The 135,363-nt window shown below is 32.4% G+C and overlaps 11 protein-coding genes and 5 non-coding genes across 22 annotated transcripts; 8 read left to right on the forward strand and 8 right to left on the reverse strand.

Annotated features, from left to right (window-relative positions):
• Positions 1-15,819: 15,819 nt before the first annotated feature.
• On the forward strand, positions 15,820-32,360 carry LOC144835885 (polyamine-transporting ATPase 13A3-like). Its single transcript, XM_078691003.1, has 28 exons — positions 15,820-15,957; positions 16,524-16,607; positions 17,111-17,278; positions 17,819-17,901; positions 18,199-18,349; positions 19,537-19,697; positions 20,535-20,604; positions 20,829-20,963; positions 21,242-21,305; positions 22,221-22,352; positions 22,836-23,000; positions 23,197-23,354; positions 23,878-24,066; positions 24,591-24,797; positions 25,178-25,285; positions 25,583-25,736; positions 25,873-25,993; positions 26,106-26,230; positions 26,835-27,016; positions 27,228-27,338; positions 27,734-27,813; positions 27,915-28,067; positions 28,350-28,446; positions 28,674-28,746; positions 29,729-29,879; positions 30,217-30,368; positions 31,087-31,271; positions 31,686-32,360. Exons 2-28 carry the CDS (start codon positions 16,557-16,559, stop codon positions 31,839-31,841), a joined length of 3,582 nt encoding a protein of 1,193 aa, XP_078547129.1. The 5' UTR covers positions 15,820-15,957; positions 16,524-16,556; the 3' UTR covers positions 31,842-32,360.
• Positions 32,361-32,760: 400 nt separating this feature from the next.
• Positions 32,761-37,152, reverse strand: LOC144835917 (protein LZIC-like). Of its 2 annotated transcripts, none has more exons than XM_078691042.1 (7): positions 37,072-37,152; positions 36,316-36,490; positions 35,658-35,793; positions 35,182-35,280; positions 34,804-34,899; positions 34,438-34,519; positions 32,761-33,746 (listed from the first exon to the last, which is right to left on the reverse strand). In XM_078691042.1, the coding sequence occupies exons 2-7, from the start codon at positions 36,414-36,416 to the stop codon at positions 33,724-33,726; spliced, it is 537 nt and encodes a 178-aa protein (XP_078547168.1). In that variant the 5' UTR covers positions 36,417-36,490; positions 37,072-37,152; the 3' UTR covers positions 32,761-33,723. The 2 variants fall into 2 exon arrangements, with proteins under 2 accessions (XP_078547168.1, XP_078547169.1); XM_078691043.1 differs by having other exon boundaries at positions 37,068-37,123.
• A 1,431-nt stretch (positions 37,153-38,583) lies between these two features.
• On the reverse strand, positions 38,584-38,656 carry Trnaf-gaa (transfer RNA phenylalanine (anticodon GAA)). Its single transcript has one exon. It is a non-coding gene; the product is annotated as a tRNA-Phe (tRNA).
• A 99-nt stretch (positions 38,657-38,755) lies between these two features.
• Positions 38,756-38,828, reverse strand: Trnaf-gaa (transfer RNA phenylalanine (anticodon GAA)). The gene has a single exon. It is a non-coding gene; the product is annotated as a tRNA-Phe (tRNA).
• A 97-nt stretch (positions 38,829-38,925) lies between these two features.
• Positions 38,926-38,997, reverse strand: Trnaf-gaa (transfer RNA phenylalanine (anticodon GAA)). Its single transcript has one exon. It is a non-coding gene; the product is annotated as a tRNA-Phe (tRNA).
• Positions 38,998-39,091: 94 nt separating this feature from the next.
• Positions 39,092-39,164, reverse strand: Trnaf-gaa (transfer RNA phenylalanine (anticodon GAA)). Its single transcript has one exon. It is a non-coding gene; the product is annotated as a tRNA-Phe (tRNA).
• Positions 39,165-39,402: 238 nt separating this feature from the next.
• On the reverse strand, positions 39,403-39,475 carry Trnaf-gaa (transfer RNA phenylalanine (anticodon GAA)). The gene has a single exon. It is a non-coding gene; the product is annotated as a tRNA-Phe (tRNA).
• Positions 39,476-40,622: 1,147 nt separating this feature from the next.
• On the forward strand, positions 40,623-96,547 carry LOC144835890 (calsyntenin-1-like). Of its 2 annotated transcripts, XM_078691009.1 has the most exons (17): positions 40,623-40,840; positions 52,612-52,939; positions 53,455-53,663; positions 67,622-67,768; positions 68,597-68,791; positions 70,143-70,394; positions 73,344-73,397; positions 79,598-79,770; positions 80,157-80,268; positions 81,476-81,666; positions 82,405-82,517; positions 83,230-83,426; positions 84,012-84,179; positions 84,592-84,731; positions 85,910-86,111; positions 92,898-93,061; positions 94,397-96,547. In XM_078691009.1, exons 1-17 carry the CDS (start codon positions 40,756-40,758, stop codon positions 94,553-94,555), a joined length of 2,889 nt encoding a protein of 962 aa, XP_078547135.1. In that variant the 5' UTR covers positions 40,623-40,755; the 3' UTR covers positions 94,556-96,547. The 2 variants fall into 2 exon arrangements, with proteins under 2 accessions (XP_078547135.1, XP_078547136.1); XM_078691010.1 differs by lacking the exon at positions 73,344-73,397.
• A 1,647-nt stretch (positions 96,548-98,194) lies between these two features.
• On the forward strand, positions 98,195-115,545 carry LOC144835891 (glutamate receptor ionotropic, kainate 1-like). 2 transcript variants are annotated; one of them, XM_078691012.1, is made up of 15 exons: positions 98,195-98,288; positions 107,486-107,650; positions 108,724-108,993; positions 109,076-109,341; positions 109,542-109,706; positions 110,019-110,189; positions 110,366-110,470; positions 110,631-110,756; positions 111,061-111,125; positions 111,512-111,626; positions 112,049-112,402; positions 112,647-112,779; positions 112,887-113,309; positions 113,746-113,900; positions 114,304-115,545. In XM_078691012.1, the coding sequence occupies exons 2-15, from the start codon at positions 107,539-107,541 to the stop codon at positions 114,412-114,414; spliced, it is 2,571 nt and encodes an 856-aa protein (XP_078547138.1). In that variant the 5' UTR covers positions 98,195-98,288; positions 107,486-107,538; the 3' UTR covers positions 114,415-115,545. The 2 variants fall into 2 exon arrangements, with proteins under 2 accessions (XP_078547138.1, XP_078547137.1); XM_078691011.1 differs by lacking the exon at positions 98,195-98,288 and adding an exon at positions 105,562-105,658.
• On the reverse strand, positions 98,608-105,064 carry LOC144834798 (2-phosphoxylose phosphatase 1-like). Of its 3 annotated transcripts, XM_078689747.1 has the most exons (6): positions 104,962-105,064; positions 104,466-104,583; positions 102,809-102,939; positions 102,085-102,255; positions 101,462-101,590; positions 98,608-100,913 (listed from the first exon to the last, which is right to left on the reverse strand). In XM_078689747.1, exons 3-6 carry the CDS (start codon positions 102,882-102,884, stop codon positions 99,640-99,642), a joined length of 1,650 nt encoding a protein of 549 aa, XP_078545873.1. In that variant the 5' UTR covers positions 102,885-102,939; positions 104,466-104,583; positions 104,962-105,064; the 3' UTR covers positions 98,608-99,639. The 3 variants fall into 3 exon arrangements, with proteins under 3 accessions (XP_078545873.1, XP_078545872.1, XP_078545871.1); XM_078689746.1 differs by lacking the exon at positions 104,466-104,583 and having other exon boundaries at positions 101,462-101,591; positions 102,083-102,255; positions 104,962-105,035; XM_078689745.1 differs by lacking the exons at positions 104,466-104,583; positions 104,962-105,064 and adding an exon at positions 103,155-103,727 and having other exon boundaries at positions 101,462-101,591; positions 102,083-102,255.
• LOC144835922 (uncharacterized) lies at positions 115,492-116,117 on the forward strand. The gene is made up of 2 exons (XM_078691050.1): positions 115,492-115,610; positions 115,741-116,117. The coding sequence occupies exon 2, from the start codon at positions 115,748-115,750 to the stop codon at positions 116,054-116,056; it is 309 nt and encodes a 102-aa protein (XP_078547176.1). The 5' UTR covers positions 115,492-115,610; positions 115,741-115,747; the 3' UTR covers positions 116,057-116,117.
• Positions 116,118-119,870: 3,753 nt separating this feature from the next.
• Positions 119,871-121,440, forward strand: LOC144835918 (uncharacterized). Its single transcript, XM_078691044.1, has 2 exons — positions 119,871-120,478; positions 120,932-121,440. Exons 1-2 carry the CDS (start codon positions 120,335-120,337, stop codon positions 121,256-121,258), a joined length of 471 nt encoding a protein of 156 aa, XP_078547170.1. The 5' UTR covers positions 119,871-120,334; the 3' UTR covers positions 121,259-121,440.
• Positions 121,441-122,374: 934 nt separating this feature from the next.
• On the forward strand, positions 122,375-123,848 carry LOC144835921 (uncharacterized). 2 transcript variants are annotated; one of them, XM_078691048.1, is made up of 2 exons: positions 122,375-122,516; positions 123,095-123,848. In XM_078691048.1, the coding sequence occupies exon 2, from the start codon at positions 123,111-123,113 to the stop codon at positions 123,420-123,422; it is 312 nt and encodes a 103-aa protein (XP_078547174.1). In that variant the 5' UTR covers positions 122,375-122,516; positions 123,095-123,110; the 3' UTR covers positions 123,423-123,848. The 2 variants fall into 2 exon arrangements, with proteins under 2 accessions (XP_078547174.1, XP_078547175.1); XM_078691049.1 differs by having other exon boundaries at positions 122,431-122,516; positions 123,098-123,848.
• A 2,531-nt stretch (positions 123,849-126,379) lies between these two features.
• Positions 126,380-128,062, forward strand: LOC144835221 (uncharacterized). Its single transcript, XM_078690272.1, has 3 exons — positions 126,380-126,473; positions 126,599-126,858; positions 127,039-128,062. The coding sequence occupies exons 2-3, from the start codon at positions 126,600-126,602 to the stop codon at positions 127,359-127,361; spliced, it is 582 nt and encodes a 193-aa protein (XP_078546398.1). The 5' UTR covers positions 126,380-126,473; position 126,599; the 3' UTR covers positions 127,362-128,062.
• A 334-nt stretch (positions 128,063-128,396) lies between these two features.
• Positions 128,397-129,975, forward strand: LOC144835774 (uncharacterized). Its single transcript, XM_078690861.1, has 2 exons — positions 128,397-128,482; positions 128,956-129,975. Exon 2 carries the CDS (start codon positions 128,967-128,969, stop codon positions 129,273-129,275), a length of 309 nt encoding a protein of 102 aa, XP_078546987.1. The 5' UTR covers positions 128,397-128,482; positions 128,956-128,966; the 3' UTR covers positions 129,276-129,975.
• A 1,279-nt stretch (positions 129,976-131,254) lies between these two features.
• Positions 131,255-134,909, reverse strand: LOC144836008 (putative defense protein 2). Its single transcript, XM_078691176.1, has 6 exons — positions 134,692-134,909; positions 133,932-134,116; positions 133,566-133,720; positions 132,999-133,096; positions 131,956-132,056; positions 131,255-131,685 (listed from the first exon to the last, which is right to left on the reverse strand). The coding sequence occupies exons 2-6, from the start codon at positions 134,110-134,112 to the stop codon at positions 131,621-131,623; spliced, it is 600 nt and encodes a 199-aa protein (XP_078547302.1). The 5' UTR covers positions 134,113-134,116; positions 134,692-134,909; the 3' UTR covers positions 131,255-131,620.
• Positions 134,910-135,363: the final 454 nt, after the last annotated feature.

Here is a 135,363-nt window from a genome sequence, read left to right on the forward strand (position 1 = left end):
CAGGGGTGGGACATGGACAACACTACCCCCACACCCTCCATTCACCCTCCTCTTTTTTAAGGTGCTCTTTTGATTTTGATTTGCGACATTTGCACCGTGTAGTCTGGGCAATGCAGGGGTGGGACATGGACAACACCACCCCCACACCCTCCCCTCCTTTCATCCTCCTCTTTTTTAAGGTGCTCTTAATTAAATATGAAGAAAAAAAAACAAATAGAATAAATAGTACAGTAGTATTAATATTTATATATAACTAAATTATAACAGATTTAGTGTGTAAACATGAGTTTATACGTACCTGTGTAGTTTGATGTACTATTACTGGTCCATGTCCATTTTGATGATGTTTTCACATTATACCCAATCCATATTATTGGTTTTGAGATGGTAAATAGATTACATACAAATTCGTTATCGCTTTCGGAAGATATTGTTGGCAAAGTTGCTCCCAATGATTCACATGACGTTAACACGTTGTCCCAACTATCTATAGAATGAAATGACTGGTAGCAATGTCCGTCATGGTAGACCCCAGAGTTATCCGGACATGCATCTAAAGACAAAATAATATAGTGAATGCTTGATTTCCATGACAGCAGTGGGGTAACGGCTATGAGCGCTCACTGGCTAAACCCAGGGGGCCCCGGAGCTTATGGGGGCTCCTGAACAGTGTCCAAAGGAAAATACAGGAATTAAAATATGTCAGAAAGGGCTAAAAACGCCCGAGGCCGCCGACGCCACTTGAGGTTCCTAAACCAGGGGCCTCGGCCTCTGCGTTACGCCACTGTTTGATTTCACGCAGGCGGGGTCAAACACAACTATTGGAAGAGCATTTCCTTACGTTGCGTAGGTTGCATTACGTTGCGTCACTAGTGGGAATCAAGCTTTACACAGTACCGTAAACCTCGAAAAGAAGCAAAATAAAATCTCAAAACTAGAGGCTTCGTTTTCAGGATTTACCAGCCTATAACGAATATATGAATGTCAAAAGAACACAGACATAATCAAATTGGGTGATTTAATACTTGTATCGGGAGAACAACGAATCTTTAGCTATACTTTATTATAAATATTAAACTTCCAAGTGAAGAACTAACCGAAGAATGTTTCGTCAAAGGAATTTTTAGGCCTATACGTAAGCGTGGTTCCCACTAGAGACGCCACCACGCTAGACGAAACGCAAGCGAGCTGAGGTACCGATGAAAAGCGACATGACAATCAATCCATCGCCTGTGATTGGTCAAATCATTTAAGTTTTGTTCCTAGGACGCAACGTACGGACGTAACGCAACGCAAAGTGATTTGACCAATCACAAGCGATATATTATTCGAACAGTCACCGCTGATTGGTCAACTTGCTTACTTCTTTGCGTTGTGTCTCTCTGTGGGAACCAAGCATTATGCTACTTTATAATTGCTATTTTAATTATTCATAATGGATGTTTTCGTTATGCCAAATAAAATAATTATACAATTTATCAATTTGCATATACTTACAGGCATAATTGAGGTCAATAGTCGTGCAAACTGTCAAACTAAAAACTGATACATGTAATAACGAATAATAAATTGATGATAATTGAATAATTGCCGCGTTACTTACCTGACGACCAGAACATGTAAAGTATCAGTAAACATATCAAATGTTGTCGTAGTTTTACAACTGATGAGATCGGAACCAATGTGGACAACATTATCTGTAAATAGTTGTACAATGTAAATAATCCATTGTTAACATTATGAATGTTGTTAATACAGGCCTCATTACGTATTTATTCAACTTTACTTAAAACATGTAATAAACAGCTATCGTATGTGTTCATTCAATCTTTAGCATGATTTTAGAAAATGGTATCCTTCCTCAGGTATGGAAAACATCGGTAATCCACCACCTGCCTAAAGCTCTGTCTACATTATCAAACAAACTTTATGTGACAAAAAAATGTGATGTGCCCATATATGGACATGATGATGTCATATCACTACCATATTTGGGCATATCACGCCGTATTTACGCACATCACACTTTTTTTGTCAAACAGGTTGATAGTGTAAGACAGAGCTTAAGACAAATAAGCCATGTGAACCTTTCGTCCAATTGCTTTGCTATATGACAAATATAATAAATGTCTGGAAAAAATTGGAAAAAATGGTATATAAATATAGGTCTGTCTGATATTAGACTTTGTCCACCACGTAATGTGCGATGTCGTTTTAGAAATTCATTTGTGTCAAACTCTATTCATATTTTTAACACCGGTGTCTCTAGAATGTAATTTGTAACAATACGATTTTAACTTTTTAAAGATTTAATTTAATGTTACTGTTTATTACACTTTTTGTCATATGTCAGTCCGTTTCTGTATGTGTATCTTTTAATCGGATTTCCTGACAACCGACATTTCTTTGTTTTTGACGAAGACAATCACATTTTTTTGTATCTTGTATCTTTATTGAAGAGAAGAGAGCTGACATTACAGAAGCTGAACTTCAAGTCGTCTTGTTTCAATCACAGTGCTTGTTTTCAAATATGTTTATTAATATTTTTTTTTCTGTCTTTGTTAATTTGTTGATGATTTTTTTAAATTAAAGTGGTAAATGTGATTTTTGTATATTTTTTTCATATTGTTGATTCGTTTGTACCTGTTCTGAGTGTGTAAATTAAAAAATGTTTACTTTGTTGCATTTAAGGAATTTGATTTGAAGAGATCTTTTACAGAATAAAATTTAAAAATATATATTAGGCCTAACCATCGATTTTATAAAAGTTAAAAATGCGTGGCTATTACATCTTTGAAGAGTATTTGTGGTAGAAACATCCTTAACTGTAGTACAACGAATTCCGTAAAACAGCGCCATTTTAGTGTCTCAAAAGCGTCACACGTGTGACATTATTCCATGCGTATGTGGTAGGCCTACACAATTTGACGCTGTTGCACGGTATTTGTCTATGGTACTGAACAAAATAATTGTATGTACGGTGAGAATTGGTGGGTAAATCAAATAATTAATATGAGAATAGAAAATTTGGGAGAGTAAAAGTAGACCTACTAACTAATTAAGTTTGTAAAATTCCGTTTACTTTTCAGAAATAAAATCCCCCCCCCCCCCCCCCACCCACCCACCACGCCAAAAAAAAAAGAACAAAAGGGATTGACAACACATTCAAAAATTTTCCCGTGTCTTATAATGATTGTATAATTATTGAGCAGGCCTACTATTTCTTTCGATTTTTATTAAAAGATTATCACACCCTGAGAGGGGAGGCCCTCCCCTCTCAATTTATCCAACCCACAACCTAGTAAAAAATAAGAGCGTTAGAATAATTACTCACAGTTGGTAGATACAAGTTTTTCCAGGCAAATCTATCTGTATTATATCACTCCCTATGTGTCTAGTATCGTCTTAACGGCTCGCTGTCAACGATACTGTACGCGCATAACCTTTTTAGTCGCGCATCATAGACTTAATACATGACAGGGCAGAGATATTATACCTCCATCCATCATAAACTATAGAGGGCACTACAACAATTTGAAAATTACATCAAACCATAGAGGGCTCTATTAAAAATAAAAATATATTGGCATCTATATAGTAAATATGGGTCATGGCGTGCCAATATATTATGTGGTACCAACTAGTTAATATTTCACATATCAATACATAAATTTATTATGAACATTTATGACTTTCATTCATTTCAGATATACACAACATTACATACTACTCATTGTTAAACAAAAATAATTTATAATATAAAATCTTTATTTTTTATATTAAATAGAATATCAATAAAATGAAAAATGTAATGAAGAAAGAACAATAATTAAAAACTGTTAAATTAAATTTTGTTTGTAAGAAATATTTCTTTTTCTCTCGAATTTTACATCGATGGATGGTCTTACGTTGTTCTAAAATTTTAGGTACCCCCCATAACAGAGTGCACCCCCTATTGAATTACAAATGACGTCACAGTCTAATTTGCATTTGCGAACCGCCCATATTTTTTAGCATCCCCTCTGATGATATGGATCGCGTGTGTTAAAAAAGAAGAAGTGTGTACTGTACGTCGTGTGTCGTACGGGATACTAGGCCTAGGTAGTAGGCCTAGGTCTAGGGCCTAGGCCTAGTTATTTATTAATTATTCTTTTTTAATTAGCCTAGAGGAAGGATATATTTCCCACTCCGTAATAAAGTATACTACTATTATTAAAGACATACACTAGGCCTAGCATAGGCCTAGGTCTACAAGTCATAGCCTAGGCCTATACTAGGCCTGACTGAGACTGTGAAAAGGTAAAAATAAATGGGGTCGGATGGTGGTGGTGAGTAGGGGCCGTATCCCGTAGGGCCAGGCCTACTACCCAAGTAGTAAGGGATTCCCGTGTAGTAAGCATTCTACTAGAATATAAAAGAAAGTTTATTAATTATTGTCTACTCTACTAGCCTTATTAGGTAAAGTAATACTACTACTATAGGCCTAGGCTTATTCCTAGTAGATGGTGGTAGAGATAGTACTTATAGTAGTTACTAGCCTACTCAGTAGAGACCTAACTAGGCCTAGGCGTTTATTTTTTAGGTGTAATGTGGTAACAGGAAATACAGTATAAATCAAAGAAATATCCCCTACTACTAGTACTAGCTATGAAAAAATTTGGCACCTCTATTTAAACGTCAAACTTTTGTGTTGTGTGATCTGTTCTTTGTAGGGCGTCATTTAAAAACTTATTTTAAATATTTTATATATATAAAGTATAAGTGAATACAGTGAAAATTGTATTATCAAAATACTTGGTAAATTGTAGATCATGTCATTCTACTACAGATTGAAATGTGATACACAATTGTGTATAATGGATTTGGCGGAGCCTTTATTAAAAATCATGTTCTATTGGGAGAGTGGTGCGTTTATTTTAAAAAATTCCACTATTGGTAGGCTTCTTAGACCTAAAATACTTCAAATTTGGTTAGAAATCATAAAACTTGGTATGGCAAATTGTATCGAAAATTTGCAACTTTTAACAATTTCAAATTTGAGACCATTTCAATTTTGACATTTGACCTCGTAAAAACACGAAAATAATGACAAATGATGCAGAAGTATTGCCTGGTAAGGTTTTATGGTATAAAATTGAAACCTTATTTAAAATTGAGGGCACTTTCAACACTCCAAAAGCACTTGAACAAAACGACACAATTGTGAAAAATGTTAAAATTAAATTGATGTAGAAAGGCGTACTGTACTTTGGACAAATTAACAACACTGGGGTTATTCATTCATTCATTCATTCTTTTATTTCGGAATCTCTGGTCCATAGAAAGTGAAAATTACATATAAATGAAATAAAATAAACAAGACTAATTACTACTACTACTGTAATCCACCTAGAGGGCATCTTCGACTTAACTAAGACGTTGCTTATAATTGTTGAGACTAAAATATTTTCGCTTGCATTTAGTCTACCCATCAGGCCATATATTGATTTCTTGACAATTCATAAAAAGAAGGAATTCTACATTCCGTAAACATAAGGCTGACACTGCAATGTCGAGGCCTTTGTAGCAACATTCTTAAACCATTATTGTAGCATACCTGGAGAGATCGCAAGGTACCTTGATTATAGTTGCACCATAATGTAGCGCAATACATATTTACACAATATGTTCTAAATAAAACACATTTTACATTGATAGAACACATACTAAATTTTCTGACCAAGGAGTTGGCTCGGATACACAAAGATCTGTATTGCCGCTTTATATCGATAACATGACCAAGATATATGGTTGAGTCAACATATTCTAAGCTTTTGTCATTAATGGTAATAATAGGTTTCAATTGAATCCTCTGTGATTTAGGACAGATTATCATACAAGATGATTTCTTAGCATTGTAAGCAATATCATTTTTGGCCGCATTCAGACATATTATACAATTAAAAGAAAGATTACAACAACAATATGAACGGTGGAGAAAGTGCACACATTTTTTCCATGGAAAGTCAGAAAGGAAACTGATCATGAATTAAAATTGAATATACTACATCAGAAGATTTAAAATAAATACGTTCAGTTCAACATACATTTCCACTTTTGTATTTTAGTTAACATAAACAATATCGACAATTATATTTATAAAATATTACAACTTACCTGGCTCTTGAGGCTCTGTGATGTTATCTAATAAAAAATAAAAAAATAATAGCATAATTCAATAACATAATTAAATCTATGTACTGTAATTAACATGAACAATATCGACAATTATATTTATAAAATATTCCAACTTACCTGGCTCTTGAGGCTCTGTGATGTTATCTAATTTAAAAAAGCAAATATTAGCATAATTCAATAACATAATTAAATCTATGTAATTAACATGAACAATATCGACAATTATATTTATAAAATGTGATGTTATCTAATTTTAAAAAGCAAATATTAGCATAATTTAATAACATAATTAAATCTATGTAATTAACACGAACAACATCGACAATTATATTTATAAAATATTACAAATTACCTGTATCTTGAGACTCTGTGATGTTATCTAATTTTAAAAAAAGCAAATATTATAAGCATAATTCAATAACATAATTAAATCTATATAATTAACATGAACAATATCGACAATTATATTTATAAAATATTGCAACTTACCTGGCTCTTGAGGCTGTGTAATGTTATCTAATAATAAAAAAAAAATTATAAACACAATTTGATAACATAATTAAATCTATATAATTAACATGAACAATATCGACGATTATATTTATAAAATATTACAACTTACCTGGCTCTTGAGGCTCTGTGGTGTTATCTAATAAAAAAAAACCAAATATTACAAACATAATTACATTTATATAATTACCATGAACAATGTTTTGAATTGGTTTTTTTTTCTAAATAACAACTTACCAGGCTTTTGAGACTCTGTGATGTTCCACTTTTTTTAAAGCAAATATTATAAACATAATTTGTCGATAATATAATTCAATCTAGATAATTACATGAAGACTTTTGTATTGTATTTAAAATTTAGCAACTTACCTGGCTCTTGAGATTCTGTGTTACCTAGTTTATAAAAAAAAAAATTTAATTTGAAAAAATAACTAAATTTATATAATATAATAACAACCTTGACAGTTAGTTGTAATTTTAAAATAATCACAACTTACATGGCTCTCTCCAAACTCTGTGATATTTTCCAATAAAAACACAGGGAGATATTATAAAAATAATTTAAATGAATAATTAGGAAAATATCATTAACACTTTGTAATGCGAAATTTCGCTTTAGAAATTATCCAACTACGGTAAGGTAATCGTATCGCTGTGGTGAACTTACTTTCGGTGAAAATGTTGGCATAGTCGACATTTACGACTCTAACCCTCTTTTCATCTGTAACGGTCAAGACTTTGCCATTAACATCTAAAACTTTAAAGGGTCCTGTAAAATTAGGACCAAGTTTTTCGCCCTTTATGTTCCGCTTTCTCTGATTGCGGACGAGCACTTTCATGCCGGCTGTTATCGGCGTACCAACAGTTTTCTTCACACTCTTCCTGACTTGTGCCGATTGTTTTTGTTGAATGTTCCTTAAAACCTGCTCCTTTGTAGTTTTTACCTTCGTTTTTATTGCTGCCTGGTTTTGTTCCGTCGGCATTGACGTTTTTGGTATGTCTGATAGCTATCATAATGGAAAAAGATGACATTCACTAATCAAAAAAATGTGTAAATAGGCCTAATGCAAAAGTTTGGTGTTAAAAGGGAGGTTTCGCAACCTTACGAATACGATAACGAAAACGGATACGTCATACATTTGTGAAACTTTTGAGCTGATCCCCATTTCATATTCGTAAAGCGTATTCGTGTTGACGAATATCACCAGTCATATTCGTAACTACAAAACGAGTATAGTTTTTGATCTATTTTGCACATTTTGCATTTGAATTAGGAATGATTCATGATTATAATATAATTATAGATTTATTGAAAGTAATTTACTAAAGTAATTTACTAAAATGCCAGATCAATTTAGATAAATAGCAGTTTTTAAAGTCCTCACTCGCTCCCCAGTTACGCTAGGCCTAGGCAGCCAAGCACCAAGCAACACGTACCTGCGCTTCGCTCAAATTTACCGCAGTCATATTTTGGACGCGCCTCGATATTTCGTTGCCATGCGAAACAGATTTTTTGATGGCTTACGAAAACGAATACGTGTGCGTGACGTATCTGTTTTCGTTATCGTATTCGTAAGATTGCGAAACCTCTCTATTATCAAAATAGGACCTTCTTACCCAAACCAGGTCCTCATCAGTATATTCCGCAGGTATTTTTGGTTCGCGGTTATACAGTAAAAAAAATGGAGAATACTTTGTAGTTGTTTGGATTTTCGTATTTAACGCAAATACGGCCGCATCTAGATACGACTCCCAATCGTCTTGATTGTCATTAACTAATTTGCTCAAACATCTGAAATAGACAAAATAAAGAAAAAAAAACATTGTGGCTTGGAGTAGAAAACATCTTAATGGTGTCTAGAAAACTAAAATCTATAAAACTAAGACCTAAGATATCTGAGTTTGCTAGAGATATCGTAGGTCTTAGTTTTCTAGATCCGATGATGGGTGTCTAGAAAACTAAGATCAAGAAAACTAAGAATAAAGATATCTTAGTTTTTTAGATCCAGAAAAGAATTGACAAAAAAGATTTTTTTTGTCAAGGGTAATGTATTTTTAGTGACTTTTTAATTGTTTTAATTAGACAACAACAATTTAGATTTTCTGTTTGGATAGACAAATAGTATACATTATAAATTATAACTATTTTATCCAGTGGTTTTACTAATAGTGCTAAAAGTACTACTTAGTAATAAATATTCAGTGATTCATTTAATAATTTGCTTGCTTCTTGTACTTATCTATATTTATACAAACAGGGTGATGAAATATGTGAAAAATTGTTACTTTTTGTTTGAGTTTACTCCTGTCCTGTCTACATTCACAACACACACACTCATATAATTATTATTTGGTACCTGATTTAGTCAGTACAATTTTGCACATGTACTTATCACCGCTATCACAAATAAATTAATATTAAATAATTTGAAATTAATCTGCCCAATTACTAAAACAAAAAGAATAAATAAATAAGAAAGTAATAGTACTGTATTTTAACTTGATTTGTAAGAAAATAAATGGAGGATAGTAATACCCATTTTTTCATAATATTGTATTGTATAAATTCACTAAAAATGGTACAATCGCCCATTAAAAAATCGTAGTTTTCTAGATCTAGAAAACTAAGATATCTTGGTTCTTAGTTTTCTAGATACCCATCATTGGATCTAGAAAACTAACACCTAACATATCTTAGTTTTCTAGAAAACGATATGTTAGGTGTTAGTTTTAAGTTATGCATTACAATTCTTTGGTTTAAAGTGTGTTTTTTTTGTTACTTACTGTTTTATTTTTTTGTTTGTGCTCTCGTCCAGTCCGTTTGTCTGCGGGTGATAGGCTGTTGTCTTCCTGTGTTCGATACCCAGGATACCATACAACCGTTTGTTTACCTTACACAACAAAATTAATATTTGAAAATTATATATTTTAAATAAAACTTAATGAAATACCCACAATTGTTTTTAATGTATCGAATTAAAAGAAATCAATTTACTTTAACGAAAAAAATTGGAAATACTGTTTATATCTTATCACGACGTATCTTATTTCTTAATACAAAACGTTATGGATATAAATCGGTGTTAATTAATAAACTGATAAAAGCATTACCTCGTTAACAAATTCTCTACCGTTGTCACTAATAACAGTCTGAACAGCACCATGCCTGTAATACACCTTTACAAGACATCTGGCAACGTGCTCGCTTGTTTTGTTCGGGATGATCATGGCTTCACACCATTTTGTGAAATAATCAGTGGCAGTAAAGATGTATTTTTTTCCACCACCTGCTACTTTGTATGGGCCCATCAAGTCGATACCCATCATTTCAAAAGGACCCGTAACCTTAAAGAAAATTAATATATTACAAAAGTTTCAAAACAACCTATAATATTAAAAATGTCATGTAATCATAAGTTCAACTTTAGTAGGCTTACAAAATGCAAATGTAGGTCTGTTTCTAAAAAAAATCATACTTTAGATTTATACGTACCTCAATAGGTTGAACTTGTTTTGCCACAGATTTAATTTTTTCACTTTTCTGGCATTTCTCACATTTCTTTATCTGATTTATAAAAAGTTGTGGACAGTGGCAATACATAAAAAAAGAAAAACATCTTTAGATAGAGCTATAGTAATAATTTTATAATATTATATATTTCCTTACTTTAAAATACCTACCCAATTTTTTATGTCAATGGTTTGCCCTGGCCAATAAAATCGTTTACAAACAAATGCAACTGTTTTGTTTTGGCCCTGATGGCCACCAGACGGCAGATCATGAGCTTCCCTTAAGATTTCTTTGATTTCTGAACGATCTTTAATGCAGCGTGATGTTCCACCATCTTTGGTTTTGTGATAGAGGTAGTCACCTGCCAACAAACAAAACAAAACATTTATAGATCCATGCTATTATAACAGCCTGGAATACAATTCCCGACAGAGAGAGGGGGTGGGGTGGGGGTGATATAAATTCAAATTGTTATTTTGGCTATTAATTAAAGTTTTATAACGTCTATTGTCAATTTGGTTCGCCTTGCTAATTACAGCGTAAGAAAAAAAAAGTTACCTTTTATTTCAAAAAGCTTGGCCTTTCTCCTCAAGAGGTTTTTTGCCGTTTTTGTGTATTCTGGTGGATACTCACCACTAAAGATATACTTGAAAATAGGTTCGTAGTCTTCCATCTCGAATTGTCGGAAAATGTGACGATCGTCTGACTTTTAATCCGTTATATACCAGTTATCTAAATGATTCATCGACCATCAAGGGATTTGGCGGTTAAACTTGATAAACGTAATTTCTTGTCTGTATGATAAATTACCTGAGTAACATTGTTGGACAGGAGGGACCACAGTGAATTTGGTTTACAGTTACATTTTTTTTAGAGCTGCTGCCTTTCAAAATAAAATAGAAAGTGGTAATGTTTTAGGGTGGTCACTAGCTTCCTCATATTCAAGACACACCATCAAATATGAGTTTTTAGTCGCGTGGACGACTCTATAGTTCACTATGTCGGTCGGTCGGTCGGTCGGTCGGTCGGTCTGGTATCACTATGCGTTTTAGCACGCGACTTATGGCAGTTGGCCTTGTTAATGATAAATTATACGGAGTGCAATCTGTCACAGGGGTGCATAACATTCTAGGCAGTCCGTAATATATTGCACCCCTATAATAGATAGTAAATTAACTGTTATTATAGGGGGTGCAATCTGTCACGGGGGTACCTAATATTCTAGACAGTACGTAATATATTGCACCCCCTATAATATAGTTATTATCCTGTTATATTATAGGGGTGCAATCTGTCACGAGGGTACCTAATATTCTAGACAGTCCGTAATATATTGTATCCCCTAAAATAGATAGTAAATTAACTGTTATTATAGGGGTGCAATCTGTCACGGGGGTACCTAATATTCTAGACAGTCCATAATATATTGCACCCCCTATAATATATAGTTATTAACTGTTATATTATAGGGGGTGCAATCTGTCACGGGGGTACCTAATATTCTAGACAGGCCATAATATATTGCACCCCCTATAATATATAGTTATTAACTGTTATATTATAATGGTGCAATCTGTCACGGGGTACCTATTATTCTAGACAGTCCATAATATATTGCACCCCCTATAATATATAGTTATTAACTGTTATATTATAAGGGTGCAATCTGTCACGGGGTACCTATTATTCTAGACAGTCCATAATATATTGCACCCCCTATAATGTATAGTTATTAACTGTTATATTATAAGGGTGCAATCTGTCACGGGGGTACCTAATATTCTAGATAGACAGTTCATAATGTATATTGTATCCCCTAAAATAGATAGTTATTAACTGTTATATTATAGGGGTGCAATCTGTCACGGGGGTACCTAATATTCTAGACAGTCCATGATATATTCTATCCCCTAAAATAAATAGGTATTAACTGTTATATTATAGGGGTTCAAATCTGTCACGGAGGTGCATAATATTCTAGGCAGTCCGTAATATTGCACCCCTATATCATATCAGTTATTTTCTATATTTCAAATTTTTCTTATTCAGATTTTTAGTCTTATATAATTAATTTTACTTTTCTGTTTTTGTTAATAAAATAAATAAATAAAATATAATAGATAGTAAATAAACTGATTTTATAGAGGGTGCAATCTGTCACGGGGGTACCTAATATTTTAGACAGCCCGTAATATATTGCACTCCCTACAATAGATAGTAATTAACTGTTATTATAGGGGGTGCAATCTGTCACGGGGGTACCTAATATTTTAGACAGCCCGTAATATATTGCACTCCCTACAATAGATAGTAATTAACTGTTATTATAGGGGGTGCAATCTGTCACGGGGGTACCTAATATTTTAGACAGCCCGTAATATATTGCACTCCCTACAATAGATAGTAATTAACTGTTATTATAGGGGGTGCAATCTGTTACGGGGGTACCTAATATTTTAGACAGCCCGTAATATATTGCACTCCCTACAATAGATAGTAATTAACTGTTATTATAGGGGGTGCAATCTGTTACGGGGGTACCTAATATTCTAGACAGTCCGTAATATATTTGTAATGTATTGATCTTGATTAATATTACCAATTATTTATACTTCCTTCACCTGTTACCATATATATTATGTTAACCCTTGGCTACTTATGGTCACTAATGGCTAAAGTAGACCCTCTGCTGAGACCACTAAACATTCCACCTTGACAGATTAATTACCCTGTTATTATATAGTAGATGTAGAATAAAGAATAAACATTCAGCTTTCAACTTCTCTTTCTCTCTCTCACTTATTTGTATTAAAAACCGGTACATTACAATATTGCTGCACCTCCTATAATAGATATAACTGTTATTATAGGGGTGCAATCTGTCACGGGGGTACCTATTATTTTAGACAGCCCGTAATATATTGCACCCCCTATAATATATAGTTATTAACTGTCACGGGGTTACCTAATATTTTAGACAGCCCGTAATATATTGCACCCCCTATAATATATAGTTATTAACTGTTATTATAGGGGTGCAATCTGTCACGGGGTACCTAATATTCTAGACAGTCCATAATATATTGCACCCCCTATAATAGTTAGGAAGTAACTGTTATTATAGGGGGTGCAATCTGTTACGGGGGTACCTAATATTCTAGACAGTCCATAATATATTGCACCCCCTATAATATATAGTTATTAACTGTTATATTATAGGGGGTGCAATCTGTTACGGGGGTACCTAATATTCTAGACAGTCCGTAATATATTGCACCCCCTATAATATAGTTATTAACTGTTATATTATAGGAGTGCAATCTGTCACGGGGGTACCTAATATTCTAGACAGTCCATAATATATTGTATCCCATAAGATAGATGGTAATTAACTGTTATTATAGGGGGTGCAATCTGTCACGGGGGTACCTAATATTTTAGACAGCCCGTAATATATTGCACCCTCTATAATACATAGTAAATTAACTGTTATTATAGGGGGTGCAATCTGTTACGGGGGTACCTAATATTTTAGACAGTCCGTAATATATTGCACCCTCTATAATAAATAGTAGGCTAAATTAACTGTTATTATAGAGGGTGCAATCTGTTACGGGGGTACCTAATATTTTAGACAGTCCGTAATATATTGCACCCCCTATAATATAGTTATTATCCTGTTATATTATAGGGGGTGCAATCTGTCACGGGGGTACCTAATATTCTAGACAGTACGTAATATATTGCACCCCCTATAATAGATAGTTATTAACTATTATATTGTAGGGGGTACAATCTGTCACGGGGTACCTCTGACAGTCCGAAATATATTTATTCTTTTATTGTATTATTAACTAGGAGTGAATCAGACGTTCGAAAAAAAAAATAAATATACAATAATAATTCAATTCAACTTTTATTTTAGACAAACTTTCCATAGCAACAAATGAAATGACAGTACATTTGATTCTGTATCCATAACAACTAAATTATAATAAATTATTTATTGAAGTGAAGTGTGAAGTTTTCTGTGGTCCATCAGTTACACCGTCTGTTATCTGACGAATTAGGAATATTATTAATATTATCATTATAATAAACAAGTAAAGATATAGGCCTAACCTTTTAATACAAGAACTACAATATAGTAGGTTTATTATAGTAAATTATTCTGTATAGTAAAATACCAGTTGATTTCATTGGGTACGTAGACTACTTATCTAGCCCGAAAAATTATTATCGTATCCTCCTAAATAGGCCTACTAACAGTTATTCCAAGGTGTATGGGTCACGGGTGGGCCTCCAAATAGCTGTGTATCCCCATATTATTATATTTCTCTAAACGTGTGTGATGCCTTTAATGTTTTGGGCCTGGTTCCTGTTCAATTGGCGTGTGTCCGATTTCCTTCGTAAAATAAAAAAAAACAAAAAAAAACAATAATGTTATATGGGCCTAAAACAACTTCAGATTAAACATATCATCACAAATCATATAATATATTATAGATAAAATTAGGAGAGCGCTAGGGTGCTTAGAACAGTGCTACTAACATTCAAATCAAAGTCATTGATTTATATAAAAAATAAACAGTAGGCATATACTGTATAACCGTAGTATAGGGCATGACTTCATTAATTATTAATAAATAAATAATAGTGAATAATCATTGTATCATAAATGTATAGGCTATATAGTCCAAGGATCGAGTACAATACAAAGACAATTACTGAACTGAATAAGAGATATAAATGTGCATATATAATATATTATTATTATATTTATAACAGAGAACTATAATAAAAGTGGGACGAACCCACACAAGACAAAAAAAAGACAATTACTGAACTGTTGTGGGTTTCAGTGACATGATCTCAATGGATACAAAATAAAATAAAGAAAAAGGTAAATCAAAACGATAAAGTAACAGCCAGAACATTTAGCAGAGCTTTTGGAAAACACTACGCCTTCATCAAGTAGGGGGTGCAATTTGTCACGGGGTACTGAAAATTTTAACTAAGCTAAAATATTCTGTATCCCGGAAAAGAAGCGAGAGTTAGTGATGCATAAAATTCGTTGAATAAACATAAAGTAGGCGGAGCATGCAACCCGTTACTGTTGTAATTCGATAGGGGGTGCACTCTGTTACGGGGGTACCTGAAATTTTAGAACAACTGTTACGTCATTGAATTAATGAAAATTCATCAACCATGGGTCCATGACATAGTGGTCAAATCTGGCATAATTATGCCATCTGGCTGCAATTTTGACCCATCTAGCATTTATGCTAGGCATAATTTTAGAAAATCTGGCATAATCTGGCATAATTTGAAAAACGCAATTCTACAGCATATTCACCACTATTTAGCATATTATCTGGCATAATTTCGAAATAATCTGGCATAATTTGTACACAATCTGGCATAATTTGGCCGAAAACCCGAAGACTTTTTTTTTTTTCGCTTCCCACTTTTGTGGTACATAAAACATACACATACACCGCCCTCTAATAAACTGTTTTGGTGCAATCTGGCCTTTATTGTGTCTGGCATAATTTTGTACTGCATGCCAGCCGGCCACCACCTAGCATAATTTCATTTCGATCGCTGGCCACACTGGTCCATGAAAATGATCGCAGACAAAACAAAAGTGCAACCAAGATTTAAATTTACATTACAATGAAATACATTCTTTTTATAGACGTATGAGAGAATAAAATGAAATTTCAAAAACTGGACTTTTATGACGAACCACCAATTAGGTAGGTAAATAATCATTTAAATCTAAAAACCATAACAAAAGATTTTACACTGTGTCACTGTCAAGGCTTAGCCTAGTCGTCATAGGCCTACCGTAGTTCTACCAGCCAGGGCCAGACAGAGAAGGCTAACCTAGCCAAAACTTTAATTCCATGTGTTAGGCCTACACAGTTGACTATTTGCGGGCATAATAAATCCGGTGAATTTGGTGCCTCCATGCAGGGTTTTTCACATAATTAACAGTTGTAAAATACAATCTAACATTAAGTAATTTAATTGTCATGTTTTTTTTTCTTGTTTATGCAAGTTTTAACTAAAAACTTGGCCCCTATCTATTTAGGCCTTCTAGGCCAGGCCTAGTATCTGAAAATAAAATGTGTGCAAAATGCCTACACCGCCTACCTCGAGCTCCACAGAGTCCACAATGCGCCCAAGCAATTCGCGTCAACTATGAAGTGTCCAAACTATTAAATATGATTATGAGCAGGATTTCTAAACCTGAAGAAATTGCTAACCTCTAATTTTTAAATTTTCAATCATTTTGAAAGTTCCATTATTTATTTTTCAGATAACACTCAAAGGCATAAGAAAATCTAGTATAATGGGTGAACAACATAAGACTGTTCTGAATATAGGATGTGAAGAAGAACTGGTAAGGAATTTCAGATGCTAATAATTCACTCTCTGTCTACACAGATCAAACTAAGTTTGACAAAGAAAAGTGTGATGTGCCCAAATATAGTATAGTAGTGATATGATGTTATCATGTCCATATATGGGCACATTACATTTTTGCAATCATGAACAATAACAAATGCCAAGCATCATGTTGAGGGTCTTCCAATAGTAAACTCTCAGGTGACACCCCCATCTATAAGGGGACACTTTCCCATGAAAAAAACTTGGGTCAACATGTGTTGACTACAGCCAACACCATCCACTATTCAGAGGACTCAGTAGAAACTCTAATTAAGGAGAAACTGTGTTTGTAAGATTCATATTTTATAATCATTACGGCACCCGAACAAAAAAAAATAAACAGAATTAAAATTAGACATCTAATATATGAAGAATAACCCATATCAAAAATTATTCATTTACTGGCATTTTAGAAGTTCTACTGTAATTAATTTAAATATATGATACTCTTTGCAGGAGTGTAGAGGCTACCGCCTGACTCAAGGGAGATGGTTACTCTCTGTGGTGCTAAGTGTTCTGACTCTGGGTGCGCTACAGCTAGTCTTCTACTGGAGAAATGATTGGCGTGTTCTTTTTACGTGTTCGCAGTGCTCACTTAAAGACGCACAAGTAGTGTTACTTCATGTAAGATTGAATATTTAATTTCTATTATTATATTATTATTTATTAATCACAAGCCAAATTATTGAAAAAATCACAATGCTGTGCTTATCAGTGGCTGGATATCAATGGAGATACAAATAAAATAAGGACTGAAAGAATGACAATGCTGTGGGTATCAGTGGCTGGATCTCAATGGAGATTCTGTACAAATAAAATAAGCACTGAAAAAATGACAATGCTGTGCATATCAGTGGCTGGATATCAATGAAGGTACAAAATAAAATAAGGACTGAAAAAATGACAATGCTGTCACGTATCAGTGGTTGTATATCAATGGAGATACAAGTAAAATAAGCACTGACAAAAATGACAATTGTGCAAAGCACTGTCTACACTATCAAACTTTATGTGACAAAAAAAATGTGATGTCACCACCATATTTGGGCACATCACACTTTTTTTGTCAAACTAGTTTAAACGAGCTTAACGCTAGCCCTTCCTCAGTGCAATATAGTTTTTTATATGGATTACATTGAATTATTAAATTGTATACTCTTTTAGAATAAATTTTATCAAGTTTTTCCAGCAGAGGTCAAAACCATTTCACTCAAAGACAGTTTGGAACCTTACATTCACCAGATAAGGTAATGGATATGGTTTGATTGTTCCCCAAAAACATGAAAAATGAAGATTAATTAAATCAGACTTTGAATAGGCCATTTTGCATTTAATAAAGTTATTCTGTTTAAAAAAAATAATTATTTCACATATAAAAAGACAAAAGAAAAATCATAATTTTAACCAAAAACCATTGTCTGACAATTTAAGTACTTGTTTTCAATAAATAAAATCCACAATATACAAAATTAAGACATCGATGGATTTACTATTAACAGCCAATCAAGATAAATGATTACAGTATTATTTTTAATATGTTTCAGGCCTACAAAGCATTTTGACAATCAAGACATTGGGCCTGGTGGAGACCCATATCTTGACTCTACTGAACATAACACAAGCAGCTCATATTCGGATAATGACATTACCTACCAGGAGACTGACTTACTTATTAATGATGTTTCAGAGAAACAGGTAATGTACTGCACATACTGTGAATATCAGATCAAAGAATAGGATCACCCCTTAAATTACAGCTGTGCACATGGAATAAATTCACCAGTGTAGCATAGCAAAAACCTATAAACTACCTTACTGCTACAGTAAGTACTGTACACATTTATAAAATTGTACAGTATATCAAAAAACACAACACAAAACATATTTACACAAAATACAGCTTGATTAGTAATATTGCACACTTAACATTTTTCGCTGGGTATACAGTACTGTATTATCTTCAGTAGCACAGTATACATCGAATGTACTATTGCACGCCATGTGACCCACAATCATCCAATAAAATGACAGAAATTTATTTTGTTGTATACTATACTATTGAAGTGAAATTCAATATACTCTTGCATTTTCAAACCTTACAAATACACACCACATAAAAAATCGAGCTAAATGCAGTCTAGAGCAACAGATGGTATGTTATTTAATATTTTGCATTGTTTGTTCTGTTCATACAGTATCTACTGTATACAGTACAATTCAGCCATTTTTAATTGAACAAACAAAGAAAAACACATACAAAGAAAGGAAGAATATACTGTTAATGTATTGGCATTTTTGCCATGTAAAATAGTTGATTTGCAGCATTCTTCATAAGCACATACAGGAAATATTGTTGTTAGAAAAACAATACAAAACTTGCAATGTCAGCTTATAAGTCTTTTGTTTTACACAATCCAAGGTCATCAAAGCAAAACTGCTCTCAATGTCATAAATAAGGCAAACACATAAAGTGCTACATGTGTACATTACTGCATCTAATCTATACCCATATCTTGGAGTGGAGTTGTGACTTGGTGGTTATGATACTTGGCTACCAATTCCAGAGTCCTGGGTTCAAGTCATGCCAGTTTCAAATTGACAATTATAACTCCACTCCCAAATACTTGTAATAAGGAAATATAAATTGGTATCAGTTTTCACAAACATTTGAACCCAAATGAGACTTTTCCATTGTTACCAACAGACACGCCATCTTGTTTATATAGAGTATCTTACATATGTTTGTCTTGTGGAACAGGATTGCTACCTTCAAGAAGGATAGTAAAATGAATTCGCTTATGGTTATCCTTGGCAATTTGCCTAAATTTAAAAAAACAAAAAAATATATATAAAAGCAATACTGAATTTACTTTTCTTTTTAGTTGACTGATCACATGGTATACTTTGAGCACCAGAAAGTGAAATATATATGGAATAATTTTAAAGAAGATTTTGAACGACTAAGTGCCTTTGACGTGGACACGCCATGTTCTAGTTTCAACACCGACTCTAATGGAATTAACAACAATGAACAGAAAAACAAGTAAAGCTCTGTCTACGCTATCAAACTATTTCATAATATAAAACTTTAAACCTCCTTTACCTAGGAAGAAAGGAAAGCCTTGCTTTAGAGTTCTGTCTACACTATCAAACTTTATGTAACAAAAAAATATGATGTGCCCATATATGTACATGGTGATGTCATATCACTACCACATTTGGGCACACCACTACCATATTTAGGCACATCACATTTTTTTTGTAAAACTATTTTGATAGTGTAGACAGAGCTTAAAGTGTTTGTCACAATCTATGTTGTTTTGAATTTTCACATTTTTCACGCCTGTGTAATAATTAAAACAGATGTGATGCATGTGTCTGTACTATTTTCAGTCATCAATTATCTTAATGCTTCATAAAATTAGCATTTGAATTTGTTTACTTCTCCAGTAGTAAGTTTATAATGGTGAACCTGCACTGAAAAACCCTTAAACCCTAATACTTGTTTGACTTTGTTTATGTAGATAATTTTTATGATAGAATCTGTTGTGTATGTTGTCCTATTATGGATTGTATCAGGAAAAGTAACAAAAAAAGTTGTCTTTTGGAATTATCTTGGCAATTGTGTCTAGTACTGTAACCAGGGATGTCACCATGGTGGTCGACGATGGACGGCGCCCCGTCCATCACTCAGAATTTCCAACCACCATTTTCATGACGCCGACCACCACTCATGACATGCTGGTGACATCCCTGTGTAACATAAATTTGAATGTTCCCCCCCCCCCCCACCCCTCATAATCTGTCAATCCATATACTAGCCCCGCCTCCACCCCTGGTGATGCTAATACTCTTTTTTGCTATACTTTCTTTTTTCTAGGCAAATTGTGTATGGCTATAATGATATTGATGTTGAAGTTAAAAGCTATGGAAAACTACTAATAGAGGAGGTATTCATTATTTAAATTCTTAACTTTTAACACATGTTTTTTAAATTAAATCTTATATGAGGGTCAGGTTGTTTTACTGACAGGCAAAATTTGAGGATGGTTAATTATTAGCCCTGTTCTTTTTCCTATGGTCAAAAGATTTAACCGCATTTTCTGGATCAACCCATATAATTTGTATTCTTGTATCGTTTCGAATTTAGATTCTATTTTTTTTTTTTTTTCAGGTGTTGAATCCGTTTTACATATTTCAAATCTTTAGTGTAATTCTTTGGTTCTTTGAGGCTTACTATTACTATGCAGTCTGTATCATAGTAATATCTGTGATATCTCTAATTATCTCACTCTACGAAACACATAAGGTAAGTACTGAATTATTAATGTTAATTGCTATTATTATGCGGCCTGCTTAAGTGTGATATCTTTCATTAATACAAAACACATAAGGTCATACTGAATATTTTAAATAAATTGATTTTTTTTTCACCCTCATCAAATATTTACAAAAATAACAAAATAAATAAATTAATGAAAATACTGTTGACTCTTTGCTAACTCACAATGTCCAGTTAAAAGAAAGACTAATTTTCAGAAGATAAATAGCCTGAAATTTTCTTATTATTTCATTTATTTTATACAGCAAGCTGTAACATTGCGGGACATGGTGGCCCAGAATAGCATCGTAACAGTTCAAAGGTCAAATGGTAAGTTCCAATATGAAATATAAACCTATTTTTATTACACTTTATGAACGCATACCTTTGTTTGATTCAGTAATTGATACAGTAGGGGGAAAACAGTAGAACCTCTATTAAGGGGACACCTTTGGGAACCCATCATAATTTGTGTAGGCAGTAAACTTAAAGATGTATTGTCCCCAAAGACATGAAAAATGAAGATTAAATTACAGTGGTTTTTTGGGTCCAGTTTTTGGTCAAAGTTATTAAACTATTATGTGACATTAAAATGGCATATTCAACAAAAACATTTTTAAAAAAAAGTTTCACGGAGAAAATACATCTTTAATGCTATCAACCATTACTGAAAGATTATATAATATATAATCTGTTTTGGTTTAGACTTTAAAATGGCATATTTAACAAAAACATTTTCATAAAAAAATGTTTTCAAGGAGAAAATACATTTTAATGCTATCAACCATGACTGAAAGATTATATAATATATAATCTTTTTTGGTTTAGACTTTAAAATGGCATATTTAACAAAAACATTTTCATAAAAAAATGTTTTCAAGGAGAAAATACATCTTTAATGCTATCAACCATGACTGAAAGATTATATAATATATACTCTTTTTTTGGTTTAGACTTTAAAATGGCATATTTAACAAAAACATATTCATAAAAAATGTTTTCAGGAGACAATACATCCTTAAATCAATCAACCATGACTGAAAGATTATATAATATATACTCTTTTTTTGGTTTAGACTTTAAAATGGCATATTTAACAAAAACATTTTCATAAAAAAATGTTTTCAGAGGAAAATACATCTTTAATGCTATCAACCATGACTGAAAGATTATATAATATATAATCTTTTTTTGTTTTTTTTTTATAATTTGTGACTATTTCTATTATTATATTCCATCATGCAGTTGTGTCAGAGATTAATAGTAAAGAGCTTGTTCCCGGTGACCTGTTACTGATCCCTCCAAATGGCTGTATGATGAGCTGTGATGCTGTGCTTGTAGCTGGCAACTGTATAGTCAATGAGAGTATGCTAACAGGTACAGACAAGCTTTGTGATTGGTTGTCTACTAAGTAGAATATGTTTGTATACATTCCACATAGAGTAGCACTGTACTCTGACGTCATGGTACTGTGTCACTGCCTATATTGCTATACATCTCACTGCCTATATTGCTATGCATCTCACTGCATATGTTTCCATGCATCTCACTGCCAGACTTGATATTGATTCACCAATCCACTTAAAAATTTCCCTTAAGTGGTACTCATTTAAATAGGTAAACTTAAGTTGGTTTATCGAAAGTTACATTTTTTATGCAATATTAATAATTATTTTGAAACAAGATGAAATTTTTCAAGAATGTAAGTTGTAAAGTCTTATTCTAAAGCCTGAATGGTTACGATTACAGTCCTTTATCTATAAACCACAAAATTCTAACAAGAATTTCTCGTGTACTATTATTAATTAATGTAGTAGAACCTTATGTATATAACCCATGAGATTTATACTATAATTGTAGGCGAAAGCGTTCCTGTGACCAAGACACCACTACCTAACCCACCGGGTTGTAATATTCCCTACTCACCAGACATACATAAACGTCACACATTATTCTGTGGTACACAGTTGATACAGACCAGGTACTATGGCGGAGAAAAGGTGTGTGCTATTGTTTCTAGAACAGGTAAGAGAAAGAATTGTTATACCATTGGAAAGTCCTTATATTATTAAGTGATCAATCTTTTGTACAGTAGGTACTTTTATAAATAGTGATATTATATAATTTTAAGCTTAGCATGGTTGCACCATGTTTTAGAAAATGATTTTATTGTCAATAACCACCAAACATAAAAGAGTTATAATATAATTTGTCAACATAGGTTTTGAGACTGCTAAGGGGGAGTTAGTTCGTTCAATCCTCTACCCTAAGAACATTGGATTCAAGTTCTACAAAGATGCTATACGCTTTGTCATGGTGCTTGGATGCCTAGCAATTGTTGGTCTCTTGTATTCAATTCCAGTTCTGATGAAAAATAATGTAAATATTTTTTTATTTATTTATACAGTAGGAGTCCAATCCAGGGTAGTCCAATCCAGGATAGTCCAATCCAGGGTAATTCAATCCAGGATAGTTCAATCCAGGGTATTCCAATCCAGGGTATTCCAATCCAGGGTAGTTCAATCTAGGGTAGTTCAATCCAGGATAGTCCAATCCAGGATATTCCAATCCAGGTTAGTTCAATCCAGGGTAGTTCAATCCAGGGTAGTCCCATCTAGGGTAGTCCCATCTAGGCTAGTTCAATCCAGGATGGTCCAATCCAGGGTAGTCCGATCCAGGGTAGTCCGATCCAGGGTAGTCCGATCCAGGGATTTATATATAGGTTTTCACTAGCCATGAAACAAAGATTGTTCTCCACTAGGTGCATTTATTCTTGTGAAATAAATGAGAATGTTACTTTGATTTTCATAAATAGATTTGTCTGGTGGAAAACTTAATTATGAATTGTTACGCAGTATCAAGATTTACAAATTTAGAAAGTGTATTACCATTTTTTTCCTAGGCCCATGTAAAAGACATTATTTACAAGGCACTAGATGTGATCACCATAGCTGTTCCACCAGCACTACCAGCTGCTATGACGGTTGGTACCATCTATGCACAGTCACGCTTGAAGAAGGCTGGTATCTTCTGTATAAGTCCTCAGAGAATTAACATGTGTGGAAAGTTGAAGCTCATATGTTTTGATAAGGTTTGTGAATAACCTGTCTGGCAGCCTAACTGTGCTAAATTGCATTCAATTTCTCCTCTCCAAAAGCTATGTCTACACTATCAAACTAGTTTGACAAAAGAAGTGTGATGTGCCCAAATGTTGGTGGTGTTATGCTTAAATATGGTATGACATCATCATGTCCATATATGGGCACATCAAATTTTGTTGTCACATAATGTTTGATAGTTTAGACAGAGCCTAAGAGTACCTTAATGTTCACTAAACAGCGCTCATTTATCTGTCATTTGTTGAATTAAAGCAATTTTTCTATGCCCCTTTTTGTCATAATTTAACATTTAAAAGTTTGTCATTAATAACTGCAATTAGATATTAGATGTGTGGTAATCGTTTTAGGGTCGTAAGGTCACCAAATAACTTTTTCTGTTGGTGAATTTTGTCCAGCACTGTCGCAGAAAGGATAAAAGCTTCGGATCTGTTCTTTTGCATATTTTTTATTGTTTATTCTGTATTATGATTTAGATATTAATATGTATTTTTTAAAGACTGGAACACTGACAGAAGATGGGCTGGATATGCTCGGTGTAGTGCCACTACAAGATGATCACTTCCTGCCACTTATTCAGCATGCTGATGAACTGCCTCGTGGCCCCTTCCTTGCATGTATGGCAGCCTGTCATTCTTTGACCATCATAGAGGGTAAAATCACTGGAGATCCTTTAGATTTGAAAATGTTTGAAGCAACAAAATGGGTATGTGTCATAGAACAGATTGTAAACTCTCCAGATAATGGCGATAGTCTCCCAATATTTCATGTCATTTCTCACTCTCATGCTAAAATACAATATTCACGACATTTTCTGCCGTTGGTATGCTATGAAATATCCATGTTTACTATTATAGATGCCAACATCCTTCCATTTTTTATATAGCACCCTAATTCATTTGAGGTAATTTTCAAATTATCATAGCGCCCTTCTATGGTTATGACATGCTTTTAAAAATCCTCTCGATATTTCAGTTTGGAGGTCTGAGATTGACACCCATGTTATGACTAAAATGTTTAGGTTCTTTCCTATTTAGGTGTACACTTTGAAAAACAAAAATGCAGTTATTCAATAATTTCTTGCAGATCTTAGAGGAGCAGGGTCAAGACGATACGACCAAATATGGTAACATGATGCCAACCGTTGTCAAGCCAACCACAACTGAAACGTATCTCCCACAGAATACAGAGCAGGTATAGTTTACTTTGTTCATCTCTCAAATCTTCTATGTAGTATTAAGCTCTGTCTACCCTATCAAACTAGTTTGACGAAAAAAGTGTGATGTGCCCAAATATGGTAGTGATATACCCAAATATGGTAGTGATATAACATCATGTCCATGTATGGACACGTCACATTTTTTTGTTACATAAAGTTTGATAGTGTAAACAGAGCTTTAGAATTTAATCTGAAGTTGACAGTGGTTTTTCTGTCAAAATTTTACATTTCAATGAATTGGTATCGTTACACAGTATTTCTCAATTCTACAGTTGCCTTATGAAATCGGAATAGTAAGACAGTTCCCATTTTCATCCAATCTTCAAAGAATGAGTGTTATCACTCGAACACTTGGTGCGAAAAACATGGACGTTTACGTGAAGGGTGCCCCTGAAATGATTGCTTCACTGTGCAATAAACAAACAGGTTTGTTTTACTTTGTTTCCTGTAAATGTTTGTATTTTGTTTTACTCCAACTGGTTTCTGGTAAGATTTGTTGAGAATAACCATTACAAATATTATTTTTTTTAATTGTTAAATCATTTTTAAATGTTATTTTTAGTTCCTATGGACTTCCATTCAACGTTACAAAGTTACACTCAAAAGGGTCTTCGTGTAATTGCTCTTGCATGGCGCCCTCTTAGTCAGAAAGTGTCTTGGCGTCGCATTCAGAAATTACCAAGGTATAGTTACTTTTTATTATTATTATTATTTTACTGTAAACCCAAAAATATTAAATAAGGCCTACAAAAGTTAAACTATTCAAATATGATTATGATGACTAATCTTTAACAGATCAGAGGTAGAAAATGACTTGACATTCCTAGGCCTGTTGATTCTACAAAATATGCTGAAACCGCAATCCACACAGGTCATTCATCAGCTGAGAGAGGCTGACATTAGGACTGTTATGGTGACAGGTAGAGCCTAACTTTCAACATTATTTTTTATTATTTTTATTTAAAAAATTGATTGACTAGTCTAGCGCTGTATTGTGTGAAGAAGATTATTCAATTTTATTTATTTCACTTTCTTATGTTTGTGTTTATTTTACTTGAGGGCCCCTGAATATCAACTCAGCACCAGTATTAATTTGTCCAGCTGGAAGGGTTACCCTCTATAAATAAAGTTGAAATAAAAACTTATGTTTACTCTATCTAATAAGAACAGTTATTTATTATCATGTATTTATTATTGTCTTTTATGTCATTTCTTGTCTAATCTGGGCAAATATATTCGAGCGAATTAAACATTCCTGATCTCTGATTGGCTGTGCATCACAAAATAGATTGAAATATGCATTGATGCTTTTGATTCACATGAATAAATTCGACTAGTGGAAAACAGACTTTAAAAAAGTTCATTATTCATGTCCACACAATATCAGCCACTGTCAAACACAGCCACTGTGCAATTGGGACTGGACTGTGTTTACCACCTGTTGGTCCCCATCCTTCATTAATGTACATACATCTTAGTGAGAAGTTGAATAAATAAATATCATGGTAAACTAATCTGTTTCAGGTGACAATATGTTGACTGCTATAAGTGTTGCCAGAGAATGCGGTATGATTGATCCCAATTCTAGTGTAGTGTTAGTGACTGCTTCTCCACCATCATCTACATCTCCTTCTACCATTGAGTGGTCGTACGATGTCCCGCCACAAAACAAAGGAATGCAAATAGAAAATGGTTTCCCTAAACAAGTAAGTTGTCCACTAGAGAGACGAACTTTGACACAATCAGCTCAAAACCAATCAACCATGAAGAGTGACCATCAAATATGATCATAATACTGCCTTACCATGATAGCAAAAATAAATAAAAGTCATATCTATTGACATATGAGTATACTTTTTTTCAGATTTCTTTTTACATTGGACAATGAATATAATATTTAGTATCTTATTGTTTCAGAATTTGTACCAGTATCAAAAACTTCCCACTCCATCTACCAACTTTCATTTTGCAATAAACGGCAAATCATTTGCTGTCATCAAGAACCATTTTGCGGATGTTATGCCCAAGGTAAGAAAACAAATGTTCTTTTACGATTTTTAGGATAAATAATTTAAATTGTGGGTACAAAACTGCTTTTCATGAACCAACCTCAAATAACAATTTAGAAGAGATAGGGCTATACCAGTTATATACGACTATGCGATGGACATTGTAGGATATAGCATGTATACTTCAGTATTCTTTGAATTTCTATAAAAAAAAAAACTGCAATCAAATCCACATATTTCTTATTTCTACTATTCAGTGATTTTAGCCACAAGAAATAAAGTGGTGTCTGTTCACACCACTTGTTTGTCAAAGGCTTCTGTCAAAAAGTGTGAGGTTGAAAATTTAACAACCGTACTGGCTACGGCCCTGCTATTCATTACTGTATATATGTCTATATATTTTATCTATGATAGATTATACAGAAAGGAACTGTATTTTCAAGAATGTCACCTGACCAAAAACGACAGTTAGTGGAAGCTCTTCAAGAACTAGGGTAAGAACTAGCACACAGTTTTATTTCCATATTTTAAATGTTACAAATTTTATCTGTATGTCATGTTGAAATAGTTATTCAATTAATGTGTATTTTTCTAGGTATGGTGTTGGAATGTGTGGAGATGGTGCAAATGATTGTGGCGCCCTCAAGTCAGCGCATGCTGGAATATCACTGTCGGAAGCAGAGGCTTCGGTGGCCTCGCCATTTACATCAAGCATTCCGAACATATCGTGCGTTCCGATTGTTATCAGGTACATACCAACTTTGTGCGTTCAAATTTATATGCCAAGTTGCACAGTGTTGCCCATGTCAAAAGCTCTGTCTACACTATCAAACAAACATTAATTAAGGCTTGTCAAGATCATGTTCGTGTACTATCGCATTTAAATCTGCCTTGAAAACTCATCTTTTTCTTTCAGATTGAGCTCTCTCATACACCGCGCCTTTGATCACTTACTGCTGGAATTGGCGCGTTACAAAATCGTACTATTATTATTATTATTAAATATTAATGTTTTCATTTTTTTTTTCAGAGAGGGTAGAGCAGCTCTAGTTACATCATTTGGTGTATTCAAGTATATGGCCCTCTACAGTATAATACAGTTCATTTCTGTCATGATTTTATATTGGGTAAAGAATTGTATCTTTGTTTAACTTTATGGGAAACTTAATATAAAAAAATAATAAAATATAATGATGATAATAATAATATAAAGAAGAATAGATGAACATAATTAAATACATACTGTAGTTTTACACATTGTAGAGTTCACCCTTGATTAAATCAAGTGGTTTTTTTTCTTGAGAAAAAAAAGTATTATTATTTTTTTTTTACCTATTAATGTTGTCTTTTATAGATAAATTCTAATCTTGGAGATTTTCAGTTCCTGTATGTAGATCTTGTTATCACTACAACGGTCGCTATTTTAAGTAAGTATTTTTTACTTAAGGAACTTTATGTAAGGATTTTAGAATTTATGGAAATTTCCAAAGATAACCATAAGTGAATTCATTCCCTATCCTCCTTAACAGTGGAAATCTACAAAAAAAACATACAAGATGTTATAGAAACAAAGTCTTGTACTCAACTTTACCAATACCAAACACCTTTGAGCTTGCAATACATCTTGTTTAACGAATAGTCTGGTATTCGAATGGATTTTTTATGGTAACAAAAATTGTAACCTTTCGGGCCTCATGAAAAATCTGGTTTTGAGAAAGTTTCTGGTTTTTATAGAGTTCGCTATTGGGAGAGTTGACTGTAATATGTATTTGGGAGTGGAGTTGTTTATGTTATGTGATATGACTTGAACCCAGGACCTTGGATTGGTAGCCCAAAATGTTAACTACCAAGCTACAACTCCATTCTTGCACCATTGTTAACTATCCACACCAGGCAGGTATTGTGCAGCTTTGCTGTTTATTTTGTGGCTACACACCTAGTCACACCTACACACCTAAGAAAGCCACTCCTAAAGACTTTGTTTATGACTTGTGTGTAGTGAATGGATTGCAACAAAAGATAATGACTGATTCATGTATGGTTATCCTTGCCAATTTGCCTAAATATATTTTTAAAAAAAACAATTATTAGTGTTCTCCTGAAGCAGGTTTTGCCAGCAAGATTTGCCAGTATAAATTTACTCCAACTGGTATTAAAAATAGTGTAAGAAAATATTACATCACATAAACACTTATCTATTAGTGGTAGGTTAGGCCTAAGTCACTAAACATAGACCAAGAGCAATCAAAGGCTATATTTTTTCAATTGGATGGAAAAAGTGCAATAATATTTGACTTCTTTGTATTTAGTAGATAATTCAGTACTCTGCATAATTTTCCGGACTTGATTTCTATATTGGAATAACATTATTTATATTTAATCAATCAATAACATTTATTATATTTTTAGTGGGCTATAACGGTGCTTATACACACCTGGTAAAGAAGCGACCACCTGGAAGTCTGGTGTCACCTGTCATTCTCATTTCCATTATTCTGCAAATTCTCGTTCAGATTATTGGACAAACGTCAGCATATTTTCTGTTGTTCACACAAGATTGGTAGGCATAGATTATACTTATTTTTATTACAGTGTTTCAAGGATAACCCAATAATATCTAGAACATTGTGAATGTAAACAGACTTTTAAAGTACTAATAATATTAAAGAGGATTTCAAAAAACAGAAAAAAAGCTAGAAAATATATAGAAATTATGTAATCATTATTGAAACATTGACTGAAAGGTGGTGGTTAACCACAAAAGAGGAAAAAAAAAAAATCAAAAAAAAATTCAATTTGGTCAGAGGATATATCTTAAATCTATACTATGAGATCAAAATCATAAATATTATTAAATAAATTCTTCGCATAACTTATATGTTTTTAATTTTGATCAGGTTTGAGCCGCTGCATCCAAGTCAAGAAGCTGATGAGAACATTCTTTGTCCTGAGAACACGGTCATATTTATTGTCTCATCATTCCAGTACATAATAGTTGCGGCTGCTTTTTCTCGAGGACCACCCTACAGGACTCCAATATGGCAAAATTGTAAGCGTATTTAACTTGGATAGTGTAAACTGTTTACACTATCAAACTTTATGTGACAAAAAAATTGTGATGTGCCCATATATGAACATGATGATATCATATCACTACCATATTATTTGGGCACATCACACTTTTTTTGTCAATCTAGTTTGATAGTGTAGACAGAGCTTTAGTATATTAATTTAGGTGAAAATACTCAATGCCTGTCTAATGTGATTGAATACTGTATGTAACTCACTTCATAAAAGACGTCTTTAAAACTTACTTTTTACTCATAAATTAACTTTCGACTACATGTCACAATTATAGTATAACCAAAATGAGATTATTTTAAGAATATATGGATGTAGCCAGAGAAGCATAGGAGTGTGTAAAAAATAAAACAGTACTTCTAGGTATCAGAGATGTCTTAAGTGGTGCTATATTTATATTAAGCATGATGGAAGTAATCATATAATATAGGCTTAGTACAGTAGAAGAAATTAATAAAAAGATAAATATTTTGGCACATATGGCGTTCCATACATATAATACTTGAGCTCATTATTTCAAAAAATTGAAACGCTGACGACTGGTGGATTAACATAAGTAATAACTAAGACGATAAAAACTAAAGACTTAAAAGCAAGTCTATAGAAGATATTGAAGTTTGCTCAAATTTCATGAGTTTTAAAATTTGTTAGTAAATTTTGATTTTTTTTTTTTTTTCGTTTTTTAGTGTGGTTCCTGATCTCGCTGATTGTCTTGTCTATGTACACAGCCTTCATGTTATTTTACCCAAATTACCTATCATTCCTAGAAACTTTCTTTCAAGTGTATCAACTTGGTCCAGATCACATGAGTTTTTGCTGGATAATTTTTACTGTTATTATCGTGAATGCAACTCTCACGTTTGCAATTGAAGTAAGTACATCTATGAGACACCTCTTTTAATATATTTTGCTTGCTTGTTCCCCTCACCCCCTATATCAAATAAAATGTGTTGGCCACCATTAGCTTAACCCCAGTCATAGATCAAAGAACCTAATCAACTAATAAAAACCTTTCGAGCTGTATGTAGTATGTTACGACCAACCCACTATCAAACTTTATCTGTTATGTGACAAAAACAAAATGTGATTTGCTCATATATGGACATGTCATATCACTACCATATGTGGGCATATCACTACCATATTTGGGCACATCACATTTTTTGGTCACATGTTTGATAGTGTAGACAGAGCTTTAGATCCCAAAGGTAGGAGTTAGGATTTTTAGACCTTTTTCAGTTTTGGAAGAACTATATAATCATGAGAGTTTATTGTATTTTTTTAGTGGCTGATGGGTAAGCCTTTTATCAAGACGTTTATAAAGCCATGCCGAAAGAAGAACACCTCAAAGAATATCTATAAAAGAATTGAAAAAGAAATTATGAATGATCCTGATTGGCCACCGATTGGTCAGGTGACCACAAGCAACTGTGTCAGTTGACATTATATTTGTCTATTTTTACCAACTTGTAGTGTAGTATTATAATGTAGAAATTTGTACATTTTTTAAACGAAGTATTTAAATGTCCGATTCTCAGTGAAATAAAATAAATTAATTAAGTAACTTTTTGAAGGAGAAAGGAGTATTTTTTTTATATTTATTTAATATTATTGGATACCAGGTTTATTTTCAATTTTATTGAAAAAAAAATGTGAAGTGCCCATATATGGACATGATGATTTCATATAACTACCATATTTGGACACATTAAACTTTTTTTGTCAAACTAGTTTGATAGTGTAGACACAGAAAGAGTGATGTACTGTAGAACATCTATTAAAGGAACACCATACAGGAACAACCAATAAAATGTCCAGTAAATAGTGGCCATGGTGTTAAAACATAGATATAATGTGTATAGTAATTACTTCCATCTAGTATCATTTTTTTTCTTTTCAAATAATGTTTAATAGTGCTAATAATTTCTAAACAATATGTATAAATTAAATATATTCAAAGTGAAAATGTTTCTTCGTTGTTTATTTTCACCCAGGGGTATAAATTGGTACTAGCTGCAATTAACCTAATAGTTAACTTTCAATTTGTGATGACCTACAATGACCTACGCATCGATGTCGTCTGGACCTTGACACCACTAAAAGCGTATAGAATAGTTAGGAAGCACGTCTCAGCATCTCCGCATGCACACAATGAATTAACATGACCGAACTTGTAGGTTGTCACATGTCAAAATCTCCCTAAAGCGTGGTTCCCACTAGAATGAGTTGCATGATGCTGTATTGTGTAATCACAAGTGGGAACTGACGACGTAACACTGCTTCAAACATCGCTACGGGAAATCAAATCAGTTTGATTTCATCTAACAACACAAGGCAAAAGAACACCGGAAAACATAGAATGATAACTTCCATTATTCCAATAATTTAATTCACAATTTCGAAATGCCACCTAGTACATAATAGAAAAATTAAAATGCTATTTCATTCAGTATATAGTACTCCTAAGGGGACACTTTGTTGGGTCCTAAAGTGTCTCCTTAATGGGTTCTACTGTATGTTATAAAATATTAAGCACTTACTGTACAGTATTATATAACAACTATATAAATTCTTGTCATTTGATTGGATGATTGTGGGTCACATGGTGTTCAATAGTACCAACTTTTAGAATACAAAATGTTTATTTCATTGTTGCCAAACTAAACAATTTAAGCGGACTACATTGGCAGATGTTTGAGGATAATATTCAATATTTCAAATTCTTGTGGCCTACATACATTTTTTAAGTCCCTATAAGTGTATATTCATTAATTAAGTTATAAACATAACATAAAAAGCCTATTTCATAATTTATTCCACTAACAACATACATAACACAGTATGCAAAATATATAATATACAATATTATAAAATATTTTGATTGCAAAATATTAATACAGTAATCATGCAAACATAAATTCAAAGATATGTTTTTGTATTGTGATATTGATATAAAAATTGAAAGAAATTGGAAGTCAAAAAGTAACTACTGCATGGCACAAATTTATAAAGGTCTGAGGTGAAATCAAAAATTCTAATTTAGTTTAAATTATGGTTTTCAAAGATTAAGATTTTGGGGAATTGGCAGCTACAATTGTAACTGTTTAAATATTCAGACTTTATCCAGGAGATTTTTAAAGAATTCTCCTTTACTTTTATGAGTACAAATATGCTATAAAAATCAAATCTCATGCTTCAACTTCGGGAGATTTTATAAAACTGGTTATCAAATTTGTGACTCTTCAACACTACTGAACATATACTGACTGGATCTGTTTATAATTCTGTCCATTTTTTGGTAGCAGTAACTATTGCCATGGCCCCTAAAACAGTTTGTCTTCTGAAGCTAAAATAGAAAAATTAAATACAATAAATGCAAGAATAATAAATTATTGGTTTTAAATAAGGAAATGGAATATTGTTATAGTAATAGTATTTCTACAATCACACTTCAGAGACTGAATTAAGCTCCGTCTACACTATCAAACTTTATGTGACAAAAAAATGTGATGTGTCCATATATGGACATGATGATGTCATATCACTACCATATTTGGCCATATCACTACCATATTTGGACACAACACACTAGTTTGATAGTGTAGACAGAGCTTTAAACTGTATACACACAAAGAGTGATGTACAGTAGAACATCTATTAAAGGGACACCATACAGGAACAACCAATAGAATGTCCAGTAAATAGTGGCCATAGTGTTAAAACATACAGATAGAATTTTAGCCAGTTTTTATTGCATATTTTAACTAATTATTGGAACCTGTATAAAGTAATGTTTATAGTATTTTTGATGTTCTTATATGCTGCTTTTAAAATGTTGTATCCCTAATTTTTTATTTTAATATATTGATTGTTTTAAATAATATAAATATTGTGTATAGTAATAATGTTATTAATATACATTTTAAAATTTTGAAAATATATATTATTTCCATTTTAATTGGCAAAATAAAATTGAATCTTGAATCTAGTATTTCTAGAGTATCATTTTTTCTTGGATAATTATTTGTTGTACTAACCTAAATCACTTGTAACTTTTTCAAAATCTGACATTGCTTGGCTGGAATTTACCGATAAGAATCCAATTTCTGCTGGCTGAAGCTAGAATTATGTAAAGACAATATAATAAAACACGCTGTAGTAAATACCACCCGTAAAATAATGGAACATGCCAATATTATCATAAGATGTGCTTAGGCTTTCTACAGCCAGACACCACATTTACTTCTACACTTACTAAGGCTAAGGTTATTGAGGCTATATTTTTATTCAATTTGCTATATGCAAAGTTTTAATTAATTTTGTGGCAAATTACCTGAATTAATTGGTAATTAATTTGGTAATTCATAAAACATCTCTTTGTTAAAACAAAAATGTAATAATACCTTGTCTCCTAGTTTCTTGAGAGCTGTGAGTATTTCTAGTTTTTGTTGCACGTGTACTTCTGAGGATAATTTACCAATTTTCACATCCCGATCAATCTGAAAAGACCAAGCACTGACATCGTAGCCTTTATATCAAAATTGTGATTTGAGATTGTGTCGGGAATAGTTTATAGGTCGTCTGTTTAATTTTTTCCCGACAACTCGTCGTACAACCCTGTCTGAATCGTTGTTTACCCATTTGTTCACATTTCTTTAAGCTAGTGACAAATGTAAGCCAAAACAGGTAACTCTCACCCACCCATCAAACTTTAAATTGACAATACAAAAAGTATTCCACTATTGCCTCAACATGGCTGTTTCTTGGTCTGACATACTGACCTCTGCTAACCTCTGCCTCAATTGACCTGGTTGCTTCTTAGCAAAAAGCTTGATGACTTCAGGTGTTTTGAATGCTTGGCTAATAGCTGCTTGAATTGCCTAAATAAAATTTGGAAAACCACAGAAATAAAATGAATTTTCAAGATACAATACAGATACAATTGCTTTAATATTTCAGCTATATTAGAGGTCTTTCCTAAAGCCCTGTCTACACTATCAAACTAGCCCAAATATGTTAGTGATATGATGTCATCGTATCCATATATGGGCACATCACATTTTGTTTGTCACCTAAAGTTTGATAAAATGATAGTGTAGACAGGGCTTAACTTTGCAAGTGTTTGCAAATGTGATGTGCCCACATATGGATATGATGATGTCATACCACTACCATCTTTAGGCATATCACTACCATATTTGGGCACATCACACTAGTTTGATAGTGTAGACAGAGCCTGAGAATAACTGTCTCTTACCAGTTGAATACCGTTGATGTTGTCAACTAGGGTCATGTTACCCTCAGCCATCTTTGTTAGACTCTCCTTAAACTCTTTCAGTTGCTCGAGTGTCTCCTGTTTGGTCTCTTCGTACTCATCCTCATCCAAATCATCTCTAAAAATATGAATACAACTTATTAGTAGTACTCATTGTAGTGCCAGCCTCATGTTTACAGAATGTAGAATTTCTTCTCCTTATGAATTTTAAGAAAATCGACATATGACCTCCTGATGTGTAGACTTAATTCAAGTAAAAATGTTTTAGTCGATTATAAGTAAAAAATGCTCTTCAGGTGGAATACCATTCTGAGATGAGAGTGCGTCGTCTTGTAGTAATTAGTCAGTACAGTTTTGTTTTTTTGTATTTTTTAATTTATATGTAATTTTACTTTCTATGAATCAGAGATTCCAAATTAAAAGGTTCAACAAATGAATTACATATAATAATACATAATAAATGGTTATTTGAGCTTTTTCCACTTTTAATTTTCTAGTTTCATCAGTTCAAGTCGAACGACTCCTTTAAAAGTAATTCGTTTGTGGTATCCTATAACATATGTAGAAGGTAATTAACATCTACTATACATAAACCAGCATTGTGATAGCTTAAGTAAAGCAAAAGCAAAATTGTACTCACTTGCATTCTTCCAAGTCCTGTAATTGTGCCATCAACCGATCCAGTTGCTCTTCCAGATTTTGCTGGAGACGATCCGTTTCTGACTTCCCTCTTGATGCCATGGCCGAGTACTGTTCTTCTAATAGTTCCTTTATCTACTAAGCGTTTCAAGAAGTCATTGAAATTTCTGTTTGACCTACAAAAAAAACATGGTAGGCATACATATGATCAAAACACATTATCTACTGTGTGTTTGTGTAGTAGTATTACTGTAGTAGTATGCCTACAGTAAGCAAGGTCATACAGTACAACACTGTAATTAAATTGGGAATCCCCTAAATAAAAAGTGTACAGTGTAGGCCTAGGCCTAGTACTAGTAGGCCTAGCCTAATTTAACAAATACAAATCATGCCATACATGAAAAGCATACAAAAATGAGACAAAAAAGAATGTTACAATTTGTTAGAGCATTATACATTTCCTTAGCTTCTTTGTAACTTATAATTAATACACTATTGTAGGCCTAGATTAATAACGGGAACACCCAGGCGGATTCACACCCAGTCTGGGTCAGTTTCCTGCTGAAAGCCGCCTGTCGCGATATGGGGATGGCCTAGCATGTCATTATCGGTCTCGTCCAGGCCTAGCCTTTTATTTTTAATGTACAGTATTGTTACTATCTATGTGGTAAGTAGGCAACATGAGCACACAAATGGCCTAGAAATATAGTAAACTGTTTGAATAAACCCTTTAGCTTAACATTTTGCGCTTACGTACAAATCTGGCACTGATTTTTGACAGCTTTCCAAGAGAGAGAAACTGATTATTTTGGAAACCGATCGATCAGTCTAAAAGAATATCAACAAGTGCGCCCTCTATAACACATTTGATGACTTGGTGAATGGTTGCCACACTTTTAACTTTTACAGTACTGTAGTTTTTGTGGAAATATCTTGTTTTTGGTTGCGTTTTTATAGCTGTTTTTTTTTTATTCAGACTTATTATTTAGTAAAGTATATTTCAAAAAATATTAAACCAAACAAATACGTCAAATACAACACTTGCGTTGTTAGTTTGACATTTGTAGATACCATTTCCATTTTCTCATTAAATATTAAAGTACAGTTTCCAAAACATCAATTAGGCCTATACATTTTATTTGACAAAATATTATACTTACGTCACGTAAAATTTAAAAATTGTCAATACACGACACTACTAGTCACAATTATATTATTACGTCATGTTTTTGTTGCGTTACACCAGGCCTATTATCAATAATTTACCGTTACGTCATCAATACGCAATATCTTCCAATCGATCTGAACGATATTAATAATGAGTTTTTTTACTGATCTGATGTTGCAGAACGACTTATCACCTACGGAACCGATGTGAAACCATGAAATGTCAAGGTTGTATATTAAATATGTATTAATTAAATCTGTTTTATCTCGTCATAAATCGTGTGATGAAGAAAATAATATTTAATATGCAAAGATGGGCGGTTATTCAACATTAAAAATCGTTTATTTTTTTATCAGCATAAAACAAATACAATTATTATTTAAAAACAAAAACAACAAAGATGAAAAATGCTGCGCAAGGGTAGCTTAAGCATAAATACATCGCTGTGACTCAAATGTGTGTGCTGCCCACCCCCCCCCCCTCCCCCCACCTCATAATTTTCATTAAAATTTGTCAATAAATTTGTCTACAAATGTAAAGTAAAATTAAAAAGAAAGAAAAAAAGTTCAGTCAAGCAGGTTAGATCGAACGCAAGAAGGATTTCAAGTTGAAAAACAAACTCATCCTTAAGATCATTTCGTAAAGTAGTAGGAGAAAAATTATGGGGAGAAAAAGATAAAATAAATGTACTTAAGAATGATATTGGTGATAGAGATGCCGAAACACGTATTGAACGGGACGCTCTCCCAATCTGAGTTCAATTTCTTTAGTGGAGGAATTTTTTTTCTGATTTATTTCTTTTTTTACTTTTATTGTCAGAAAAAGTTCAACAAAAAATGTATATAATTTACAAACGGTGATAAGTTGTAGTTAATAAAACTAATCAAAGCTTAACAGCAACCAAAAGTAACCTATTCAAGCTAGTAAAAATTAATGACAAATACAAATAACTACAACAAAAAACACACACAAATAGTATAAATTTTTAAAATATTTATATAAAATTGTTTTAAATATGATAAATGTGAAATGAGTAAAAGTAGAAAAAGAAATGAGTCTACATTGATAGCAATATTGACTGAACCCCAAAAAAACATAATATGCCGAAACCCGGGATTGAACCAGGGACCTTCAGATCTTCAGTCTGACGCTCTCCCAACTGAGCTATTTCGGCAGCTTACATAACTAATGCTGTAGGCCTATACATTGAAAACAATATTATATTATCGTAGAACAAAATGTATGTTTTAAACAAAAAATAAATGTTGTTGGATGCCGAAACCCGGGATTGAACCAGGGACCTTCAGATCTTCAGTCTGACGCTCTCCCAACTGAGCTATTTCGGCAACTGACATAATTAATGCAGTAGGCCTATACATTGAAAACAATATTATATTATCGTAGAACAAAATATGTTTTAAACTAAGAATAATTGTTGTTGGACGCCGAAACCCGGGATTAAACCAGGACTTTCAGATCTTCAGTCAGACGCTCTCCCAACTGAGCTATTTCGGCAACTGATATAACTAATGCTGTAGGCCTATACATTGAAAACAATATTATATTATCGTAGAACAAAATTATGTTTTAAACAATTGTTGTTGGTGGATGCCGAAACCCGGGATTGAACCAGGGACCTTCAGATCTTCAGTCTGACGCTCTCCCAACTGAGCTATTTCGGCAACTGACACAACTAATGCTGTAGGCCTATACATTGAAAACAATATTATATTATCGTAGAACAAAATTATGTTTTAAACAATTGTTGTTGGTGGATGCCGAAAACCGGGATTGAACCAGGGACCTCTCCCAACTGAGCTATTTCGGCAACTGACATAAAATGCAGTAGGCCTATACATTAAAAACAATATTATATTATCGTAGAACAAAATATATTTGAAACTAAAAATAACTGTTGGATGCCGAAACCCGGGATTGAACCAGGGACCTTCAGATCTTCAGTCTGACGCTCTCCCAACTGAGCTATTTCGGCAACTGACAAATACAATGTATGCGATAGGCCTATACATTAAAAAGAATATTATATTATCATAAAACAAAATATGCTTTTAACAAAAAATATTGTTGTTAATAGATGCCGAAACCCGGGATTGACGCAGCTGATAAAACTAATGCAGTAGGCCTATACATTGAATTAAAACAATATTATATTATCGTAGAACAAAAATAGAAATGCTTTAAACATAACAGATTAGGGATAGAACCAGAATATTCAGTCCGAGGCTCTCCCAACTCAGCTATTTCGGCAGTTAAAAAAAGTACATAATAAAAATGATATGTGTGATAAATTTAAAAAAATGTTGCGTCTAGAGGCGGCAAATTAGCTGCTATTGAAAAGTACCGACCTTAGCAATCATGGTATCTGGTGGTGCTTTTAGTAGGACCCCTATTTACAATTTTCTGTTTAATTATGTCGACATTTTACGAAATAGTTAAATTTAACATATGTTATGCATCCCGTAGGTGAATTTGCAAATTAGTTCCATTGTCTGTAATAAAACTGCATTTTAAGGTCGGAACATATAATTAACAATTGGGATTCTACAATTTTTCACTTCTATTGTGCAATTATTAATATTTACGTTTGATGACGCAGAGTCTAAAAATAAAAATAACATGCACCACAACAATTGTCAAGATTTACCCCCTCTATAATTGTATTTAATAAAAATGTATAAATTAAAATTATATTCAGTAATAATGTATTATTAACAATAAATATGTGTTCAATTTAAAATTATCAATTTGGTTATTGTACTTGGGTATATTTATAATAGTTACCATTACGCAACAATATTTTCTCAATCGCTAATATTTTTTTAAAAAATGTGCATAATTTAGGCTATTCTATTATATTTCAAGGTAATCAATTGTTTTAATTAATTTTACACAAACATATAAAACTGCTTATATGTATAAATAATAGTCATAAAAATGCAATAATTAATAAAGTGTATATTTATTTGTTTGGTTAATTATAGTTTTGTATAGGGTTTTGATTTAATACATTATAGTGTAATTATTATGCAGTTTTAATAATGGAACCTTCTGTTTAATAATGACAGTCAGCTGACGAATTCTGCATCATGTTCGCTCGCGAGTGTCGAGTCACACACACACAAGTAACATTTTCACATTGAACGGTCGTGTAGCCATTTTGGCTGACTTAAATATTTTGTCTGTTTTTGGAATTCATTTATACTATTTATTAGAAATTGGACATACGATAATAGCGAGCGAGTACTTAAAAGGATGGCTAGTGCAAGAGCACTATTGGTTGTGGCAGTATATTTATGTGTAAACTGCATCAATTGTGACATAGAAACTACGACAGCAGGTATGTTGATGCTAGGCTTTAGGCCTCTTGTTTTTATTGCCGTCGCACGTAAGATACGTGCCGGATGTGAGGCCTACCAACGGGTAGCACTAGCAGATCAGTCTGGCCTATTATGCTGTAGTATTGTTTTGTATAAATCTATTAGGCCTACTAGTACTAGGCTAGGCCTAGGACTTAGGTTAGCTACAAGTACATTTGTTTGTTTTATAATGATGAAGAATTGTGTGTGAGTGATGAATATTTATGAATCGTTCATATTCAATGAAATCATAAAAATAAAATGAATATTGATGAAATGGGAATGGGTCGGGCTGGATGGAATTGTGTTCGACTGTTCTTCAGTACATACTAAAAAGTAGTGCTAGTAGTAGTACAGTGAGTGTGAACTTCCATCTTAAGATATATAATTGTCTTTGTATTGTGATTTTTACCATTTTATTAGCAATGTATGTTTTTAACCTTTTTATTTCTAAAAACAGAATAATAATGTAAAACAGGTGATACATACATCATTACCTTATATGGTTTTATCCTGTCTAAATATGTTTTAAATTAAATAAATACATCTAATCTAAACGTGAATGGTCCTCGCATCATGTTTTTATTTATTTTTTTTAAACTAGGCCTGTGCCTAATTGGATTTTTTATAAATGATTACTCAATATCACAAACAATGTTTAAATTTTAAGAAGTATTGATTAAGTTTCTGAGTGACAAATGTACTGTCTGTAGATTAATAATAATTTCTGAGAAATGTACAGCGTTGACATTGTTTCCAACCAGAGTTCATTTTTAAGTATTATCACGTGTGAAAGTACTGTACATCTTCATCTCATCGTATTTTGTTACATATAGTAGTAGGTATAAACAGGTAGAGACAGTACTTAACCTACAGTGTAGGCTAGGTGATTTGGAGGTCCTTAATCACTTCAAAGTAGTTTTGGGACATACTGTACTGTACCAGTGTGGGGATGATTAAAATAAAATATGTCTCAATATGGTGAAGTATGGTACATTATTATTATTTTTGAAATTACTTTTGCCTAAACTTTTAATTTTTAAAACATGTATGTAATGCTGTAAAGTAGCTGAAACTATTTTACCAGTTCTATATGATTGTATCATATTATTTTGTAATTTATATATCTCCAAAAAAACAAATACAGAATACAGTGTACATACAGTACAAGTTTGTCTGCAGTCTGTATAGTACAGTATGAAGCCACTATCTATTTTATGTTTCAGTATTTATTACCACTTATTCTACATTTTACAGTTATTACACCAAATAATATCAATGCTATTTATGGTTTAAAGAGTAGACTGTTTAATTATTTTATTGTATGTTATAAATGATAACAGATAGGCAAATTAGATTACGCAGGTATATGTTAATTGTATGAAGGGCAGGGCTAGGTATTTGTATCATCTTTTAAAGTATAGCCTATTATTATATTAAAGTAAGTGTGAAATAACTACACAATAGATTATCTACCACACTTTACTGGTATAGAATAAAGACCGTGACATTGGATGGCTTTCCTAATCTTCCTGACAAAACCAGTAATTTGTCAACTAATCACCTAGTAATCTCCAACCATTGTCTGGTACAGCAAGGATGAAATACAGCCTGTCTGTCATCAAGTACCTAAGTAGATACCAGTACTAATTAAGTACTGTAATACCAATTAATGATAGGCCTATTCCTGTAATGGAGTGGGCCTATGTTGTACTGTACCATAAGTTCATTTTTGTACTGTAGGCCTAACCTACAGTATAGTAAAGTTTACTGTGTAAAGTACATTCAATAGCCACATCTGTTGTGTTACAGTATGTATAACAGTATAGCACACTACAGTACTATAGAGTATGAATGAGCACAATGTACAGTAATGTATGTATACTACAGTTTTCTGATTAAATAATGTTAATTAGGGGAATTTTTAACATGAATTAAATATAGTTAGCAAATGAATATTTTAATCAAATTGAAATACCATTTATTGACTTTATAAACTCCAGTACGCTATCCTACAAACGTTCTTAAATTTAATTATTAAGTATTTTATGAGAACATTATGTTTTAATATGGTGGAAATTCACATCTTCCTGTGGTTTTACACTGTGGTTTGGTCATGCTTGACTAGTTCTGACATAATGTTCTTAATTTATGCATTGAGAAGAAGTTGACATGACTGACCGTGTAAATGTAAATGCATTTTTAACAGCCTTTAATGTACTGTACTGTGTTACATTTTGTACTGTAGTTATTTTGTCTTAAATTCTGCTTTGAAAATGGATTTCATAAAAGTGTTGATTTGTACTGTATTAAAAAAAAATAATAGTACTGTACTGTATATGAATTATCCATTATTCATCATCAATACAGTACATGCTCTAGTCTCATCATTGCAGTAAGGTGACTTTTTAATATCTTAAACAAAAATTAATGATGTCATAATGATGTCATACTGGGAGACTAATGTTGCTAAATTAAAAAGGTAATTTGATATTAAACCGGATGTGGCTTAACACAAAAGTCATGAAAAGGAAGTCGTCTGAATAGAACAATTAAAATTTACTGTACCACGTTTTAATGTCTTTTTACATTGTATTTTGTATTGTAGTGTAAAATTCTGTTAACTTTTCCATTGATCACCATACAATGTACAATAGTATGTGCATTTAACTGTACTTTTTGACAGTGAATTTCCCCGAAGTCTGTTTGTATCCTGTTATTATTTCAGTAATGTAAATAAATTTGGTATACTTTTACTGTATAGAAATTATAATTTCTATGGTACATTAATTATTCCAAAAATAAACGATGAATGTTAACAAATGAAATAATACAGTAACCAATGCCATTTTGATACAATTTTCCTTTTTAAAAGATGAGCAAAACTTTATAAAAAGAAGGGCTGCTTTATGATTAACAAATCATAAATCGTAACTAAGTATAGAACAGATAAAAGGCGAAAAACATTGGATGACATTGGACAACAAAAAAGAAGATAAAAAAATAAATTTTTATTATAATTAGTCATACAGTAGAACCTATTCGATTAATACAGTTAAATAAGCCATGTTATTCTGTATTGATTCTGATAGAATTTGTTGATCTTGGCAGAGAAACTGTTATTGAACAAAATGAATAAGGCTTGTTTATTGACCTCGGTTTGACCCAGTGTCAATATTTGACAGGTTTAAAAAACACTGCCTGTTCTTTAGAAAATTACAAACAATAGAAACGAGTAACAATTGATTATTTTTTGTGTGGATTTCAACATAAGTTAGAGGGTATTTCCCAATGGACTTTTCTGAAATGATTCAACTTTTAATGGTTTGATCAGTTAATTAATATTTATCAAGTATAATTTTAACTGGAAAAACATGAATTTATTTTAAAATATATTTACTTGATTTGACTGATAACTAATGCCTACACAGTCCTACAGTACTGTACCATGTCTAGAAAAAAAAATTATGGTGGTAGTGTGTTGAGATGCCCCCACTTGGCAGTAGAGCTCATGGAATGTACCATTGTCTGATATTATATTTTATTCGAGTTGTATGTTACTCATAGAGAAATAAGCTAATGTTGGTTTATTCAGGTACAACAGCACTTATAAAGTAGACTACCCATATAAATACCATTAATTTTAGTGGTAAAAATGTTAGATAAAACATTTGTCTAGCACTGGCAGTGGTACAGTTTTCACCTTAAACACTGTGGTCAATTGCAATAAATCACATGATAATAGGTAGTGTGTTTACAAAACAAGATAACAATGTGGTGGTTTGTTTGGTAAACATGGCCCAATAGAGCACCTTACTGATAATTAAGGTGCTTGTTCGCTATTTTCACTACCTACTGTACTGTGTACTTGATGACAGAATGTTATGTTTTAAACATACATTTTATCTTCTCCACTGTAGTTTACTGTAGTACATTTGTTTTTGTACCAAGAACATGACTTCTCTATTTTTATCTGACTTCATGTCTGACAATTTGATGCGTCTTCAGTGGCGTAGGCGGATCCAATTATTTTTATTTAGCAGCTTAAATTATAGTTTGCAAAAGATACTAGAAATGTTTAAGGCCCTACTGTATGTGCTGTACTGTGTCCATGTTCTCAAATATAGAAGTTTCTAAATACAGGTTACACAGCAAATATACTGTAGTATGTACTGTATCCACAAAAAAGTACAGACCAGGTACAGTTTTTTTACTATAATTTTTGCCACATTTTATAATTAAATATGCCACAAGCTTTAGGGGCCGTCCAAAAACTAATTTTCCGCGAGTTCCGCGATTATATACCCTATTACTTACTCAACCATGAAAGTGAACGTCTCTTGCGGTAATGAGGCAAAATCATTCAAGCTTGATTTTCTCGCGGAACTCATGAATATTAATTAATATCGCGAGACTCGCGGAAGCCTTGCAATATCGCGGAACTCGCGGAAGTATTGCCGATACTGGAGAATATAGTGTTAACTCGATTAATACGTACTTTTTAGCTTAGCCACGCTAGCCGCCGATCGCTCTATGTCGACAACGGCAATTTGGTGAAAACAATTGTTTCATTTTAACACGCCGCCGATTTACGTCAAGAAAACGCGAATAGCACCGTGAATCATGTAATGTGGTAAACAGCAAGCTTCCCCCCCCCCCCAACACATTAAATCACGTGCATTTAGTACGTCGCTGAGATTACATCATCAGTCACGTGATTACAGAATAGGCGATTATCAATTTAGGGATTTAACGAAATAAATATTTTGCCTACACAGTGGTCGAAGCGCGTTTTTTATAGGTTCGTAAATAGGAAACACCCCATACATAATGGACTCTACCAATTTTGTTTACGATGATCTCGAGATCGGCACACCACGAGGTCCTGTTGGGCGATGGGTTTTCTTATGCCTGGTTTACCTGTGGAATAATTACACACACTTTTCGCATCACAACTTTAAATACTGATTTACACAGCAATTGGCAAAGGATTCATCAAAGAAGAATGAATACGTTGAATAAAAATTCACTTAAGAAATGCCGTAAGCTGTTTTCAAACTATAAATCAGCCCACTGTTTAGTATTATTGAGACCAACATCATGGTTCTCGCGATAGAATAGGGAATTTCCTGGATAGATGAGTCGAGCGAGAGACGGCGGACCATGGCCGATGAGTGAGGCGGGGGTAGCAGCTTGGACGGATTAGTTAGCCTAGGGCCTACAATTTCGCTCGGTGGCAATTAAATTTAATGTTTTAATTACGTCTGGATATAAACAATACAAAACTCAATTTTGTCATCGGCAATAATATTTCATACATAGTCAATTTTGTTCTGTTTCGCATTTTAAAAGTTTGACGTTTCGTCCTAAAAAAAAGTGGGCCAAAACGTCCATCGCGCAAAAAATATACCTCCATAAAAAGTTTTTAAAAAAATAAAAAAAACAAATATATTTTTGTGAACTCTTGACAAAAGAAAAAACAAAACAGTTTGAAGGTATTAAAGCATAATCTTTTATTTTTACAGTAGTTACAATTATTTTAAGAACGATATAGTATATAAGTACAATGCATGGTATAAACTATCGTACACAATACACAGAATCCACTCTCAGTCGCAGCAACTTTGATCATAAAAATATATAATATTTTGTAATCGTATTGTTTCCTTCGTGCGTGTTATACCTACTCAACGGCGAATATAAATTTCCCACGTTGTAAATGAACGTAGAGACACGATCCAACACAATGAACTAGGCCAACTAATAAAAATAATATAGCGAACGTCCAGTCGATCCAGAAACGATCCCGACAAAAAAGATCGTAAACAATTCATTCTAAATATAGTATCAGAACGTTCAGTCGGTCGCTCAAAAGGACTGCCGACAGAAGACCGTAATTATACAGACCTAGTTTTTTTTTGGTCACATGGCATGAAACACGATACTCTCTGTTTACCGCAACCTCTCGCATGTTTTTTTTTCAACTCGGTACGAGGGGTGGCTAATTAAGATCGTGTACCTGGATTTTGTGTCACATGACATGAAACGTAATATAATACTCTTTTAGCTGCTCTAAACTGTTCCCACGATTCACATGTTTTTTTCCCTCCATCCAAATTCTAGTCGGGCATTTTCTTTACACATGTATTTAATAATTTTTAAAAGGCCTATCTTAAATCTTAACATGGAATATATATTTATTTTGCATATTTTATTGTTGGTGTCCTAGCCTAGGTGTCGTTGTTTTTTAAAATTCGCTAACAAAAGGTAGGATTAAATCATTTATAGTGTAGGCCGCCAAAACAATAAAATTTATTATAATACTACTGTATGACGTGGGTACTACTAACTAGACTGGGCTAGCTGACATATCGGCTAGCTGGGCCTAGGAGGGATACTACTGTATACGAGATTATCGTCGTAAAAGGACCTAGTTGATTCATTAGTTCTGAATGTAATGTTTTTCCGTTTTAGCCTAGTCGTAGTTCCTGGTACATTGTAAACATTTAATTAGGCTCCCCGCGGAACTCGCGATATGTGGGCGGCAACATTTTGATTGTTTATATGAATATTCATCAATTGCGTTCCGCGAGCATTCCGAATGAATATTTTTGTATCGCACGTTCCGCGGAAATGAGGTTCAATGAACTATGAAGGTAAAATCGCGGAACTCGCGGAAAATTAGTTTTTGGACGGCCCCTTAGAAGCCATTCACATTTAGAAGGCTTACCAAAAGCCATGGACCCACCCTTTTACAGATTGATGACTGTTAGTGTAACACTACAGATGACATTGACACATGGAATATATTATTACAATCATAGAAACAAAGCCATCACAACACAGACTAGATGACCATTAAACAACTCATAACCACAATGGTGTTAAAATAACACTTGCTTTCAGGATATCTTGAAGATGGTTAATCCTGAATTCATAGAATTTTTTTGATTACTGTACTGTACTCTCCTTCAAAACATACACAGAAATTCATAAGATACAATTTGGTTTTTTAGACATTACAAGCCATCTTGGGCTTCACGATGGTTCCTTTTTGTCAATGGTACTTTTTATCTGACTGCATTTTTTTGTTTTGGTTGGAAACTCAGACTTGTCATGCGCAAACCCCAAAGCACGTCTGAGAGAAGAGAGTCTATGAGACTATGCAGAGAGTATACAGTAGTCTGTAGACCTGTTCAATAAACAATGTTTTCGTTTTTCTTATAATAATAAATATAGAATATCATTATCAATAGAAAAGCATCATTAATGAAGAAAGAACAATAATTAAGACTGTTACATCAAAAAGTTAAGCAGGGTTTTTTGGAAGAAATATTTATTGTTCATTCTACAGTATTATTAAAGTCTATTCTCCAATGTCCATTTTCTCGGTTCACCTACCTGTCTTTTCAATTTAAAAATTGAATTTTTTTTTTATTTCTTAGGATTTATTAAAACACCTGTTAGCAGTGAGTAGCCTCTATTGACTACCAATACATACTGCAGGAGAGTTTTCCAAAGATTATTAAGATATGCTCAGGGATAACCTGAAAAGTTTAAGAATGTACAGAATTTATAATTGAACTAAAGAAATGTGGAATTATAAATAGTTGTATGAATATGATGCTGAACTGTATATCAACATATTTCTGTTCTTCTGTCTTTCAAAAAAATAAAAATTACAAGTAGAATACTGTATGTATTTTTACATACATGCAAACAATATTAATAAATAAACCATTTACAGTTAATAGTATTAATAATAATAATAATAATAGTTCATTCTTATATGGCGCATATAAGCAAGCTCTCAATGCGCTGAACATTATTACCCCAGTCATTTTTTTTGGATCAAACACGATGGAAACATACTTCCATAATGCAGCTAGTAATCAGCGCAAAGTTGTGTCTTGATCTAACCGAGTACCCATTTATACACCTGGGTGGAATTGATATAAATATAATAAAACGAACTGTTTGTTTGTTTGTTACCATAACTATAGGGTGTAAAGAATGTGTAGCCCTGTATAGTGATTGTGCAGGGCGATGTTGAGCAGGGAAATCCACCTTTAAAGCCTGAACACCACCCAAATCTAGATAACATCCTAAAAGAACTGTATAATTTTCGTTCTCATCACCCACCCTTTTATTTACTGTCTAACCCCTAACCGATTCCTCTATTTTGGTTAACTAAAAATTCTATTCGCAATTGTTCCTTGCTCAAACATCACCACTGTTTGTGTACAGTGCATTTAAATACTGGATCGTACAGTACAAACAAAAATTTGTTTTTGTATTCAAAGAATGATATTTTGAAGTCGTCTACTGTACTGTACACATTTATATTTTTTAACTTTGCAATACTACTTTACTCCGCCAATACATGATGTTAATATTACTACAATGTTTTACTTGAATGTGTTGACTTTATTTTGTGTACTTTGGTGCAGTTCAACCTGCTGTGATGTTTACTTGATAAAAGCAATTGCATCATGTCACCACCAGATGTTTACTGTAGGTGTACTGTAGTGTCATCTGCATATAATAGAGTTTTAGAACCAGGTTAGGTAAGGTAACCCCTACTGTGATTCCTGACAAACATATATTATTGATTCAGAGTTGATATTCCCTTTTTTGTTAAATCAACATTATTGTTAAGTACTTTTGCTACTGTCGGTGTCTACACTATCAAACTTCATGTGACAAAAACAGGTGATGTGCCCATATGGACATGATGATGTAATATCACTACCATATTTTGGCATATCACTACCATATTAGGCATACTGTATCACTATCATATTTGGGCACATCACACTTTTTTGTCCAACTAGTTTGATAGTGTAGACAGTGCTTATATATTAATAATTTAATAGCACCCTTTCGATTTACATTTTTGCGATTCTACTAGTAAATATGTTTCAATACAATAAAAGCCCATTGTTTTCTATGTTATTTGTTTGTAAGTTATTGTAGATTATACACAGTACAGTAGGTGAGCCAACAATTTGGTTTATCACACAGTACTGTACAATATTAGTCCTACAGTAATAAAGTATACCCAATCCCTGTATAGCGTTAAGAGAGGCTCAATGCCACGAAGTATGGTACAGTACCATGCAATAGAGCAGCCTCACAATTTTTGTATGAAATTAAATAATATAAAGAAACTTTCAAAGTTGAGTGGTTACGGTAATTCTCAATAATTAATAATTCCATCGCATTATCTGATGATGTCATCTAACGAACAAACTCTGACTTGAATAATTAATAACTTCATCACAGCAGAAACGCACCCATTACAATACATGTATCCAGTATGTATGATTGTTTAATTTTGACACTGTACGTCTTCTGATACCATACTGAATACAGATAAAGCACTACCTGATGATGTCATCAAACGAACGAACTCCCGACTAGTTCTGTATCCCAGTGGATACATTAGCAACAGACATGATAATGTTGTAGATTATGGGGATTTATGAATAAGACATGGCTTTGATCCAAAACAAAGAAAATCAAAGACGATAACATATTTGTCATCCCACTGGACTTACTGTACAAACAAATCCCTATAAAATTATATTATCATCAATACCGTATACAGTACATCAATACCAAAAACACATCTTTTTATAGACCTTTTGTAAGTTCTGAAAAAACATGGAGTTCTAAGTTTACAGTGATGTAAAGTATGACAAAAACATGTTTTAATTGACAAGGTACAGTACTTAAATTGTTTTCACCCCTCTGGGTCCATACAGTTGTTAGTCCAAGGGGAAGCCTTCTTCCTCTTGAAATGTTTGAAAATGAAATGCACAACTGGGACATTGGGTTAAGTTGTTTTCAGTCCATGAAACAATTATATTGCACAGTCAGTACATAGATTTCATTTTCTTCAGTTATCTAAATCTGATAAAACAGAATTGCAACAATAAAAGCAATATTAACTTTGAGATAAACATATTTGCTATGAATTCATCCTAGTACATCACCAGATTTATTAATTTACTAAAAATAGTAAAATGTGTAATTATTTACTTAGTAATTGCAGTTACTCATGTGGCTAATACAGTTATTAAACTGAACAGAAATTTAAAATTGTAGTGATAGGCATTTAATATTGAATTATTCAGATACAGTTTTTACATAAATGTGAATCCACTTGTAAGATTTTAAATTATGCAAATGAGATGCGAAGTAAGAAGCAGGTGTTTGTATTGACTTTATAACAATCATATGAATACAATAAAAGCCTGGAATGACCTTCTCATTGTTAAAGGTCAAGTGTATCACTAAAGGATCATTTACTTTTTTCTTCTGCTTATTATTATAATAAAGCTGAAAAGAAAACACTGCCAGTTATTAAGTAAATAAAGGCATCTTAATTAGCATATTTGTTTGTTTATTTGTTTTGTTTGTTTTACCATATTTCATTCTAGGAAAAGTATTTTTCTATGTGCACATTTTTATATATTGGAACAAATAAAGATTTGATTTGAGAATTAATTTATTTATTTAAGGAAAGGAATTAATTTTATTAAAGAAAACAAAATTAAAATGTTTCTTTTCTGAAAGAGCTGTTTTTTTTTTATATTTGAATACAATTATTCAAATGTTGAACTTTCAACTAAGATTCTTTTGTAATTATTTCATAATACTTGACTTATCTTTAAAAATAATCAAAGCAGAACCTTTTATGAAAAATCAATAAAGAGTGTATTGTTGGTTCAACATTCATTTAATCCTATTGTTCTATAACACTGCAATTTAAATGTAAAATGAAAACCATGCACGATTTAGCTCTTAAAACCCTAGCCATTAATTTATTAACAAAGAACGCATTCAGAATATCGATTTTAAATAAGGACGTCATTGTATAATGCATTGTTTTTAGAAATCGTAAAGAGGTTATGTACCTTTAGTCTCTGAATTTATGAAAATGTTTTGTGTTGAGTGAGAGATATGATGAGTATTCCAAAACCCTGGCTACAGCTTCCCATGTCAAAGGTCAATAAGTACAGTACTTGAATATTTCATTATCATACATAAAATACATCATACAGTCAAATGAAAAACATCAGAAAACAAAGAAAAAACATTTGATGATGAATTCAATACAACCCAATTATTATTAATCCTAAAAAAGGATTAGTTTCCATTGGGGTCCTAATAAAATATCAAACCCACAAAACAACAATGAAAACGCCATAAGGGACCCATAGCATGAGCAGCCCCAATGCAACTACAGTACTCTCCTGTCCCAAACAACTACAAATTCTTCTTATAAACAGTCTAGTCTTTTTCATTGATGCTGTACTGTTCCCGTATAAATTGACATTTAGTTTAATGTTCATTAACACTACAAAATCTGCTCCATTGTCGTTAATCTGTGAGCAAGCAATGCATACGTCCCTGGAGACTGGGCTATTACCAATCATAATCAAGTTGCCTTGGCAACAAGTTATCAAATGCAATATTGCTAATGAGTATGTACAAATTATTGAGCTTGTATTAATGGAAATTAGAGGCTAACTGCAGAAAAACAAAATGTTGCTGCATTTGCTGTGTTTCCTTACAGTACATAATAATTTAGCGACCGCAACACAGAGTTTAATCACCTTCTCTGTATTGCATGTCAGCATACTTTTGATTTTTTTTGTTAATACCATTGCTACCGATTGATATTATCTGTCAAATTATTATATATTTTTTAATTTATTAATTATCATTTCTTTTATTTCAACAGGTAATACGTCTGTCCACAAAATCAATAGTCATAGACCTTATCTAGAAGACGTTAGTTATCATGGAGAGATTGATGAAAATACAAACTCTGTAAATTTACATCCGCACATATTCGCAAAAGACGATGACGATGGTGTCAACGGACAAATTTGTACATTCCACGTACTTGATGAAACCGTACCGTTCCGTATCGATCTTATTGATGCGGTAACCGGTCAGGGAAGTATTGTGGTCCTTGATCCGGAGAGAATCGACTGTGAGCGTCAACCGGAATGGAAGTTTGAAATTCAAGCCGGAGATTGTGGTAAAACGGCACGATTTTCTCACAAGTATGTGGATTTAATTACAAATAATTGCATTAATAATTCATAATCATTTATTATATTTGCATGTTAACGAGGCTAATCCTGCCCAGAAGGAAGTAATTCCTCATGTTGGTTTGTATGAATTGTTACACAGTAAACATTCAAAATATTGAGAATGTATCATCATATAATGTTTGATAGCTGTTACTTCCTTCCTCTGAACTCCTTCCCTCTATTACTTCCCCCAATATTAAAAAGAAATTGAAGAATTTTACATAAAGAAATAAGACAAAATGTTTATTATAATTTATGTTATATTCATACTAACTCGAGTGTACCTACTGTAAGGAACCATATCTCATAACTGTATATTTTTGCTGTTGTGACAATAAAGTTTTATCGTATCGTATCGTAAGAATTAACGTAAAGAAATAAGAACAAATGTATAATATAATTTAAGAATTAACGTAAAGAAAAGTATATATTAAAATGATTTACTGTAACAAAACATGCAATTTTCTACACTGTGATCCATGTAGATCGACTGTACACATTGTAATGGCAGACATCAACGATAACAAACCGTACTTTAACAAGATTGCGTACGAAGCCGCCGTGGACGAGGGCGAGATTCTTTACAATTTCACACAAGTAGAAGCTCTTGATGACGATTGTTCACCGCAGTACTCAAAGATTTGCGAGTACGAAATCATCACGCCTGACGTCCCGTTTGTTATCGATAACAAAGGTGAGTTTTATGTTTACTTGCGCTGTTTACTAGCTGCTTTTTCATTTGTCCAGTGTGGAATAGTCTTCTCTCTTTCAGCCTGTAGAACCTGTATTAAGAAGACATCTGTGTGACACAACAAAGTGTCCCCTTAAAACTTGGTTCCCACTAGCATGTCAGCGCAACACAAGTAATTTGACCAATCACAGCACGATAGATGATAAAACTGTCGTTTATCATTGGTCAACTCACTGACATCCTACTGGGAACCCCAGCTTAATATAAATGCTCCCTTTATTTAATATGGGTGTGGTGTTAAAAAAATATATATTTCCAATTGTTTTTATTTTAAAAAAATGTCCCCTTAATAAGGTGTTCCATATTTTTGTGCAATACAATAGTAATAAATACCTTTCAAAAAGTACCCACCTTTTCTTACTGTAGTTTGGTAGTGTAGGTTTTATTTTATTCTTTCAAAAGTAAAGAAAACAATTAACTTCACACCTCAACATACAAGCTGTGATCAAAGGCATACCATAGATGAAATTAAGCAAACTTATCTATCTGACAAAACAAACCCGCATTTGGAAAATTAAACCAGGCATAAATTCAGCTGTAAGAATAGATAAACGAGTCGAAAAGGATTACGGTTAGTCGCTTTTAAATGGTTGGCAAACTACTGCAGACGTGCATGACTGATTCTTGGATCAAAGTGGAGTGGAGTTGTGGCTTGGTGATTATGATGCTTGGCTACCACTCCAAGGGTCCTGGGTTCAAGTCCCGTCATATGTCAGGATTTTTTCTAAGGACAAAATTACAACTCCACTCCCAAAGACTTGTAATAAGACCTTGTTTTTGTAGAGCATCTTGTGTATATGTTTGTCTTGTGAATCTCTGAGGGTCTCTAATGGATGGATGGATCACCCTCAATAAATATGGTCCAAAAAAAAAAAAAAAAAAAGTTCTGCCTACTCTTCAAATCAAATAAAGTTGTATAAAGATAGTGTAGTGCGTAGCAATACCTCGATAAACCGACAATAGCCTATATTCTCATTTGGTTCAAAGTGGCACCAAATTACAAATTTATGAACATTCATACGTATTTTAGCGGTAGTTAATTGTGTGCACAAGGCCTACCATTGGTATAGTTGATTTTGGAAATTAAAGAAAAACAAAATTTGTAATAATGTATAGTATTCCAGTATGTTTGATTAATCATTCACAGACAGCAATAAAATATTAATAATTGACTCCTTAGGCTACTGAGAAAAATAAGCATACATAAAGTATCAATTTACAAGACCCTCTAGCTAGTAGCTGCACATGCTTTTTTAATATTAATGACCATGTTTAGTATCTTAAACTGAAATATAATTAACGAGCAATATGAAAATGTACATAAATTGATTATTCAGTTTACAGCAGCAATTCTCATTGCAAATTAAAATGGATTCCTGTATAATAAATCCTTGATCGATATGATTCTGTTGTTCATAATAAATTATGAATTATGAGTGGAGTTGATACAGTATATTTTGTAATGCAAACAAATTATTAAATTTATCAAATGAAATAATGTCATAGAATCAGTGATTGAAATTCAGATGTTGTACGGTGTGGAGAGATTGCTAAAACTACATTTTGTCCTAGTGTAAATGGGCCTTAAATATTGTGAAGGTGTTCAAAACTATGCTGTTATAACACAACATCAGAAAGATGATATCTGCTATAAAACTAAAAGTAATTGTATTAAGATTGAATTAACAGAATAGATAAAAATCTTAATATATTAGATAACTACAACATGCTAGGCTCGTTTGTGTTATATCTTTTCACGATCATTTAAAATGTTTATACTTCTAAAGTGCCCCGAGGCCCTGTGAGTGTTTACGAAAGTAACCTCATTTTCACAATCAGTTAAACATTTGCCTTTAGGGGCTTAAATGCGCACCAAAAGTACTTATTCATAGTACGTCAAGTAAACGATCACACCAGCCTAGCCTGATGTAAAACATAGTGTAATAAGATAGAGCGATCCAGCTGTGTGTTGGAATATTACCGAGGAGTTGGCTGTTAGACCCGCTGTTAACAAGTTATTTTCAGTTATGTTTCTTTCTTTGCTTGAAATTCTTAGCCAGTGATGGTGAATTATTTTTTAAGCCTTTGAAGTTTAAAATTTCCTAATGTGGTTTTAAAAGAATTTTAAAAAAAAGGAGAGTCTGTGGACTATGGTTATACAGTATTATTACTCCTTTTCCTCGTTGAAATGTTCTTAACAATTTTATTGTACAGTGCGTTATTTTATTATTCAAATAGTTACTTTTAGTAGATAGATAAATTTACATTTAAATTAATACTGTAGACATCGATATTTTTGGGTTTTTTTGTTTTATATTAAAGCTACTGTACTGTGTACACTAATGCCATTTAGATTTAAATTTATTTTAAAATCCTATTAAACAATATATTTTGAATTCAACCGTAAAATGATAGATAATCAACCCAAATATGCCGCTTCAATGGTTTCATCCAATCAAACCTCTAATAAATATTTATTACAACCTAATCAATTTATTCCATAATCTTGTATAAGGGAATATTCCTTGCAATTAAATATATTTATGTATCCTCCATTAAATTAATTAAGTAATCAGGACTTAATTTGGTAATTATGGTAAAAAAAGACAAGGATCCTCTGTGCTAATTATTTTTTATAATTAAAAATTAATTTAGTGAAAAAGGTCTAGGGTTCAATCCTGGCCTACAGTACTGTAGTGCTACGACTCATTCAACTTCACCCCCAAAGGCTCAAATAAGACTTAAGCGTGATAATTTATCAAATATTTTATCCATCCTGTAAATACTTGCTGTTGGATGTGTATGAAATATACAGTAATACTGTTATAGAGAATACATACTGTACAGTAGTGTACATACAGTAAATGGTAGGCGAAATGTTATTGAAGTTAGCAATGCCAGTTGTAAACACAAAATCTTGTACAGTACCATACTATTGACTTATTTATGCAAGCTTCAATATCATGAATAATTGTTATTGATTTTCAATAGTATCAGTTGCGTGTTAGTACGTTGAGATGCATAATTATATACAGTAGTCTTATTTTGTTCATACATGCTGTAGTAGTGTACACAATATGAATATAAACTTATGCATGTTTCCAATTAATTGCTATTTTACATTTCAGAATTTTACAAAAATCAATTTTGATTCTTGAATAATGTCAATAACATAACAAGCATGTTGACATTTGTAATAGAAATTATAATAAAAGAACTGATCCGTAGTCTTAACGGACAATATGATGGACGAATTGTTTTTCAAATATTTGGAACTTTCTTTTTTGATTGTTTTTTTATTTAGCTTTTTGATCATTTTATTTGTATCTCCAATGAGATCCAGCCACTGATGATACCCACAGCATTGTCATTTTTCCAGTGCTTATTTTATTTGTATCTTCATTGAGATCCAGCCACTGATACAGACAACATTGTCATTTTTCCAGTGCTTATTTTATTTGTATCTTCATTGAGATCCAGCCACTGATACCCACAACACTGTCATTTTTCAGTGCTTATTTTATTTGTATCCATTGCGATCCAGCCACTGATAACCACAGCATTGCCATTTTTTCATTAGTTTTGCCATAGAATTGATAAATAAAAATATAATATAAATGCATTAATATTTTGTTATATTCTATCTCTTTTTCTTATTATTCTTTTATCAGAAATTAATGCATATTCTCTATACCTACTTGAAATAAATATTAATAATAATAATAATAAACCAAACTCATTCAATAATTTCTATACTGTTTATAATATTTTACTGTTGCTAAGATACCAATGCTCAATCTCACAGTGTATTCAAGCTTCAACAATTATGGACGAAATAAAGAATTAATGTACTGTACTATTTAAAATGTCAGTGTAGCGTTTGATTTTATTAGCAATAGCATTCATGATTTTTCAGCGTCTTTCAGACATTTAGGAATGGTGTTGGAAATTATAATGTACCAATATTTTTGTATTAGTTAGAGTGAAATCGATTGTAAAATGATGTGCAATATGAGTTTAATAATTTATAATTAAAATATTTTCATTATTCATTTTTATTATGATTGCATAAATATTGATTACACCGCCAGGATTGTGGTAGTTCTTTTTTTTTAAAAACAAAATTCTTCATGAGCTAGACCAGCTAGTATACCTATTACCATCACTTCTGCTCTTTTGCATCTCCGAAGTTTTGTATGGTGTCTGCCACAGTGTGTGTATACCTGCCAACTCTCACGCATAATGCGTGATTCTCGCACATGAGTGCCGATTTTTTTATGCCTCACGCGTGCGTAGCTATTTCCCACGCATCCATAAAAATATTCAGAAAAAACATTTTGAAATTAACTTGACTAATTTGAAGGAAAAATAGCCTAGGACTGCACATTATTTAATTAATTTGAGCATACAGTAATGAGCCTACTGTCCTATGTTTATTTGTGTTTTATGGTTGATGTAGTACAGGAAAGTCAACTTAATTCGTTGAAAAAGTAGAGGGCGTATTTCATGATTATTTTGAGTTAAAAGAACATACAGTAGTGGGTGCTACTTTAATTTAATGTTCACACATTGGCCACTTGAAAAGTTGGCAGGAATACATTATGTGTGTAAACATCAAAGTTAAGCTACAATAGGCAATGTGAAAGAAAAGGTACATTATACAGTAGTCTCTAGTTTGAAATCGCACCATTTTTACATTATATTCACCATCAATCAATCAATCGTTCGATTTATATAGCGCCATTCCAACATTCATTGCTCATGGCGCTGTTAACAAAAATCAGAAAAGGTGAGTTTTGAGTAGTGACTCAATAATGATGTGTGTTTAATGTTCAAGGGTAGGTGGTTCCAGAGCCTAGGTCCAGCAACACTGAAAGTCCGATCTCCACAACTATGTTTGCTCCATCACTCACTTTAGGTAGGCCAGCCCTCAACAAAGTCAATCTGCGACACAATGACCACATTAAGGCCCTGCATGCGTTGCATACATGTTGACTAGCATAGCCAAGTGCACAGGACATATCCCTTAGCCTACCTGCCAATCCAATGCTCAACCTTGATAGCTAGTTACAATTAAGGCATACTTTCACACAATTTTCGTCATTATCCTGAGAGAGAGTGACAAACTTTTCTAATTAGTGGCAAGCACTCTTTGTACTGTAAAATGCAGGCGTGAGAATCGCTTGTTTACACGGTCACAAGATGACCCAGGCATGGATATCCTCTGAAACATGTGTTTCTTTTTGATCTCTGTATCAGAAGGCACCAGAAGCTCCCCCTCCACTCTCTTTACCCCAACCGGAGTCAGTCAGGTATAATTCTGAAAAAGTATGGATAATATCTTTAGGATCATGTCAAAATTGACATGATTTTACTTTGTTTCATTAAAGATGTTTATAATTTAAAACAGTCATTGCAATAATTGTTTACAAACAATGTGTTATCCAAAAAAGACTTGTTAAATATTGCATAATCAGGTTTTTAAGTCAAAATTGACATGATTTTACTTTGTTTATATTGAAGAGGTTTATGAAACAGTCATTGCAAATATATATTTACAAACAATGTTTTATCCAAAAAAAGACTTGCTAAATATTGCAGGTTTTTAAGTTAAACAAAATTAGGTACTGCAGTAGCATAATTTTGACATGGTTCCTTTAGTATATTTATTATTCATTTTATAACATCTGCTCACTGAATGAATTCTTGAATGTGAATATTATACCGAAAAATTGCATAAAAAGAATATAGAAAGTTTATCTGTTTCGGCTCATCATCATTATTTAAAATTACACTTAATTATTTTGATAATTTTCAATATAATCTACTTGACCTTTAGTGCTTCTCATGGCTTTACGCAGGTCATTTATCATTCCATTAATATTTCATCTTTTCCAATTACTTATCATTAACCAAGTCCTTAAGTATTTCCAAAATTTAATATAAATATTGTACATCATTGTAATCATATTTAATGCATAAAATTGTTAATTATCCTCTCAACATTTCTCATCTACCGTGATATTATGCTTTCTACACTATCTTTCCAATTTTGTTTGTTAAGGGTCAGGATGTTTTTTTTACAATATTATATTAAACTACATTATCAAACTTAATTATGCACCAAAAAAATGTGATGTGCCCATATATAGACGATGATGTCATATCATCACTACCATATTTAAGCATATCTCTACCATATTTGGGCACATCACACTTTTTTTGTTTAACTACTTTGATAGCTAGCGTAGACAGAGCTAGTCTTTTGATTCATCCAGTTAATTTTTTGTCTTCCTTCTTTTACTGTTAATTAACATACATTATTAGTTTAAAAACTATCATACAAACAATTATTAAATGAAGGAACGTATAGAGATTTGGATAACCTTATTCTGTAGTTCCTTTTCTTTATCTCCTGTCAGCTTGTCTCATAACATTTTCATCATCTCAACCGTTTTCTTTCTCTCACTCCCGTCCATCGTTAAAAAGATCGATGTGGACACTAATTTATATTCTTACGTTTCATTGTGCATCTAGGTTACTTCATGTAACCCGTAGTATAGTCTTAGCGGATGCTGCACAAGATGCTTCCAGGCTTTAGTAACATAATATTATTGCCTTTTACTCTTTGTAATAATAATGCGTATGCAGATAATAATAACGTGTGTAATGTGCATACTATTCCCAAGGCCTGTTATACTTATACATTATTCAGAATATGCTGCCAACTGCTTTGTGGGTTTAAGCCTACAGTATTAGTTCATTATCATAGGGGCCGTCCAAAAACTAATTTTCCGCGAGATTTTATCAGATTCTATAGCATTTTGATCAATCTTACATTATCTATAGCATCGACATTATTTTAAGTAATTTTTTTAATAAATTAATTTATGTGTCTCTAGGTTATAGGTATGTTAGCAGTTTAGAGATCATGTCAATAATATTTTACTGCAGTTACTGTAGTAACTATGTTTTGTTTACTCTTTAACCTGTTTAACATATAATTTATTTAGCATTGTACCAAGCCTTTTTTTTTTGGTAATTATTACACACAGTTCATTGCAGTTGAACAATGTTGTTACTGCAGCAACTGTAGTAGAATCATTTTAACATGATCCCTTATTTTGTGGCAATGAAAAGCGTTTTCTCTTTTCATTTGTGCCTTTAATTATCTTATTCATGTCATTTATATTCATTCAATTACTGCTACGCATACAGTTTGGAACATGGCAAGCAATGTAACAATCTAACGATAATCTGACGATATAAATACCCTAATCATAATTCGCTGTTCCCTTGGGCCATTAGTTGCCAGGTAATTCCAATAATTACCTGTCTAATTATCGACTAGTGGTGTAGGTAGCAACGTTTTGCAAATTAAAACCATTTTTAAATCTCAAGTTTAGAATTTGTTAATTTGTGACAATTGGCACCATGGTATGCCTCACTCATATGTTACTGATTTTAATGCTCCCTGGCCTACTGAGCGTGAGCAGAATGTGGGATTACTAATTAAGTTAATTTGTAATAAGGAAAATCGTGTAATTTTTGCTTTTTAGAGGTCTGCATATAGAAAGTCTTGAAATTACATTATTGATTAATTTTATACATGAATCCAAGGTGGCATTTCGGTTATAGCTATTATGGTAATTTAGGGCTAGCTATCCAGGATTCTATATTAATATTAATAAATGAAGAGGCTTCCAATTTCTGATTGGCTGTTCATAATTTATGTGTGAAAGCATATATGCAGTAGTCTACATAATTATGCGTAAATATAACAACAAGCACTATATGAAAATAGTGCGTAAATAGTACTGTATAGTACCATGTTATTACTTATGTTTTTAATTTGAAAATATTCTGTTTATGCTTTTCAACAACAAAATTATTTCCATTTCAAATGGTCTGTAGCTCTCCAACTTGCTACCAAATTTCTAAAAATAGAAACCAACACAAACTGTAAAAATGACTATATGACGGAGTATAGTTAGGCACGTGGTCTGAATCGAAATTTGGCAAAAGTTTATTGGGTGGGGTTATACTCGAATCTTGTCTATACCCCTGTATATTGAATAAATTAGGGGTGGAATTATATTTGAACATGGACACTTGATCATGGGATTATACTTGATTATTACAGTAATTATATATGAAGTTAGGTATTTAAAAGTCTATTAATAGCTGGTTAGCTGCCTGATTACTAATACAGTTTCTATTAGTATTTTTCAATGTTTTAAAATAGGGCTGTTCTAAATCGATTTGCTTCTTGTACAGTTAAAAATATCTAGACTTTCTATTGATGTTATTTTATTACTGAATTTCTAATTACAAACCTGTCAATGTATGAAACCGAAATCATATGTTAGACGGTTCCCCACCGTTGGACCAGGGATAGAAACCTTCAGGGACCTGTTAACCTCCCTTGGTGTTTGTCTGCGGTGCTGTCAGCCTAGTGACAATATGAATAGGTGTCCAGGTCAAGTGTGTATCAGATTTGATGTTAGTTGTGAGAGTTTTTATGACAACACCACAAAATTCAAATGTTTTTTTATGGTCTTTTACTGTAGTTTCATGTGGTTTTCATGTTCATGGGTTTTGGCATGGAGTTATTATGGTTAGCATATTACTGTGGGTCTATTGCCATTTTTATGGCCTTGTTTGTTTACAGGTTTCTCTGCTAGAGGCATCTCCAATTAAAAGCTTGCTATAAGAAATAGTTCTAAAATTGTAATAAATGAGTAAGTTTTTAATTATAACCAAATTAATGTGATACAAATACAGAATTTGTTCTGGTCAAAAAAGGGTCAAAATGTATAGTGTCGTGTTCCCTTCTTCTTGAAATTGCTTTTTTTTCTATAGATCTAAATCCTTGCCTACACTAACTTTATATGACAAAAAAATGTGATGTGCCCATATATGGACATGATGATGTCATATTACTACCATATTTGGTCATATCACTACCATATTTGGGCACATCACACTAGTTTGATAGTGTAGACAGAGCTTTATATTCCATTATAAAAAATTATGTGACATATTTTGAGACATCTACTTTAATTGAATACTAAGCAACAAACGCATGAATCACTATTCAAGTTTTTGAATATAATTATGTAACACAACAATGCAAATAATTTATGTGTTTTATTCAGCATCCTTTGTATAATACTGTAATGAATTAACTCACCAGAACTAGACATATATAATTATACAGTGCTATACAGTAGGTGAAATTTAATAAGAATATTATTAAAAGATGCTACAAATAGCCATTATCGATGTTATTGACAAATTTCTTGTTGTAAAATGTTATTCAATACTTCAATCATTTTCAAACAATGGGTTGTTTAATGTTGTTGTATTATGAAGGTATTGTCTTCTGGACGTTAGTGATGAATTTGATTAGATTACATAGGCCAGGGTTATTAACCAGGGATGACAATAAGAGTATCCAGGGGCCAAATATTATCTGTTTATCAATTTTTATGAAGATTGATTCAAGATTTTATGAGATGCATAAATTTAATTGGTAGATTATTTGGTAATAATAGCCAACCACTAAAAAATAATGTAATTAACAATAGATGTAAACCTGTTGTTCATTGGAAATGCAATAGACACATCACAGCCTTGTAATTAAATAGCGAATAGTGGTTTGAAAAGATGCGGTAAAAACTATTACAATGACCCTCAACCGATTGGTTGAAAGAGCATCACATGACCATGTGTACATTTACTATTTTCAAACGTTGAGCATGTTGGAGAAAATAGTCCAAATTTGACATTAGAATAGTAGGCCTACCTATTTGCCAATACATGAGTGAGACACCTGCCCTATAAATTTTGTACCCACACCAAAAACAAAACCTCAAATGATATCCCTACTATTTTAGGCAACTCTTACCATTTAGGCATGATTTTTAATACAGAAAATTACATTTTTTATTTAAATTGTGTATGGAATTTGCTTTGTGGGATTGCAATAAAATAGCACAGTTGGTTGGCACTGTATACTGGTTAGAATTGACCTTTTGACCTTTACTGGATTTATCCTAAATTAAGATAAGGTATTGGTATTCCTTGGAACTAAGGCATTTGTAAGTTTGAATTTTGAAATTTGTTTGTTTTTAATTAACCACCATAAACAAAGTACTATTAACAATTAATTTTTTCAATTTGTTGGAAATTTTTGAACACTTATTTGCATGTTTGTTGTTCGAGGAATCAAGACGCATTTGATATTCATGAGTGGATTTGCGTGAATTTTCTTTGAATTTACAATCACTTAATGAACTTGGTTCAATAAAATTCTGATATCTGTCATCACCTGAACTATAAATACCAAATGCTATCATAAAAATGATTTATTTATCGCAAAAAAATAAGAAGTTTGCTCTGCTTAGTAATGTGGTAGAAATGTAAACTTTGAATGATGAATTGTCTGTTCTCTGAATTATTACGTTGATGTCACTAAAATCTATTGCATGGAGAATTTGTAAATTCCCAAGTACACAGAAACTGGGACAAACGTTAGCGAACGAAACACATTTTAATTGCGTTGTGTATCGGATGTTTTTCTTCCATCGTTAACTCCATTTATGAACGAAGTGTCGATAGTCTGCATTGGTGGCTAAAAAGAAGAAAAAAATGGCTATTTATTTTATTTGAATACAATTGAATGTTGATGAAGTCATATGAAACTGTTTACATATAATATATTATGTACCTTTCATATACAGTATCATATTCAATTCATAATTAATTTGATTTATGAAATTTGCCTTTCTTAAATTTAAAAAAGACAATGTGAATAAAAAAAAAGAAACTTTTAAATATATTTAGGTAACTTTATTTGCAATTCCAATTCATTTATTCAACTCATAAATTCATTTAATTTTAAATGAACACTTGTGGCCTGAAATGTTGCCTTCTTTGTCCAGTGATGTAGCCACAATAAATAAAATGGTCGCAAGAAAAGGGAACAATCTCTGTTAAGACATTGGGTTGTCAAATGCCTCTGTGAAAAAGTGGTCAGTTTGAAATCACAAACCGTACTGGTGGCCACGGCCCTGATTGTCACAGAACAATATATATAAGGCACTAAATAAAAAAGAACATGCATCTAGTGCTAAAAAAATGTCAATATTAAAATTATAATGAGTAAAAAAAATACAGTACATTGTTATTACACCATATCATTCTATACATTATTAGTTTTTACTCGGGGTACCCGAGTCTAGAACTTCATCTTCTCCTCTTCCATCCGACACTATTGAGTAAAAAGTGCGATTTATAATGTACTACTCCTCCCTTATTCGTTGTAGTATTGAGCTGGAATTTGGCATGAATATACTACAGGGACATGTCCTCAAAGCTATAGAGCCGGAATTTTAAATTTCAAACCGGATGCACCCATATGACGTCTCGAAGATGGTACCGTATAGCCGTATAAACTATTTGGTAGCGAGGTTATTGATGTGTATGTGACGTCACATCCCGTCTTATGACGTCATTACAACTTCTTTTGCTGTACCCGAGTATCGCACATTCATGCTTGTTATTTATATATGTTGCAAGTGGATTTAATCTAGCAAAACTATTGCGCAGAACATCATTTCAGCAATCAATTCAAAATAAACTTATTAGAAGTTGGATTATTGACGACATGCACCAACGATTATTGTTTAATTCGTTTACAATTTATGTATAATCTATAAATGTAAATGTCAACAAGCAAGTTTTAAGATATTACTGTTAAGCTCTGTTTACACTCTCAAATATAGTTGTGATATGACATCATCATGTCCATACAGTATATGGGCACATCACATTTTTTTTGGTCATATACAGTCAAGTTTGATAGTGTAGACAGAGCATCACAAAACATGTTTTTTCCTGTTAAACAATAGAAATAAAAAGAAATGTTGTTTTTGCACTAAAATCAACTTCTACTCAGTGGACACTCTTGTTATTAAAGGGACTCTTAAGCTTGATTCCCAATTGGACGCAATGTAAGGACATAAGTGCAATGCATGTAATTTGACCAATCACAAACGATGGGTTATTCAAACTGTCGCTTGTCATTGGTCAACTTGCGTCCTTGCCTTGCCTTGCATTAAAGTGGGAACTATTAGTATTATTAATTAATAGAAACACACCATTTGTTTACTCTGGATTCTCCTCTTGTCAAGTTATTAATATTACTAATTATGTTGTGGTCCAAGTAGTGAAACCTAATACCTAAATGGGTATGCATTGTGACCTCTCAATTATTTTAATTAAGTAACTGAATCCTTAATGATAATAATGTACATTGATTTCTCATACAGTATACTTAATTATAAAGCATGTGTACTGTATTGCGCCAATCCTAAAAAAAAATTATACAAAGTACCATTGTACATTGAATTTTGTTATTCAATAAAGGACCATGTCAACATTATTATACTGCAGTTACTGCAGTAACTACAATTTGTTTACTCTTTAACCTGTTTAAAATATGCAACTATTTAGCTAGTCTTTTTTTTTGTTATATCAGGGATATCCAACTCCCTGAATATACCCTGTTTATTGCAATGACTGCCTCATTGAAACAACCTATAAACACCATACATTATTCAAGTCTAGACAAAATTTAGTACTGCAGTAACTGCAGTAGAATAATTTTTCCCGTTTTCCGAGACTTTATTTAATGATATTTTCTGAAATTTAATGCTTAGAATAATTTTGACATAATTACTAAGTTTTAAAAATGATCTTATTTATTTTGTGACATTTTCATAAATTTATATCATTCATCAATTCCAATTGACAAGTCAGCTGTGCATAGTGGTCAGTGACTCCTCACATACTAAACTAAAAGTCTACCATACTAATTACTAATCTTCACACACCTACTCGGTGCTATTATTAATATATAATTTATCATTTTCAAACGGAAATTCATATCATAATGCAGTATTCCAAGAAAATATGATTCCATATTCAATAACTTTGATATTCTGCTTAGTGTCGTATAAAGTGGATTTCTATTTCATCTGTACGGCTGATGACTTTGCATCACAAGATGATAAGATAAATATCAGATATAACATAAATGAATTTACGACTGATTAGCGTAAATTCCAAGTTTATCATAAATCGGTATTTTCGCATTATAGTAAGATTTGACCAACTGTCGTTCAAACTCAAATATTGACATATGGAATTATGAAGATTGTTCATACGTCAGGGTTTCTTTTTCCTGTTAATTATTGCTGAAAGAAATACTTCTTTAATTACTGAAATTAATTAGATATTTTGTATTGAAATCTTTGTTATTTAGTAGGGCTTAAACTACAATAATACTGTATACATTTTTTTTTAAGTATGAGAATAGAAAATATAGAATATAAATTTAATGCTAAAACCAGCCAAAAATCTTAAAAAGTTCCTTGCTTCAACTAGGGTTTTTTTTTATCATTGTTTTTAATGTATACGAATATTATTTTTAGACATTTTTTATCAGCATTGTTTATGAATTTTCATACATTTTGAAATGCATTATCTTTTTCCTTTAACTTCAATTGTAATAATCTATTATTAATATTAGCTGATCATAATGTTATGCTTTATATAATAATATTATGAAATGACGTAATTTTAAGCACATTACAAAATCATATGCGTCATTGCTGAAATTTCATCATCACAGTACATCTATTGTAAATTTTTTTTTCATTTTTTATGTTTCTATGAACATTTTATTTTTAGTTTATATTATTATTACCAAGTTTTTATCGTTTAACATTATTTACAGTTATTATAAAGATAAAGCACTCTGTTATTTGTTTATTTTTAAAATATTTTATTGAACTTTTATATTTATCATTTCATGTTTTTTTTTCTTTATATAGGAATGATATCATCAACTAAACCACTAGACCCAAGCAATGTAGCTTCACACGTGTTCTCAGTCGCTGCTTATGATTGCGGAAACAAGAAGAGTGACGCTGTCACGGTTACGGTCACTGTTAACCGTCTGTGTACACAAGGAATTAAAGGTATTAAAGAGAATTACCAATACTGTATGGTCAAATATGTGCTTAAGTTTAAATGAACACGGTCATGGTATAAAAAGCGGGCAAACAAAATAAGTGGTGAAAAAAGGTGGTGTGGTGCTAATAAGCACTGAGGGAGAAGCAGTGTGCGGTGCTATAACAAAAAGTGGTACTACACTGCGGTGACAGTTCCACGGTGGTGAAAGTACCACGTTAAGAAAGAAGAAAAAGCGGTGCAGTTGATTAAGCTCCACAGCAGAAAAAGTGGTGCAATCAAATGCACTGTAGCTGTACAGTAGTAAATGTTCCTCTGGTTTGAAGATACGTAATATTTCAAAATTCTATTTGGACAAACCAAAATTAGTGGTACAGTTTAATAGTATAATTACAATCTTAGATCTGTACACAATAATTGTGTTAGACATTTAGTAATCACAAACTATTTGCAAATGCAATAGTTATACTACAATATGGAAAGCAACAGGTGACAAAATTGACAGTGATATGTGAAATATGTGCAAAATTATTGACTTTGGATTATACAGTAGTAGTGTTATATATTATAGAGAGTGAGATACTTTGAATTCTATTACATATTGTTTTAAATACCATATCTCATGGATAAGCCAATTTTGATATTTACTGTAGACGCCTACTGTTAGTACACTTGGACAATTTCTCACAAACTTCATTTATATATTATGTGGAAGTTTATTTATACTGTATGTGAGAATCTTTCGACGTACATTGTGTTCTACTTTTGTATATTTGAATCTCAGACATTTTTTACACCCAAATAATCTATCCATCTCTGTTGTATATTACTATTAGGTATTTCCAAGCGTATTGAATACATGCCCAACAGTGACAATCACATCATTGGACCAAAGAGTTTTCTGGAACTCTGTGCTCCATCAGAGTGCAATTCCAGCTCTGTTAGCATGACCTTTGACCTTGACACCGACCACATTGTAATGGGATGCGACAGAGACACGTATTCCGTAGCAGCGCAACGTCAGATGTGTAGTAAGTATATGGTAGTAAATAAGTTGGTAAAATTGTTTCACAAAATGTTCATAACATTCCGCAGCAAATACATGACTTGCCACGATGGTAAACCTATGCCAATAGATAAAAATCTTGGAATGTGACAGGATTTGAACCAACGACTCTGGGATTGGTAAGAAACTGTCAAGCCACAATGCCACTACTACAATACTGTAGTATGCCCCAAACTTACAGTATCATATTTGGAGACGGTACAGAGAATCAGGTGAGACAACTAAATCCTGGTCCTAGAAAGAAAGCCTAACCAGATTTCATTTTCAAATTTGTATAAATCTGGCTTAATATTTGTGCATACATAAAGTTTAATTTATGTATTGTTTTAATACTGTAATCCTCAAAAATCTAAAAGTGAAATTCAAATTGATTTTATATATTAAACATCACAATGGTTGTTCCTATGTTCAATGTTATATTACATTCAGTGTATTCTTAATGTAATCTGAACATGCTAATTAATGTTAATTATGCAAAGCTGTCACGTCGTTCCATTACTCATTGCCGTGCCATATTAACTTGACCGTCCACTCTTATCATAATGTTTACGGATCATGCCAGCTGCTTGAATACAAAACATCATTCCTGTTTAATATGACAACCTGACTCTATTCTTTACATGTCATTTTTTGCACATGTTTTGTGTTCCTATTTCCCATGTGCATACACCAGGACGTAGCATTAATTATTCCAGAATATTGGTGATTTTATTATCTATATGATAAGCTTAAAATGTGCATTCATATTTTTATAAAAAAAATTTCATTTGAAGTGGAATCTGGTTTTTAATCATTTTTTTAACTATGATAAAGCTAAATATGTGCATTCATATTTAAAAAAAACAATTTTAAAATAATATTTGAAGTGGAATCCTTTTAATCATTTTTTATCTATGATAAGCTAAATGTGCATTCATATTTAAAAAAAATAAATTTTAAATTAATATTTGAAGTTAAATCTGGTTTTTAATCCATTATAAACAGGATATATATATGCATTGTTAATAACTTAGATTGATTTATGTATTGTTGTCATTATACGATATTCTTTAATTAAAATGTATTTGTCATTAATTTTTATTCGTTAGATACATCCTCTTGATAATTGTTTAATGGGAACATGTAGATATAACTGTAGTTTCTCATTGACCTATAGCTACTATTCAAAAACCCCATGGGCTTGTAAAAGGAGAATTTGAATTAAGCTTTTGTTTGAAATAACAAGTCTACTTTTGAGTTGATTAGTATAATACTTTAGATGTTTAACTGATGATAAATAAAAATATTGCTACTAATTTAAAATTATCTCTAAACAGATGCACCAGATGAGATTGTGGACCTACTACCAACCCCTAATGTTGGCGAAAAATGGACTGAAGATCTCCAAACCGACGACGGACATGAGAACACACAAGTGTACAAGTTTGATGGCGAAGATAGCCACGTGTCCATCCCAGACAAGTTCGTTCCAAAGAACTTAACCAGTACGTTCAGTATCACCACGTGGATGAAGCATGGTCCGTCAAAAGACGTTAAAGAAACAATTTTGTGTTATTCAGATGCCGAAGGTGAGATTACATTTTGTCGAGTTTCTTTATTTTTGTTTGTTTACAAGGTAGCAATGGAGAATCTATTAAGCTTTGTCTCCACTCAGTGATGTAGACGCAACACAATTGAGTTGACCAATCACAGTGACAGGTTGGATGATCCGTCGTGTCCATTATTGGTCAAACTACTTGAGGTGCGCTTATGTCTTTGCATTGCATCCAAGTAAGAACCAAGCATTAGGGATCTTGTCAGAAAATTATTCTAATACAGTAGAATAATTTTAACATGGTCCCTTACTGAATGTATTTGCAGGTGAATAGCCTCTGTATTAGTGTAAGTATAGCTAATGTAAAGTACATTGCACTGGTAGGTATTACATAGTATGTTTAAATTGACTCATAAAGTTCAATAGTATGCCTAGCATTCAGAATGGAACAATATAATCAACTTATGATAATATAAAACAAACTCTGAAAAAAGGGAGAAAGGCGATTATTATTTGATTTAATGATTTGTTCAATTCCGGCACAAAAAATACAGAAAAATAGAAAGCAAACAAAATGTCGGGGATTGTCAAAAGCGAACCAAATCACTGTATGATTCTATTTCAAACTTTATTTTATGTTTATCTTCAGGAAGAAATTGAAGTTATATATAATAATAATTACTTTTTCTCACTTTTTTTGTATTATATTATTATATATGAAACAAATAATAATTCTCTGTTATAAAATTGTATGACAGTAAAATATTCAATATAATTCTAATTAATTTTACCAAATAAAAAATATAATATTCTAATTATTTTTACCAAATAAAAATGCTGTGAAATATAAATAATAATACAGGCACAGTTACTATTCATTTTAGAGAATACAAATTAAATTAAACATTTAATGATTTATTCAATGTCGGTACAAACATTACAGAAAAATTCAAAACAATAGAGAGTATAAACAATATGTCAGAGATTGTTGGGTTACGACAAATAAGTTCAATGAATATTCATTTAATAGAATAACAATTTAGTTACAGTTCGTCTTGATTTCACCTGCTGGTACTACGAATAACAAATGTTGATTACAAAAAAACCAATAACAAGGGCTCTCGTTCCGAACATCTTCTAGTTTCAAACGGTCAAACATGGCAATAAGAAATTGATTGGATTTGGCAGAAATAATTATTGCATTTCTCGTTTAACGTCAATCTGCTACACAAGTAATATCGATGTAGAATTAAGTGCTTTAGTCCAATATTATTCTAACTCATCTAATACATTATCTAGCCAAAGAAACCTTTAAAGGTTGTTTTTTTTTTGCACAAAACATTTTTTTGAAATATTACATTTCAAATTTGAACAAATTAATTTTTATTTTTAAGGTAATGTTTTGATAAAAACATTTTTGAGATATTACATTTTAAATTTATAACTAAAAAAATTATTTGTTTTTCTTTTTATTTCTTTTTTAGTATGTTTGATTAGAAAATGATAATCTGTTTATAAACAATTTTATTTATTTTTTCTTTTAATTTATTTCTTTAGTATGTTTTATTTGATAAATAAATGTGTTTGTTATTAATAACTTTTGTGATTAAAACTCTTTAATTGCTTGATGGTAAAGTCAGCAATTGTTGTTTGGTACAGTTGACACCCAGTTGACCCAGGAGGGGCACCCAATACAGTATGTATAATAATTGTATACACAATTTAGGCCAAGATTAGGAAAAGCTGTTTAAGAGGAGATGAGTCCCTCTAGGTTTGATCCATCTTATACCTGTCTATTACAAAACATGATGTCAGGCGGATTCAATGGAATCTTTGTTGCCCACCACATATCCCTCCCTCAATTTAAAAATCCTAGAACAGGATTTTAATTTACTATACCTGTTAATTAGACGTTTATTCTTACTGGACTAAATTATAGGCAGATTTTACCGAGATCACGGTAAAGTTACCATTGGTAAAATCTTAGTATCACTATAAAATACCAACTATTTTCATGCAAGTGATACAGTACCTACTTTTTGAGATGTCCATGTAGGATCACTAATCACCATAAATGGATAGAAATTTATCCAATCCTTTGCAGATTGCATCAATTGATACCATCTCGCAAATATTGATGACAATCTCGCAAATACTTAGAACGATCTCGCAAATATTGTTGCTTGCTGGATATTGATTCAATTAAGACCCAGAAGGCTGATAAAATCGTGGCTCAGCTGGCTTTTATAATTCGCTTTCATTGGATTGACACTCGCAAGATGACAGGTCCGAATCCTCTGAGGGTCGTTACAATTATGGTTCTATGTGACTCAAGTTTCTATTACAACATGGTCTGACAATAAAATGCAACATATGTGGTGTCATATTCAGTTCTATATTTTTTATTGTTCAAGCATAATAATATTAAAACTGAAAGAAAATCCATAGAAATATAAAATACCACAGAGAATTAAAAATTTCTATTTTTGGAAAATTATCTAGTATTTTTTAAATTTTTTATAAATGTCTTGACATTCTATTTTTCATTCTATATTTATTTCTAAATTTATTTTCGATTAGTAGGCGTATTGGACTGTTGTTTTTGAGCAGATAATCAGCAGATCTAAACTCCCTAAACTCATCGCTGTTTATCATGCGAGCAGTGGGAGTACTGTAGATTGCTGCAAGGTGCTGTGGAATGACCAGTAGAATACGCCTACTGTCTTATTTACGTTTTTTGAATTTCTTTATAAATTACTAATACTTTTTTATTTCTGCTGCACATCAAATATGTATGTTTTATCTAGTTCTCGTCTAAAGAGATTATAATATTATACTCCCTCTAACTTGTACTAGGACATTTTAAAATCAACATTGTGTGATAAAAGTGTTTGTATCCATTCTTTTATTCCGTCTTTTCTACTAATCTATTTCTTTCCATTCATTCTTATTTGTCTTCCATTTCGTTTTTTTGAAAACCCAGGAGCAGATTTGACGTCGAACACCACGAACGATAGCGCCATTATCGATATAGACAGTAAGGCCACCACTGGCTGTTTTTGCATGCCTTTAAAAACTCAACTCAATTAACCAAAAAAAATTACCCAATGCAGTATAACGACATAATAATATGCGCATCTTTTAAATGTTTTGATTTGGTTATTAACTTTTTATTTGCCATTGTTTAATTAATCAAACTTGCATATTTTTTTTATAGTTTTTAGATATATTTGTTTTAATATAATACATACTTTGGGGTCAAATGTTATAGTTGTACAGTACCATTGATTACCTAACCAATATTAAATAATATAGAGTTTAATTTAGTGTTATTGTTGTCCAACATTTAATAATGATATTTAATTTGAAAGTAAATAACAACCACAATTTTTATTATGCAATAATAATTATAATCATATAAATATCATACTGTAGTCTTTGGCCTAATTGGTTTTAGAGTAGTGTTAGATTGATTTTAACCCATTGTTACGTCAACAATATTGTTTGTTTACATTTGATTTAGAAATTCATAATTCATAACTGCATCTTTAATATTATCATAAATGATTAATATTTTAACAGAATTATGCTTAGTATCAATTGTAATATTTTCATAACCATATTATCATAACCATTATTATTATTTTATTAAATATTTATTGTTATTATCTTCATATCATTTTGATCTTCATTATCATTTTCAACATCTTTATTATTATCAATTATCATCATTCACCATGTTCATCATCATCATCATCATCATTATTTTCATCAACATCATCATCATCATCATCACTATCATCATCATCATCGTCATCATCATCATCATCATCTTAATTGTTATTATTATCATCATCAGCATATTTGTCATTATCTTCACATCGTCATCATCTCTCATTGTAATCATTTTAATCATTAGAATCATTATTAATTAATAATTTACAATTTACTCTACCCATAATACTGACAACTAAAACAATTATATAGGTAATTTATATTGTAAAAATATGTATTTTCTTATTATTAACCATTAAATAGATATAAATCAATTGTTTAAGCTAAATGTATGCGAGGGGAGTACAGAAGTTACACATTTGAAGAAACATGTTTATCTTTAAATTTATTTATTTCAATTTTTTGTTGACTAGAAACTTTAAATTTATGAGCATCGTGTAAAATTTAATTTGATTTACGTTGTTTTTTCATAAATATATTGAAATTCTTGAATTTATTTACTTTTATTACGGTTGATTTATGCGCATTGTTTTATGCCAGAAGTACACCCAAAGCACACGGCATTGAAGTCATTTTAAAACAATTAGCACGCAGTATTCACTCTAGAGTACTAGAGAGCATTAAATCATCATTTTTAAACCATCACCGCATCATGGAATATACAACCATGTCTTCATTTAACGTCATTTGTAATGTACATCGTGGGCATATCGCTGAAAACACCTTCCATCTTTCCTGCAGCAACCCAACCATAATGCATCATGAATATTCATGAGAATTGCATGCTTGAATGCACACGCCTATCCATCTATCATTAAACTTCATGCAATTATAATATTATATAACATCCAATCAAATTGAAAGGAATATTTTAAAATAGCATTTGACTCATCTTGTATATGTGCATTTTTATTGGATAAATCCTACAAATTTAAATAAACTTTTGCTGCTATCAAAATAACGATTTTAGACAAAAAGTTTTCAATTATATATAAATAGAGAATGTGTATCCGTACTTTCTCCGTTGGTCGCATGCATTTCAGTGAAATTGGAACGTCCTGCTTCGTTCGTCATCAGCCAATGGTCATGAATATGTTAATTACTGTACGACTATAATTCATCATCCTAATGTAAAATTTCTGTACCTAAATTATAGCCTCCATCTATAGATGATTCCTAATATATCAATATGTAGGTTTATGCAAATTTTGACTGCGTCATTCCATTGGCTATTATCAACCCACATTTTGAAACGATTGCAAAACTATTAAATCGTCTTTTTGAATTTGTATAAAATACTCCAAAAAAGGAAAACAAATTATCTGTATATAGGTGATCCATAGACAATCTTTGGCATAATCCCAATTTATATAACTTATGCAAATTAGTACCACCTGCATATTTCCCTAGCTATATTAACAAACCAATATAATTTCATCTACCTAGAATAATTGCCTAGTTAATGGGAATAGACTGCTATACATAGAGGGCCTTTAGCATCCATAACTATACTGTTTATGCAAATTAGTGTCATTTGCATTCTAATGTATATAGCCAATAGGTATCCACTTGTTAAGTGTTCATTTTCCACCACAGAAAATTGCAAAATATATATTTTCTAGTACAGTATTATTATATTAAATTATATTTAGATGATGCCTTTAAACACAGTATGCTAAGAAGAAAAGAGAATTAGACAATGCTATAACTCAGCATGTGGGATATATTGTGTCGAGTTTAGTTTTGTTCTATTAATTAAATATTTCCATTGCTTTAATGCGGATATGCCAGGTGTATGGATTAATAGTGGCTTGGTTATGAATTTGAATTTAACACTTGGTCTCACCGAGTTTAAAGAAACATTTCAATTATCTTTTTGCAACCAGCACCAAAACTAAGATATGTGGATATATAATTTAGCTCATCATTTATAAAGGTAGATAAATTAGGATTGCTCGGTGGTCATGGCTAAATATTAGGCCTATGCAACTGGATATTATGGATAATAATTATCCCCTATTAATATCTATTTTGGTTCCTAATCCAAACCCATAGCCAGATCAATCTGTATGGAACATATGAACCCCTTTTTCTAACTGTAGCAATAGAATTGATAGTATTAAATAGGCCCAACTATCCTAGCTTGTGATAGTTTTGCGATCCTTCCTAGCCAGCCAGGATGTGGGAGAAGGAAGCTCCACTTGCTATGGGCTTGTAATCGCACACCTAGCCAATTACCTCGGCTATCATCATCTCTGATTTTCTTCGCTCGTTAACAACAGCTTTTAGGTTTAATAATTATCATCACTTTTCCACAAATTATGACTCACGTAGACTAATTACTATGCATGTGAAAACCTAATTTGTAAACATCCAGTATACCCATAATTCATGTTAATGCAGAAACGAACTTGCATAACGTCAACAATATTATGGTATATGATAATTGTTTATAATAATTCAAATCCAATTTAAAAATATTTATTATCTCAATCTGGGAAATTCTTTTGGTCATGGAATTCCATAAATAAGTTATTAATTTCAAAATCATTATATTAGTATTACTAATGACTAACAATATTACATTTATTTAATTCCATTTATATTTACTTTAACACAATCAAAGGTATTATTATTATTATTATAAATTAATGTATTTTTATTAATATTAAATAAATAAATTCTATTTATTGTCAACAATATTTGAATATTTAATATTTTTTTTAATTATAGAATTATTAATCTGATAATATACAATTTGTATTCTAATGTTATAAAAAAATTGAATTTATTTGACAAATCCGTCTTTTTTATCTTAAATATATGTCTTTATCGCAGAAAATAATCTATTGAGCCATTTAAGCTAGTTTCAAATTCATCTTTCAGATCAATCATAAATTCTACCATAAATTATAGATTACCTATTGAAATATTATTCACAAAATGTCATTTTCCAAACTAGTCATGTCAAATTTTTACATACAATATTAAATTTTAATCAAAATTTTTCCAGACATTTTCTTGTGTATGTATCATATTAAATTGCGACATGGCATTTTCTGTTTTACTACAGAATTGAACAAAAATGTAAAACGCATGTCAAATTTAACAAACAAAAAACATTTCGACATTATTAAATTATTTTTTATTATCAAATTTGTTATTGCTGGTTTCTCCCAGGAATACGCAAGAATAGAATTCTATGAATTGTTTGGTTTCAACTTAATTATTTTTAAAATGTGTTTTGGATTCTTTTATCCCAGAAAAGCATATGACATACTCAATATTTCAACACATGCAATATTTACTTTGAAAATATAAGAAAACGCTCTATTTCACTATTGACATTGTTTTATTTCAACACAATATTTATTTTGAAAAGATATTTTGAATTATTTTTGTGGGTTTATCCCAAGAAAAAGCTCTATTTCGCTATCGACATTGTTTTATTTCATCACACATGCAATATTTATTTTCAAAATATATTTTGAATTATTTTTGTGGGTTTATCCCAAGAAAGCCCTTTGTATCGACATTGTTTTGTTTCATCACATCCAATATTTATTTTCAAAATATATTCCGTGATGACATATCGTCGTTTACGCAAGGTGACAAACTAACTTCCAATATTACATTACTATTGAAACTCTGAATTCCGTCAATAAATTATTGATTTAAAGGAATAATTTATGCATAATTAACCTAGTATCACATGCTTCGTCACTAGGTAGAATTTAATTGTATCATATTGTCAAGGTTCTTGAATCATAGTTATTTTGCACATGTATACGTGCATTTGGTTTTTCCCCAAAACATTTTTTCCATTTCGAAAAATTAACAATTTGGTGCAGATAATTTTTTTAGCAGCAAGAAAAAAAATTAGCAACTGTATGTGTATTTTATGTGTGTGTATTGTTTTTTTCTGTTTATTTTATCAAAAAAACACATTTTAAGCTTAAATTAGTAATAGTATACAGTATCTAGAACAAAATTAGCATTTACTTTAAATGTAACAAGGCCATATACATGGCTGCAGTTGTGTGCTCAAGTTAGTGTTTACCGACTGACCAACCGACATAGTGAGCTGTAGAGTCGCGTTGCAAATTAATTATTTTCTTGGAAGCTAAGAACCCAAAATGAAACAATTATATTTGATTTAAATTAAATACAGTACTGAACCCAGGGAAGAGTGAAACAACATTAATTTCACTATTCCCTGACTGAACTAAGATGATACCTTCGATATCAAACAAAAGGTCCACTTAGAAGTGTCCCCTGAATGCGGGTGTTCTCTCACTCCCAAAGGATGGGTTTTACGCACAAGGAAAAACCCTCAATAATGATACTATTTACTGCTTGCTTGAAACTGATTTAATTAGTCTGAGAATTTCATTTTAATGAGATCGTTAAAGCATGACTAATTAGATATCATTGAGTACAGACTTAGAATCTAATCAAATATTCTCGTCTATTTCAATGACACATTGTGTAATAATGTTCGTTGTGTTTTTTGTAGTATAATTTTAATTAAAATACAGGTGTTCTTCTAATTAAGAACCACTATTTGGACCAATCACATTTTCAAGTACTGTATTTCGCTTAAGTCAATAAGAGAATTTTTTAATTGTAAGTGATTTCCTTAGTCCTTATCACTTATGCTTATAAATAAGTTTCTATTTCTCCATTTTATCTCTGTTTGAAGTTGGCAACATTCAAAGACAGTGTGAACAGAAGGAAAAAGGAAAAATATAATTGTTATAGAATATCATACTAACATAAATATTATTAACTGACTTCATAGTTATAGTACAATATAGTATAAAAGATGTATTAATTGTACTGTAGTTGATGATAATATTTGTACTAATCATAAAATCAAAAATATTATCAATAATACGTAATAATTTTGTAACCACTAATAATATTAATTTAATTATAGAAAATTTTACTATTAGTATGTCGTTGAATTGGATAATTAACATTACAAATTATTTTTATTTATTTTATTATAAATTAATTGGTTTTTTTTATTAAGTTAAGTCAAAATATACTTCATAGTTATAGTACAATATAGTATAAAAGATGTATTAATTGTACTGTAGTTGATGATAATATTTGTACTAATCATAAAATCAAAAATATTATCAATAATACGTAATAATTTTGTAACCACTAATAATATTAATTTAATTATAGAAAATTATACTATTAGTATGTCGTTGAATTGGATAATTAACATTACAAATTATTTTTATTTATTTTATTATAAATTAATTGTTTTTTTTTATTAAGTTAAGTCAAAATATTATCAATAATACATAATATTTTTGTAACCACTTTTTATAATATTAATTTAATTATAGAAAATTATACTATTAGTATGTTTTTGAATTGGATAATTAACATTACAAATTATTTGTATTTGTTTTATTATAAATAAATTGTTTTTTTTTTATTAAGTTAAGTATAATAATAATAATAATATTAAACTCTCTTTTTCAGGTATGAATCGTCACCACCTGTCGCTGTACATCCACAACTGCCGACTTGTTTTGTTGTTACGTCGTCAAGGCGATGACAACACCGATTACACGCCAGCTGAATGGCGCTGGAAGCTGACCGAGGTTTGCGACAAAGAATGGCATCACTATGTTGTCAATGTCAACTACCCACAAGTACGTTATTTTAAATATGCGTTAAACCTTATTCCTTAAAAATATAAGCATACAGACTAAACAATCTTAATAAGACATGTTTAAATTAATTATGAATGTAAATCACAGAACGGATTTAAATTAATTGACAATCTATGCAAGAAAGAAATATAAGTGAAACTTATTGATGTTCCTAACAAGCTAGCTATGTTTTAAATGGCATTGTTGCTTTCAATTTGTCATTACTGAAATTTATTACTTAAGACAATAATTTATGTTGAATTTAAGTAGGGCTTCGAGTTGAAATGTTTAATAATATTGTATGGCGCAAAATTATTAACTCAAATGAAATTACTGAAAAACAACAATGATTAACATTTCTGTAAAAATTGTTTTTTTTTTACCAGGTCAAATTGTACGTTGATGGTCACCACTACGAAGCCCATCATGTGATGAATGACCGGCCACTTCACCCTACCGCGTATGCGTCCACACTTACAGTTGCTGCAGCTTGGGAAGGTAAGATTACAACAACTGCAGTAACAACAGTGGATTACTGCAGTAACTTTCAAGACTGGAAACTATTATGTAACTACTTATTCAAAACTGTGTTTCATTATCCAATGTTCATAAAGAATATTTATGGTGTCATTGTTGCTAAGCAATGTCTAGTAAACAATCCTAAAGAGAGTTTTCATTAGACATTATCCGTAATTGTTTGCTTCCAGGTCTCCCAAGTCTTAGTTGTCGTATGAAACGACAGCTGTACGTAGTTAAAATCTGACACTACAATGCCCTGTAAAGCCCCTGGCATCTTGTAAACACCGATATTATGACTCCAACCTCATTACAAACGACTTTGGTATTATATAAAAACGACAAACGACTTTGATAATATTGTGTTGTACAATCATTAATTCTATACTTTAATAACCTTAGCGTCGTATATATTCATTCTCAATTTCGTAGCAACTTGAACTAGTTTTATTGTTTTTCGTTCAATGTAACTGTATATCCAGTCATTTACCTACTTTTACAAAATGGTGCATTGTTGTTAAGGAATTGGGTCACGTTATAAAAATACATTTTCATTAATAGTCAATGCGAAATAATAACCTTTTTCCCTCGTGGTGTACTTTCTCTTGTGAAAATAAGACAATATAAATGATTAGTTTTTTTTGCTTAGATTGACATGAAAGCAGTTTCAAAAGCAAACCTTTACGACTTTACACTGTGAATTCAAAATTATAATGCGAGTTTAAAACCGATTTTGATAGCATTTAATTCCAAGTGGTAATTATTGTGGATAAAACAAACATTCCTAATTGTTTTAGTTGAATTCTACCTTTGTGGGTAAGATGCTAGTTACCAGAGTTCTTGGTACAAATCATGTCAGTTGTCTGGCATTTAACTCACAAAGAACTTCACTCAAAAAAACTTCTAATATCTGGCCAATTTACGAGCGGTAAAGGTAGGTGGAAAACTACTAAGCTTGTCCCACATACAATCTGTATCTATCCTCAATGTAAATGGTCATAAGAAATAACATACATCCAATATTTTTATTTTCCGCTTACCTTTTCTCAATTACCATTACCACTCGTATGTGTAAATTGGCCTATTGCAATATGACTACCTTTGCAATTTGCCTAAAATTAGAAGAAGAATACATAAAAGTATTTACTTTTTTTGCTTTAATATTCCAATTATCTTTGTTCTTCACCAGGTGGTTTCAGACAGTACATTGACCATTTCAATGGCTACTTAACTGGACTTGCAATTTTACCAGGCAAGACAGAATCAAAGGAGGTTATCACCTGCATAGTGGCCTGCAAAGAGAAGCTGACTATTAATAAGGATACTATTCCTGTACATCAAGTCAATGTTAACAAGGCTGGCAATCGTATTACCATCACGGTTTGTATTTATTTTGTACCAGTGTCTTCTGTTGCTCTTCCTTCTCATTGTCTGTCTCTCCATCCTTCCCAGTCTCCTCATCATTCATTAAAAGTTTTGTCTTCTCTTCTTTTTACTTTCCTTTTTCCGTCTTCCTTTTGTTTTTCCTTTTTGTCCTCTCCATTATTTCTTTCCTTCTTCCTGCCCTTTTTTCTTTTTCTTTCTTCCTTTTCTTTTGTTTCTTCCTTTTCTTTTTTTTCTCCGTTTTCTTTTTCTTTCTCCCTTTTCTTTTTCCTTCCTTTTCTTTTCCTTCTTCCTTTTCCTTTTGTTTATTCCTTCCTTTTCTTTTGTCTTCTTCCTTTTCTTTTTCCTTCTTGTCTTCTCATTATTTCTTTCCTTCTTCCTTCTATTCTTTTTCATTTTCTTTCTATTTCCTTCTTCCTTTTCTTTTTCTTTCTTCCTTCCTTTTCTTTTTCCTTCTTCTGTTCCTTCTTCCTTTTCTTTTTCCTTCTTGTCTTCTCATTATTTCTTTCATTCTTCCTTACTTATATTCTTTTTCCTTTTCTTTTTCCTTTTCATTTTCCTTCTTCCTTTTTTTTTCCTTCTTGCCCTCTCGATAATTTCCTTTGTACGTCCTTTCCAATATTCTTTCCTATATATTTTTTTCTCCTCCTATATTTGTCCCCTTCCCCCTGCATTTTCTCCTCAAATTAAATTTGTTCCTCTTTCATTAAATTTTTTCTTCTCATTTTTTATCAGGGACCTCTTGATGAAAGCTCGCTCTCATACACCATGCAACAAATTGGCTACATCAACGAAAGACAGTACCCAACTCCAGGTCAAAGGCCATTGACTGTCACCGTCAAGGCCACGTAAGTTATATGAATTACAAAAGTAACAAATCATGAGTAATAATTAAAATGAAGAATATATCAAAGAATAACAAACATTAGACATTAGAGCCCAGCTCCAAACTATCCCCCCCCCCCAACCTACCAACCCTAACTTTAAACCCACCCCCTTTTCCTTTCCATTTAGGGGATTTTTTGTTGGGTCCCAAAGGTCCCTTTTTTAAGGGTTCTACTGTATTGCCTATCTTTCCCACATTTTTTTAGTAACTGCAGTAAAATATTTGTTGACGTGATCCCTTAAAATTAAAAATACATTCCATAAAATCTGACTTTCTTGTTCCAACAAGCAATTTGTTATTCTTAATTACACAAAACATTGAAGTCGGATAAAAAGTATTTTCATTTATTGCTCTTAATGTGCAAGTTGCTAATTTAAATAGACTGTTTAGTAGTTTAATGTACTGTCTATTAGGTTAATGTGTCAAGACTGGAGATTTAAGTGTATCACAAAATACTTAATGTATTGCATATTCTGGCTGTAACAATTATCATTAAGTAAACCACTAAATAAAAATAAAATATAAATCACAATAATGGGTCTCCACCAAAGCAAACAACAAACCCCCCACCCCCCTCCTCATAATAAATTATAATTAAAAAGGTTAATATACTGAAAATAGTATTTAATTTTAAAATAAAAAGGAAAAATAATTTTATATTTATTATTTTTCAGGTGCGACAGTCAGCCAATAAACATCCGCAAATTGCAGTCGTACATCATGGTTGTGCGTCCGTCCGAGCCAACTATTGAAATCAGCGGATCGAACCACATTGCCCGCATGGCGTCCGATCTCTTAACAGGCATCCTGCCACTCAGTGACATCAGCATTGTCACCGAGTTACAGGAAACTGCTGAAATTGATGAAGAAAGTAAGTATCTATATGAAGCTTTTAAATGTGGGGGAATAACGATTCTGAATTGCGCACATGTGTGAGAAACATCATCTCCCTAAGCCACTCATTAATCTGTGGCTGAGATGACCAGTACAATAGCGTAACCCCCTAATCTTCTGAAAGATACACTAAGGTAACCCCTAACCTTCTGAAAGATAAACTAGGGTAGCCCCCCTAACTTTCTGAAAAATACACTAAGGTAACTCCCTAACATTCTTAAAGATACACTAGGGTAACTCCTTAACATTCTGAAAGATACACTAGGGTAACTCCCTATCCTTCTGAAAGATACACTAGGTTAACCCCCTAACCTTCTGAAAGATGCACTGGGTTCTTTTAAAGTGCACACCTGTAATGTGTACACTGAACCGCAATTGAAATCAGTTTTTTAGTAAAGTTTATTGGGTTATATTACAAGCAACAATACAATGCTATAAAATTGTTCTTTGGGAGTACTTTAAAGAGGATCGTTCCCAGTTCTGCTTAGAACTTAGGTATTTTTGACAAAATGTATCAAATGAATTGTAAATTCATTCTCATGTATTGTTTGATTCGTTTCAGCTGGTGAGGAACTAGACCCAGTAGATGTTGCTCAGAAACTAGATTCCTGCTCAGTTGTAACCGATTCGCTCATGTTGTCTGAGCATGAATCGCTCACCATCTCAAATGAGCTGCTAGACCAGTTCAACCTTAGGGTCATCAGCTCAGCAAATGGTCTTATTGTTAAAGGTATGTGATAAGGTTTTTTATGCATGTTATAATCATTATTAGTATCATTAAACTATCACTGTCACCATCATATCAACATCCTCATCAGCATCCTCATCAGCATCATTCACCCGATACTCTGAACTGTATCTCTACATACGTCATTATGCACTGTATTAAGGCAAATTCTGTAATACAGTGTCACTTGTGTAGCATGTGGTGCCTGTATTATGTTGAAATTTATCTTATGGTCTATGATAACATCACATGTGATAACTATGTGATATTGTATCACAGAATGTTCCTATACTATACAAATTATTAAGTCCAGAGAGGTTGCTATATTATATGACCAATATCATTCATTTGTATCGTCAATATATCATCCTCATCATCATCATTATTTTAACATCGATTTCAAAATTCATTTCAGGTATCCAAAGTATAGAGAATTATGAAGAGGTACTACATGACGTTGTTTACACAAACGATAAGGGCCATGATTACAGAATCTTTACGGTTCGTTGCACAGAGCTTAACGGACGCTACGTCAGTAATGAATATATGGTTCAGGTACGTTAATCAATAATATCTTTTTTTTTTCGTGTGTGAACCACCTTCTTTGATTATTTTCTATAATACAGTAATATAAAGAGTGTTTCACATATCTACACAATGTCTAAAATAATTGTTATACACTACATGATGTTTTCATAACCACATTTTACAAACCATTCAACATAAACATTTTAAAAAAAATGAATTCACCAATTTCAATTTTAAAGTATTTGCAACAGACTTTTTCTGTATATAAAATTAAAATATTTCTAAAAATAATAATACATTCTAATATTAAGAATATTAGATTAAAATACTGACAGTAAGTATATTGTAATTAGATATCTTTACAATGAAGACACATCATTGAATTCCTATGTAATTGAAACACATTTGTTGGCTAGCGTATATAGACGCCTTTGATATCAACAATATCATCAACAATATCAACTTACAAACATTAAAAAATAGATGTATATATAATCAGTTTCTGAGTCGAATTGAATATATTGTGAGTTGTTCACAACGCCGTGACCACCAAGATGATTAGTTTCATTGCCAAGGTTGAATGAACCGAAGCACACAGACTATATCGTATTATTGCTTCATCTACTTACTGTTGTTAAAGTAGTTCTCGTTTTACAAAATATACATTAAATCGAAATGATGCAGTTGAAACAATTTATTTTTTTAATCATTTTTTGAATAAGTTGAAATAAACTTGGAAACTATAACTTTGTCTAAAGCCTTGTCTACACTATCAAACCTTATGTGACAAAATGTGATGTGCCCATATATGGGCATGATGATGCCATATCACTACCATATTTAGTTATATCACTACCATATTCGGGCACATTACACATCAAACTAGTTTGATAGTGTTGAAAGAGCTTTAGATGCCATCTCAATTGAGATCAAATATTTTAAGAAGGTTTTGATATTGTGTTATGTAACAATTTTGTTTTCTATAAATTGTTTAATCAGAGACCAACAAAATAATATGTGTAGGTCATAGGTCGTACTTCGCAAACCTGAAAGCTTGCTATTAATACTAATTTACAACAAATTCATTTTAAAAAAGACATTTATGCAATGTCTGAAAATGAACATGATTTTTTATTGTAATATTGGCCGGAGGCTGCTGTTTACTGAATAAATAAATAAAATGAATACTTTATTTTCTCTCTTAGTTGACAATTCTTCATAAAAAATTATCCAAGAACCCGCTGCCGAAAATAGTGACGAAACTAAGCAGACAAAACCTACAGGGGCCTAAGCTACCTGCACAGATGCTGAAACACAAGGAACACATGTTCAAAGCTGCGAGCAAGACACAGGGGGATCTCTCGCAGAAATTAACAAAGAAATACAATGCCACAGGAAGTAGCTCTGGTAAGTACACGTTTTGCTTGCGCTTAATGCAAATCATGATTTTTAAAATTACAAGTTAAATACATAGTGATCTCTTGAAAATTAAATACAGTGCAACAAGTAATAACTCCAGTAAGTATATACATTAGGTTTCGCTTGTGTATGCGAATCCTAATTTTTATTAGTACTAAACATATATTGATCTCGTAAACAAAGAAATACCGTGCATAGACGCAAATAATATATAAAATCCATAACTATTGGAGACAGTACATTTAGGTTATCAACGTGTCACTCAAGCCCCTTTCTCACAGAAATGATGCCGGCATGATGCCAAGACGACCCGTTCTCACAGAAAACCATACCGGCATGGTAATGGTATATTCCCGCAATATTCCTGGAACACAGCTCTGTGAGAAAGGGGCTTCAGAAAAGTATTAATGTTTTTGTCATCAGGTCTAGGGCAAACTTTTTTACTCTTCTCTCAACACTCAAACATATTGTTTTATATGTTATATTTATTTTTATATATAGTATAGTACACAATGTTGTTGTTTGTAGGTGATATAATAGTTTTCAGTACAAACAATTCTGTCACTGAGCATGAATACAAATGCTAAATTACAGTTAGATATTTTACTTATTACTTACAACCTTGATTAGCTTATTAAATAGGAAGGTACAATTTTTAAAACCAAGGCAATCTGTTACACGACACTGAGCTTGCCTTGCCAAGATAGGAACTTGTAACAGTCCTTTGATCTTATTTATGGCTGCGACAAATACCAACAGTACTGTACTATGTTCATATTCTCCGCTGCTAATTGCGGTGTCTGTAAGGGGCGTGGAGCTGATCGTGTTGCAGCCACAGATAAATTCTTTGATCTCTGGAGCTCAGTATCCTGTTGTTGAATGCCTTGTTATAACCAGCAACTGACTGTTTGTTTAAATATTGACACCTGTGCATTTGATGAAAATGGGAAATGAAATATTGAATTTAATTAAATGAAGAAAACCTACATTATACTAGTGGCAATATTTCTCTCATATTCAATATTGCAATAATGTAATTACTTTATCTGTATTTACATATGTTTTAATTTATTTTCCATTTTGTTTCTTTTGTTCTCGATGCACAATAGTTGCCATGTGTTTTCTTCCCTTGAGCTATCTGATCGTGTCATCCATTATCTGTTCGGTTCAGTTACGTTTCAATTTATTTTCCCTTAGTCATCGATAGATTCACACTCTATTTTTTACAAATGTACAAAAAATGTTATAACTTCAAGATAATCAGTAAATAATGATGAATACTTCAAACTTGAAATGTTTCTGGATTCTTAAACAACCTCTATCCCGAGTTTTATGAAGTACTGTTAAAATTGGAAGTACAATTATCACTTATATAAAATGTTTACAATATTTATTTACAATTTTATTACAATAAATTTGATCATAAAAATGTTGCATTTTTCGAATGGGTGGCTTTATCACAGATTTCCTCATCTTTATCATTTCTAAATTAATTCATTTTTCGGTTTAGAATTTGTTCTGCTCCTGTTAATGTATTGTTTTGTATATTTTCACAATTATATCTACTGATAAATTTATTTTTAGACATTGTTAAATTTATCGTATATAACAATCTCTTTATTTTCCTTATTTGAAATATATTTTTAGAACTTGTTTAAATCTATCATATAACAATATCTTTATTTTCCTTATTTGAAATATATTTTTAGAGATTGTTTACATTTATCGTATAACAATCTCTTTATTTTGCTTATTTGAAGTAAATTTTACCAAATAAAAACAATCCCCTTTAAAGCCTCCCTGATATAATAGCGCTTTAATTTGCTAAGCGTTACATCACCTCATCCTATATTGGTGAGTCACGACAAACCGATAGAGCACGACAGTTTCCAAGTTCATTATCTCACCGTTTCACCGTGACCTGAAAACGACCTTGCGCAATGCAAATATATTTGTGGCCTGGACGAAGCTTGTCTTAGGATGTGACTTTTAAAATTCTATTCAATAATTTTGGTTTATTCCATTAATTACTTAAATCAGAATTATAAATTAAGTGGTTATCACACAAAGAAAATCAATCAATCAATAAAAAAATTAAATGTTCTGTATAAATAATTGGACTTTTCCAAAACATCTTATTCTCAATAATACCACTTTAAATCATATCCATACAAAAAAATATCTTATAAATTTCTATAAATAGATTCAGTACTAAAATATAGATGCAGAATTTAGAAAACCAATCACATTTTTTAAAAAAGAATTTAATTGAATGAATCCTTCAAAACATGGATACCATGCTTTTTTGATGACTTTGTGATTCTTGGTCGACATAAAAAAAAATGGATTTTTCATATTTTGTCTGATCTGTTTCTCTGTATAGGCTTACAAGTGTCGTTCCAGTAAACCTTGTTTTGGTAATCTTTCTCAGTGGGTTTTCCTGAGTTATACAGTAGCTAGTACAGACATACGGTCTCATTTAAACCATTTCTAAACTAAGAAGTCTATGACATCACATCCTATTCGTCACAGTTGTATTACACTCTCAACAAGCTCATATCATTTCCCCTTCTGCCAACCTACATCTCTTCCTGTTTAACAATAGAAAACTTCATCGTTGGCAATTCTTAAACGTGTTTGGATCATTTTATAGCAGTTTTTAATCAAATTGGATAAAAGATTTTTTTTAATAGGAACAAGTAATAAGAACAAGGTAGTATTACTTTAAATTACATGTTTCTTTTATGATTTTCATAGTGGATTTAAAGTTTTGTTTGAGTAAACTTTTGAAAGTTCTTTTGACACGCAAGCAAATAGAACACTAGCATCCACAGCTGCTGAGTGTCCTAGCTTTTAGGCATAGAAATGTGACGCACTAAGAATGAATAAAAGGTTAATTTAGTAGTTAGAATCGTGGATAAATAAGAGTGATTCCTCTATGGTAGTGGTACACTAGATTGATAATTAGTATTAATGAGTTAACAAAACGATAGTTTCAAAGTTTCAATATTACAAAATATCTATGACGCAAGTTCTGGAAATAAACAGGGGGTTTTTTTTGGTTTAATTATTCATTTTTAATACCTATCTACTACCATTTTTGATCAGTTCATAAGCAGTTGATGTGAGTCTCCATCGTTACAATACATGTTAAGGATTTTCTTAACTTAAAAGAAAAAGATTTTCTGGTTGTAGAATTTATACAAAGTAAGTTTGAAATGTTTTCAACATTGTAAACAAAAAATCCATTACAGATCATTTAAGTTTTTTTCACATGAAAAAAAAAATTTTCTTTAGTGACACGTTTTTAATTTATTTTTGGTTAGTTTTATCATTTTGTTTGTTAATATATGGTTGATACAGAATGTACAACCCTGTGAAGATTATTATATTATTATTATTCATTACAAATACTAAATGTCAACACGAGACAGAGTTTAGGCTGTTTGTGACGCATTAGTAATATGTCACATGATAAATAATATTAATAACATGTACATTTGTACAATCTGTATGTTTATATACTAATGATAGAGGAATAATGAATGATATGATGTTATAAGAGTCGATATCAGATCAATTCTGTTTATATATCATAAACTTATGACAAGAGGATAAAGGTAAGTCCTTGTTGTGGAAAACTTCTCAATATGTCAAATAAATTTTTTGAAAATTCTATTTTAAACTGAAGCACTCCATTCTGTGTCTGTAACTAACAGACTGCACGCTGTGTTTTATTCTGTGTAAGTCCAACATAAGAGTTTCTGTTTCACTCTATAATTTATTTACATGAAATGAGTTTTGAATTTGAAATTCCAATTACTAACTATATAGTAACATATACTTTAATTTCAATGTGTTGTTAAGCCTTCAAGTTGTCGCTGATTCTCTATACTGTATCTATAATTGTACATATCTAGGCAAATACTGAAATACAGTGTCACATATGTGTCACATGTGCCTGTAACATAGGCCATATAAGCCTATCTAATTGGAACATAAGGTGCCACATGTTATGTACATTAGATACTGTATTACAGATGATAATAGACATACAATGCCGTATGTGGAGTTACAATTGCAGAACAGTTTACCATGCTATCAGCATGTTCTGTGGTCTAGAGGTTGAAGTGCTCACCCTTTAAGTAAAGAAGTCACAAGTTTGAATCTTACCAGTGGACATTTTACTGTTCGGATTTCTAAATTGAGGTTTATGTTCTTTTGCTGAGTAGTTGAGGTAGCAAGTGTGTGGTGTTTCTGCCACTGTGTTGTGTTTCTGCCACTGTATGGTGTTTCTGCCACTGTGTGGATTTTCTGCCACTGTGGTGGAGTTTCTGCCACTGTATAACTAAATCTCTGTTTACCCATTTGCTTTTATTGATCTTCATCTCCCTGGTTACATCAAGCTTTATTGTTCAACTTGCCTCTATTGTTCTTCAATTTCATCTAGGCCTATTATTTATCATTGTATTCTTTGTTATACTGTTTTTACTTACTGCCTGGCCACCCTAAAACAATATTATGTTACTCAACAATTCTTTGTCTTTTCCACTTTAGAATTTAATGGTCTATTACAATCGTATCTTGCATTAACAAAAGTAGCATTTAAGATGTAGTTTATATTGTTCTTGATCATCTTTGTCTGGCCACTTTGAAAGTCTTTGTGTGTTTGTTTAAACATCTTTTGTCTTTTTGCGTATCACTACAAAGTAAAGCTTTCAATAACCTCAGCTGGTATCTCTGTTCAGAGACAGTACACCAAGTGGGAAGTTAAGCTATCTATTGTGGAATAAGTGGATCCAATTTTGGAAATAATGTACTCACTGACGGAAATAAGTATATATACACTTTGTTTAATTTTCATGATTTTATTAGGTCCTATTTAATGATGTTGTAAATAGGAACATTGCATTTCATCGTGGACTTTTTAATCACTGTAATTTGGTAACCGGAACCAGCTCAACTCTTGTTTTGTACCCTCTATTGGAGTGGCTCCAGGATGTTAGGAAAGAAGGAGCCAGTTCTCTGTTCACCATGACGAATCTAGTGGAAGGGAGGAGCAAGAACTAATTCAGCACTTGTTTTGTATCTTCCATTGGAGTGGTTTCAGTTTGTTAGGAATAGAGGAGCCAGCTTATCTCTTGTTCTGTATCCTCTATAGGGGCCAGTGGCTCCGAGATGTTTGGAAAGGGAGATATACCATAGGGTGGATGTGTAGATCCAGGATCTTGTGAAAGACGGAGTCAGAACCAACTCGGCTTTTCTTCTGTGTCCACATTTGGTTTATAGGAATGTTTCGTAAAAATCATTTTGCAAATTCTTGGTTTTCCTTCCTTGATGCTACTTCCGCAATATTAAAAAATTGTCATCCTGTTAATTGGCGGGTTTCCCACTTTTAGGTAGGAATGGTTTTGTTTTCATTATGCAATTTAGTAAAAAATATCATGCTTATTAAAATAATTATTATTATTAAAATTATTAAACAAAGCATTTAATTAGTTCCTATGTCCAGGTATGTTTTAATTTTTGATTAATTAATTAACTAATTCAAAAATAATCTACAAATCATGAATATTCATTAGTAAATAAATCACCTCGCTTGTTGATTGGTTGATCATAATAACAACAAAGCTTTACTATGTACTAAATATTATTTCTGATGGTAGCTAGCTCAACAACAAAAAATCATTAAAACAATATTTCCGTGAAACATGTGTTGGATCACTCTATAAAAAAAACCTTCATTGTGAATTTGCATAATCCTGGTTGTTGTTGTTGTCCGTATTTCATGGAAATTTCTGTGTTAATATTTAGTGTCGTTTATTAGTTTAAACATCATAATTAGATTATTTTTATTTGTCTAAGGTAAGTTTCTACAGTAGAAGACTCTAAGGAAACTATTAGGTAATAATGTAATAATTTATTACTAAAGTTGCAGTCATATATTTACTACGTTACATTAAAGAAAGAGAATATTGTTACACGATAGTCTATATACTGTACAGTAATTAATTGGTTTTTATTTGTATATGGTAAGTTTGTAGAAAAGTTAATTATATACTTGAACATGCAATAGAAACTGAATGTAAATGTAAATAATTTAATAAATTGCAATCATCTACTGTACTGTATTTACTACAATTTTGTTGAACTGTAGAGAAATTAGAGAAAATTGTTATAATTCAAAATATGATCTATGTTTAAACAGTATTTTTTTACTTGTTTGGGGAATATTTGCACTGTAAAGATTCAGAGGGGTTTTTGCCATGGTGGTCGGTACTGACCACCACTAAAAATGTATGACCATCAGTACCACACTGTTGACCACCACCATTTTTTAATAATTAAAATATTATTTTTGTTTCGTGTGGTAGGGCGTTAAATAACAATTATTCACTTCATTGACAATGAGCATGCTAGAGACACCACAATAGTTTTAAGACAAAGCTTTGGAGGCGTGGTCACCGATCACCACTCCTCCCCACATGCTGACGAGAACCCTGGATTCAACCCATCTCTCTACTATATTTTTATGGTTCTATTTAACAGTAGACATCAACATTTCATTTTCTCCAGTACAAATATGTTCCACAACAACTTCTATTCAGCTGCTGTTGTACGAGAAAGATTTGACTTCCATTTTTCAAGAGAATTTTACTTTCCATTGTTTTTATTTTATGTATGCAAGCAATACAATTGTTTGTATATAGACCTATTATATTAGAATGCAAATAACATGAATAATAATGTTTTTAATTTGTTTCTATCTTTCAGGTGGCATTATGACAGTGTTGATCGTTGTTTGTGTAGGTTTCTTGGCATTTGTTGTATTCCTTGGATTATTCCGTATTTACATGGTTCACCGCACAGGCGGTGAGGAGAAGAGCGACATGGAATGGGATGATATGTCATTAAATATAACAATTAACCCAATGGATGTAAGTAATCTAGTCATTGATTCTCAATACTTATATTAATTAGTTGAGTATATCTCAGGAAAGTTCTATGATACAGTATCATATGTTTGTCACATGTTACAAATGGTGAGGAAGTATTTTTTGTTGAGGTTACACATGTGACACTGCTTTTAAGAATTTGCCTGCAGTATGATACTATACAAAAGAACATTTTCCTAGGTACACTAAGGGCCAGTTTCTACAGTACAGAAGCCTATACAGATTTATTAAAATACCATATTTTGAAAGGATGGTTTTTTCCTTTCCAACTTGTCCACATATAAAAAGAACCGATTTTAAATATGGTATAGTCTCGGTTTTAAAAAGTTTTTCGTAAACCAATTTTGAAGGAAAACCATTCTTTTGAGAATTTTCAATAATTTACTAATAAATTTTTATTGGTTCAAACATTATTATTTGAACATAACAGTGACCTTTTACCAAGGTTAAGTTGCTGTTGTAACACCATTGTTCCAACAATGATCAACATTGTTATTTTAATATCAATTCTTTTTGAGTTTTCCCAAAAGGCCTTCAAACTTAAAATAACCCTGGGCACATAGGAACCAGATGGGCTTATCTGCAATATTAGGTCAAATATTAAAGAGGTTTTAATATGTCAGCCTACCCCTTCTAATATTGTATTCACTGATAACAATATATGTTATATACTGTTAATACTACAATATGGAGTAAGTTTTTATAGGCATACTGTGTTTAGTTTAGTTGGTAAATTCTATTTTTGGTAGTGGACATTTTTTCAAAAGAAAATTAAACAGCCCCGGGTTCAGTTCCTAGCCTAAATGATTTTACCATCAACTATCAATTAATAATTAAACAGTTTAGATTTTATTTTTTTATTTTATATTTTATTTAATTTTCTAACATTTTTAAACAAATAAAAAATCTATGTAATTGCAAATTACTGTTTACCTCAAATCAATTATTGAAAATCATTTCTATTTTCGTGTGCCATTTTGTAAACTCTAAATATTAAAATGTTATCATTTCCATCAATACATTCATTGACATTTCAAACCCAAGGTCGAGATTTCAATCCTGAGCTAGTGCCAGTGTAACTTATGACTCTTTCAACTTGATGGGACCCTTAGGGGAGAAGAATGTTGTTCAAAAGGTGTAACATCTAAGACCACAGCACTCTGATCTTCATGAAATAGCGCTATATAAATTTTGCATTATATATATAAGCATGATAATAAATTATGAAATAGTTTATCCATCCTGTAATTGCCGAGTTACTCCTTGTTTGATGCGTATGACTTAAATTAATTTTTTTTATTTTCTTTTTATTTCTAGCCCGAGAATGCTCAGGCTATCGAAGACACAGACAGTAGTGACGAGGAGGATGAAAGTGCAAATAATAGTGAGGAATCCGAAGCAGAAGAGGAGGAAGAAATAATGGAACCAGTTAAGGGTTCACCATTAGAATGGGATGACGGAAACCTGAAGATGTAAAAAGTTCAACAATATAACAAAAAAACTGCTCCTATGTTAGTGAAAAGATTCATCAGGATCTCTCTCATTGCTCCTATGTTGTCATTAAACCTTTAAAAATATTAAAACGTTATTTTATATTTGACCTAGCACGGTTTTACATTGAATATTGAATGTTTTTATCGTTTCAGTGGTTTTAAAATTATTCAAAACGTTCAAAAGAAAAAAATGTTAATGAAATAAAATGTTATGATAATCATTGTTTTCTCTCACAATTCCAAAATGATTTAAAAATTAATTAGGTGCTCTAAAAAAATTAGTATTATTGCTCCCAGTTCTGTAATTACCATACTTTTGTCTTTTCTAGCTTCAGCCTACAACTTTTTCTTAAGGCCAAATTAACGTCATCTATTTTATCTGGAAAAAAGTTCAGATTGTGAAATAATCTTTCAATGATAATAATAATTATAATTGTTGTTTTTATTCATAAAACAGAAGATAAAAGTATGGTATATAATATAATATAATAAATATATAAAACTGTAATCAAGATAAACCAAAGTGGCTGCATATATGCGCCAAAACTCTAAAGCATTAGGTGGAGGGATATAGAGTTATATCTTTTTCAATTATTAAATTCAATCAACAAATAAATAATAAGTTATTTATCAAGTAAATAATAAATATATATGTATAAAATAAACGTTAGGTTAAGATTTAAGACAATTAGCAGACGTGGCAAAAGAAATTATTTGATAAAAATGGACATATTCAAGATAACATTGTTTGTATTTAAATTAAACTGTTGTACAATTACTAAGTAATCAGTATTTTTTTAAGTCAAGAGTGCATGGGGTTTTTTGACGTTTGATGTTTATTTCTGTTTCTATCCTCTAATCTTATGTTATGGGAGAACAGAAAAAAAAGTTTTGTTAAAATGGAGAAAGGACAATTTCTAGATTTTGCTAGAATTGGAGCTTAAATGGACACAAGTTGAATGGAAAGATGAAATGGAAATGATATTGAATGGAGCAGGAACATTGTGGCTATTTTTAGATTTCAACTTGAAGAGACAGCGGACTTGTTTTGAATGATGTAGAAATAAAATTAATTTACTGGACTTTCGTTTTTTAACTTGTAAAAATTGTTTATTCTTGTGAGTTGATTCTAATAAGTGATACCTCTTTATATATTGTGAATTTTAAAATTAAATGTAATGGACACGAGTAAATAGTTATGCAACATACACAGAGAAGAAGCATTTTTTAGCAGAAAGAAATATACATTGATTTGTACACAACTTCATAAATGTATTTAGTATCTTATTTTACTTATTTTAAAAAATAATTTTACTCTTTAATTTGCATAATAATCTCTGCTTTCAGTATTAATTTAAAAATATTATACCATTTGTGTGTTCATCTGTTGTTTTATTATAAATTATTGTACGCTATAAATCGACGGGGTAGAATTGAGTAAAGTGTAAGTGCATTTTTAATCACTTGTGTTAATTGATATTAGAAACTTAATAGCACTTTTTGTATATATGATAAATCATGAGGGGGAGGAATTGGGTGTTTTTAAAAAAAAAACATGTTTTACAGTGTTTGTAACTAAACATTAATTGTGTAATATTCCATAGATAGTATCTGCTGTATCTTAAAGTAATCAACATGCATTTAAGCCTAATTAATATTATAAGAAAAATGTATTGTCTAGAAATGTACAACGTGGCTTATATTTTATCACTATTACTTTGCAGTATGTTGTTATAGTTGAATCGTTCTACAAAAAAAACCATTCAAAATATTTAAAAATCAGTGTAATACTGTAATAACAATATTATACAATTAACAACTTTGAAAATAAACAAAATATTAAACAACAATTATCTTTTGTGGAACTTTTCATCAACTTTTATCTAAAAATTATACAAAAAAAAGTAAAAAAATGTAGTGGGTCATATCTTGTTATTATTTATAAAACAATAAATATCTTCATTTTTCATTTTTTCCAACACAATGAAGCCTTTTGTTAGGTGGATTTCTGCTTATGCTCGGTTCCTACTTGGACGCAACGCAATGATATTTGTGTCATAAGTAAATTACATCCTTGCGTTGCATCCAAGTTGTAACCAAGCATTAAAGAGAAAAATTATATATTTCTGAAAATTACTTTTACTTTAAAATCTGTCTTAATTTCTGGGTACTTAAACTGATTGGCAAAACAAAAAAATGCTAGTGTAACATATTCAAGCGCAATTTTGGTTGTTACAACATAGGAAGGAAAGGTACTGATTTAATAATGAAGTAACATCTGTAGCAGACACTTTTGTCTTGTAGAAAATGTTGGTTCAATTATTTAAGGAGTTATTATTACTTAAAACATTGCTTACTATGTAATCTTTATAGAAAAAGTAAAGGTAAAGTTGAATATTTTTTATTTGCCACTTTGATACAATATTGAAGATATATTGCCCTCGAAAATACAGGAAAATCTGATTTAAGTGATTTAACAATAAAATTACTTATTTTTAATAGTATTTTAATAACATTACCAGGGCAATTCTCTCCAACTGTATTCCGGTAATTTCTTTACAGAATATTTCAAAATAAATCATCACAATTTCATTTTTCAGGGACAATATCTTTAATCATTATTATGCGAGAATATACTATTATTATCATGTGATTTGTTGATAAACCTTTTTTGCTTGTAAAGTGGCTTTATTAAAAACTTCTCAATTTCATTGACCCCAAAACATTGTTGCTTTTCATTCTTGTATCTGTTGTGGATATACTTCTATAATAGTGTAGGCCTATATTATGATAAAATAATCAACTGTCTGACGTCATTTTAAAAAATATACGTAATAGATTAGAGAAAAAATAGCGGAAACACCTTTTTAATCCGAATAGCAGACATCTGCGCATGCCCACAAATAATACAGGCGTGTCTATTTACACCATTATAAATCGCGCCACAGTTGGCTCAAAGACTATTCACCAATCATATCACTGTATTGTTCTGCACCACCAGACGATTTTGAACCGTTGGAATATAACACATGGATGGAGCATAACAAGGCAATTAATAGGTGAGTAAAACATTAACAATGTACTTTCTAACAAACCTATCCTCAATATAGATAAATTAACGTATCTAAAATTGATCGTATGTGTAGACCTAAGCATAGATAACTTAACGTTAATGAATCTACCAAGCACATTCGCTAGGCCTCCCGTTTTCGATGTACAGTATGACGATAGTCCACACCACCACAGACATGATGACTGACATGGTCGATCTTACTTAATTGTTGCTGTTTTTTTAGCCTGGCCTAGTAGGTAATAATTGTGGCATTCCGTTGCATGTATTAAACACGATGATTATTGTCTGCCAGTCTACTTTGTTTCTCTCTTTTGTAGGCAATTTCTCTAGAATCAAAGTTGGTAATATTTTAAATAAAGTCTAGGCCTAGGCCTAGAATATAAATATTATTAAACTTTGGACGCTAGCCATACAGTGTAGAAACTGCATGGTTGAAGTAGCAGGTCCGGGAGATGAGATTGGATAATTTCGTCAGATCTATTTAAAAAAAATCGAGGCATATTTTGCTCAATAAATTGTTTCAACAAACTTGTTTATTAGTGAAAAAATGATTTTGCTTGTTGATCATTTTACTGAAGATATCAACAATTACTTGATTGGATTTCAACTGGAGCAAGAGCTAACTATTTCCACAACGAAGAAGGTTTGTAGCTTTATTAATTTTATAAGCCTAAAACGATTCATGGTCAGATCTGTGATTTTTCCAAACTGGGAGTATCAATAGCATAATAATATTAATAGTTTGTTAAAAATAGATCAAAAAGTAGTTCATAATTTTAGCTGTCAAAATGGGGAGCGCGCTACCCCAATATTCGCCCTGCGGTATTTTTTTTCCTTAAAAAGTCACCAAAAAGGACATAACATAATTTATATTTCATATTATTTATTTATTTCCTGCATAATGATAGATATAAGTACCAAAATAATTTGTTCATACCATAAGTTATCAAACTACAGTATTATTTGCACCAATGCAGCACTAATATAAAAAATATAATAAAACCCCTTGTAAAGATCAATAATTGTTTTTTAAAACTAAAATTAAGATAAAGCACCATAAACAATATTACAGTTCAAATTCAAAATTAGAAAAATTACAAAAATGAAAATTGAATGAAAATATTATAATTATATATATATATATGTTGCACAATAAAATACTTTAATTACGTCTTCTTGAAAAATAACCTTACCTCAACAAATAAAAAAACCAACACTATTTGTACATGGTTGAAATGTACTACATTTGACATATTCAACTGATTTAAATATATTAAACATTTTACAATTAGAACATTGTAATTTAAATACAAACACATTAATCAATTTAAGTATTATTATTATTGTCCCCCTGAAAAAATAATTCTTAACAAATTTTTTGTTGAATATGCCATTTTAATGTAACATAATATTTATCCACTTTGACCAAAAATTGGATCAGAAAAAAATGTATTTACCTGAAAAAAACTGTAATTTAAAGCAAAAAATGGTCAAATTGGCTGCCAGCCAATGGGTTTTTGGTTGAATTTAACCATTTATTTTTTCATTTTGTAAGTGAAAACATTATTTTTTTCTGTTTGTTTTCTACGGAAGTGATTAACTTTATTAAAAATACAAAATAACATATTCAAAGTATGATTTAATTACCGTAATCTTCATTTTTCATGTTTTTGGGAGACAATACATTTTTAAGTAGTAAATAATTAATTTTTGGACTGACTATGATGATTATCATATTACCATTTTTTTAAATATATTTTAAATTACATTTTTCTAAAACATAGATAAGCAAGACGTATACAAATTGTTATACATATGAAATGCCATATATGCCAAAATATATCTCTTTTTGCTAATAATATTAATTTGAAACACATTATTATATGAACTACAATACAAATAAATACAAAATATAAATGTTTTTGCTTAAACATATTTCAGAAAGACTTCAAAGAAAGACATTCTTTCATAAATAGATATTTAATGAAATGAAATTACATTTGTGTGGCAAAACATGCTTCTTTATAACTTTTCGATTCAAATAAAACAAAATTTTGCTTATTAACAAAATCCAAAAGTTTGTTCAACGGGCATAGTCCATCCTGATTAAGTTTATTACGACAAAAACTGACATTACTTGTCATGTCATCCCCATTGTAGAGAACACGAATAAAAACCATTTTTGATTTTGACCAAGCTTCGATTACAATACGAGATGCGTAATTTGGCCAACGAAAATCAGAAAGTCCAAGAATGGCAAGAAAAGGTGTGATTGTTAAATCGTGTCCCGAGTAGAGAGAAAAACGATGGTCGGTTTTGTTACGTGCTATTGAATCTGCTATGTCTTTCAGTAATGGGTACATAAACAGTCTTGCATGTTTCATACTTGTGGTATCCTCGTGTGCTTTTAAGTCTTGTTCCAACTTATCAACGTACTGAAATACCTGCTGTACCTGGTCAAGCTCAATACATTTGCTAGGACCACAAGGCAACTTTTCACCATGACATAAAAACGATGTGAAGTGATCAAGAAGTGCGAAAAAATGCGGCAATTTTGGTGAATTTGGTGTTTTATCATACAAAACCTTTTTAATACCTTTTGAAATTTCACGTGTGTACGAACGATCCATTTTGTGTTTTGCTTTCTCTGACGATACTGTGTTAAGAAGTTGATGAGCAGCTGGACAATTGCACGAAGCGCCATAGCAGAAATTCAGAGCACGGGCGATCTTCATCGGTGGCGTTTTCAGGATCTGATCTTCTGGTAATAAACCATAAAGTAAAGCTATTGCACTTTGCATAGTGCGTGAGAACGCGGTTGTCTGCAAGTTCATAACATCTTTATGATCAATTGCTTGTGGATTAAAAAGTTTGTGAGGTGTGTATACTTTACGGAGGAAGTCCCCGATTGCGAGATGCTGCCGCCAACCGTTTGGGGTCAGCTGAGACGTACGACATTTATTACTATCAGTTAATAGGGCGGATACATAGTTCATGTTCAGGGTACTAACTGCGCTTTTTTGCAAAGAGCTTTTTAACTTCATGTCTGATAACATGAGTTCATCCTCTTTCCTTAATAGTTCTTTCCACTCGTTTAAGTCCGTCGCTAACAACTCAAACATCTTGTCCGGTAGAGTTTCAGACACAACCATCAAGTTGCAGTTAATGTCTGCAGAGGATCCCATACCGTTGCTTTCTAGTGGTGTTCTGTCACCATGTCGGATCAGGATGTGAACACTTTCTAGAGAATAACCTGGCACTACTAAACCTGAAACGAAATAAGAATCAGTACTATAAAAGTAAAATAAAGAACTGATTGATGGTACAGCTTTGGGACCCAACAAAGTGTCCCCTTAAAGAAAGCGTTTCCCTAAATATGGTTGGCTTTAGTGTTAAAACATGAGAAAGTGTCACCTTAATAGCAGTTTCTCAAACTAGGGGTTCTACAGTATTTACTTATTTGCATCAACATTTTGTATGGTGGAAACATAGTAGGTATCTGATAGGGGTGCTCAACTGAATTTCATATTTTTTTGTATGTGTCCTCCTTTAGCAGAAAGAAGGTCTATTCTGGTTTATCCAGGTAAGTTAGGCACAGAATAAGACCACCAACACTATTGGTTTGTGTGATTTGTTGTGCAAGTACAGCCAGCCAAGCAATTGGCCAACTACATTACGAGATTGTCTGGCTTTTTGAGACTTGAATAAACTAGAAAACAAAAAGTGTTATAGCACCCTCTATTTTTTAAGTACAGAAATTTAAATACTGTAATAGGAAATATCTATTATATGTATTAATGTTATTAACTAGATTACCTTCTTTGCCAGTAGTAGGTACGTCAGGTGGATTACAGTAGCCAAGTAAACGGTCTTTTAAATATGAGATCAATGTGTTGTTGTTGAACATATTTGCATAATACTTCGGTAACCATTCTTCATTGTTTTCTGGAAAAATGTTTAAAGGAAAGCATTATGACATGAATTTCTTGTAAAACACTTTTCAGTACTGTAGCAGGCTAGAAAACAAATTTACAGATCTTGTGAAACAATCTGTAATTAGAGAAAATGTGAAATATTGTTTTAAAGGTTTCCACTGTATTTCAACTGGTCAAAATGAGCTTGATTGTAGGGAAATCTATATTTATTATATCTACTGTATAAATCCAAAGGCAAATTACTGAATGTGACAATGCTGTGGGTATCAGTGACTAGATCTTAATAGAGATAAAAAATAAAATACGCAAAAGGTTAATCAAAATGATAAAGTAAAACGGGTAGACAAATTTGCAGAGCTTTCGAGCAACACTAGCCCTTCATCAGTGCAAGTGAGAGTACTTAGACATACATACCAGATCATTTCTATCACCTCTTCTCTAGCATGCACTCTTCTTTCTCTATATTATCAAATATTTGTGATGCATTAAGAATATATAACATACCAGATATCATTTCTATCACCTCTTCTTTAGCATGCACTCTCCTCTGTAGGTTGTCAAGTGATTCTTCATCTTTTGGCACAGTGTTGTCAGTTGGTACAAACATCTTATTGGGCATTTTGACAGTGTGGGGAGTTGGATTACCCCTAGTCTGGGTGCTACTTAGTGAATACCCTGTGGAAACAGAATATTTTAGTACTGGTATTAGGTGGAATGAGCCATTAATAGCATAGTTTTTGTTTTAAATAAAGCAGACCTAAGGAATAACAGGAAAGACCATTTTGGTAAGCACGGTTTAAGGAAGCCTCTAGCCTAGGCCTCTAAAGCTCTGTATACACTATCAAACTAGTTTGACAACAAAGTGTGATGTGCCCAAATATGGTAGAGATATGACATCATCATGTCTATATATGGGCATCACATTTTTGTTGTCACATAAAGTTTGATAGTGTAGACAGAGCTTTAGACGTAGAAAATAGCCGAGTCCAAAACCAAAATAGTCGCATAAAAGTATCTTCCCTAACGATTCCAGAATTTGACTTGACACAGTAGTAAATGCTTTTAGCACTATTTGTACTGTAATTACTGTATCTTCCACAACTAAAACAGAATTGTCATTTCCAATTTGTGCATTTCTTGCTATGAAAACACAATACAATAGAGTTTGTAGTCTCTTTAGTGTTGCACCATTCAATTTTAAAATCAGTAATGATAGCAAATAACTTACATGAATAAAATGAAATTATAAAACATGCTACAACTGCTAGGGATAAGTAGCGCCACACTATTTTACCACCCATCATCGTCGTTACTCACTAAGCTTCAACAATTTCATTAGTAAATCCTCCACTTACAAATCTATATAGCATAAACAAAATAGTTTTAAAAATAAGATTAATGTATACATTATTTGCTGCAATCTTCTTAGAACAATCTGCTTGTTAGAATTGATTAAAGTTTAAAATACCTGTAAAATATAAATAAAAATGTCATTAGTATTCTCTGATATATATATGAATACAATTAAAACAAATTATAACACAGACTTTAAATAGATCTCTATAGTACTGTACCTTTAACTGTAAATTACTATGACAAAAAAAAGCTGCAGAAATAAGGACTACAGTAGTTGACCAACGATACACATCGTTTAGTATAGTTAAAAGCGAATGAGGCTAGAAATATTTATTAGGATGGAAACAGCTGATTTGATTAAAATGTCAATCTGTTATTATGAGATATAATGTTATTTCCTATGCAAATTACTGCTACTGTTTCACATAGGTGTTAACAGACATTGCCTAAATGTTGTTGACTCTTTAGGGCTCCACTGACAATTTCATAAATGACCTCTGACATAGAGAAAATTGACAGCAGATTACGACAGTCTGAGTTGTAATTAAGTGTAATTCTAAGACACATTTGACTCTAAATTCATTATAGCAGTCAATTCTATTCAATTTTGTATATTTTTCACTGTGCAATCAATTGTAATAAAGAGTGTCTATCTATTATCAATATCTATGAATTTAACAACAATGTGTTGTAGATGTTTCAGTAGATAATGATCAAAATAAGGGATCGTGTCAAAATTATTCTACTGTAGTTACTGCAGTAACCAGACTTTTTTACTGCAATAATGTATGATTTTTATAGTTTGTTTCAAAGTGAAAGTTTATGAGGCAGTCAAGGTATCTCTTGATGTCATCTCGCCACCTTCTTTTTTTACTTCCTGGTTTTCTTCGTTCAGTTTTTGGTTACCATTCTGTGAATCTTTTTGTCCATTGTTATTCTTGTCATGTGCCCTCCCCATGTTCATTTCATTCATTCTTTATAAAATGTTGAAGCACATCACAATAAATGGACACACTGAACCTTATTGTACTTTTATAAATCGATTGTTGTGATTTTTTAAAGATGCAGTTAGAATCTTTTAACATGTAAAATGAATTATAATGTTTACTCAACTTGTTGAACAATATTTTCTTATCATAAAATATGTTACTTCCTCATTCAATTGGCTACATTCCATCATGTTCATAAATCAGGTTTATTATGTATAGTAGCTTTCATACTCAAGAGTTTTGTCTAAGGTTAATTTTGACCAAAACATTACAATAAATTAGATTCAGTTAAGTTCAGTAGGCCTAGTTAACCCATTCTCGTTCTATCTTTTGAACATCCTATTCAGGGGACACTTTTTGTGGTCCTAAATGTGTCCTCTAACAGGGATTCTACTGTATTTATTTAGTAATGTTTAACCAGAATTTCTGGAAAATAAGAATTACATTTAGGCCAGCCCAATAGTGCCCGTACTGGGAGAGATGACTGTATTTTAATGGATATGCCTTTGTTTCTCAACTTAAAATAACTAGTTGACTCACCTAAATTGTAAAGCCCCTACACAAGCAGGTGTGCCAGATTTGATTCACTATCAGGACAGATTTACTAGTATCTCCATATTATTTATGCACCACAAACTGGTAGTTCCTGGACCTAGGCCTATAGAAAATGAATATTAATAAATAAGGAAAAAGAGGACTCAAAAAGACAAAATGTGTGCATCATCATACCGTTGTATAAACATGATGGGGAAGATTATTTGATTCAAGGCTGTTTTAATAATATTACATTAGTTCAGTTCCGACAACATTGTCTGATGTAATATTAAATGGGACTCCGATACGATCATCCATGACGTGTCTTTCCCAGGGGATTTGATCACATAAGCCGCTGACAAAATGAATGTGCCAGGCACGTTGTCCAACAAAATTGGCTTACAGCCAGGCCTAGCTTTTAGGCTTATAAATCACATGTTAATACAAATTTAGAAATAACGCATGGATTATGAAAACAAACATTAGATCAAAATATACTTACTATACTAATAAAAAAAACATTTTAGGCAATAAATGGGCTAATACAAGAATTTATAGACAAACAGGTGTCCGTCATATGTCTCTCGTCGTGGTTTTGTTTACAATTTTTTTTTCTCCAAAAACGGAAAGTACCCCCTCTATACTACTATTGAATAACGTTTGTTTGTGCACATGAGCTATGAAAAAAACGAGTGATAGGAATTAGGAAAAGAGCCTTTTTAATCAATGTTGTTGAATGTGAATGGTGAGGCGTAAAAAAAGAATGGGTTTAAGGAAAATATTAGGGGGTTCAAGTCCCTGATACTAGTTAAAAGTTCAGCAATATACATTTTCCCCTTTAAAAGCAACGAGTCGGAACGCTGACATTAAGTGCCAACAATGTGTTTTTAAAAAGAACAGAGTTAGATGTTATTCACAATTAAATTCAAATGGGGCTGGTAGTGATGATAGAAAAAAAATGTTTGACATGATAAATTAATATAAAAAAATTGATGATTAGGGTAGCGCCCCCTATCAATAGCATACTTTCACACCATAGTTCCAGACTCCATCGCGTATTTTGCTACCACCTCAATTGTTCAACATTACGTCTGAGTGAAGATCCGTACTGAGGATGTTTCAACAAAGGAACACGGCACTTATACTGCTTATTATCATTTTATTTATAAAAGCTTCTTCATCTAAGAAATATTTGATAGGTAAGTAAAAGTTTAATTTGAATAGTTCCCAAATCAGCCTTTATGCCTAAAATAATGATAACAAATGAAAACTTATTTTGTATGGAGAGAATGTCACTTCTTCTTAATTAAGAAGAAATTTAAGTTGAGTAATTTTTAATAACATCGATCTGCTTACGATTATATTAAAATATGTGTTTATCACTTTACAACGTTTCGACAAACAACAGTGCTGATGATAACCACTTTGTAAAACAATTTAAGTTCAATTCTGTGTGTGGAGATTTGTTGACGTTTTCACCTGACGCATAATTACAGAAAATAAAACTCGTTTGGGTTGTTGTTATTTGCCATTATAGGTGGTTATAAGATTTTTTTTTAAAGACGAGGAGAAAATAAAAAGAAATAAAAAAAGAAAAATTGAAAATCGACAATTTTTGTTGAAATGAAATGTATTATTATGATACGGTAGGCCTATATGTATAATGAAGATTATAAATAGCGTACTAAAGATAAGTGAATCTCACAAAAGACAATCGAAAAAAACATACAGGCCTAAAGCTCTCTCTCTACAAAAAAAATTGTGGTGTGCCCAAATATGGTAGTGGTATCCCCAAAATGGTAGTGATATGACATCATCATGTCCATATATGGGCACATCGCATTTTTTTTCCCACATAAAGTTTGATAGTGTAGACAGAGCTTAAGCCGCTACAATTATTATCAATTTGACTGATATACACGTCACACGCGCTCATCTTTAATCGAAAACAATGATCAACTTTCTGCGAACAAACTCACAAAATTATGTTTGGAATCCACAACTACAATTTCGAAAGTAAAAAAAAAATTGTTCGCGGAAACCTCTAATAATTGTCTCTTTAATAGCTGATATTGGAACTAAAAGTAAAATAAGGTATAGTAAGAATTGCAACACAATCAAGTCCCTTTAATCTAATAGTCACCTGTTCTTCCCCGGGGAGTGAAGCGAGCGATGGTGTTGATATAAGTCCTAACATCACCCAGCACTTGTCCAATTCTTATAGAGAGGATAATCCGAAGATGTTTTCATTAACTCTTATACAATTAATGTTTACGCGCAAAGGTCAATGTGGCGGATCCAATCGACGCATATACAGACATTAATTTTAACGATGCAACAAAATACAGAGGCATTCATAGTAGAGTAATCATGCTTGGCGATAGAATATCAATTTGTCAGTGCATGAAGTTAAACGATTAGAGGTCATCATTTTTAAGTTACGGTCACACCAAGATCAAACAAATTGTATAAAATCTTTAACAGTTTAAAGATATATTGTCCCCACTGATTTTTTTTTTTTTTTTTACAATTTTTGTTGAATATGTCATCTTGACCAAAAACTTGATCGTTAAAAAAATTTATTTACCTGAAAAAATGTAATATTATAAAGCAAAAAATACTTAAATTGTCTGTCAGTTTTTTGGTTGAAATAATGTCTTTTTATTAGTGAAATAAAGAAGTGAATAACTTTATTAAAACTCCAAAATGGCCTATTAAAAGTCTTTTTTTTTATTATTCGTGTTTTTGGGGACAATACATCTTGTAAGCTTGCTTTCCACTAAATACTTGGTTCACATTGAGAAGCAACACAATTACGTAACGCAACGTTTGACCAATCACAAGCAATGGATTATTCGCACTGTTGCTTGCCATTGGTCAACACTCTTGCGTTGCGTCCTAGTGTGAACCAAGCTTAAAGAATAGTAGAATCGTTGAAGTATAGATTTTATAATGTGAATGCAACATTCAATAATAGTGGCAATTCTAGTTATTTACAAATATCCTTATTTTAATATTTTACATAGGAGCTTTATTTGGCGATGAAGAATCTTTGGAAACAGGTCAAAGAGCAGTGGAGATGGCGATCCAACGAATAAATCGAAATAACAAACAATTTAAAGATGTCCAGTTAGAATACATCTCAAATGGAACAACTGGCGTCATTGATACGTTTAAAGATATACGAAACGGTTGGTAATTCAATGAAGATACTGTAGACTTAGGTTTCCACTTGGACGCAACACAACGACGTGTAAGCCTACGCAACGAAAAGCGAGAGCTGACCAATGACAAACGACAGTTTGAATAATCCATCGCGTGTGATTGGTCAAATGACTGTTTTGCTCTAGACGTCATTGCGTTGCGTCCTAATGGGAACCAAGCTTAAGGGCACATTACTACTATAGGTATTTCTTTCAAGTTCTGTTTTGTTTCTTGGACCGCACGGCATAATTGTGAGTGCCACCGATTCTTCAAAATAAATAAATAAATATCTATACCAAACATGATGAATGTATGATGACGATGATAAAAGTGATTGTGACAAAGAAAGTGATTATTGAAGATGACAGTTATACTGCCAGTGGACCGCGTATTATAACCTTTTTGACGCTATCGGCGCTGATATTTCGACATCTACATTTTGAAAACGTCACTTTCAGCTGAACAGACAAATTACATTCATATGACCCTTGACCCTTCATAGTCCAAATTAATAACAATAATGCATCATAATAAGTAATGAATTAGACCTATCAGTTAACCCGTCCTGAGCACGTGCCCCTTAGTGGGTGGTGTGGTCGTTTAATTTCAAGCACAGCAGAAGATAGGTTTTGACACAACCGTTATACGTGTTTTTTTTATAGAACATAATATAAGATAATTGAGATACATACTTACATTACATGTTAGCTTTTATACTTTTTATAGTTTATAATTCATAAATGAGATCACATACATCAGATCACATAAGTTTTTGTTCATTGGAACTGACATCTTGACAAAATACAGTGTTCGTCTACTATCGTACCGTCTACAATTATCAGTGGAAACATATTTCCATTTATTGTCTTTTGTATATAAAATATACATAGAAATTATGTTTGCTCTGATCAGGGAAGAGTGATCTCTCTGATATTTACAAAAACAGATAAATAAAAAACTAAGAAAACCAATTACAAAGTGTCACATCACTCTCGTACGGTATCTGACATTAAGTTAACATACAAAATGTGATTTGTACCAATTACTTATATCTCTGTAGCTTGTTACCAGTTGTCAAAAGGAATCCACGCATTTATCGGACCCGTAAGCTCGTCATCCGTCAAGGCAGTTTATCCGATTGCCGATAGGTTACACGTACCAATAATAGCGCCATTTGCTACAGATCCTACGCTTTCTTTGGACAATAAAACGTTCCCATACCTTATGAAGATGAGTGCGTCGGACAGCGTGCAGGGAAAAGTATTGGCCGCACTTGTCGACCATTTCCAGTGGACGCGGATGGCTATTGTGACGTCACTTAGTGATTATGGTACGCTATTTTTTGGAATTCTATTTTTTACCATACTTGAGTTTTTTCAAAATCTTTTCAATTTGGTGTTATTCATTTTCAGGCATCAACGGTATTCAAGAATTTCAGAAAATCGCCCTCATCAAGCAATGGTCTATAGCCACAATCGAGCAGTTCCTTCCGACCCCAGTTGCTTCTAATATAAAAATTCATGAACAACTTTTACGTATACGCGACGAGAAAATGGCCAGAATTATTATTCTGAATTGTCTGGCTCCGTATGCTAAGTACGTGTTGATGGAGGCAGAGAAGCTTGGGATGACGGGGCGAGGATGGGCCTGGGTGGTTACTGACGGGGTAACCGCTATGGTAAGGACGTCTTCCTACTTTAGTAAATAAAAGAAACAATGGTTTTTGGTAAAAGTGAAATAATTATTTTTGTTGGTTAAGTTTTCTATTTAGTAACTGCATGCAGTAATAATTATGACATAGTAGGCCTATCAAAAACTTGGTTCGGGTACCGTATACAGGTATTGTAATTTGTAAATAATTCATTTCTGATGTTTTAGGATGGACTTTACGATACTGATAAGACTGTTCCATCTCACTTGCATGGGTTGATAGGAACGCGGCCTGCGATTAGCAGCAATAACAGCAATACAAAAGACTTCGTCAAGAGATGGAAGAAGAATTCGCCATACCCACGTAAAGTGAAAGGGCCTGAATCTATCGAGGTATGTTATGTACCGCCCTCTATTCAGTGGTTGTCGGTAATTGTTATATCGCCCTCTCTTGTTTGATTTTTTTTTTTTTATTTAATTTCTCCAACTTTGGACTTCTGAGCAGGTTGCGTGCTCCCATATCAAAATTAACAAACTATCAACACAATAAAGCTCTGTCTACATTATCAAACTTTATGTGACAAAGAAATTTGATTTTTTGTCAAACTAGTATACTATAATTATCTCTACTTCTGATTCACAAACATACAATAAACGCCTAAATCTTCCCGCGAGATCATGACGTCATGTTTCCTCACCTCACAGGGTTTAGTATACAGAACTTACGACGCGGTGTACACTGTAGCGTACGCACTAGCAGACTGTGCCGAAGATGGCATTAACATCAAAGCTCCGGTATTTCCAAAGAAGATTTGTTCAACAAGTGAACCGAAGGTTTGGCCAGACGGAGAAATATTTCTTGACAAAATTAGAAAGGTAAGTTTAACGAATGTAATATATAATATTGGTCCAAGTATGGCAGGTAAGTAATTTCATCATTCAAAAGCAACGAAAATCAATTTGTACCTTCTTTCCTTATTTTTTAATGTTTAAATCCTTTTTTTTTCTTAATGTTTTAAATCCTTTTCTTTGCTTATGTTTGTTTTTAACAGTCAAACGGCGAAGGTGTGATGAATTATTTGAACTTTACCAATATGAACACACCATGGTCGACAGATTTTGATATTGTTTTGTTGGAAAAGAAAGGATTTACTAAGGTAATATATAGGTTTCCAGAATTTAACTAAATGTATCTTTTGAGTGTTGGTACGCATGCGCATACAATATATAGTAAAAGTAACAAGGAATTACTGCACTACTTTTGTGAGATGAAGTGTTTAGCCAAGAAGTGTATTGAAATGGAGTTTATTTCTTCAGGTCGGACTCTGGTCAAACGAACTGGATATCGAAAACCAAATCACGTTTATGGGCAACACGACCACGGTACCAGTGGACGGCACGCACGATCTATCGAATGTTACTCTAAAAGTTACTACGATATTGGTAAACAATCTTCTTAAGCTCTGTCTACACTATCAAACGTTATGTGACAAAAATTGTGATGTCCCCATAATGGGACACGATGACGTCATATCACTACCATATTTAAGCATATCACTACCATAATTATTTGGATACATCACACTTTTTTGTCAAACTAGTTTGTTAGTGTAGACAGAGTTTTATACACTCTACCGCATGAAGTTTATACATATTCAGATTCTATAGTTATAATATATTATCTCCTTATTTATTGATTTGACATTTTTTTCCGAATTTTGTCATAAGTTATTTAATTCTTTGACAGGAACGGCCATTTGTTATGTTTGAAGATGGTGAATTCTCGGGATTTTGCGTCGATTTACTCATAAGGTAACTTTATGCTGATACAGATTGGTTAAGCAAAGTTTCCGACTTTTATTGATAGAAATGTGAATACGCATGTGCAATAGCGCCCAGCGCCTCATGTTCGAGCGAATAAATTCGTCTAGTGGGGAAATTATGTTTAAAAGTTTGGGATGTTGATATGCAGGAAGAGGGGGTGTGCCGGCCCGATTCATACAGATACATAAAAATAACCATTTTAATTATGGAACCAAACTCTACAAGTCCGGGCCTTTTTAATTAAAGCTTTGTTCCCACTAGGACGCAACACAATGACGTAAGCGCAACGCAATTAATATGACCAATCACGAGTCGACTATTGCTTTGCGTCCCAGTGTGAACCAGGCTTAAACACTTGTATAATGACTTTGTAGATTACAAGAAGAAATGAATTTTACGTACGATCTTGAGCTGGTACCAGATGCTAACTATGGCTCTATGAATGAGGACGGGGTCTGGATCGGTATGGTTGGGGAGCTAGTGTATGGGGTACGAATTATTTGTTTTATTATTAGAAAATTGAAGGATATTAAAAAGTATATGTACCTGGTATTTGACAAGTTGCTGCAGGAACAGGCCTTAAAAACTGGTTATATTTTGGAGATTATTCTTCTACCTTAGCAAAACTCTGGAGTTCACACACACGTGCCAGGCAGGTGAAAACTCCACACGCAACTTCGGAGTTTGAAAGGGGTAAAGTTAAATAATGTTTGGCTGGTTCCCACTAGAAACGCAACGCTAGGACGTAAGCGCGTAAGTGATTTGACCAATCAAAAGTGATGGATTATTCCAACTGTCGCTTGATTGGTCAACTCACTTGTGTTGCATTTACGTGGGAACCAGGCTTAAAGATTGTCTTCTTCTTGATACTGTTTTAATAATAAATCATGAAATGTTGCATATTATTTCAGAGGGCAGACATCGCTGTTGCTCCTTTTACAATCAGTTACGAACGGCAGCAAGTTATCGACTTTACCAAACCATATCTTGACTTGGGCTTAACTTTCCTGATGAAGGTCGAATACCCCGAAGTTGATCTCTTCGCCTTTCTTCAACCGTTTGAACCGCTACTATGGATCATTGTCATCGCGGCCACGTTTCTCGTCGGCGTCGTCATCTCAGTCTGTAGCTACTTGAGTCCACATGGTTACTACGGCGCGTACTTGACGCGCACAGAGCCCGATGATATGTCGGAATACGATACGAGGAACGCGTTGAATATGTACCAATCACTGTGGTTCTCGTATGCTTCTCTCGCTTCTCAGGTAAAATAGGCCTATATATAGTAGTTTGGTATTAGCTTTTTTTTCTTTCAATTTTCGCTTGCGTATTATTCGTAATGGACGTACACAAATTGAGCTCTGTCTACACTATTAAACTAGTGTGATGTGCCCAAATATGGTAGTGATATGACATCATCGTGTCCATATATGGGCACATCACATTTAGTTGTCATATAACGTTTGATAGTGTAGACAGAGCTTAAAACATTGTTTGTCTAATTTGCAGGGTGCAGACTCGCAGTCGAGGTCACCACCTGGTCGTGTGGTGGCCGGTTGCTGGTGGATCGCTGTCACCATTATAATCTCAACGTATACTGCCAATCTTGCAGCTTTCTTTACAGTATCCCGGATGGACACAGGTTTTTATAATATTTGTGTTTTTTACGTAACATTATTATGACGTTGTTAGTTGGCCAGGTATACGTCACCATTTCAGTTCTGACCTGTAATAATCTTTCTTTTGTAGGGATTAGCTCAATTGAGGATTTAGCAGATCAGACGGAGATTAAGTATGGAACGACACGAAACAGCCAGCCCCAGTCTTACTTCCAGAGCGCCAAACTGGAGCTCTTTCAGGATATGTCAGGCTTTATGCGTCAATACGACACATATGCCGACAACTCAGACGACGGCATTGCACGAGTACGCCAAGGAAACTACTCGTTCATATGGGACTCCTCCGTCCTGGATTACGTGGCCAATCAAGAACCGTGTGACGTCATGACAGTCGGGGGTTTGTTTGGGAAACTAGGCTACGGGCTAGGCCTTCCCAAAGGATCGTTGTTTCGAATTCGTTTCGAGCGGGAAATATTGCGTCTAAGACAGGAGGGCTTCATCGACGAGCTGACAGAGAAATATTTCGGAGGGGTGTGTCCTAGCCGTAGTACATGTAAGACACATTTTACTGATAAATTTTACAGATATATTTCATAGTAATACCAAAAATAATTTTTTTGTTTTCTTCATAAAAGAAAGTCTCTTGTGTTTATCGTGTTGTAAATCTACAATTTGCCATTTCGGATTTGTCTGTATATATACGTATTAAACGCCATATGTGCCAAAATATTATATTTTCACCAATATTAAGTCGAATCGCCGGTAATATAAATATAGAATCTATGTTATTCCTTATGACCATTTACACACACTGCGGGGCGGACGGGTGTTTTCCGCTCAGGATAGATAGGTTCTACGCGGGAAAAAGCTACGCGGTTTTCCGCTTACCGTTACCACTCGTCTGTGTAATTGGCTTTCATATAACGAACTAATAGAAATAGATTACTAAGAGGGAGATTTTTGAATTAAATAATTGTGTTCGTTTTCAGCTGGTACCTCCAGTAGCAAGATGAACTTTATGATGATGGCCGGTGTGTTCTACGTCATGTATTTAGGATTTCTGATCGCAGTTTTTGCTTTGATATTGGAGTGCGCATGGGCGTCTTACAAAGACAACAAAGCATCTCTACGAACACGTGACAGGGTATGAAATTTAATGTTCACACTGGTGTGTTCGTCGTTGTTAAGTCATAATTATGCTGTTGTCGTTTTTATATGATTTATTAATACTTAAATGAAAGCGCTCAGAAACTGAGTGAAGTACTTGGCAAAATATTGCGACAGAGGGCGCATGTTGATATTTCGGCCCATGCTAAAAGAATACTTATTGTTATATTATTACTGAACCGATTTTCTTGAATTTCAATAGGCATGTTATGTAAGTATTAAACCGAAATATTCAGAATGATAACTTGAAAGTTCTAAGCGCTATCGTGCTAACAAAGCAAGTACTATGCTTCGCAACATTCTATATTGCCAAGTAAATATTGTCATAATATTGTATCGTAACCGTAGCTTATCAAGCCAATTATCTTGTTGAATTTCAGAAGCAGTATCTCACTACCTGGGAAGCACTGCAGATCAGATTCAGCAGAACTGTACAGCAGATGTTCAGTCGCTGCTCACCACATCACCATAGCGACAATATTATCATGTGACGCAATTTTGGGAACGCTATTGGATGAAAGTGTTTTGCTTTGCAGATGTTGTTTTTATACGATTTACACCTCGCGCGAAACTTGGTGAATACCAAGTCTACGAACCTGATTGGATAGTGGTGCGCGCACATTGTTTGTCTGCATGGTAACATCGTAATTAGCGATTCGCGCGGGAAGTCATCACGTGGCATTTCAAGATTCGAGTTTTGACTTTGAATAATCAAATACGAATTTTGTTTTTAAATTATTTCTATGATAAATGTGTGATTTTTAAAGCTTGTATTAAGTTAATTGTTAAACCATTAATGTATAAGATTCTATTCTCAACATTTTGAACCCGAACAAAAAAGCTGTAAAAAAGTATGAAATCGAAACCCAATAAGGGCCCAATTACCACACTTGGCATACTCGCGTTATCTCTATTATATTATCTGTCGGGCTTGGGTTTTTCCAAAATGAATCATACATCACTCCTTACTACGAATATAGGCCTAATTATGATCCATTGTTTTTTTTAAAAATAATCATTATTGCCTATAAATTAATTTTGTTAGTAGTTGTATTGCGTGAAGCTGTAGCTTAGTGGTTAATGTGCTTGTCTTCCAATCCCAAGGTCCCGGGTTCAATTCTGACCTACAGTAGTGAAAGGGTTGTAATTCACGACTCTTTCAACTCCATTCCCTAAGCCTCAAAAGAGATTTAGTTTATAAGCACGATTAATTATGAAATAGCGTATCCGTTCTGTATTTGGCGAGTTGCTCGCTGTTGGATGCGTATGAAATAAAAAATGTAAAAAGTAGGCCTAATAATAATGTAGGCCTACATTAATGGTACTATAGCAAACGTTTACAAAGTTAACAAGAAAGAGAAAAGCTTCGACTGGAGTTTATAACACAAAACAAATGGGATTTGAAAGATCTAGGCCTATCTACAAATATATTTGTGATGTCATATAGTTGGTTTTTCCAGAATGACGTAATGTACATTATCTGCGTGACGAGTATGATTTTATCCAATCACAATGTTGGAATCATTTCTTTATAAGCAAAGAACGCAACACGCTTTACTATAACTCGTTTTTTATCGAACAATTACTTAAATTGAATTGTGTTATTAAAAGGCGCAACGTTAGCTCAGAAGTTACACTTTTTATAACAAAAACTTGTTTGTTGGTTTTTTTGGCAACAATTCTGAAGGTAAGGTAAACAGTTTAAGTTAAAATTATTATCGATAAAACATTTTAACATTCAGGATAGATAGTTTTGTAAAACATTTATTATTATTATTCGGTTCGGTTGTATAAGAATAATTCCATATTAATTTCAGACAAAAAATGGCGTTTAATCGTGGAGCATCATTTGAGGAGCAAGTCGGCAGATATCTGCGCAGCCAATACAGTGACGTGAAATCACAGGTACCAATGAACGGCAGTTACGCCGATTTCGTCGTATGTGGAAACCAGATATGGGAGGCCAAGTCTTCACAGAAGATTGAAAAGGAGTATGTTTTTCAAGCAGCAAGAATTGCAAGTGGAAGGGGAAAACCTGTGCTTGCTATCGGGAGAGATGCGTCTATTTCGCAAACCGTTTTGCAGCATGCTGCAGCTAACGGCGTAGAAGTTGTCCGAATGTCGTTCAATTAACTGTTCTGCTCAAAACCAAACGATAATTTTCTTAGAAAATAAAATTTCGCTAATGTGTTAATTAATGTGTTAATTATTGCAAAGTTCAGATACTACTTACAGATTGATGGGTGACGCCTACAATTATGATGATTACAATTTACGTTTTAATTTGTTATTGTAACTCTTAGCTCTGTCTACACTATTAAACTTTATGTGACAAAATAATGTGATGTGCCCATATATGGACATGATGATGTTATATCTCTGCCACATTTGGGCATATCACTACCATATTTTGGCACATCACACTTTTTTGTCAAACTAGTTTGATAGTGTAGGGCCGTAGGCAGAGCTTTAGTTTATCCGATGGTCAAGCCGTAAAGGTTGTTCTCAAGCTTTTTGGCCTCTGTCCACACTTATATTTCTTTTATTTTTTACGTTTATATAAACTTTCGTTCGTTGTGTTTTGTTTGTGCAAACAAACAAATGATAATGACTATTATTTTACTGGAAATCCGTGATCGATTATGATTGACTTTGCTATATAATAAATTTTATTTAATATATATTAATAATTTACAAATTACTTTTTGGAAATTCGATTTAAACATAACCCACACCTTCTTCGGATCTACAAGATACCAGGCTGCCCCTGGATGAAATATGCTTTGAGTATTTTGTTGTTTTGGTTTATCGAATACAAATAAACTCAAGTACCTGTATTTTTATTTTATGCCATATCGCTGGTTTTTCCAGAATGACGTAATGTCCATTATCTATGTCACGTGTATGATTTTATCATCACAGTTTTGGAATAATGTTGTAAATCATGATATCATATATATGTATGTATATATATTCGGCTTTTATTAAAAATCTACCTTATTGCATGATAAGGCTGAATTGCAAATACTGATTTACAAAAGTTTAAAATTAAAATTGAAAATAGTTTTTTGTTAGATAAAAGATCATAACAAATTACCATTATATTTTTATTAGCATGCATTAAAAACAAATATTAGTAGTATTGCTTTACAAGATTAAAAAGAAGTAAAAGCTACACAGTGAATCTAATTATTATATTTGTTTAGTAACCTACAGAGGGCTGGAAAACAAGAATGTAACGATCAGTTCTATATTTAAGCCTTATTGGTTTTTCCAGAATGATGTAATGTTTATTTTTAGACAAAATATGTATATTTTCTATCACGGGAACAATTCTATCCAATCAGCACTGGTATTTTAGTAGGCCTATAGGCACTTTTTTTTATGTTTATACGTTTTACAGAATTATTAATAGTCGGCGTGTTTCATCAACCCACTTCCACATCCTTTAAACCATTCTAACATTTTAGAAACGTTTTTAATTTTAAAGGTGAGCGTTGTATTATGTTTTTATTTATTGATTTACGTTGTTACCATGCAGAAAATATCAATAATCTGTGGGAAAATCTAAATAACGTAGGCTACTGTATGTTACAACGAAATTCAGATTTGAACACAACTTGATTAAACATGGAGAATTTGGATACAATTAAATATTAATTATTTAATAACAGGTTATGTAGAGAAATTATCCTAATAAACTATAATACAAAATAACAATTGTAGGCCTAACTTATCTACGACAGACGGTGAGCTTAATGATTTGCTTAGGCCTATAGGCGATGGCTTTTGTTGGAATAACCATGGACCTATAAATTAGTACTATACTTCTAATTATAGGTCCATGGAATAACCATAGCAATGGAACAACATAAGTGTTGTTGATAACCATTCCTGCGTGTTACAATACAATGTTTATTGTGTATACTATACAGTATTGTGAACAATAATAACAACGACATTCACTATTGATCGTGCTCAAGCTAAACGAGGCAGAACCCAACGGGTGCCATTTTCAATCTATATAATTGGGTTGCAACAATAAAGAGGATTTTAATTAAAAAACCGTATATTTATTAGCATGATTTTAGACGACACTATATTATATGGCCACTCTAAAATTAATAGAATTCGCTTTCTAATTCCCTTCCCTTTCTACCATATGCGTTTCTGCGTCCCAGCTCAATTAATCATTCTAGCAAAATAACTTTGTTTACAGCAAAATGGCGAACCATGGATATGAGTTTCAGAAAAAAGTTGGAGATTTTTTGCGTAATGCACACGGCAAGTCAAGGAAGAAGTAGAAATGAACGGTAGGCAAGCTGATTTTCTAGTCATGGGTAATCAAGTATGGGAAGCCAAATCTCAGCCAAAAATTGAAACAGATTGTGTTGACCAACTAGTGGATACTGCAGGAGGAAAAAAGGCTATTCTCGCCATCGGAAAAGATGCAAGCGTTTCGGAACACGTCGAGCAGTATGCAAAGGATAAACATGTTGACATCCGTAGAATGACATTCAATTAGCATTACTGCATTATAACTATCTATCTAAATACATTGTTTTACAAAGAGTAAAAATTAAAATTTCAGTTTCATTTCATTGACAATAGTTTAGATGTATAACATTTTACAGTGAGTATAGGTTATTGGTGGCAGTAACAAACGTACTTGAAAATAACTAGGATAGAATTGATGAAGGTGATGAGCATAATAATATGTAATTTAGAAATGTATTTGTAATGGGTCTAATAGTAACGATAGTATCGTTTTAAAGCGAAAGATTTTTTTTCTGGAAAAAAAATATAAGTCAGTTACTTACCGTCACTATTTCTAACTCAAAAATACAACTAAGTCACACCAGATATCTTAATAGTGTTAAAATGCTATAAGTTGACTATGAGTTGATGTCCACAAAGATTCTTTTTTAATAATTAACTTCCTACTTTATTCCTTAAAGTCCTAACTGGAGTTTCAATTGATTAAGAAACACAGTTCTATATTGCAAGAGTCTACTCATCCCATGAATAATGTATTTGAGGTGTTATGTAGCGGTAGACGTTACTGGTCCATCATTTCTCGTACAAATAAGTTTCTTAATAGATTTTATCCAGCTGTCATTCGGGCACTAAATGCTTGTCAGTATAAGGTACGAGAGTGATGTGACACAATTGTAATGTTTTTACTTCATTGATGATGAAAGTAAAGGTCTAATGCAAAAACATGCATGTTTTTAAACAAAGTTTGTACATTTTTACAGTTTTACTATATAAAATGGTTATGTTTTGTTGAAATTGGTTGAAATTATGTTTGTTTTCTTTTAAACACAATGACAAATACCGGTAGTTATAAAGGATAACAGTAATCAGTAAGGAAATGACAATTCACACAAATACATTACATAGCTAGCATTGGATTTTCCAGAATTAAAATGTTTTAGTATTTGAACATATTCATAGTTTCTGTATCATCACAGGAAGAGTTTTATCCAATCATAACTTTTAGATAATATTCTAATACAGTATTCAACAACCTTAAGATATTTAAAGTTTTGGCAGAAGAAAATTAGAATACATAAACAAAAGAAATTAGACAGGTTAGAACTATAGGATAAACATTTATGCTGTCTTTTAAAACCCGATCAAATGATGTCATACTTAAGGTTCGCGTCATTGGTACCGGCTACGCGTATATCGCGTAAAACGATTGGCGCATAGCCGCGTGGCGCGTCGTGAAAACGAAACATTGAGATGCGATTTTATTTTCCGGACCGGGAGCTATGAAAGACGCCTAATACTATTCTATAGGCCTAGCTAGGTTGACTACTGTATATAAGATGGCGTTGAAAAATATTCTTCCACAAAACAAAGTTTATTTATTTTGTTAAAAGAAGTAAGTCCTAGCTGTGACAGAAATTTCTGATTATAAATGACTGTAAATAAGTATAATTACTTCAGAATAATAATGATAAAATGTAAAGGTCTTATTTGTAATACAAATGCCCATTTTTTTAAACTTTGTTAATTTCAAAAGTTTTAACGAAATAAAATAGTTGTATTGTTTTAAACTTGTTTACATTATGTCACATAAGTTTTATTTGACAATTAACAGTAAAATACCGGTAGTTATAAAAGAATACAGTAGGCCTAATAAGTTAAGGAAATGACAATTCATACAAACAATATGACATTGCTAGTTATTGGTTTTTCCAGAAGTATATAAAATGTTTTAATATTTAAACAACTATTCAGAGTTTATTCTATCAGTGCTGCTTTTAGATAATTTCCTAATGTTTAACAGCACTGAATGATTGTTAGTATAACGTACGAGAGTGGAAGTGAGTGACACAATTGTAATATTTTTGTTAGTTTTTATTTATATGTTCTTGTTATCTCAGAGCAAACATAATTTCTATGTATATTTTATATGTAAATATAAGATATTTAAAGTTTTGCCAGGAGGAAATTAGAATAATTCGATCGTGTCCGTCAGCACTTCACTTCAAAATTCAACAATTGCAGAATAAGAAAAAAGAATTTTACAAACATAATCTAAAGGTATGTGTACTTTTTATTGTGAATTATTAATCACACTGTGTTCATTCATTCATTCATTCTTTATTTAGCCTTTAAAATGAAATACATTTAAAACATAGGTAACAGAAACAAGGTGGAAATCAAAGGAGGCAAGGATAAGCAAAAGCAATTAAAATCGCTGTGGTTCACAGTCTTGCTTATCCATCCACTAGTGTTCCTCCCCTTCCACTACTTTCAAATCTTCCACACTCTAGAGCGACCTATAAAAGCTCTGTATACACTATCAAACTAGTTTATCAAAAAAGTGTGATTTGCTCAAATATGGTAGTGATATTTCCAAATATAGTAGTGATATGACATTATCATGTCCATATATGGGGACATCACATCTTTTTTTTCATAAAAAGTTTGTAGACAAAGCTTTAGAATGCCAACCGGCCAAAAATGTGATCGGTAGACCTTTCTTCTTTACAGAAATACAACAAAATGGCAAATCGTGGATATTGGTTTCAAAAACAAGTTGGGAAATATTTGCGAGCTAGCTTTGGCAAGGCTTACGTCAAATCAGAAGTACCAATGAATAAAAGGCAAGCCGATTTTGTCGTGAACGTTACACAAGTATGGGAAGCTAAATCTCAACCACGAATTAACCAAGCTTGTATTGACCAACTAGTGGCCACCGCAAAAGGAAAAAAGGCTATACTGGTACTCGCCATCGGCAAAGATGCAACAGTTCCACCGGCCGTCCAGCAGTATGCCACTGCGAACAATGTTGAGATCATTCGAATGTTATTTAACTAACATTTAGGCCTATATTGTTACTATTCGTTGATATACGTAATTGGCATTTGTAGATAATATTTATACATAAAGATTATAAATTCATGGCAAAATATTATTGGTTGATGGATCATTGTAGAAACAATGTTAGAGACAATATAAATCTGTAGTCTTAAACTCTTTATACACTATCAAACTTTATATGACGTGCCCATGGACATGATGTCATATTAACACATTTGGCCATATCACCAAAGATTGTATAGCGCCGCTACGCAATACAATCTTTGAAATCACTACCATATGTAAGCATATCGCTACCATATTTTGGCATATCGCACTTCTTCAAAGTTTAGTTTGATAGTGTATGACATGAGAGCTTAAAACTATTTGGTATACTCTGAATTTAGACATATAAGAGGCATTGTGAGTCGCCGAACCCTATAGCTAAAACTAACGTGTGCGTAAAGGGTAACATAATTATTATAAATTATTATATAAAATTAACAGTAAGCATATAGTATGGATCCGCATTATACCCAATATATTATCAGGCTAAGTCTTCACCGAAGTAGAAAGGAGTAATTTTTCAGGAAGCATGAATTGCAAGTGGTGTGCAGTCGGGAGAGATGCACCTATTTCAGGCACAGTTTTACAGCATGCTGCAGCTAACGGCGTAGAGATTTATTGAGAAACAGTTCATGAAATAAAAAACAGCATACATTAATTATAATAACTTAAATGGTAACATTAAATAAGAACTGTTTCAGGAATCAGAAAAAGAAGTAAAAGAACTTGTCAAATACCAACCCCTAAACAAATGATTATGATGGATGAAAATGAGATTGTGATTGATGATAACGCAAATTATTATTTATTGTACTGGTTATTTTTATGACGGTCGATTATAAATAATATATATCCTACAAGAGACGATTTTTGGACGCTTACAATTTACAGCATTTAAGTTCGTGTGATACTGAATTGAAAAACACAACGACCTACCCGTTACCATTATCTTGTTGTTGAATCATGCATGATGTTTATATTCATCACTTCATAGTTATGCCCTATTGGGTGTTTCCAGAATTATGTAATGTTTATATTTAGACATAAATATGCGCATTTGCTATCACGGGAACAATTCTATCCAATCAGCATTGTTACGGTTACGGTTAATTTGTTAACACGATATACGTTTTACACATTCGATGTGTTGTTATCAACCCACTTCATATTCACTGCAAAATCATTGCAAATTTTTAGAAACATTCTAAAGGTAAGCGTTGTATTGTAGGCCCTGATTTATGTTATTCAATTTGTTTATTACTTATTTAAGTCACAGATCATGTGAGTTATAATACATTTGCATGTTAGAATGCAATAGGTCTAGTAAATTGTAGGCCTATATACCCGCATATTATGTTTTTTATGTTTTATCATTATGGACATTACAATGTGATTGTTGGGAGGCCGCAAAAAACTTCGACCAATAATTGTTATGTATTATGTCAAAAATACTGTAGTTAGGCCTACTAACAACATGTTTTACTGTAATAATGTATGGTTTCAGTTTTTTCAATGTAGAGGTTTATGAAACAGGCACTCTGTGCAAAAAATAGGCCTGTGTTTATAATTAACCCCAACAAATATACGAAATAATTGTATAAACAAGGGTAGTTATACAAAATAATATCAACTGCAGAATCATGTTTACATATGAATTAGTCGAGCACTATATAATATCATTCACACGTAGGCCTATTGTCTAAAATGAATATTTAATTGGTGTAATTCTGATTCGATTTCTATATATTTCTTATAAGAGATAAAAACATAACTTGTTTTTGTTTACAGAAGAATTACAAGCAGAATGGCGAACCATGGATATTCGTTTCAGGGGCAAGTTGGGAAGTATTTATGTGACCGTTTTGATAGCTCTAACGTCAAAACAGAAGTACCAATGAACGGAAGGCAAGCCGATTTTCAAGTTTGTGGTAACCAGGTATGGGAAGCCAAATCTCAATCAACAATTGACAAAGCTTGTGTTGATCAAGTAGCGGATACCGCAAGAGGGAATGGAAAAGCTGTACTTGCCGTCGGGAAAAATGCAACAGTTTCACCAACTGTCCGACAGTATGCAGCGGCGAACAAAGTTAAGATCGCTCCAATGACATTTAATTAGCATGTACCGGTACTGCTTTTAATGTTATATTCTGTTTATCATAATATTAGTTATTAGAGACGCAACATTTTAAAAAGACGGTGTATATTAATTCATTAGTATTATAATATACTTTTTGTAACACATCGTCTGTAAGTTTTTTTTTTTTTTACTTCTTTGTTTTTATTTAATACTTCAACAATACAATACATAAATGTCAAAAGTAGCATAACGCCCCTCCCCCCCCTCCCCAAATAACAAAATATATAATAAATTAAATACAAATAAAACCAATCTGTCAATTCAAACTTAATATGATTACTAATAATCAAGATTTAAAAAGTTTCATTTTTTGTTCCATGAGTCAATCTTATTGTTCTTAAAAAAAATATTTTGTTCGATAAATTTTTCGAATTTTAGAACATTTTTGAAATTTACAATACTTTGTTCCTGTTGGAATGTTGTTGTGCAAATAAAAAAAATAATGATAATGATTAACAGCAAGAATGACGATAACAGGCCCTATTGACAGCAGCAGATGAAGATGAGTCATGCGATTAATTAATAATTTGTAATATAAGGCCTAATATGTAGATAAAGATAGGCCTCTATTGCTATTGGCTCTGGATTCACGAAATTTATAGATCATGTGATTTAATGATGCCCATGTGTTTATTAGTCAGTTTTTATATTCAGGTTTTTTTTATAAATGAGGATAAAAGAAGCTGATGAAGATCACAAAGATAAATTGTAAAGAACTGATCTGAGAAGAAGGATTCTCCGACAATACAAATATATAAAAAACAAATAAATGTATCAAAGATGTTTTGATTATTGTATAATTTTTAATAATAATCATTATTATTTGTAAATTCTTCAAATTTAAATAAATTAAAGCTTTTAATAGTTTTAGTTTTTGGACTGTTGAAATAATTTGTGTTTTACTACCAACAAATTAAAATTAAATACTGTAATTCAGTTTGAGGAAATGAAATAAAATTAACAAGTATAACAATTTTGCTTTTGTTTTTTTCTTCTTTTTTTTCGCTGCTTAGTTCTGTTTATGTGACTCGGATATGTAGTAACAGGAGAGTCAAATCTCGGACACGGCACTCCATTGTCAAAACGAAAACTTTCATAATGTACAATGAATTTTAGAAATTCCAATGTGATTTCCGAATTCACCGGGCAGCGTAATGTTGACACTTGAGCAATTCAATTGTTTGTTTATCGATTTATCGTCTATCAATCCGAATTAGAAAGTATCAAGTAAAGTGGGTTTCATTATCAAAGTCCAACACATACTTTTTCAAACATTGGGTTTTCCAAAATGACACAATGTTTAAAGAGCATATAAATTCAATCCAATCACAAATGGACATGTTGCTATGATTGTCTTTATATAAGGCTACTAAGTTATTTGATGTTTTAATTGTGATTCTACTTAGACAGCTTCGGGTCTAACATTACAATTATTAAAGCACTCGAGAAGTTTTTATCCGCCGCACAGAAGCTGAAAACCGTAAGTGTTGCATCGTCAATGTAGGCCTAATTTCAATCAAAGTTTATGTCTGGAAAAGCTACTAGTACTACTGTAGCGGTAACTCCGTAATAATTATTAAATATTTATTTGATACATAATTTATCTTCAGCGTCCATCATTGTTATGATCATCGCACATTTATTTTGAGGATTTTTTTCTAGTTCCTGGATTATGTTAAGTACTTATTTATGTTTTTGTTTAAACAGAAAAAAATACATGTATGGCTAACCAGGGCGGTCCAATCGCACAGAAGCTGAAAACCGTAAGTGTTGCATTGTCAATGTAGGCCTAATTTCAATCAAAGTTTATGCCTGGAAAAGCTACTACTGTAGCGGTAACTCCGTAATAATTATTAAATATTTATTTGATACATAATTTATCTTCAGCGTCCATCATTGTTATGATCATCGCACATTTATTTTGAGGATTTTTTTTTCTAGTTCCTGGATTATGTTAAGTACTTATTTATGTTTTTGTTTAAACAGAAAAAAAATACATGTATGGCTAACCAGGGCGGTCCAATTGTGGTTATTGGAAACACGAACGGATGTTCCGGTCGAATCCAACTGAGAAGGGACAACTTCCGATCGAGTATGCAAGGCTACCAAGACAACGTTTTATAAATTGTTAAAAATTATCCTGTTCTCTCTGTTCGCGATTATTGTGCCTGTGGGTACCCAGCTGTAATGAACACTTCCGTTCGAACAGAAAACTGTAGGCAACAATATTTTAAAAAAGAATTATGATTTGCCGATTTGAAGTGTGGCGGCAACAAAAACACGTGACATCATAAAGGCATAGATGAGGGCGTGATTGTTAAAATCGTTAAACAATTTCGTCCGTAGACAACAACCAGAGCCTGTGAACATTCTTAACTTTTTAGAGGGCGTTTGTTACAAATTAAGAACTTGTTGCGACCGTCCAAATTGTTCCTGTGCTTGGACAAATAACATCGTATTAATAAATAAATGAATGACAAAAGACGATGATTCATGAGATTATTTAATCATTTTAAAATATGTAAATAAAAATTGCGAGTAAAATGACACTTGTATCTTGTATTTCTAGCTAGCTATATAACAGGCAAATAAATATATATAAAAAAAAATTGTTTTGATAAGTAGTCATCCGTACAGTCATAATTTGTATATTTCTTCGAGTTTGAATAAATAATGTGAATTTGTGTTTTACTAACAAAATAATAAATTAAATACTGCTACTGTTGCTACTTAAATAAGTCAGTTTAACGAGAATAAAGCATATTATATATTTAAAAAAAATAAAACTGGCATAACGCCTGATTCTTGTTTCCGTTTATATTACAAATATCTTGGATTTTCCAAAATGACGTAATGCTTGATTTCAACAAAATATGCAGTTTCTGTATCATAACAGGAAGAGTTTTAACCAATCAGCACTTGAAACTTTTTATACCATTCTAAGTTTTAACAAGTAATTTAAGGTTTTTGCCAGAAGAAAATTAGAATAATTCGATCATCTTCGTGTCACGTTAGAAACATACTTTAAAGGTAAGTGTTTTATTTGTTCACGTTTACTATAACGTACAATTAGCACCGAGACTTATCCCAACCCCATATTTCAAGTCCTCCTCATTCCAAGGATAGAATGTGATCGCTAGACTTTTCTTCTACAGAATGGCGCACCGTGGATATTATTTGTGGAGGCAAGTTTGGAAACATTTGTGTGATCGCTATGGTAGCTCTCAAGTCCAGCCAAAAGTGGCAATTATGAACCGAAGACAACTCTATTTTGTCCCACTTGTGGCCACCGCAGGAGGGAGAAAGTCTATACACACCATCGGGAAATGTGCAACGGTCTCACCAACCGTCCAGCTGTATGGAGCTGCAAACAAAGCTGAGATCATTCGAAAGATTTTTGGCAACAAATCTGAACGTAAGGTTAAATGTTATCTCTTCTTCTTAGAAAGAATAGAGAAAGTGTGTGTTAAATTAATTGAAATTAGATTGTATGGCCTGTTGTAAGAAATAACAATTTCAGATTATTGAGGTATAAAATGGTTCGAGTACAAAGGATGTCTGGGAAAATGATTACTCTAAACGTTAATATTTTCAGAAAAAATGAACCATAACCATGGAGCATCATTTGAGGGTCAAGTTGGCAGTTACCTGGCCAGCCAATACAGTGACGTGAGATCACAAGTACCAATGAACAACAGTCGCGCTGATTTTGTCGTCTATGCGGTAAGCGGCACCCAGATATGGGAGGCCAAGTCTTCGCCGAAGATTAGAAAGGAGCATGTTGATCAGGCAGCAAGAATTGCAAGTGGAATGGGAAAACCTGTGCTTGCTATCGGGAGAGATGCGTCTATTTCACCAACCGTTTTGCAGCATGCTGCAGATAACGGCGTAGAGGTTGTCAGAATGCTATTCAATTGACATGTTACTCCTCACAACCAACGTTAAAATTTTAGATTTAAGTTTGACTAAACATAGAAATAACTATTAATTGTTAGAAAGTATGTTAAAATGATGATATTGGTCAGTTTGTTTGACGGGACTACATACAAATGTAGGTGACGCGATGATGATGATGATTATGATGAGATTTTTGTTTTATTTTCTGTGCTTGAATTTACAAGACGCAGTTTACTGTTTACTAGTGTATGTTAAAACTGTTTAAGTTCAATTCATGTCATTTTGATACCCTATTGATACGTGCAATACCACAATGTGTATAACGAAAAACAATCGCCCTCTTTTATATAATCTTGATGGACGATGACAGGCCTACTAATATAAAATAAATAATATTACGATGACGTAAAAAATGAATGGTAGTAAAAAAAATAATAATGTGTTGTTACCAAACTTGAATAAAGTTTATCAAAATATAATAAATCACGTGATATGCATTGATTATGATAATGGATTATTACAATGATTGTTGAAGATAATTGAGAAGATACTGGTGAATTTTTTTTTCTCAAAAAGGAAGAAAATCTCAGAATTTAAAATGTTTACTTGAATTCAATTGTGAGGTGATACTATACGATACCAATACAAATTATTAAATATCTTAGAAATAAAGTATAATTTATAAGCAAATTATCTTGCAAAAATTAGTTTGCTTTGGAAACTAAGAGCCATAGTATTAGTATTTTATCATGATACAAATAATCACAAGAATTATACTAATAAATGTATAACATTTGAATGTTGTTTTTTAAAACCTCTAAAAGCTTATAGGCCTAAATATAGTTGTATTTCGTTGATTAAATTAGTTTTTTTTATACAGTACTGAAAAAAAGGATAAAATACTGGCATAGCGCCTACTTTCTTGGATTTTGGTTTATCCAAAATGAAGTAATGTTAAATTTAAACAAAAAAGTCTATGTATCACAGGAAAATGTTTATCCAATCAGCACATAGTGTCACTTTTCTGTATCCTGTAAGCATATTTTAAGTCAGTCAGAAGACAATACTAATGTTATTCGAACGTGTTTTTGCTATCAGTCACTTCAGTTTCGAAGAAGTTGAGAATTAATTTTCAAAAAAAGGTAAGAGTAACATTTTTTGACGTTTAACCATATTGATACATCATAGTTATATTTAGTATACACAGTAGTTCAAATAAGTTACTTTTAATTTAAAAATTGATTGAAATTGAAATTTTAAATTAAATTTTAGTACTAGTTATTAATACAATAACGGGTACGATAACTGTACGTCCCTTGCAAAGTTTAGGCATCCAGTACTCAACGGATTATAATTCACCCAACCCTTTCCTTTGGATAGCAGCTTCTTTTCAGAAGAAATGATATGGTCTACATAGAAACTGAATGAGGCAGGTGTAGGGCCTATGTGTATGGAGACTGTCATTTATGGCATGCGTTTGATGGCATTGAGATTTAGTCGATGATAATCTCTGCATGGATTTACAAAACTAACTATTGAAAAGTATAATTGATTATATATTTTGGATATCTCTCTTGTTTATTCATATGTTTGCTATTGATAATTGTTTTTACAGAACAAAGCAAAATGGCAAACCGTGGATATTGGTTTCAGAGGCAAGTTGGAAAGTATTTGTGTGACCGTTTCGGCAGCTCTAACGTCAAATCAGAAGTCCCAATGAACGGAAAGCAAGCTGATTTTTTCGTAAGAGGTAACCAGGTATGGGAAGCCAAATCTCAATCACCAATTGACAAAGCTTGTGTTGATCAAGTAGCGGATACCGCAAGAGGGAATGGAAAAGCTGTACTCGCCGTTGGGAATGGTGCAAGAGTTTCACCAACCGTCCGAGAGTATGCAGCGGCAAAGAAAGTTGAGATTATTGAAATGCCGTTTTAACCTTATTTTGATAGCAATTTCAACATACGTTGTTATTGGCAGTGGTGAATGCACTGGAAGCTGAATTTATATTTTGCATAACGATGAATTTTAATTGCTGGTTATAGAATGTCATGACCTCTTTCTCTTTTATGCTTTGTTTTGTAATGTAATCTGGGACAGCATTTCAAAATTCAGGAGTACTTATATTCAATTTATAGAGGGCGCAAACACACAACTTTTGAAACATGTTGAAGATAGAGGCGCTCGAGAGTTGCCATATATTAAATTGTGTGCAATTCCTTCGGTGAGTTAAGATGTAATGCTAAATGTTCAGTTAATGTTATTATGTTATAGGCCTGTGTGAATGCTATACTCGGTAGGCAGACACTGTAGTTGAAGTTCGTACGTGTTGTACAACATTAATATTCAAATCACTGTGCTGGTTCAACTATTTTCAATCCAGATTTCGACCAATCACAACAAAACAACCAAACAACTTTCTATCTAGGTTTTGCTCACGTCTAGATTAGTAATTTGACAGCCAGACTGTCTATGTGGTTTGTCACTGTCAATTAGAATGTTATAGTATGTTGTTTACAATAAATGTTTTTGTGTCGACTTATTCTTTTAAATAAGATTTACGTAACAATGCCTCACCGGTTTACTTTTTACTTTCATTGTCCAGTTGTATTGTTTATTAGAATAAATAAATGCTACGATAAAAGATGTCATGGTTGGCGCCCTCTGTATTATTAATATTGCGGCGAACTTGCGTAGTTCTTGCGTTGTGTCCTAGCGGGAACCTATCGGGTGAATTGACCAATCACAAGCGAAAGTTCGAATAATCCATCGCTTGTGATTGGTCAAATCACTGATGGTGCGCTTGCGTTGCATCTCTAGTATGAAACAAAGCTTTAAAGTTGAAATTGAAATGTTCATCGTTCAAAGAAGATAAAAGAAGTTGTTATTTTCATTGTCAAAATGAATCCACAATATGCAAGACACCATACGTATTAATTACTAAAGGCATGGTATACCAGTTGTACCTAAAAATGCATCGTGGTGATATCTATGTTTCAGTACCACCATTATAGGTATCTATTGTACCGCCTAGCGTAATCACTCAGCTACAAAATGTACAGCGCGTTCTCTATTTCTAGATTATTTGAATAATTTCGCCAAATCAAGGTCTAATTATTATATAACGGATCATGAACTTTGATAAATTTAAATGATCGTATCACCTTGTTCACACCACAAACAACCTTTGATACCCAGTCAAGGATAACTACAAAGTCATTAAGTAGGCCTACTTTTATGCAGTGTCATCATAGCAGTATTGATAAGGACCTGGATATTCCTGTTCATTAAATCTTTCTTTTGTGTTAAAAATCGAAAATTACTAACTTTGACAAGACATCAGTTTGTGCACAGGTACTAGGAAATATATGCGTACCCGGTCTTTTTAGGACAAAACTTCCAACGATCTTCTGGTCATTTTGATCCTATGGATGATGCGTGCAAATAGCAAAAACGTGTATATAACGAACAAATGTTCAAACGCTCTTATATAGGCCTATACGTTGTAATGTATCATCCTATTTTGATTAAATTGAGGGAAAAACATGTTGTAGGATCGAAATTAAAAATATTGTAAGAGTTTATTTATGGACGAAATGTCATATTTTTTCACAGAGCATTATTTATAAAAAAAATTGTCGTAACACATGTTGTAATAATCCTACTGCAACGAATAAACCCGTTACTGATACTGAGGTCTCTGATCTTTAAAACTTGGTTCCTACTAGGACAACGCAAGTGATTTGACAAGAAACAGTTTGAATAATCCATCACATGTGATTGGTCTAATTACTTGCGTTGCGCGTACGTCATTAGTACGTTGCTTCCTATAGTAGAACCAAGCAGCTTTAACATTTGTTTAGTTTACACGATGCGAGGTTGATTACAGGAAGCTACCAAACATAAGTTGTAATATGTAGGCCTATAGTCTTTTTTTATTAGAGAAAAACATAAAGTGTCGTGTGACTGGTTTTATCGAAAAATACACATAATATCGACAAATATTTGGAATTCAACATATATTAAATAATTTACTGTTTTCATAGAAAACAGAGTTATCAAGTAAATGCTCATGGCTATCAAAGATATCCACGTGTGTTAGCAACAAGATTGCGCGTTGTTCAAAGTATGGCTTGTTACTTGTGCAGAAACACAGAACGCTCACGTTAGATATTCATTGAATCATTCGTTTCTGATTAAATCTCGTACAGAAATATTGGTTTCTTTCTCTATCTAATTCTTCTATAAATTGTGTGTGATTATAAAGTTACGAGAATTCAATATTAATAAGCAAGAACAGCTACCATGATACTGGTGATAATTGTAAAGATTGATGATATGACGTAACCTGAAAAATAAAATATGAAGAAGATTAATAAAATCAGACTTTTAGGCCATTTTGTATTTTTGATCCCTTTAAGTTAATCACGTTTGTCTTATAAAAAAGACAAAATAAATTATTAAATTCACCGCGATCGAATTTTTGGATAAGTGGATAACTATATTATGTGATGTTCTTATATTATGTAAAATGGCTTCAACCCCTAAATAAATCTTTTCAGAGGGACAATCTTTATTAATTAAGGAAATATGTTTGTTAAATAAATATACTACTTACTAGCTGCTCCAGTTTCACACTTATCAGCATCAAACATTAGATTGCTGGAGACAATGTCGGTATAATATCTCGTTGCAGGATTACCTTGGACTACGGTCACTCTGAAGAGTAAAACGAAAAATACATTTTTATATTAGGATACATAGCACTTATTTCGTGATGAAACTGCGGTCGTGTCAATAGACCAACACTAACAAATGGGCTAATACGTGGCTTTTGATTGATCAAATTACTTGCGCTGCGCTTTATTGCCTGCAACAATGCCTACTTAAAATCAGGATATTTATGTCATCTTAAAGTCAGATTGAGATAGCAAAATGGCGCAAATTGGTAATATGAATCCGACTTGTTATGTCCGACCTGATAAAGCAGTTCAATTTCAATCATTATCGTAAAAGGTGTTTCCGATTTTGCAAGGAGGCCAATCTAAACGTTAGAAACTCATTTTGAAAAATCGTTCATTATAATAATGAATTTGAGAAAAGAGTTCTGATTCTGATAAAGATAAATTATCACATTAGAAATGTATATGCACGGTTTCTATTGACATAGTGGAGTGTTCAAACTTGATTAACGAAATTGTATCAACCCGATAAGCTTAGTAAATTAATAATTAAACGAATGACAATCTACAATATCAAGGCGAATTCATATTGACATGAAGAATTGCTTGGGAAATCTGCCAATAGGCCTATTGCTTTATATTAAAGATGTATTGTCCCCCAAAACATGAAAAAAAAAGATTAATTAAATCAGACTTAGAATAGGCAATTTTGTAGTTTTAATCAAGTTAATCACTTCCTTAGAAAAAAAAAACGAAAAAAAATAATGTTTTCACTTATGAAATTAGCCAATTTGACCATTGTTTTCTTTAAATTACAGTTTTTTCAGGTAAATCAATTTTGTTAAGATCCAATTTTTGGTCAAAGTGGATAACTATTATGTGACATTAAATTGGCATATTAAAAACAAAATGTTGTTAATTATTTTTTCAGGGGGACAATACATCTTTAAGATTTAATGGAATTGAAAAAAAATATTACCTAAAAGCTAAGTCACCGACATCTTCACATGGTCCATCGTATGTCCAAGTAGCCACGACACTCGTTTTGTCATTGTTATTTTTATGGCCCCATGCACTCTGTAGAAATGATAGTTTGCAATAGTATTGTATATGGATATTATACAGAAAAAACACTAAAGACACGTTTTTATGTGGTAACAGGATTGGACAGAATATTATATTGTTTTGATTGGATAGAATTTGCACTAATTAGAATTGGTATCAATTTCTACGAATTTCTTGAATTTGGGCCAATCTTAATTGAGGGGAAATTTCGCTTAGCGTGTATAGCGGAATTCTGTTCTTACCGGAATTCTGTTCTTAGCGTAATTCTGTTCTTAGCGAAATTCTGTTCTTAGCGAGATTCTGTGTAATTAGCGAAATTCTGTGTAATTAGCGAAATTCTGTGCAATTAGCGAAATTCTGTGCAATTAGCGAAATTCTGTGTAATTAGCGAAATTCTGTGTAATTAGCGGAATTTATATTTAGTTTCCGCTAGTAACATTAACCCAGTATTTTTTTATCGGTAAAAATAAGACATTCTTACGTTAGGATTGTCAGCAGTACACTCTACTCCACCTGTCTGCTCTGGGTAATCGGAGAACGTTCCTAAAGCTTCATTAGTTGCAAAATCAGCATCGTTCACTCTGGCTTGGACAAAGAAGCCTCGGAAAGATGTTTCATTTGTAGTTGCAACGGTGACTGTTAGGAATAATAATTATATAGAAAAGTTTGTTATCAATGGTGACATGACGGTATTTCAATTCCAAGTTCACATCTTTACAAGACCGGTTTGGTAGGCCTACTTTTTTTGTTAGTCCTTTTGGTTGGTTTAATTTTAAGTAGTATGCGTTGTAAGCGCTTTTGTACGCGCGCGTCAATTATTGCGTCATTTACTTTTTCGTTGGCTTACCTTGTACCGAAGCTCCTTTGCTGTATGTCGTTTTACCAATAGTGACCTCATATGGAGGTTCTCCTGATACTGTGGAGGGACCATGTTGAGGGATCATATTTGGACAAGCAGTAGTTGGGGGTCCAGTGGGAAGCGCCAATGCCACGGACAGGCAAGCAGTTAAAACAAGTACGGCATTCATTATTCTACAAAAAAAATACGGTTTAGTTCTGTAAAACGTTATTTTTTACGTCAGAAATCTGTAAATTCAAACTATTCTCAGAATATATGTCTAGAACCAGCAGTACAGTGAAGAGCGCCAATGCCACAGTAAGACAGCGGGCGCTTAAAATCAGTATCCTTCAAATAAAATGGTTTGGTCCAGTATGAACGTTATTTTTAACCTACGTTATATAACGTCAGAAATCTGTAAATTTAAACTATTATCTATTTTAGGCCTACAATCTATCGATCAACAATCTTTCCATTTTTAAAGCGCCATTCCACCGATTGCACATATCACTTTTAGAAGTGGCTTAAAACTGTCCAAAGTCGAGTTTCTATGTAAAGAGGGAGAGTGTTCCAGCGCCCAGGCCCAACAGTAGTGAAAGTCCGTCAACGGTTGTTTAGATTGTAGTTGATGGTATATAGTAGGCCTACTCTGGCCAGGGACCTGGTTGGTATTATGTCCGTATTGAATTTTGCTAATGGACATTTCGCCAAGGACATGGTTTTCAGTGGTAACAAATACAATTTTGACCACCTGACACCCATCACCTACCTTTTTAATTGTTTTTGTGTAAATTTAGCAATATCCTGTGAACGTGTAGGCCTACCAACGTCGCACGATGTGAACCAAGAATGTAGAAATACCAACGGCTGGGTTCTTATCTCATAACTCCCTGATGAATGACTAATCAAAAACTACTACAACAACCAATCAAAACCGTGTGTTGCTATTGATGAATATTAATTTATCGCAATAATCATCGATCATGATGTTTCTTAAAAGATTCCTATTATCCCCTCCATACCCCCCGGCCCTCCTCCTCTCCAATATTTATATAACAATAAAAAGGGCATGTGGCGCCGGCGCAGTGTGTTGGACGTGGGTTCGAATCCACCGCTCGTGTTGCATTTGTTGTATATCCTTAGGCAAAACACTTTCTTACGTTTGCCTCTCTCCACCCAGGTGTACAAATGGGTACCTGGTAAGGTCAGAGCAGAACGTATTCATACGTGATTAATCACAAATGACCGGGTGGTAATAATATACAGCGCTTGGAGGTTTCACGATTAGATTAGACGCTTTATAATTGATAGGTAATGGGAAAATAATATCTAATGATTATGCATAATGTTCTAGAGATTGGGGAAGGGGGAAGGGGAAGGCATTCATCCTGTAGCTTGTTGGTATATATAATTATCAGGTGTAGTGAGTGAATCGGGTAGG

The sequence above is a fragment of the Antedon bifida genome, chromosome 2, assembly GCF_963402885.1.
Source record: "Antedon bifida chromosome 2, ecAntBifi1.1, whole genome shotgun sequence".
Taxonomy (NCBI): domain Eukaryota; kingdom Metazoa; phylum Echinodermata; class Crinoidea; order Comatulida; family Antedonidae; genus Antedon; species Antedon bifida.

Bases quoted from the DNA above. Each gene is read 5' to 3' on its own strand.
- LOC144835885 (XM_078691003.1), top strand. From the start codon at position 16,557: ATGGGTGAACAACATAAGACTGTTCTGAATATAGGATGTGAAGAAGAA. The intron at 26,231-26,834 runs GTAGAGCCTAAC...AATCTGTTTCAG, and splicing joins TAGGACTGTTATGGTGACAG to GTGACAATATGTTGACTGCT. The intron at 29,880-30,216 runs GTAGGCATAGAT...AATTTTGATCAG, and splicing joins CTGTTGTTCACACAAGATTG to GTTTGAGCCGCTGCATCCAA.
- LOC144835917 (XM_078691042.1), bottom strand. From the start codon at position 36,416: ATGGCATCAAGAGGGAAGTCAGAAACGGATCGTCTCCAGCAAAATCTG. The intron at 35,794-36,315 runs GTGAGTACAATT...TCATATTTTTAG, and splicing joins CAGGACTTGGAAGAATGCAA to AGATGATTTGGATGAGGATG. The intron at 33,747-34,437 runs GTTAGTACAACA...TTTCTATTTTAG, and splicing joins AAAAGTTACAAGTGATTTAG to CTTCAGAAGACAAACTGTTT.
- LOC144835890 (XM_078691009.1), top strand. From the start codon at position 40,756: ATGGCTAGTGCAAGAGCACTATTGGTTGTGGCAGTATATTTATGTGTA. The intron at 81,667-82,404 runs GTTTGTATTTAT...ATTTTTTATCAG, and splicing joins GCAATCGTATTACCATCACG to GGACCTCTTGATGAAAGCTC. The intron at 86,112-92,897 runs GTAAGTACACGT...TCTATCTTTCAG, and splicing joins TGCCACAGGAAGTAGCTCTG to GTGGCATTATGACAGTGTTG.
- LOC144834798 (XM_078689746.1), bottom strand. From the start codon at position 102,884: ATGATGGGTGGTAAAATAGTGTGGCGCTACTTATCCCTAGCAGTTGTA. The intron at 102,256-102,808 runs GTAAGTTATTTG...CTGTTTCCACAG, and splicing joins TATAATTTCATTTTATTCAT to GGTATTCACTAAGTAGCACC. The intron at 101,592-102,082 runs ATGTTATATATT...AACATTTTTCCA, and splicing joins TGATAGAAATGATATCTGGT to GAAAACAATGAAGAATGGTT.
- LOC144835891 (XM_078691011.1), top strand. From the start codon at position 105,574: ATGTTTCAACAAAGGAACACGGCACTTATACTGCTTATTATCATTTTA. The intron at 105,659-107,485 runs GTAAGTAAAAGT...TATTTTACATAG, and splicing joins ATCTAAGAAATATTTGATAG to GAGCTTTATTTGGCGATGAA. The intron at 113,310-113,745 runs GTAAGACACATT...GTTCGTTTTCAG, and splicing joins GTGTCCTAGCCGTAGTACAT to CTGGTACCTCCAGTAGCAAG.
- LOC144835922 (XM_078691050.1), top strand. From the start codon at position 115,748: ATGGCGTTTAATCGTGGAGCATCATTTGAGGAGCAAGTCGGCAGATAT.
- LOC144835918 (XM_078691044.1), top strand. From the start codon at position 120,335: ATGTATATTTTATATGTAAATATAAGATATTTAAAGTTTTGCCAGGAG. The intron at 120,479-120,931 runs GTATGTGTACTT...TCTTCTTTACAG, and splicing joins TTTACAAACATAATCTAAAG to AAATACAACAAAATGGCAAA.
- LOC144835921 (XM_078691048.1), top strand. From the start codon at position 123,111: ATGGCGAACCATGGATATTCGTTTCAGGGGCAAGTTGGGAAGTATTTA.
- LOC144835221 (XM_078690272.1), top strand. From the start codon at position 126,600: ATGGCGCACCGTGGATATTATTTGTGGAGGCAAGTTTGGAAACATTTG. The intron at 126,859-127,038 runs GTAAGGTTAAAT...TAATATTTTCAG, and splicing joins TTTTGGCAACAAATCTGAAC to AAAAAATGAACCATAACCAT.
- LOC144835774 (XM_078690861.1), top strand. From the start codon at position 128,967: ATGGCAAACCGTGGATATTGGTTTCAGAGGCAAGTTGGAAAGTATTTG.
- LOC144836008 (XM_078691176.1), bottom strand. From the start codon at position 134,112: ATGAATGCCGTACTTGTTTTAACTGCTTGCCTGTCCGTGGCATTGGCG. The intron at 133,721-133,931 runs GTAAGCCAACGA...TATTCCTAACAG, and splicing joins CAAAGGAGCTTCGGTACAAG to TCACCGTTGCAACTACAAAT. The intron at 133,097-133,565 runs GTAAGAATGTCT...TCATTTCTACAG, and splicing joins GTACTGCTGACAATCCTAAC to AGTGCATGGGGCCATAAAAA.